General features: G+C 44.5%; 1 long non-coding RNA gene across 3 annotated transcripts; it reads left to right on the forward strand.

The window, feature by feature from the left end:
- Window positions 1–24,269: 24,269 nt before the first annotated feature.
- LOC311234039 lies at window positions 24,270–91,204 on the forward strand. Of its 3 annotated transcripts, none has more exons than XR_014620059.1 (4): window positions 24,277–24,348; window positions 24,785–24,845; window positions 44,920–45,006; window positions 90,749–91,204. It is a non-coding gene; the product is annotated as an uncharacterized lncRNA (long non-coding RNA). The 3 variants fall into 3 exon arrangements; XR_014620060.1 differs by lacking the exon at window positions 90,749–91,204 and adding an exon at window positions 54,131–54,223; XR_014620058.1 differs by lacking the exon at window positions 44,920–45,006 and having other exon boundaries at window positions 24,270–24,348.
- The last annotated feature ends 52,975 nt before the right edge of the window (window positions 91,205–144,179 follow it).

A 144,179-nucleotide genomic window follows, 5' to 3' on the forward strand; every position in this document is an offset into this window, starting at 1 on the left:
CACAGTACACTGTACATAGCAGAATATTTTAAATAATAAAGTGCATAATGGGTGGTAATCAGAGATTATCAAGTGCAGTGGTAAGTGCATGGTGCACGTGAGGGGACAGTCAATGAGTGTTTAACAGTCTAACTGCTTGGGGGAAAAAGCTGTTCTTAAATCGTGTACTCTTGGCATGTATGGACCGGTATCTCCTCCCTGAGGGAAGGAGCTGAAAGAGGTGATGTGCTGTGTAACTGAGGGGTACAATTCCCTGACTGTATTGATAAGTATGGTATCATTAAACCACTACCGCTTTATGTACTTTAACTACTGGCCATACAGTACACGATATATGAATATGATGAACACTTCCCACAATGAAATCGGTTCCAGTCAAAGGTAATAATCAAATATTTAATGGAGCAAAAGGTACATATGATACTTTACATTATTCTTTGAATGCACTTGTAAGGCAAATGAGTATTCGTAGGCAAATCAATACTGAATGTCCATTCTCTGGTTACGCAGGAGGCAATTATACAACCTGGTTCTTAGGGAATTATATCTATGGTACACTTAATGATATAGCGGGATATCCTGGAAGGGGTCCTCCCGGTTGTAAGCCGGCAGGGGGGGTAGGAGAGCTGTCGGTAGTAGAACGTCTGGTCAACGAGGCCTAGGGAGACTTCAAGTACAGAAGACAGTGCGATAGACTCTTGATCCGCAGACGAATACAGCTTGGTTCTCTTGCAGGCTGTAGCTCCACAATGAAGAAAGCTAGGCGGCCTCAGGCTCTCTGAGCGCCGACTCGACCTTGACTCCTCTCGGGGGTAAATCCAACACTCACAGGCGTCGGCGATTATCCGCTCCACAAATCACAGTACCAAAGCAAATATATATTCCAGCCGCAAAAGGCTATGCAGTCGTCGGGTAGGTAATCCAGTGTACATGTCCATTCGGTCCCCGCCTAGATCTCCTCGGATGAAAGCGCCATGTGGTCGGCCCAGCCTGGATAAGACTCTAGCTAACACGAGGAAGCGTTGGAGATGCTGGTCACTTTAGAACTCTAACCGCACGATGCACCATACACAATAGACTATTATTAACTTAATAGAAATACGTCGCACTCAACGGTACAGTGCCAAACTCTGACAATTCAGTTATTAATTCGCACGCGGTCTCAATGCTATTCTGGGGCCAAACAGGCCATACTTCACCGCACGTGGTATCGTGGGTGAGGCTTCTACTTGGGGGGTAACAACTTGACTTCTGTCTAAATAAGACTAAGACTAAGTGCCTCTGTATTCACTTGCGCCATATTTATATGCACGGTGAACAAATAGTGCCACTCTCATTTCTGTCGCCGTATCCCTGGGCATGGCCGGGGCTAGTACAGACATGTCTCGTCGGTACCTTTGAACTTGACTCCGGGGGCTGGTCCCCTGGCGCCTGGTCCTTTGTCCAATAGGAGAATGAACTATTATGGGCTATAGTAGGCTAAAGGGATATTCCGTGTATATGTACAAGGAATATACAAGGGATATCAAACGATATACAAATACTATTCAATATATATCAATAAATAAATATATATATTCGGTTTAATCTGATCCTTCGTAACATGCTGGATGCGACTGGTCCTTGATGATACATTTGGAGCGGTGGAGGCAGCGGGAGGTGAAGACGGAGGTGATGTTTGGTAGAGGAGTCCCGACGATCCTGCCTGCCGCCTTCACCACCCTCTGTAGAGCCTCTGCCTTTGTGCAGCTGGAGAACCACACAGACACACCGTAGGTCAGCACACTCTCAACCGCACAATGGTAAAAGTTGACAAGGAGATTTCGTGGCAGGCCAGCCTGCTTCAGCTTCCTTAGGTAGTGTTAAGCACCGGTCGTAAACCGAGGTCAGATTGATTATCCCATAACTCATTAGTCCGAATCCCAGCTTCAAGCAGCGTCCCGCGAAGTGTGGGACATCTAGGACTCAATTTGTCTATAACGTTCAGGGCTTAAACTCAGCAGACCTCGGCTCACACACAGGCACCCCCCGTCCCCTCCAGTAATACAGTTGATTGATTGGAGTTGCGGGGTATATTTACTTTTCTTTATTTTTGCTTTAATCTACTCGGTTCGCCGTAGAGTTTACTGTATGGCATTACTTGATAAAACCAGGCTTGCAGAACCCACCTTTCTCCTTAATCACAATAATCATATTTCTCCTCCTCCTCCGTCTGGGGAAAACCACACTCATGAGGTTCTTTTTTACATCATAAATCAGGCACATTACAGGCACATTCAGGCACATTATCATTATTATTATTATTATTATTATTACTGGTAAAGTTACAATGCAAAAATACATCTCCATGCTTACCCGTCTTTTTAGGAAAAATAGAAGCAAACGTTGTTTCCAAAAGAAGATTGTTTTTATTTTTTAACAGTAGAAGATTACATTTAAAGGTTCAGTTTCATTTATATAAGTACACAAGTTTTCAGCTTACAATATATCAGGTTTCAGTCATCTCCTCAAAATCTCTCAAAAAAGTCTCGCCCTTGAAAGGGCAACCGTCCCTTTTATATCCATATTGTACCATTTTTCCGATTGGTCTAAACACAGTGAAGTCACAGGGATGTCATTTTTTGTTTAGCAAACCAGAGTACAATACGTAATTCGTATGAGCTCCTCCTTCTTGGTACTAACGTTACTTCTCGTTACCTAGTGGTTTTAAGTAACAGAAAGTCCCTTATTCCTTCAGAACAGACAACTGCTTTGTCTGTGGGGATCACGTGACATGGTACCGGGCACGAAGCCATCCCTAGGATTTCTTATCAAGCTTCCTAAAAGATCTCCTCCAGAAAACAGTTTTTACCCATCATTCTTTTAGTATTATTCTCTAATGACAGTTAATTATAAGCATGCCATTTATGAAAACTTTTACTGTACACATTAAACATTTAATTGTTATATAGTTTTTTAAGATTTCCCTCTATAGATTCAGGACTCCCTGATTTTCAACCCGCAACCTTTAATCCCCTTCCCGTCTGAAAGGGTTAACATTTTACAGCTCTTTCTCCTCTGTCTCTGTCTCTCTCCTCTCCTGAGGCCCACATTCCGCAGGTTCACTCCCTTTTCACAGTTTTTCACAGACAACAGGCCCCTTCTATGGAGACATTTAAAGGCTCAGTTCCATTTTTTATAAGTAGAGCCATCATAGAGCTATCTTTCCAGAGTTTAGTTTAAAGATTTATACTGGTCATATAGGAACGACTCAGGATGTCATTGTCCAAAAGTGTCACTTGTTCTGTGGCACTTCACACCCACTCTGTCATCCTGGGAGATCATTGTCCATCATCAATTGAATAATGAAGCATATAATTACATGTGAAAAATAGGTATATAGGGCTATATTGTTACATAAACAAAAAAAATTTAGAAATAGAAATCACTGTTCTTTTTTAGAGAACTGGGCTTTTGCTTTTTTTTATTATATTTTTACCAACATTTTTATGTCATTGGTAAGGTGTTGTTGGATATTTTGATGACTTTCTTGCTTTCTTTGGCCTCTCGTAGTCCGCCCAGCCTCTGGTAGATGGTGGTGAGGTACTTGTACTGGGGACTTCTTGTCTTGACCCCCTGGGTCGAGAGGCCATGGATCTTGGGTCTGGCAGGCTTTGACCTTTTTCACCTCCCCTGACTTCTTGACTGACCACACTACTGTGCTCGGTGGAGGGCAGGACAGGATAAATCTTCGGATCCCTCCGCACATAACGGATTCCAGATGCAACATTGATGTTAGACGTGCTCATCTTAGGGTAAAAGATCAAATCCACCCTATAATATTCGCAGCTGTTTCCCCAGCTCTTGACGGTCGCCCATGTCTTGCCGAGATTTGTGTCACCCTCTCGGGTAACCATGTAGATCTTCACCCAGGCCGGGAGGATACCGGCCCAGTTACCTCCCACCAGAACATGGGCGACACTGGATCTCTCTTCTGACGCAGCGTCCAAGCAGAAGAAGTCCTCGTACGGCATCCTGGTGAAAGGGTCAGAATAAGGTCTTCTCCCTGGTTTTATTCCCACTATGTCAGGCCAACTGGCTGGGGACTTAAGCTCCTCATTTGTCATCATTCTGCCATTTCCTGCATATAACTGAGATCGTTGGCCGTCGTCTATAGCGTCCCATTTTCCTCTCTGGAGCGTTATTTTCTTCATCCAGGTTACTCCTAGGCCCAGAGACAGTTTATCCTCCGGTGATGTAATCGCAGTTGCTGTCTGGCCCTGGTCAGGCATTTTTGGTGAAACCAGACTTGGTGATGATGACACGAGGGTCGCTCTCCTAGAAACAAGGGGGTCACGATCCAAAATACTCAATACGTTATCACCATGTAACATAAGTTCGTCTGAGATGGTATATTCCTTAACCGCCATTCTCCGTTAGTTGTTGTGGTGTCTATGCGTCCCAGCGTCTCTGACTAGTGTGCGAGAGAGAAAGCACTGGTCCTTTTTATCTTCATTTCAGAAGAGGCTCCGTCATAGTTGAAGGCCACATTCTCTTTTTTGCATAATTTACGGCCCTCCCTGACCGGGAGAGGAGGCCCATACGACGTAGTAGATTTATTGTAATAATGACCCCTATTATCAAAATGCAGGGGAGGGCCCACCTCACAATCCCCATCATGACCGCCCTGGCTGTTTGTACCATGGAAGTGGCAAAATTCCAAATATCACCCACTCCATCCTTCACGGCCCCTCCTATATCTTCAGCTGCACGCCCGATAATGGTACCGAGTACTATCGCAAATGTCCCTCCTCCTGCTCCATTCGTCCACATGCGGTGCTCGATCCTGTGAACAGGACCCGTTTGTCATGTTGTTAGCATGTGAAATGGGAAAAACACCATCCAGGTAGAATCCTCTTGTTGTCCATCCAAACTCTGGATTCAGCTTTCCTCCCGTTTCCAAATAATCAGATATGGGTTTCCATGGGGATACAAAGTCAAACAGGGCCTTGTTGCATCCCGTACAGGTGTTAAACAGATGTCGATTGTTTCCCCGTCTGTTATTGCAGTACTGGGTATTGATGAAATTCCATCGGTTCAACAGGTATGCCTCCGGTGGCCAATAGTAGGGGAATCCTCTATCCAGGGTGTGTTCAAACAGCGTTGCTAGGGGTCCGCATTTTGAAGTTTTTGCCTGCCATGTGGCTTCATTCTGTTTAGCTCCCCATCGCGCAGTGGGAGAAGAGCGGTAGCAGTTAGCCACTATCAAGGGGATGCTCACCTGCCGGGGGAATTTTGAGTCATAATACAGTGTTCCACCCTCCCCCGAAACTGCCCTCCATCTCATTAGGTCACTGGTGTCCCGTGAGGTTGGAGAGTCGAACCAATGCATATTACTCCATGCATGTTCTTGCGGCGGAGGGTTACGCACAATGTAGTACCTTTCTACCATTCTTCGAGGGTCGCATCCTATCTCCTGAGCCTTAGCCAGAGGGAGAGTGCCTCAATGGATCCACGTACTGTTAATCCCATCCTGGGATCTCCCCCTAGTCAGGGTCCTAGTAGAAGCTAGGTCTACCATAGCTGAGGTAGCTTCCTCCACATGTAGGTGCGGATAAGTATCCTTCTCTGTACACAGACTCTGATCATTCTGCGTACAATACTGTTTCCCCCATTTACCATAAGTAGTTCCGGGGTAGGCCCCGAGCTGGGCCCCCGTCGCTCTGAAGCTTGGTTCCAGACCCCACCTCATTATGTAGCCACTAGAGGTCTTTCTAGTGAGAATAAGAGGTGGGGGTAGTAGGATTTCGCCTAATTGTCTCTCTTTAATGTTTACCATAGTGAATGGTAGCTGTGGATCCTTTTCTTTCCAATCGTGTACCCACTCCAATATATCCTCTTTTTCTGATCCATCGGGATTGAGGTTTGGATTAGGTTTGCTTTCTTTTGGGGGATCTTTGTTATTGCTCCCCACCGCCACTACCAATGCTCCGGGGTATGGGGTGCTGGAATTTGGGTCTATATGCCTACCCACATTTAGTTGGAACCCCAAAACCTGAGCAGCTAACTGTTGGTGGATGAACAGGGTCAACTTGGTCTCTTCCGTATCTGGCTCCTTCTGCCAGCATGCCGCCACCAGGTTGACCTCCTCATCCGTGAGGCCTATTCCTGCATAGGCCTTCCATTCATTGAGGGGCCGTTTTGCCCACCTGCTGTGGTATCTGTCGAATTTTGAGGGTTCTGGGTACACTCTATACCTCCTCAAATAATTCCTGAAATTCACACGACAGGTGGCTTCCTGGCCCAGAGTTCCATTCGAGTATGGGCGTGGGACCCCCATATTCCGTGCTTCTCGGCATATAGGGACTAATTCACCCGCTTCTCTCATCATTCTTTTTCCCACTTCAATGGTGGTAAGACCCCTCCATACCTCGTCAGTTTTTGCCAGGTTATCAGATAGGCAATCGAGGAGAGAGTCTAGTATTTGCGTGCCCCACTTTCCCTCGAGTTTCTCCACCTGGCTCGGGGTCAAGGTTGGGACGTCTGTGTACCATAAGGTCCTCCCCCCCGCCAGGGGGAGACCGCGCACCCATGGAAGTGTAGGTGGGTATGGTTTGATTTTTACCCGTCCTGGGTTGGTTACCGCCACAGTCCATTTGAACCATGTAGCGGTAGTCTGAAAAGGACATCCTCCTGCTTGGTCAGTAGCTGTGAGAGGTATATCCTGTTCAGGCCGTTCCTGGACCTGAGCCTCCGGCTGAGTGTCTTGTCTGGGGGTCAAGAACCCAAAAAAGGCCTCAACCTCTCGTTCCCATGCCGGGGGCCATTTTGTATACAGGGTCACCTTGGTCAAGGTTGATTCTCCTGTGTCATCACTGGGTTTCCTGCCCAGGGTCACTTCTACTGCTCGGGTCCCATTCAGTCTGGTAGTAGAACAGTTAGATAATTCCTCCCAAGGCCCCCACTCCGGGTCACCCTGATACCTGGAGTGTGCTCTGACCCTGATGCAGGGGTATATCCGTGCCTCTCCCTTGGCTAGTTTCAATTTAGTTGAGATTTCGCCTCTGGGGTTAGAAGGGTATACTGCCGTCACCTCCGCTCCTGCCGCACCGAGGCATATCTCGTCCCTCTGAGCGGCCAAATCTTTCCATGTCATGTATGGATTACATCCCTCCTCTGGGTTTAGTAACCAGCATTGTGGTTCCGGATCAGGCAGTGAGCAGTCAGGGAATTGTTCCTTGGCCTGACCCGTGTCACTAAAAGAGGTAGATATATAGTCCGACCAGGCCTCCCATCTCTCTGATGCGTTTCTTGGTTCACACGGGACCTGAGTGACCATCCTATAGTGGGTCACTGGTATTCCTCTATGGTCCTTAACCGTTGGTTCTTCAAACTCCCATTCAGTACGAGTCCTGGGATAATCAATTGCCCTTATAAATCCCAGGGTTAGTGTGATGGCGAGTACTACCAGAGTCACTCTTAGTATCCATTTACTTGCCACAGCCTTGGCGGATTTCTTGGGTTGAGTCGCCAGGCTTGGCGATATCTCTTCTATGTTGGGAGCGGCCCTGTTCTCGGATTCATTGTCAGAATCTGACTGCTCCCATTCCCGGTCTATATCCATTGTCAAGCAGGTCATGATCTCTCTTCGAGCGGATTCATCATTTGGGCGGGGCACCGCATATGCCCCTTTGTTTAGACAGGTCATGTGCTCATATATATAGTCCCTGCCCATATGCGTTGGTTGTCTGATTATGACTGGCAGGTCATGGTATGGTGGGTTGGGTGGTGCCCAATATTCTGATGTCTGGGTACTGGGCCCCAGTGTGTCTTCGGGACTAGGCCCACTGCGCATGGGTATGGGTTGTTCCCCGTACTCCGGGGCTACCAGGTTATAGGTGTTTGTGGTGTTCTTCAGGTAGGCCATATTCCTCCCTCTCGCCTTTCCTTCGCTGCCTGAGAAGAAAAGGTGAGACGGTTATCGCCTGTGCGCATCGAGCATGTACTACTTGGTCAAGGCTTCTGATCTTCGACTGATGCGATCCCATATACTGGGCGCCCTCGAGCCTGGTCCCATGCCGTCGGGGTAGTGTACCCTCTTTGGTTTGATCATGGACCCCTTCCTAATGCTTCCGATCACAGGAGTGTCTTTCCCCGGGGCAATCTCCACAGAGAGGCCTCTGATAAGATGTGGCATATGCCCCACACTCAGCGTGACAGAGAGTATCACCCATTGGTATTCTTTCCCATTCACGGGTCTCTCTGTATCTCCTGGGGATATAGACTTCCCTTTCGTGCCCGTTTTAGTTATTCCAGGCCCGTCCCTCACCAGTAGTTCTAGTGATAGGGTTTCACGGAACCCTTCTCTGAGCTCTCCACTTATAGTGGTCAACCAATCGAATTCACCACCGTGTCTGTGTCCAGAGCTGGGGAAGGGCAAGGAGATCAGTCCCGAGGTTAGTAGCACAGCCCTTTTAGCCAACATCATGCGCACCAGGCTGGCTACATCCAGTAGAAGGTCATTTCCTTTTAGTCTATCATTGGTCATGACCTCCTGTCCCTTGGTGAACAGTCTTGACCTCTCCTCCGTATCCTTCACCCAGAATGTGTCTGGTCCTTTCACCAGGAACATCTTATCCCCCCTTGAAGGCATTGCCCTGGGGAAACAGGTGTTTATGGTTTTCTCAAGATAGGTTTCCATCAGGCTGGCCAGGTTTTCCGTGCTGCCCTTGAAGGCTATACCTCCTCGGCCCGCGGCCCCTTTGCGGACTGGAGCATCCCCATCTTGCAGGTATCCACTGCCCTTTGTCAGGTATATTCCTGACCCTAGTTTCACTTCCGTATGGTCTTGGCATTTGGCTAGAGCATAACCCAGCCATGAGCACCCGCACTTGGATGCTAACTGTGGGGTCATAGGAGGGTACGCTGCCAGTACTATACGGGGTCCGTATTCCATATAACATGCTTGGCAGACAATTATTCTGCATCCCCTCGGGCCTTCTTTTGGCCCAAAGGTGTAGGTATCATCGCCTGGGCGATATAGAGGTTTGTGATCCGTGGGGACCTGTTCTGGACAATTCCGTGATGGTCCGTGCCATAGTAGGTTAGTCACCTGGACGAGGCACAAGGTGCATTTATCCAGGTTGTGTCCCCATTTCGTCCATCTGATTATACTTCCTCCTGGTCCCTCCACAGGTTCTGCTTCCGGGGTGTCGGGGTGACGTACTAGTGATCTGTTATCCGACAGATACCCCTTTTTCGCCGCCTTAACTGCTCCATCAGCCACACCCATAAAAACGCTGGCGCCTCGTATGTTTCCAGCGTCCCCATTCAAAGGGGACAATCCTGGCGCCATACAGATCAATATTTTGTGCCTGGCGCACTCCAAGGCGAAAGGCATGGATTCTCTAAGTCCCGGTACACCCCTTTGGGCCATCTTGCTTCCCGTTTTCTGTGGCGTAGAGCTTGAGATTCCAGCCATCTTTCCCTTTCTTCACCCGGTTTTGCGGACTTGATTTACGTGCACTATACCTAGGTCCTGTAATCTAAATCGCCTGGGACTAAGTATTTCAACGATGGTATCTTTGCTTTCACACTTCTTGCTGGGATTCCCTGCCAGGGGTTTTCGGAGCACCCACACGGCTTCACCTAAGGAGAAGGGAGAAGAGACAGCCGTGTTATCTTCTGAAACACATCTCTTATCCTCTCTTCCCAAGTTCACAGCTTGGTGTATCCTAAGGAGAGAGATTGGTTCATCCCAGGATCGCAACATATCCTCCTTGATTATCTGCTCTTTTATAGAGCGCACAGCCCTCTCGGCCACTCCGTTCGTATTGGGCTGGTAGGGTACCGAGTATTGGGCCATTACACCCGCTTCCTCCAGTAGTGTCTTCACTGTTCCGTGAGTGAAGTAGGTGGCATTATCCATCCTGAGCGATGTAGCCCTTGGCTCTTCCCTTAGGAACTGTGATATGCAGTTGCATATTACTGCAGCTGTCGGAGTGGGGATAGGGTACATTCTGAGTCTACCTGGCCCATTGTCCACTATCACCAGTCCCTGCCTGTGTTTCTTTTTCGTCCCCTCTGACATGGGTCCAAACACGTCGGCGGAAAAATGCAGCCCTGCTTCCGATACTGCTATTTGTCCCAGTGGCACAGGCTCAGGTTTTGTCCCTCTCACCAGCGCACATTGTTCACAGGCCTTCCGGATTGTTATCGCTCTTTGTTTCGCTTTAGGTATGTGAATGTGGTTGGTTCTTAGGTATACCAACATCCTCTTACTTCCAACATGTCCAAGGTTATCATGTACCAGTCGGATCATGTGAGTAGCCTCGTCCTCCGGTACTCTCACCGTGCCTTTGTCTTCCCAGGCTGTGGGCGTGACTAAGGCCAGTCTTTTGAGTTTTAGCCCGCTGACCTCAGGGCGGTTTTGGGCCAGGGTGTCGACTTCTTTGTTTCCCTGGTAGTGGACCCCGGTTTCCTCCGTATGGCTTTTTAGCCATTTCCAAGCTATTTTCATGCCTCGGAATTGTTCCACTATGAGGGCCCAGAGGTCACCATGGGCCATTGGTCTGCCTGTGCTGGTTTCATATCCTTTCGCTTTCCAGTACTCCAGGTTTTCTGTTCCTCCGTTGTAACAGTATTGGCTATCGGTTACAATAAGTAGTTTCGGTATGTGCTTCCCTTTGGCCATTATTATGCCCTCCAGTATAGCTGTTACCTCCGCCGTTTGGGCTGATCCCTCGGTCCAGCCACTCGCTGTTTTGATGTTCTCATTGTTGTGTTTTAGAACATAGGCCCACTTGGCCTTTGTTCCGTCCTGTTTGTGCTGACTTCCGTCTGTGTAGAGTACCCAGTTGGGTTCGGCCTCAGGCTCGGTGAGCTTGGTTTTCGTTTCTAGGGGACACTTGGTTCCTGTTGTGATAAATCTCATTTTAGGATCTGTTAACATCATTGACCAATGTCCCCATCGTGAGGTCATGGCCCTCGAGCCTGTAATAGTTCCCTTCGAGGCACTCTGCAGGGCAGGAAATTCTGTGGTTACTATTATATCTTTGTCTTGAGCCAAGTCCTTCAGGGCATTCCAGAATCTAAATACTCCACATAGGATTCGTTCTTCTTCCGTATACCGCTCCTCCGTATTGGTGAACTGCATGGATAAAAGTAGACAAGGGGTCTTCCCCTTTCTATTCTGACATTTCAGAGTTATCCCTTGCGTACCCTCCACTTGTGGGAATACTTCTAGATGTTTGGTGGGGTCTCTTTTTTCCAGATCTTTGCAGTTTTCCAGCACATGGGTTTTGAACACCGTCCAGCCTGGCTCCACTTCCTCTATGGGGATGTTCCTATTCCTAGGGTTTTTTCCCTCGAGAGCTTTGCCTTTCAGTTTGTGGAGCGGGGATGCTTTTGTCGCATAGCCAGGCACATGGGTCATAATGTGGCCGCATTTTCCCATGGCAGAGTCCAGCTGACTCAGGGACACAGGCTTCTCAATGGCCGCTACCTGATCCAGGTATTCCCTGCTGACTGACTTTCCGGTGTCCGTGATGTTGAAACCCAGATACCTCAGGGTATGTTTCGCGATCTCGCACTTCTTGAGGCCTATCTTTAACCCGGCCCTGGAGAGGCGGGTCACTACCTGGTCCAGTAGTTCCAAGTGTTCTTGTTCCGAGTCATTGGTCCAATACACGTCGTCGATGTATATGGTGACATCCAGGCCTCTTAGGATGTCCTTTATGACTCCTTGGAACACATTCGGGGAGTTTTTATACCCCTGTGGTAAAACTGTCCATCCATAGGACAGCCCGTTCCAGGTGAACGCCGTCTTTTGGGTGGATAGGGGGTCGATAGGTACTGACCAGAATCCATTAGCCAGGTCAATGCTAGACTTCCAACGTTTGTTGGGCAGATTCCTGGTTGTTTGTGCTATGTTTATCATTGTCCTGGTATCTGAGCATGTTCTAGCATTCAGGGCAATTAAGTTGTGCACTAATCTCCATGACCCATCAGGTTTGGGGACTCCCATTACAGGGGTATTTGTTAGAGCAGAGTCCAACATAGTCAACACGCCCATTTCTTCCAATTCCGTGATGGTTTCTGTCAGCTCCTTTTTGCACCTCGGGTCCACCCTGTGCTGTGCTTGTCTCGGTGGTATGGTCCCCTTTATAGTGTGTGTATACTTGGGGTCCACCCTTCCCACGTCGTTCTTGTGGGCAGCATATAAGCCTCTCTTGAGTATTTCTCGTATGAGGGTTTTCTCGTGGCTTTCGGACTCTTCCACAACCTTTTCCATTTCGCCCCGTATGTCCACTGGCTTCATATATTTGACACGGACTCTGTGCTGTGGCCTTTGCGGGTCACCCTTGGGTATGAATTTTTCCTTTTCGTACAGTAGTATCAAGTCTTTTGGGGATAACAGGGGTTCCGAATTAGGTGGTCCTACCACTCCTGATATCCCATGCTTCTCCCCTGTACCCATGAGGGCTCTGGTCCCATTACCTAATTCCACTTCTATGGATCCGGTAATGGGTGTATTTACATGCAGGGAAATTTCCGCTCCGGTGTCTACTAGGTATTGGTCGTTTCCCACTTGACACGTTAACTTCCCATCAGTCTCCTGTGTCTTGAGTGCAATAGCATTCAGTAGGGGCCTCTCCTGGGGATCTATATTGAGGGTTAATAGACTCTCTGTCACTCTGTCTTCTTCCCATGTTCGAGTGTCATGTGTCACATCACCAGGAGGCCAGGATTCTATTCTCTCTCCTTCCGGGATTTGAATTCCTCCCTTGTTGCCCTCCTTTCTGCTTGCTTTTCTGGGGTTAATGCGGCCCACTCGTCGGGAGGTAGGTACATGTAATTCTTCTTCCCTTTCTCGTCCTTGGTTATCCTCGGGGGGAACTCCTGGGAGCCCCCCCTTTTGTCGTTTTTTGAGTAGGTAGGTTTAACGTTAGCCGCTGGCTGTTGCTGGGCTCTGGGAGGCCGAATTTGAGCCTTCTCCTCTCGTGGGTTCTCCCCTTTCCTTTCACTTTTATTGTATTTGGTTTGAGAAAGCATTTTGACTTGGTCATACAGCATGCATTCCGTCCGTAACTGATCTCGGGACCATGCTGCGCATTTGGCTGCAAGACGGTTACCCCCTGGTACTCCTATGAACAATTTTTCAAGTAGTAAGCCTGATCCTTGCACAGGTCCTCCACGTATGACTGATTCCGCTGCAACAGTGAGAGACACACTCCCGTCTCTCACCTGTGGGATTAGTTTCTCCACCATATTTTCCCCTGGATCTTGACCGGGGGTTCTCACTTCTATTTCCATCATTTGGGCCATAGACGCCCCTTCGGGGATCTCCAGTCCTTTGAGGTGTCGCAAAATGCGAGCGGCATCCGGGTCATCGTAGAGAGGGGACCCATGGAAAATCTGAGCAATCCTATGGATATAAGCAGCCTGGGTCTCCCCATGAATCATTTCTGGGGCCAGTTTCTTGAGCACTTGGGTTTTGCTCAATAATTCTTGTGCTTTGTTGCTTTCTCCATATTGGGCACTGTCATACAGACTCCTGTCGGTATGTAAACTCTTTCCTCTTGGTCGGTATATGTCTCCGGGAGATTGGGCCAGTATGGAGTGAGGGCTTACCTCCGGGCGGTGTTCCTCTGTGCTGTGTCTCAGGGCTCGGATTGGGCTTATGGACGGGGCTTTGTTCAACCAGTGTCTTTCTCTCCTGGCTATTTCGGCCATGGCCCTGTCCCGTTTGTACACTTGTTCGCGCAGTACGTCATAGCCAGCATGTAAATATGCATGCTTGTATGGTTCCGTTATTCCCGGGTGAGACAACACTTTCTCTGCCTCAGGTGACCGTGCTAAGGCCCGAGCCTTCCTCCATGTCACGGGATATGCTGGCATAATATCCCCTGTTTCTTCTCCTGCCAATTCTCCTTCACTTTCGTCGGAGACGTCCTCCAATCCTGAGCTCCAGGTCAAGCCTGAAGGTGACTGGAAGGCGGTGCCCTTCAGGGGGGGCACGGGGCCTATAGGTCTCAGTTTGACCGGTTTGGCTCTCTTGTTCCGAGGCCTAGGAGGTTCGCCCCTTGGGTACCGAACTCTCTCCCTAGATCTTGACCGAGATGAGGACATTGAGGAGGCTCTGGAGCTTGACCGATCCCGGTCTCCCTCTTCTTCTGAGTCCTGATCTGGATCAGTATACTCCGGTCCGCTATCTGTTGGGTCGTCCCCTGACTCCTGGGGACAGCCTAGTCGTCTAAGAATACTCTTAGCCCGGGATTTGGCAAGTCCATCCCTTTCTGGTTCGAACTGTACTGTTGGTTTCCGGGGAGTGGATGATCTCCCTCTTTCTGTTGTTCGGGAGGAGCTCTGGGAATTGGACTTTTCCTTCCTGGGTCCAATTCCCGACCCCTTAGGGTTTGGAGGGGGATCGAGGGGTACCGATGCCGGTTCACTGTCCTCATCCTCCTCACTCTCTCCTGCTTCAGTCAAGGCCTGGGTTATTCCCTCATGGTCCTTGGGTTCTACCATGAGGCAGATTTCCGTGTGTTTTGCACTTCTTATGGTTGAGATTGCGCGGACTACTGCCTCCCCCAACCATATGCCTCTTTGGCCATATACTCGAGACCTGCCCCACATCAGGTTTATAGCTAGTCGGTAGGGCATGTCCTTGGTACCATGGCCAGCATAGATTTCTCTTCTCTGCAGTAGATCCTTCATCCGGGACACCAGATTGTCCCAGTTCTTTTGTGAGGACTGTACTTTATTGTACCTGTTTTGGCTTAGTGTCACATGGACAACTTTCTCCGCGTGAAACACATTATAATCACACTCAGTGATTACTGCCTTGCCCGGTTTCAAGGGTTCTTTGGTCCTTATTTCCATCACCTGTTTCCTCAGGTTCCGGTAATAAGCGCCTCCTGCCGCTACCATGCTCGTTTCCCATCTACCATAGCTCGTCAAAGATGGTCCAGTGAAGGTGAGAATTGACCATGGTGCGTCAGAGTTGTCGGTCCAGACTGGGTAGTTAGTGACTTATGTCTGGTGTTTCTTTGTGAGAGTCTGTAGATATTCCTCTCGCCCCTGAGTGTTCACCACAGCGAGAGGTGTAGGCTGCTCTCGCTTGTTTCACTTCCTCGTGAACACGTGGTCCTGGGCTTAAGTACCCCAGGGAGTAATCTCGCCCTGGGGTTGATGTAGCCATTGGTGTAGCTGATCCCCCCAGCGTCTGTAGTTGTCCCCCGCTAGTAACTTCCCTCATTTCACATCCAGAGGGGTCACTAATGGAGCGGGGTTCCCTCTGGCTGATGTACTTGTGAGGGGGTACAGGCCGTGCTTGGTCTGCGTCTGCTCCTGAGTCCTGACTACGTTCCTGCGTCACCCCCTCCTGGGTGTGCCTCGCACCGGAAAAGTGGAGTGCAGGGCTTCCAGGGTTAGTGAAACCCCCTGAGCCTTCTCTCTCAGTGCTGGGAGGCCGAGTGTCTGGTATTTCCTCATACATCCTCCCGGGTCCAGACGGGGGCCACGTGATTTGGGCCCTCTGTTCTGAGTAACTCGCTTCCCGCGGTGTTCCCTGAGGACCAGACCATGTCTGGTTTCTGTATGCCACCTCGTTCATGACCTGTGTGAGGTCTCCGACCATAGTGGGCTCAATTTCTTCGAACAGATTTCCCCAGCCATTACGGTAATGTGATGGCCATGCCTCCATTTGAGCTCTGCGCACTGTGTTTGCTTGGTATTTGTCCGGGACTAGCAAGACCACTGCCATGGATGCAGCCGGTATTTCTTGGTAGGCTTCCAAGAAGCACCATATGCTCGTGTTGACGTCATAGTGCCAAATCCCTGTTCCGAACAGTGTCATGACTAGGCTTGTTATGCCTACTCTCTGGGCTTGTCTGAAAATGCTCCTGTAATATGCCAGGAGTACTCGGGTTTGGCCTTCAAGGTCTGTTCCGGGCAGTATGTCTTGCATGGCAATTGTCAGTATCCCCTCGTAACCCTTATTTTTAAGTAGGTAGGGGACTCCTACCAGCACTGTGCCATCCTTAAGGAGGTTATGAGGTTGTCTGGCCACTTCTCTTGCACACCAGTCGGCGTAGCCGGGTCCTGCCATGTCTTGTATGGCTTTTGCCATTCCCCCCCCATTACGTAGGCCTCTGTTGGCTGGGTTAACCACAAATGTGTGGTTTCCTTTTGGTAAAAAATTTTGTAACCATATGGAGCAGACCCATAGGTGCTGTATATGCTTAGGGTTTCCTGGTTGAGATCTGGGTTTGATAGTACATGAGATTTCATTCAACCTTGACATGCCAGGGGGCATGGTCTGCTCCTCTGGCGTAGAGTTTGTTGTAGGGACTGGGGGCAGGGGGCTCCACTGTCCCTGAAGTCCCAGGCCTTCGGGCCAGTATGCAGGGGCCGTAGCCGTCGGGACCGTTCGTGTTCCAATTACGGCCTGCTGTACAGCTGGCAGCTCTGGATATAGGGATTCGCTTGGTTCTGTGAATTCCTCACTTCCCGCAAATGTATCAGGGGACTCAGGGCGTTCCTCCCGTTCTCCTGGGTAGTCCAGACCCAGGTCGGGTATAAACACTCCCAATCCCTCCTCCGAGGGTAATTCCTCCTCTATGATGTGGGAATGATTGTGAGACATCGTGTTAGCACTGGTTTGTTAGCCGATGGTGAGCTAGTTAGCTTGCAGTTCTGTGAACGGTCTTTTTGACTGCGCTTCACATCCAGTCTCTCCTCCTTACAAACAGTGTCTTTGGGCTAGGGAGCCATCGCCTTTCTGTGAACGGTCGTTTTGACTTCGCTTCACATCCAGTCTCCCCTCCTTACAAACAGTGTCTTTGGGCTAGGGAGCCATCGCCTTTCTGTGAACGGTCGTTTTGACTTCGCTTCACATCCAGTCTCCCCTCCTTACAAACAGTGTCTTTGGGCTAGGGAGCCATCGCCTTTCTGTGAACGGTCGTTTTGACTTCGCTTCACATCCAGTCTCCCCTCCTTACAAACAGTGTCTTTGGGTAGTTGGCTCTCCAGTTCGCCTTTCTGTGAGCAAAGCATGAAAGTGATTTTTGCATTGCAACTTCACCCAGTAGAATTTTCACAGTAATCACAAATATATACTTTAAATGCGACTCTTTCTTCGAGTAGAACCTTCTACAATTTTGACTTTAAGAAAACATTACGTAACTTTTTAGTCATAAGTGATCTGTCACCGTAATCACAAATATATACTTTAAATGCGACTCTTTCTTCGAGTAGAACCTTCTACAATTTTGACTTTAAGAAAACATTACGTAACTTTTTAGTCATAAGTGATCTGTCACCGTAATCACAAATATATACTTTAAATGCGACTCTTTCTTCGAGTAGAACCTTCTACAATTTTGACTTTAAGAAAACATTACGTAACTTTTTAGTCATAAGTGATCTGTCACCGTAATCACAAATATTTACTTTAAATGCGACTCTTTCTTCGAGTAGAACCTTCTACAATTTTGACTTTAAGAAAACATTACGTAACTTTTTAGTCATAAGTGATCTGTCACCGTAATCACAAATATATACTTTAAATGCGACTCTTTCTTCGAGTAGAACCTTCTACAATTTTGACTTTAAGAAAACATTACGTAACTTTTTAGTCATAAGTGATTTGTCACCGTAATCACAAATATATACTTTAAATGCGACTCTTTCTTCGAGTAGAACCTTCTACAATTTTGATTTAGCCAAATCTGTAATTTAATTTTACTCCAGAGGCTTTTGACAGTAGTCCTGTCTTCTTCGGCCGTTTAGCACCTATTTTGGTTAGTATAAATGCACATTGCCAGGGACGCCATGTTAAGCACCGGTCGTAAACCGAGGTCAGATTGATTATCCCATAACTCATTAGTCCGAATCCCAGCTTCAAGCAGCGTCCCGCAAAGTGTGGGACATCTAGGACTCAATTTGTCTATAACGTTCAGGGCTTAAACTCAGCAGACCTCGGCTCACACACAGGCACCCCCCGTCCCCTCCAGTAATACAGTTGATTGATTGGAGTTGCGTGGTATATTTACTTTTCTTTATTTTTGCTTTAATCTACTCGGTTCGCCGTAGAGTTTACTGTATGGCATTACTTGATAAAACCAGGCTTGCCGAACCCACCTTTCTCCTTAATCACAATAATCCTATTTCTCCTCCTCCTCCGTCTGGGGAAAACCACACTCATGAGGTTCTTTTTTACATCATAAATCAGGCACATTACAGGCACATTCAGGCACATTATCATTATTATTATTATTATTATTATTATTACTGGTAAAGTTACAATGCAAAAATACATCTCCATGCTTACCCGTCTTTTTAGGAAAAATAGAAGCAAACGTTGTTTCCAAAAGAAGATTGTTTTTATTTTTTAACAGTAGAAGATTACATTTAAAGGTTCAGTTTCATTTATATAAGTACACAAGTTTTCAGCTTACAATATATCAGGTTTCAGTCATCTCCTCAAAATCTCTCAAAAAAGTCTCGCCCTTGAAAGGGCAACCGTCCCTTTTATATCCATATTGTACCATTTTTCCGATTGGTCTAAACACAGTGAAGTCACAGGGATGTCATTTTTTGTTTAGCAAACCAGAGTACAATACGTAATTCGTATGAGCTCCTCCTTCTTGGTACTAACGTTACTTCTCGTTACCTAGTGGTTTTAAGTAACAGAAAGTCCCTTATTCCTTCAGAACAGACAACTGCTTTGTCTGTGGGGATCACGTGACATGGTACCGGGCACGAAGCCATCCCTAGGATTTCTTATCAAGCTTCCTAAAAGATCTCCTCCAGAAAACAGTTTTTACCCATCATTCTTTTAGTATTATTCTCTAATGACAGTTAATTATAAGCATGCCATTTATGAAAACTTTTACTGTACACATTAAACATTTAATTGTTATATAGTTTTTTAAGATTTCCCTCTATAGATTCAGGACTCCCTGATTTTCAACCCGCAACCTTTAATCCCCTTCCCGTCTGAAAGGGTTAACATTTTACAGCTCTTTCTCCTCTGTCTCTGTCTCTCTCCTCTCCTGAGGCCCACATTCCGCAGGTTCACTCCCTTTTCACAGTTTTTCACAGACAACAGGCCCCTTCTATGGAGACATTTAAAGGCTCAGTTCCATTTTTTATAAGTAGAGCCATCATAGAGCTATCTTTCCAGAGTTTAGTTTAAAGATTTATACTGGTCATATAGGAACGACTCAGGATGTCATTGTCCAAAAGTGTCACTTGTTCTGTGGCACTTCACAGGTAGTATAGGCGTTGCTGAGCTTTTCCGATCACTGAGGCGGTGTTGGTGCTCCAAGACATGATATGACAAACAGCTGCATTTCTATACATTCAAGACAGAACAGGACAAAACTGGGACAAGAGACATACATGACACTGCCAGAACGGGATCCCTACATTGTTGATCTGTCAGTCCAATAGCTAAATAAATAAATAAATAGATTCGGTCGGTATAAAAAGTGCACTTTCGTCAAAAATATTAAAATCAAGGGGTCAAAGGGTGCACGTTTGTAAACGGACCTTTCCTTGTACTGTGGCCATTCACCAGTCGAATGGCCTCTGGAACAAACCCAATTTCCTTCTGTTTGTTTTGCAGGCAGGCTGTCTAAAGCGCTTTCCTGAGGGCAGCAGGTCAAAAAAGACATGAAGGACATGTGTGGAGTCATCAATTATCTTATGTGCTTTCTTGAGCACTTGAGCTGTTAAACTGCATTAGGGATCTTTGTGTTCTGCCGATCATTTTGGAGCTAAGGTTGACAACACCTTGCAGTTTGTTCTTGTCTCTTTGACAGAGGGATGTGAACCAGCATACAAATGAAAATGTTAAAATACTCTCAATAAAGGAAGAATAAAACATTGTCTGAATTCTCTGGTCGACTCCAAAGGAGTTTAGTTTTTCGAAGACAGTACAGATGCTGATGAGCCTTTTTTATGATAACATCTGTGTTGTCACTCAATTTAAGTTTGTCATCAAACACAGTTCCTAAGTATTTGTAGTTCTGGACAATTTCCACCTCAGCTCCGTGGATGGTTGTTGGGGCGACTTCTATGTGTTTTGGTGAGATAATAATTTCTTTGGTTTTGGATACGTTTAGATCCAGAAAACAGCCATCACACCAGTCTACAAAGTCTTGCATTATGGGTCCGTGTGATTTATCTGACTGACTGAGAAGAGATAGGATAACACTGTCGTCAGCAAATTTTACAATATGGTGATTTGTATATTTGCTAAGACAATCGTTTGTGTATAAAACAAAAAGAAGTGAAGAAAGAACAGTGGAAATTATAATTGATTTGGAACTTTTTCCATTTATACTTACTGTCTGAATTCTATTGGTAAGAAAACTGATAATCCATCTGATGTGTTGGTGATCGAGGTTAAAGTAATTTATACGTTTTTCTACAAGTATGTGAGGCTGCATTGTATTGAAGGCTGACGAAAAGTCAGTGTCTACCTTCCGGTCGTATGGTTCTCCTCGGAGCATCTCGGGGGCCATCCAGAAGGCTGAGCCCACCAGGGAGAGCTTCCTGCCGGGGTGCTGGACCGGGGGCTCCACCACCTCCCTGGCCAGGCCGAAGTCAGTGACCAGGGCCTCCCGGCCTCGCCACGTCACCCTGATCAGACAGTTCTGGAAGGTAGAGAACAAAATGGACAATAGTTGTTAATATTATTGTCAGCGATGATGAACAGGAAATCCCCATTGTAAGTTTCAAGTTCAAGTTTCTTTATTAGTTGTCATACAAAAATACAGAATACTTTTATATGAAATGCTTTTTTCTGTTTTGCTCCTGAGAGTGTGCTAGATAAAGAATAGACAAAGTATAAAAATAGAAAGTCAAAATGGCGGTTAGGTGGCCGAGCGGAGATTGCGTTCGTCACCAACCCCGGAGCTGTGAGCTGGATTCGCCTGTTCGAATCCAGCTCACAGCTCTGGGGTTGTCACCAGCTTGGCTGGCCATCCACACTAATACAATTGGCAGTATTAGAGGGTGGGAGAAGCTGGCGGGGTGGGTCCGGGTCGTTGTAAACAGCGACTCCTACAGTTCGGTCGGGGCGCCTGCTAAGCGCGGATAGGACTTGAGGGGGATAGTGTGATCCTCCCACACGCTACGCCCTCTTAATGAGAATCCGCGCTGCCAGGTGAAAAGAAGCGGTGATTGGCTGGACGTGTGTCGGAGGAAGCACGTGGTAGCCTCCACTCTCCCAGATGATCTGACTGTGGGGGGTAAGTGCGCAGCGACCAGGAAGGGACTGGGAATTGGCATACGACTAACATTGGGATGGGAGAAAAATCGGAGGAAAATGGAGGGGGAAAAAGATAAAAAAAAAAAAATAGAAAGTCAAAAGTACCTAAACAAGTGTAAACTAAAGTGTTCAATATACATATATACAATATACAATACAGAGTAGAAGAAATGTGTAACTGAGTTACAATACAATATACAGTACAATGCAGAAATGGGATGAGGTACAACTTAGGGGAGGGTGCAATGAGGTATGAGTTGTAGTGCAAATCTCTGTATTTTATGTTTATTTAATTTTATTCTTAGTCTTATTTTTATTCTTATTCGTGACTTTTGTTTTGTCTCCCTAAATGTTTACTGTTTACTGTGAGAGATTTGTAGAACCAAATGTCCCTCGGGATGAATAAAGTATTTCTATTCTATTCTATTTCTATTAACATAGAAGGCAGCTTTCTGACGGTCTAGAGAGGTAAAGAGGCCAGCCAGTAACCAAAAGGTCGCCGGTTCGATCCCTGCCACTGACAGGAGGGTGTATTCCAGCTGTGAGCTGGTGACTGAAGGGTGGCTGGTGTTACAGTACTTCTACGATGCCCACCATCCTGCCTAAGTGCCCTTGAGCAAGACACTGAACCCCAAACCTGCTCCAGGGGCACTGCACTATGTGCGACCTTGCACTCTGACCTCTCTGATGAAATGCATATGTGTGGGGGACTGTGTGTGTGTAACTATATGCGACAGTGGCTCAGGAGGTAGAGTATTCTTCTGGTAATTGGAAGGTTCCCGGTTCGATTCCCACGCCTCCCAGGCAGTGTATCGAAGACACTTAACCCCTAATTGCTCCCGATGAGCAGGTTGGCACCTTGCATGGTTGCCTCCGCCATCGGCGTGTGAGTGAATGGAGCAAAACATTTTACAGCACTATATAAATGCATCATTTACCATTTAAATGCGAAAACACATATTTCAATTGCCTTGTGTACATTGACAATAAAAATAATCTTCTTCATCCTCTTCAGCTTTCATATTGTTCTACAGGTACATTACAATTGCATTGTGATATTCTGCCAGCAGAGGGCAGTGTAGGACTACTGGACTTGCATGGCAAGTGATTAAACACATCATCAGCAAGCACCATTTTTGTTAGATGGCAAATTGGACTTGACTTTATTGCTTCTTATTAAACACTTTTTTCTTCCTGAAATGAAATCACATCAGGCAGAAGTACCCCGAGATAAAGAGGAGAGATCCAGCTGTCTTTACAAGATCCTCCTCCTCACCTACAATACCACACTACAGAAGGTTAACCCTTTCACTGCCCCACGACAAAGGGTTAACCCTTTCACTGTGACAATACAGAATGTTAACCCTTTCACTACCACACGACAAAGCCCCTTTCACTAACACACTACAGAAGGTGAACCCTTTCACTACCACACTACAGAAGGTTAACCCTTTCACTACCACACTACAGAAGGTGAACCCTTTCACTACCAAATTAACCGTCTGTAGTGTGGTAGTGAAAGGGTTAACCTTCTGTAGTGTGGTAGTGAAAGGTTAACCTTCTGTAGTGTGGTAGTGAAAGGGTTAACCCTTCTGTAGTGTGGTAGTGAAAGGTTAACCTTCTGTAGTGTGGTAGTGAAAGGTTCACTTCTGTAGTGTGGCAGTGAAAGGTTAACCTTCTGTAGTGTGGTAGTGAAAGGTTAACCTTCTGTAGTGTGGTGGTGAAAGGGTTAACCTTCTGTAGTGTGGTAGTGAAAGGGTTAACCTTCTGTAGTGTGGTAGTGAAAGGGTTAACATTCTGTATTGTGGTAGTGAAAGGTTAACCTTCTGTAGTGTGGTAGTGAAAGGTTAACCCTTCTGTAGTGTGGTAGTGAAAGGTTAACCTTCTGTAGTGTGGTAGTGAAAGGTTAACCCTTCTGTAGTGTGGTAGTGAAAGGGTTAACCGTCTGTAGTGTGGTAGTGAAAGGGTTAACCGTCTGTAGTGTGGTAGTGAAAGGTTAACTTCTGTAGTGTGGTAGTGAAAGGTTAACATTCTGTAGTGTGGTAGTGAAAGGTTAACATTCTGTAGTGTGGTAGTGAAAGGTTAACTTCTGTAGTGTGGTAGTGAATGGGTTAAACAGAAACTAATAATTTTTTTGGAAAAATACAAAACAATAATCAGACGAGACACACAGAAGGGGAGATGTACAGCTGTGCGTGTGCGTGTGTGTGTGCGCGTGCGTGTGTGTGTGCGTGCCAGAAATGCGACTAGGAAAAAAAATAACGCGGCTGCGGAACTGCAGATTTATGCTATAGTTCTGAACACTCCCACCGTGACGTCATTACGTGCTCTTGGGTGCGTTATTTCTTTCCGTAGCCGCATTTCTGGCAGACGCTCTCTGATTGGCCACTGACATGTTTGCCCAATCGCGTGACGAATGAATGAATGAATGAATGAATGAATGAATGAATGAATGAATGAATGAAAACTTTATTTAACAGATTGCAGAATGGGTACAATACAGTACGGCTCAATACATACAATTGTTAAGGGGATGCAGACCTGAGAAAGACGTTTGTCTTGTTTCCATCAGGGTCCCCCATTTTCAATTCATATAGACATATATGACATACATGACATACAGATAGTCAGTACTGCTACATCTATACATTTATGACATACCAGATTTGCAAATACAGTACTGTTTGTGATACAGAAGGAGTCAAGAAAGGGAGTATATACATTTGACGTAGAAACTGTACATTGGAGGAGGTTGGGTGGACACGAGCTGTGTCTTTGCCCATTTCCTCGTCGAACAGCCTGCAAACTACCTGGCGTTCTATCCATAGATATATATAGAACCTATGGTTCTATCGCCCTGCTCTGAGACAAACTCTAACCTTAACCAACTTCGAAAGAGCGCCTAAGCTTAACCAGTGTAGAAACAGGCGTCGGCCAATCAGAGAGCGTCTCCGAGAAACGCGGCTACGGAAAAATAATTGTGTTGTTGTTGCCTTTGTTGTGAGTCGGACCAGAGACGTTGGATGCAATGAAACGAGTCTCCTGCTAACGTCTCTGTGGAGAACAGAACTGTACTGGATCAACACGTAAGTACAGTTATATTCACATTGTGTTCCTCTTATCGCTCCTTCCTTGCAGCAGCAGCAGAAAGGAACCTTTGACACAGAACAACATAGTTATCTAGGATGGCTGACAGTAGACGACAGAGTACAGCAACTTGCAACGGGCCTGGTCTACAAGATCCACTACAGCACAGTGTGTCGTGTTGCTTCACTGCTAGCTGTTGTCTATGACTTATATGTAAGCTGTTGAATGTGTTGTATATTATTATTGAGACGTTATTAGGTGGAGTGGTCGCTCTCTTGGGGTGTTTGTCTTGGGGAAGAGTGAGGAGCTCTCAACAACTACTACTATTGACTGTTACTAACTAGCTAGCTACTAGCTACCAGCTCAGTGCTCCATGCAGACTGGGGCAGCTAGTTGGTTGCTGAGTGGATCGTAAAGTTCTGTTCTGTTTATCAGGTGAAACCAAGCTACTTCACACCAAACCCAATGATGCTGCATCTGATGTGTGTCAACACAGGTATGGAGATGTTTGTGTCTGTTTCCTTTGAAAACGTCGTTATATGTGTAATCAAAGGCTGTAGGCCTAATAGCCTTATAGCTAATCCACACCAGTTCATATAAGGTGAGTCTGGCTAGTGTGATTGTTGTTATTATAACACAACAGAGTTACATGTTGTTCTAAGGTGACTAAAGCCGTATTTGAATGTTAATGATACTGTGTGATTATAATGTGTTTTATTTTCATATTTGTTATAGAAGTGAATATGGGTCATATTTGATTGATTGATTGATTGAAAACTTTATTAACAGATTGCAGAATGGGTACAGTACAGCTCAATACATACAATTGTTAAGGGGATGCAGACCAGAGAAAGACTTTCGTCTTGTTTACATCAGGGTACCCCATTTTCAATTCATCGTAACATATATGACATACATGACATACAGATAGACAGTACTGCTACATCTATATATTTATGACATACCAGATTTGCAAATACAGTACTGTTTGTGATACAAAAAGAGTCCAGAAAAAAAAGTATATACATTTGACATAGAAACTGTACATTGGATTGGGTAGGTGGTGGGGGGTACTGTACATTGGAGGTGGGTGGGGGGGGGGGGGGGGGGGGGTAGGAGTGGGGGGGGGGGGGGGACACTGTACAACTGTACAAACAAAACTGTACATTGGAATATTGACAAGACCATACTTGGTAATTTACTGTACATTGGAGGGGGTTGTGTTAGGACATTTACAGGGGCCAGTTTCGAATTGCAGTCTCCCGTAGGTGTTTTTTGAGAGTGTTTTTGAAAGTGGGTAGTGATTCACATTCCTTTACAGCTTTGGGTAGGGCGTTCCACATTGATGTGGCATAATTGCGAAACGTGTTTAGTCCCTTGTTTGAGCCGAATCTGGGTTTAACATGATTTGTGGAGCTCCCTCTGGTGTTGTGATCGTGGCAGGGTTAGAAATTGATTTTCGGGGGCTTTTTTTTGTATTTCGGGGGCACTGAATTTTTATGATAAACGGTAGGGGTGGGACGGTTCACAAAATGGACGGTTTGGTTCGTATCACGGTTTTGGGGTCACAGTTTTCAGTTCGGTTCGATATACGTACATTTTTATAAAAAAAAAATGTAACACTCAAATCTAAACATGCTTCTCATTTATTAAAAAAAAATAAAAAAGTTTACAGTGTTACAGTGTTTACAGCCTTAAATAATGTTTGGCACACAAAGACCGAACTGACTGAAAAATATAGGCTACATTTGTAGTATTAACTGTGCAAACAAACAATATGCTCAGCCAGCACTAGACTTTCCTTTCTTTAAAAAAAAAAACAATGTCAACCATGTTTAAATTCCCTGATTGTCAGTTCTTAATGGAAAGATTCGTGTTCGGCTTGAAATTATTATGTATCTGTCTACATTTATTTAGACTAACATTATTTAAATATTGAGTGCAACTGTGGTGGATTACGTAATTCGGTGAGTTGGAACTATCTATGGGTTGGCGCCGGGTCGCCTGTAACTGTTCCGCAACAGTAAGTGACTTCCGGGGTAGGCCTGATTGGCCCCGACAGGCACGTGACGCGGCAAACTCAGGACGCGCAACGAGGCTGCTGAGAGCTGTCGCGCGGAAATAGGCTGTCTATTGCCATTCTCTAACACAAACTCTAACCTTAACCAGCTCCTTAACAGCGCCTAAACTTAACCGTTCTAACCTTAACCAACTCCGAAACAATGCCTAACCTTAACCTTAACCTTAACCATGCCTAACCTTAACCGGCGAAAAGAATACACGTTAAAAAAAAAAAATCACGTTAAAAAAAAAATTTGATGGGATTCGAACTCGTCAACAACGGACCGCAGGACCGCTGCTCTGCCAGGTGAGCTGAAGCGCCGAATGAAAGTCATAGCGGATTTGGACGGTTACATCATTCCGCAAGCTCTGCCGCTCCGCTCCGCGGAGCGTGCCGCGCGGCAGAGAAAGTTGCGCGTCACGTGCCTGTCGGGGCCAATCAGGCCTACCCCGGAAGTCACTTACTGTTGCGGATAAGCTATAAGCCGCCGGGTCCCCACGGACATTTTAGTGTCACGCACCTTCAGCTCAGGCAATGTTATTATCAGCTCCGGTAACGTTAGGAGGTGATGGCATGCAGTGGGAAAGCGGCAATAGTCCCGGTTGGAGTTAGTAAACACAGTTGTATGTTAGCCTTCTTGGATGTTGAATAAACGCCTATCATTGTCTTTAAACACTCCGCCTCTCAGACTCCCATTTCCTCCTCTGCTAGCTAGTAGCTACGGTAACATTTCGTTGACTGTATTACCTCGCGGGCTGATTCTATAGTTAAAACGTGCGTTGTGTTGTACAAACTGCTAACGCTATGGCAAGATGTGTGTAGGCCTATGTAATGTTAATGGCTATGTTTTTAAAGTCGTAATGAAGATTGATTTAGATTGTGCTTGCCATTTGTACACAAACTGACTAGCACCTGGCTGCAGTGCTGCTGCTGCCTGCAGCCAGTGCTCACCTCCGCCAAATGATTTTTTTTTTTTTGCGCGTCATCTGAACCGTATGATACACAGACGCGCCATTACCGGATAAATATATATATATAATTAGTAAACTGTCAGGGGCATTTTGTGCCCCCCTTAACTGATTTTCGAGGGCATTTTGTCCATTTTCAAGGGCATTATGCCCCAAGCCCCCGTTAATTTCGAACCCTGGATCGTGGTATTCACTGACCTTTGGGAAGTATTTTGACATGTACATGGGTACCTTGGTCGTGTAGTGTATCTTGTAGACCAGGCCCATTGCAAGTTGCTGTACTCTGTCGTCTACTCTAAGCCATCCTAGGTTGTCAAAGTGGGCAGGGGTGAGGTGGGTTCTAGGAGTAAGGTCAAGCAGTAGTCTGACCAGTTTGTTTTGAGATGTTTGTAATTTTGTTTTTAGCGCCTTTGAGGTGCTTTGGTACCATGAGGTGCAAGCATAGCCGTAGTACCCTTGAATGAGTGCTCCTGCCAGAGTCTTCAGGGTATTCTTGTTTACCAGTGAGGAGATCCGGTACAAGAATCGGGTTCGTTGGTTGACTTTTTTTATTACATTGGATGCCATTTTGTCACAGGAAAGATTTGCCTCTAGGATGGAACCCAGGTAGGTAATTTCATCTTTCCTTGTGACAATATTGTCACCTACTGTAACTGAGAAGCCGTCGGTCTTGCTGAGTTTGTTATTTGAACCGAAGAGAATGGACTCTGTTTTGCCCATGTGTAATGATAGTTTGTTATCAGCGAGCCATATGCAGATTTTGCCTAGTTCTGAGCTGAGGGTTTTTTCAACCTGTAACTTGTTCTTGTCAGAGACCAGCAGGGCTGAGTCGTCCGCAAACAGGAACAAGTTGCAGTCACAAGCTGACGACATGTCATTTGCATAAATTAGTAGTGGACCTAGTATGCTTCCTTGTGGAACACCACAGCTTACTGTGAGGGGGGGGGGGATAGGGTACCGTTTACCTCCACCATCTGCTCTCTCCCCTCCAGGTAGGATTGCATCCAGCTCACTGATAGACTATCAAAACCAATTGCTTTTAGCTTGTCAATCAGAATGGTGTGATTGACAGTGTCGAAGGCCTTTTGTAGGTCCAGCATGATATTAATATTTAATATTTGTTAAGATTGTTTATGGAATTTAATTTAGTTTCTGCCAAACAGAATATACAGTATAATAGTGTAATTTGTAACACAGTATTTTCGGATGCCTATGAGGTGAAACCAAGCAACTGCACACCAGGCATCTATAGCTAAATGAGCTTCTCAGAGCATCAAATATATTGTACAGAGGGTGGCCTTCAAAAAATGTGTGTTCAATTTAGTCTTAGTTCGCTTGGCAATAATGATCTCCAAGGAATCAGGAGGGAGGCCAATCACTGAGCCAGCCTTTTTAATGATTTTATTTATACGGATTTTGACACTGGCGGTGATAGAATTAACTTCTCTTAGACCACTATTTGTGATTCTGCCTAGAGCCAGGACTCGACAGTCACATAGCTTCCATGTTTCGCTCCAGCTGGAAGGGAGGGGCTGAGCCTGGCTGATACCCACACTTTACAGTTTAGAAGCAGCTTGGCAGCTCTTCAGTAGAGCCATATGGAATCCGCGATCACGGAATCGCGGACGGAATCGCGGAATTGAGCAATAAAAATGGAATCAACTATTTTTTCTTTTTTTTTTATGTTGTGGGACTTGTACAGCACTTTGTTCAACTTTGTCAGTGCTGTAAAGTTTAAACCTTTTTAAATCTTAGACAAACAAAACACTTTGCTTTCATGAAATATTGTAAGCCGTCATTTGAGGCTTTATAAAAGCAGTACAATGAACTTTTCATATTCGAATCCCATGCCCATCGAACGAAGCTTCGAAGTATTTAAGACAGCCCTATTAAATGGACTGTTATATCTTATTAAATTGTGGACATTTATTCATTCCCACTTATTAGACACTATTTCTGATGGTAAAATGAGCGTACAAAGCAAAATACAGAATTCTGAAATATTAAAACGGAATTTGGAAAAAAATTAAATGGAATTTGGAAAAAAATAAAACGTATTTCATATGGCTCTACTCTTCAGCCCTGCGTTCTACAGCCTGTGATAACTCCTCTTGGGAGTCGCGCTGTTTCTATGTAAACTCCGTGAGAAACGGGTCCAATAAATGCGTCTTTAACATGCTTTATATCCTCGCCATTACTATATGCCAGTCGCGTTTAAACACCTTTTTAACTAACTTTAGCTGCTAACTTAGCTAAGCTAGCTCACAGGCACAGAAATCAGTTTCATGGAGTTCTGATAGTGAGGAAAGGGGGGGGGTCTCTCTTTCTCTCTGTACGTTCAATGATGATGATCAATGAAGTAGCCAAAATGTACACTATAAAAACGAACTTGATAGTTGATGATAATAAATATTTCACTTAAAAATTATTGTAACATCATTAAGTCTGCTATAATCTATTCTCCCTCTCGTGTGTGTGTGTGCATACATTTACTATATGCTACTCTTTTTCACATGGATTAGGCTAATTAGCTTTAACAATCCTGATTCCTGAGCCTATTTTATTCAAAAGGAAGATATTGATTTAAATATGTATAATAGGATTATAGGAATAAAATAGGCATCGAAAAAATAAAATAGATAAGACACAAGATATGCATGGTAAAAAAAAAGACATGATAGGTTCCTGAGAAACTGGTTCTTATATACACCACTATGCAATTTACAATACAGTACCTCCTTCTTTTAAAGTGTTTCTAAAGATTCAATTTTTTAAAGTGACATTTTGTTTAAAGTGATTTTTTTTGCGGTTGCCGCATGAGTGGTGTGTGTGTCTGTGTGTGTCTGTGTGTGTGCTCATGTGTATTTGTGAGTGGAGAGTTCAGTGTTCTGATGGCCTGGGGGAAGAAGCTGAGTCGGAGACAACACAGACGTAACACACAGGTTACATTTGCATCCTAAAATGGCTTACCTGAGCTTGGTCCACCTTGGTTGGGCTCCTTGTTCTCATGCAAGGCTCTATAATGCCTCAGCTTCGGTGAGGTGTTATTGTTGTATCCAAGTTCTTTTGAACACAACAGACACTTCACCTTTTAAAGACAAGAACAAGTTACAGGTTGAAAAAGCCCTCAGCTCGGAACTAGGCAAAATCTGCATATGGCTCGCCGACAACAAACTATCATTACACATCGGCAAAACAGAGTCCATTCTCTTCGGTTCAAATAACAAACTCAGCAAGACCGACGGCTTCTCGGTTACAGTGGGTGACAATATTGTCACAAGGAAAGATGAAATTACCTACCTGGGTTCCATCCTAGAGGCTAATCTTTCCTGTGACAAAATGGCATCCAATGTAATAAAAAAAGTCAACCAACGAACTCGATTCTTGTACCGGATCTCCTCTCTGGTAAACAAGAATACCCTGAAGACTCTGGCAGGAGCACTCATTCAAGGGTACTACGACTATGCTTGCACCTCATGGTACCAAAGCACCTCAAAGGCACTAAAAAACAAATTACAAACATCTCAAAACAAGATAGTCAGACTACTGCTTGACCTGACTCCTAGAACCCACCTCACCCCTGCCCACTTTGACAACCTAGGATGGCTTAGAGTAGACGACAGAGTACAGCAACTTGCAATGGGCCTGGTCTACAAGATACACTACGCGACCAAGGTACCCATGTACATGTCAAAATACTTCCCAAAGGTCAGTGAATACCACGATCACAACACCAGAGGGAGCTCCACAAATCATGTTAAACCCAGATTCGGCTCAAACAAGGGACTAAACACGTTTCGCAATTATGCCACATCAATGTGGAACGCCCTACCCAAAGCTGTAAAGGAATGTGAATCACTACCCACTTTCAAAAACACTCTAAAAAAACACCTACGGGAGACTGCAATTCGGAACTGGCCCCTACAAATGTCCTAACCCAGTTGTACAGTAAATGACCATGTATGGCTTTGTCAGTATTCCAATGTACAGTGTACAGTGTGCGTGTCCCCCTACCCAACCCCCCCCCCCCCCCCACCTCCAATGTACAGCCCCCACCCCACCCACCCAACCTCCTCCAATGTACAGTTTCTACGTCAAATGTATATACACTCTTTTTCTGGACACTTTTGTATCACAAACGGTACTGTATTTGCAAATCTGATAAATGTCATAAATGTATAGATGTAGCAGTACTGTCTATCTGTATGTCATGTATGTCATATATGTTATGATGAATTGAAAATGGGGGACCCTGATGTAAACAAGACAAAAGTCTTTCTCTGGTCTGCATCCCCTTAACAATTGTATGTATTGAGCTGTACTGTACTGTACCCATTCTGCAATCTGTTAATAAACTTTTCAATCAATCAATCAATCAAAAGTAACAGAAATTAGAACAAGGGATACGCTGTGTTGTCACATTTATTAATATTATTATTATGTGCATACTTAGGAGAGAGATCAGCTCAGTTAGTTGAACAGATAGCAAACAAACGTGCAATAAACACCTAAGTCGACACAATGTGAGGTCATAGGTAGGGATGGGTACCGACCGAATCACGTCTGTACTACCGAGTACCGATTCACGTGAGAACCACCGGTGCCAAATAATTTTTTTTAAAGTCCGATGACGTCGACGTTTCGTTTACCGCGAAATGAAACCTATGAAGTGTTCCGCACGTTCACGTCAACGTTCACACGGACAATACACGCTTACCTAGGATTTGACTTGATTCAACAACGAAGCAGTCGGGGCAATGGCAAGCCGAAAACGGTCTCAAGTGTTGTTACACTTTACAAAGCTAGATGCAGACAACGCTCGCTGCAATATTATATATTATATACAGTATATATTAACAAATTGTTCTAAATAAATAATAATGATAATAAATTATTTTAAGTTTGGATTTTTTCTTTTACAACACGTAGATAGATCACATTTTTAGAGACTAAAGTGCAGAAAAAAGGTACTGTGGGATATTTGTAGATATCCTGATGAAGAATGTCTCAGTCAACCGAGGCTTGGATAATAACAAGGTTTATTAACCAAGCAGATAGAATACATAGAGAGAATGGCTGAGGCTCTCGCCCCAGGTGATCAGCTGAAATTACCCAGGTAAGACGACCCTGGATAGTGGTCGGGAAGAGCCCTTTATAGTTCAACAAAGGGGGTGTGTGGTCCCATTTGATAGGTCAGATGGGGGGGAGGGGGTACAGGTTTGGGGACACAGGGGAGGGGGGTGATTATTCCACAGAGAGGGGGGGGGGGCACAGGTAAGGGGAACACAGGGGAGGGGGATATATTTACATGAGGATATATTATACCACAATACTCACTTTTCTTTCTTATAATGTGGGTGAGATTAATGTATAATATACCAGGATTGTTTGGAACAGGTAAAAGTGGGGATAATAGTTTAAAATAGAATTATTTACATACATGATTAATAGAATTATTTACATACATGATTCATGACATGATCGACTGGACTGCGGTCTGTGTTATTTTGATATCAGAGATGTGGGAAGATATCACCCTTTTCTTTTATTAATCGCTCAAAATACCTATATCAATGATTGGTCCTCATCTCTGATATCAAACAACAATTAACATAATCATTAGAAGCTATCGCTGTGCAAATATCTTGGCATACCTTCAGTCGTTCATGTCGTGATTCTGGGGAGCTAATGTGATCGTTGTGCATACAGGCATCGTAATAAACCAATTAAATACATGCACTGTCTGTGTGGTCAGAATGCACAGGGTGAAAAAACAAAATTGTGTTCATAATTATTAGGAATCGGATTTACACATAAGGCTAATGTGTACAAAAACATTTTAACAACCGTTAACCTGGTGGTTAATAAAACTAACATGATTGTTTATGGGAAACTGTTCACAAATATATATATATATTTTTGCACATTTTGTGATGATTCTTGATGAAATTACTTAGGATCCAGTTGTATTTAATCTGAGTTTGAGTGTCAGCTTTGTTGGTCTTTACTTAGAATCAGGCAATTTTCTCCATTTCTTCTCTATAAATGAGGAGATAAAACGTCTTATGCATCGCTTCTGTATGTAATTCTAGTGCATATACTATCAATGGTTCACCATACAGGTGCAAAACAACGTTACATGTCCTCTTCTATGAGAGAATAAAACAACTGATTCTTTCTTGTCTGACAATACAATTTTGTAACCTAAGTAATTCTAATGTGATGTAATGTGATCATGTGGTCACTTCTTCCTTCAGCAATACATTTTAGCTCATTATTACTAACCATTGTTAATGCTTTCTCATTGATTTCTTTTCATCACATCCCTAGTTCATCGTTTTGCAGATACATACAATTGTGTGAAAAGTTTCCTGCTTGTGAAGGTATTAATCTGAATGATGTTGCGTCGTTGTTGACAAGGTGTTCTCTGTCGGTCGTGTGGCAGGGCCAAACAGTAACACATACAAATTAAATAAATACATACAATAGACATTACCTTAGTGGCTAATGTGTCAAAATAAAATTGAAAACCGTTAACCTAGTGGTTAATATAAAAGGTGATTATGATAATCGTTATGCATTGTTCTGTGGTCAAAACAAACTTGGTGTCTTGGAACAATCCAACTGGTTCTGCCCTGTTTAACAATACCATTTTGCAATGTGACTCTGTGATCATTTCTCATTGTCATTATAAAATTACAGTTCTTGTTTGTGAATCTGACAGTTGCTGTGAAGTGTTGATCATCTGTTCTCGGTCGGGGATGTGTCCTTCTGTGGTGACCTGCTGTGTGTTGAACGTATCGTACATTCAGTTGATGTTTCTGTGAGCCTGTCGTGTGGCAGTAAGACAGTAAAAAGTAAATAAATACATAACATTTTTGGACCATGTGTATTCAGAAGTCTCTTGGTCCACATGTCTCATTTGCTATGTGTCTCTTCTTGACGATGCAGTCGGGAATATTCACTGGTCGCCGTCCATTCCCTGTCAAGGGTCACTTGTCTGCGCTGCTCTCCATCACCACCACATGTCTGCCACTGTGCTCACGCTTGGCTCCCATCAGGCCCAGAGACATGGTGGTCAGGGCGTTTTTTGAATGTGTTGTGCTGGTTTCGCTGTCCTCTCCTCGTCATTGCGGTACCACTTGATGGAGGGCGAGGGCCCGCCGGTGTAGTGGCTAGTCAGTAGGACGCTCTTTCTCACACGGATGACAATCTTGTCATGGGAATCCACCTTGATGGTCGGGGACTTCAGTTCCCGTTTGCAGGTGATGGGTTTGCTTCTTCAGGTGGCGCTTGCGAACGAAACTCTTCCGGCACATGTTGCATTTGTACGGCTTCTCTCCCGAGTGGACCCCCCTCTTGTGCTCCTTCAAGTTAGCCGCGGTTGCAAAGCACTTCGCACACTGTGTGCATCGATGGGGCTTGTCCCCTACTACCCCCACGGCGTGGGTCTTCTGGTGTTGCTTGGGGCTGGAGGATGTGGTGAAGCCTTTACTGCACTGGCCACAGGTGTACGGCTTCTCGCGTGTGTGGAGCTCCTGGTGCTTCTTCAGATGCCTCCTGCGTACAAAGCTCTTCCTACACTGGGTGCACTTGTACGGCTTGTCATCCGAGTACATCTTCATGTGTTCTCTGAGATAGATGGCCGCCGCGAAGCTCTTGCTACACTCGGAGCACTGATGGGGCTTCTCCGGCATCTGGTGAGACTTGAGGTTGAAGGCGTCGATGACGCCCTTGCCGACCATCTCGACCCCGGTGGGGGCGTACGCCTTTTCTTTCGTGTGGATTTTCATGTGCTGCTTGAGGCTGGCCTCCACGGCGAAGCTCTCGCCACAGTGGACACAGATGTACGGGTTGATGTCCTTGTGGATCTCAAAGTGCTGGTGGAGGTCGGCGATGCTGCCAAAGATCTCGCCGCACTCGCTGCACTCCAGGCCGTGGGTTTCGTGGATCACCATCCCGCTGTCCGACTCCACGATCAGCTCCCCGCCGTGGTCTGACAGAGCCACGTTAGACTCCGTCTTGATCTCGGTCTGTCGTGGTCTGCAGTGCCGGGGCGGAGGCCGTCAAAAGGTTGATCTCCTCTTCGTCAGTGTCTCCTTGGTCAGTCTCCTTCGTGGTCCCCTGCTCCACTTTCTTGGGGATGTCTGTGGGCTGGGTTGGATGGTTCTCCCACGGTTGTTGTCGTCGCCTCTGGTTGTGTCCGCAGCTCCTTGGCGGCGTCCCTGGTAGTATGCTGTCGTGGGTCGCTCAGGTCACTGGGTTGTGTTCCTCTCTGTCTGGTCCTGCCGTCGTTCGTGGTTTATGTCACGCGTCGTCTCACTCGTCCTGTCCTCTCACCAATTCGTGATCTGAGGGTGATAAACACTGCCTTAGAAAACTCCTCACATAAATGATTCAACGCCTTTCTGCTAAAGTGGAAAATCATTTTGGGATTAATTCAATTCATTGTAAATAAAATCACTTAATTGACAATAGGAAATGCAAACCAATTGCATTAGCAGTGATAAAATCACTTAATTGACAAATAGGAAATGCAAGCCAATTGCATTAGCAGTGATTCCTTACGTCAAGAAGGTCACATTCACTACAATTTTATCAGCTCTTGTATCTAACTAGATCTACCTAGATCTTACAGCATTAGGCTTTAAATAAAATTGTAAATGAATGGCCAAAGTCTTGAATTAGATAAAATAGTCTGTGATGTTAAATTGAAGTTGATCTTACCTCAGGATGCGTTGAGTGTGCCTCAGGATACTTACCTCGCCATGACTTCTCTGTTGTTCTTCACATCTCAGTGTGGCTCATCATAGCATAGCATGGGGAAAAAACATAAAATCTAGGTAGCCAGTTAATATTTTTTGCATGAAAAACAATCATTTGTTTTGTCATCTACGTTTTAACTAACCTTACTGTCATGCATTTGTCCTAATAAACTAATCTACACTGTAGCACTCAACACTTTGATGACCATTGTTACTCAGCTGATAGAGGTGTGCCTTGCCTGATGTCCTGTCGTACAGAACCTGTGAGTCGCTTTGGCTAAAAGTGTCAGCTAAATGATCAATGTTGTTGATATCTTGTACATTTAGATAATTGTGCTGCAATTTTGGTGGTTGATAATTTTGCAATCATGGAAAGTATTAGTTGTTAAAAGAATAGTCTAAGGAAAGTCATGCATGTTATTGGTTATAAACAGAGAATAGAAGGAGGGGATTGTAAGTAGTTGTTTTCATCATTTATTTTTTTATCTCGGGCACTTCTCTAATTCATGTGTCTTTTGAAAAGAGATGATGAAAACGACTGGTTAGTTATTGTTAGTATGGGAGTTAGGTAGATTTTCATAACTGCAAATTCATCACCGGTGTCTAATTCATGTTAATTAAGTGGTTCTCTGTTGCCATCCACCGCTAGGTGAGTTCATCAAGTCTGTGGTCACGAGTGCAGGCATTTGCATTGCTTTGTCTCCCAAGTGCCCACTCTGAAGAAATTTACATGTGGGTGTTTTGGATGTAGATTTGTTCCAAATGGTCAATCGATTGTCTCTCAGCTCTGCACTGTCTCTCGGTTGACATGCAAATTGTTGGATTTTCTGTCTTTTGTGATACAATTTGGGTGTAGTCATTCACTGTTTTGCATCTCGCCTCAGAGCCAGATCTGTAAATACAAACACATGTTAATTTTCCACTCTTTTCTAAAACCTGGGTGAATCCTCTTTGACTGTCTGTGTGCTCAACAAACATTAGCTAGATCTCATCCATCCCGTTCTTGGATGTAATGATAGTGTTATCATTTATCAATCATATCGCATATGTACACAAGCATATGAATGTGGACCCACACATTTTGAATCATGTTTAAAATGTCTTACAATGGAAAGGGCTAGTTATCTTTCATTGGTTCTTTAGATAAACACATTAACTCAAGTGAATATAACCTAAACATCTTACTTTTAAACATGATCTATGTTGTTTGTGTTCCAAGTTTTCAACATTGAAAGCTTATAAAGTCTAATCTAACGCTGTTTATGTGGACTACAATTCCTGTACTGCCATATATTGGGAACCGGAAGTGTTTGTTTAGCTCCCATGGTCAGTATGACCGGTACGCCCACAGATGTATTATAATTCTGAAACAGACATTGTAATTAGCTTTATGTGACTTATAATGTGTAAATTAAAGCACATAAACACTCAAGTGATCTGAGATAGTTGTAATTTGCTTTAACTGATAGTTGTGTATATGTACAGTTTCTACGTCAAATGACTCCCTTTTCTTGACTCCTTTTGTATCACAAAAAGTACTGAATTTGCAAATCTGGTATGTCATAAATGTACAGATGTAGCAGTACTGACTATCTGTCTGTCATGTATGTCATAATATGTTCTGATAAATTGAAAATGGGGGACCCTGATGTAAACAAATCTGGTATTGAAAATGGGGGACCCTGATGTAAACAAATCTAAAGTCTCTCTCTGGTCTGCATCCCCTTAACAATTGTGTATTGAGCTGTGCTGTATTGTACCCATTCTGCAATCTGTTAATAAAGTTTTCAATCAATCAATGCATCTATATTTATGATTTTTATACTCACCGGGGACAGCTGTTGTGTTGGGTTGGATCCGTTACGTGTCGTCAGCAACCCGCATCTCGCCACCTCAACTCAACATTTTCCAATAGCAGCGCGCACATACATATACAAATAAAACATATACTACACGTGGATTTCACGCACCCTTGGCCTTGGGTACATTACACTTTACGTTCGCTTATGGATAGTTTAATATAAAATAATCACTTCACGGCGCGCATAGCGTGACGTCATCGCTCCATGCGACGTTCGTGCGTTCTCATTCGCCTCGGAAATAACGCTTTGCAATTCATACAGTATTTTTCCAACGAGCTCTCAATAGCCTGGAATTCCTATACCAGCGTTTTGTTACCGAATGAACGCGCCTGTGCATATGTGAAACGTAAACAAACTGAAACGATAAAACTATACTTCTCCAAATGGTTGCTCCCGTGGGTCGGTTCCGGAAATTACTATCCTAATATGTCGCGTGAACTGCACTTCAATGTTATTACCTGAACTCCAATGTTATTCTCTATATAACGGTAATAGTCTCTCAATGTTCGGCGCACGCAAATACAAACGAGACTTTAAACAGACAAAACAAACATTAATACATATAAGTTAACGTGTGTATATATCTGACTGTATTGGATCGCTGTACGTTTAGTCGACCAGCATCTGTATTGTTCCAACATCTGTTGCGACAAGGCATTTATACCCTTGATATATAACTACACATCGTTATTAAAATCATAACGACCGAACCTGACTTCGAAATTTACCAGCGATATATTAGATTATATATACCTTTTAATCATACTCTCGGCCCCTTCAACCCGCGACTATCGTCCTGTTTAATGTACTTTCCGCGACTGATGTCCCGTTTAATGTACATTTACGTACTCCCGGGACATCGCGTAATCATGTACTAACTAGGACATCGCGTGATCATCTTCCCGCTATCTGTATTGATCAATTGGTTAATTTAATCCAAAATACATCGTTTTCAGGAATGGAAGAGATTGTGAGCCCAGTTTGAGGTTGAAACAATGAATATTATGACGCTACTCTGGTAATTTCTAATTATGATTCCATCAGCTTCTCGGTCCTAACTTCCCGCCTCTTTGCAAAGGAATCACAGAACGTTTTTAACAGAGTAGCGTTTTTCCAAGGATATCACATCATAATAAGCTCACGTATCTATTTTGTTGCCTATATTTTTAGTCTGCATCAGCTAGACTAGGGGTAGCAATCCAACAACCTGTGTGTGCCTTAGCTTTCGGTCGGCTCCGACTCGACCAGGAATAGCACCTCAACCTTTGTGCCTAAACTTTTTGGGACTAGCACATATAACCCATCCTTTCAGAACCTCCTGATAAGGACCCAGGTGCACGCGCGCCCTGGTAACGATTCTCAATACAGATCAGATATATTAATGCACATTATTCCTACTCAGCCATGATCTCAATATTGGACAACATTCTGTAATATTCACCTGGCACAGAGAAAAGCGGGAAGATTTTAATTCCTTCCATACATTTTGTCGACCATCCTATTATACTCACTTTTCTCTGTATAGTTGAATGATACAGCACGCCGGGAGGACGCAAAAAGTCCGTCACAAGTTCGTAGACGCCAATTGTGGGATATTTGTAGATATCCTGATGAAGAATGTCTCAGTCAACCGAGGCTTGGATAATAACAAGGTTTATTAACCAAGCAGATAGAATACATAGAGAGAATGGCTGAGGCTCTCGCCCCAGGTGATCAGCTGAAATTACCCAGGTAAGACGACCCTGGATAGTGGTCGGGAAGAGCCCTTTATAGTTCAACAAAGGGGGTGTGTGGTCCCATTTGATAGGTCAGATGGGGGGGAGGGGGTACAGGTTTGGGGACACAGGGGAGGGGGGTGATTATTCCACAGAGAGGGGGGGGGGGGGCACAGGTAAGGGGAACACAGGGGAGGGGGATATATTTACATGAGGATATATTATACCACAGTACCGTTGGGTATCGGTATCGATTCACAGGTACCGGTACTAGGGCTGGGCGATATGGCCTAAATATGATATCACGATATTTTTTTACCTTTCGGCGATACACGATACGTGTAACTGAGGGGTACAATTCCCTGACTGTATTGATAAGTATGGTATTATTAAACCACTACCTCTTGTACTTTAACTTCTGGCCATCCAGTACATGATATAGATATGATGAACACTTTCCCACCTGATGAAACGAAGTCCACACAAATGTACAAATCGAATATTTAATATAGCAAAGGGTATATACAACGTTCACTTGAGGACATTTATGATTTGAAATGCACTTGTATGGCAAATGAGTATTCGTAGGTAAATCAATATTGAATGTCCAATCTCTGGTTACGCAGGGAGTAAGTATACAACCTGGTTCTTTAGGGAACTATAGCGATGGTACTTAAATGATTATAGCTGGATACACTAAGGGGGGGGGGGTCCCGCTGGTTGTAAGACAGTAGGAGGGGGGGTTAGAAGAGCCGCTGGCGGTATCCCATCTGGCCGACGATTTCTTGGGAGAATTCAAAGTCTTGAACACGGTGCCCACAGAACCTCGGTCCGCAGATGAATACAGCTGGACCCTCTGGTGGACGGTAGCTGCCGGTCCACAACGGAGAGACGTGAGGCGACCTCACTGGTGTAGAGCGCCGTCTCACCTGGACTCCTCTCCGGGGGGTAGTTCCAACACTCGGCAGTGTTGGCCGTTATCCATGGAATAATCAAAGCACCCAAAGCATAATCCAAGCCGTGGAAGGCTCGCCGTCGTCCGGGTAAAGTAATCCAATGTACAGGTCCGCTCGTCCTGGCCCGGAGCTCCTCGGATGCAAGCACCACTAGTGGTCTGCCCAGCCTGGTTAAGACTCCAGATAACGTCAGGAACGATGGGGGTGCTGCTCACTTTATAACTCTAACCGAACGATGCACCATACATAATAGACTATTATTAGCTTAATAGAAATACGTCCAACTCGACGGTATAGTGCCAAACTATGACAATTCAACTATTAATCCACACGATATCTCAATGCCTATTCTGAGGCCAAGTAGGCCTTACTGCACCACACGTGCGTCGTGGGTGAGGCTTCGCGTCTGTTACTCGGTTGGAGGGTAAAGAACTAATGGACTAAAAAAAGTTCTACTTTACTTGCGCCATATATATATGCGCTGTGAACAAATAGTACCATTCGTATTTCGCCAGACGTATTCCTACGCGGAACCGGGCTTGCCACGACATGTTGGTCGGCACGATTGAACTTGAACCTAGGGGTATGGCTGCTGGCGCCAGGTTCTCGTCCAATGGTAGAATGAAACTATTATGGGCTGTTTAGTAGACTAAAGGGATATTCAGTGCATATTGTACAAGGAATATACAGGGGATATCAAACGATATACAAATACTATTAAATATATATCCATAAATAAATATATATATTCGGTTTAATCTGATCCTTCACAACAATACGCATCACGATGTTTTCCCTTTTTTCCCCAAACAATTCTTTATGAGGCTTACCAAGACAGTATTTGAGTTTTCAAGCTAACATTAAAGACAAAAGACCCGGTGGTATTCAAATAAAGTCTTTATTGTTTCTTAACCTCCAAAATAAATCAAACAAATGCAACATATACAGTGCAACTTGCAATTCTGAGTCAGACTTTGACACACACACAGTAAATTCTTAACTTAACCTCTAAAATAAATAAATTTAACAAATTTAAGAAAATACACATGCCAAATGTGTAACTTTTCAAAATAACAACGTTATTGCTTTTCAATTAGTGCAGTGTGTGAACTTCACATGTCCTGAGAAAAATGAATAGAAGATAATTAACCTCTAAAATAACTAAATGTATTTATTCAAGGTTATTGAAAATATAACGATAACAAAGTTCTTACTTTTCAATCTGGCGGGCTCAGTGCTGAATGAAAATAAACAAGTACAAAAAAATACAAAAAAAACCTAATAAATAACTTCACAGGTTATGAGCGAGGAAAACGAGCCTATCAACAGCGTCAGGCTTCAGAGCTGCCCTGTGGCATGTGACAATGTTGCCACCAGTGCTGAATGCCCTCTCTGATGGAGAACTGGTGGCAGGAATGCAGAGGTACTTTTTGGCGAGTTGGCTAACCTTTGGAAAGTTACCCTTGTAGATTTTCCACCATGCCAGTGGATCTGTCTCGCCATCTGCTTCAGGCGTCTGGAGGTAACTTGTCAGTTCACCTTCAATTAGTTCTTTCTCAGAACAGGAAGAGACATCGGCTGTTTTTTTGAAGAAACTTCCAAGTGTCTTCTTGGCTTTCTTCGCTGGTGCTGCTGGGTCAGCTTCTGCTCCTTCTTGGGATGCAGACACGGTTGCGCCAGCCTGTGATGAGCTCTGCAGAGACTGCATTTCGGAAACCGCCCTGACTTTTACATTTTCAATCTTCTCCTTGCTGATGTAGTGGGTTTTAAATCGTGGGTCAAGAAGTGATGCCATGTCCAGCAGGTCATCTGTGGCGAGGTCTGCGTATTTGTCATTGAGATAACCCATAACGGTCATCTTCATGGTTGTGGTCAGATTTGTGTCCTCTTCCTCCGGATTTAGGAGATTGGAGTTGAAGAGGTGAAGGACAGGCTTCAGGTAGGATACGCTCACGTAGTCTTCACCTGATAGTGCGTCAGTGAATTCCTGCAGTGGGCTTAGAGCCTTGTTCACCAATTCTAGGACATCAATGTCCTGCCACGTGGGCACCAAGTGCCTGCTTTTTTTGTCAGCAGCCAGGACCTGGGTTATTGCTTTCTCCTGCTCCAGCACTCTTTGGATCATCTTCTGCCTCGATCCCCACCTGGTAGGTGACTCAGTGATGAGTTTGTGTAGAGGCAAGTTCAATTCAGCTTGGGCAGCAGCCAGATCCCTCTTTTTTTCCAGCTGAAGGAAAAGGCAGCAACCACTTTCTTGCATACAGCAATGGCTCGATCAATCCGGGGGTCTTTCACACTCTTCTCTGGAAAAAAAGAAGAAAAAGAAGAAGTGTTTTAGAATAGCACCATTTTCAGTAGATGGCATAATGCATTAGTAGTCTCATGTTATTATAACATTACAACAGTGCATAAAATAAGATGATATTCATCACATGCATTTAGCATTTTTATATTATATATTAGATTTAGATTATTAGATTATATATTGCATATATTTAGCATTTTAGCATTTTGTTTTTTTTAGATTATATATTAGATTAGATTATATATTGTAACTATTTATTGTAGGGCAAATATAACAGAGATGGCATACATAGTATAGTACTTATCTTATTAAAAAACAAAGCATTGATTAGCAAATCATGAAAATGTCAAACCACATTGTCAGAATTGTAATGTTTATTTAAAGTTGATTGTTTACTGAAACGTTTGACTGTTTAAAAATAAATGAACCACCACACTCACTGTACATGACTAGTTATTTATTTAATTGTTACATTAGATATACATACTGATATTTTTTATGTAAATCTATAGAGACTAGTAGCTTATAACTGCTAATCGAATGCTTGTGTATACATTTATATGAACTATTACACTTACCAATGGCCAGGTGAAGCCTGTGCCCAAAACACTGGAGTCTGGTCCACTTGTTTAAACCCAAGGCTTTGACGACGTTGGCTCCACTGTCTGTTGTCATGCAGACATGGCGTTCTTCTCTCAGCCCCCAGGCTTGCAGCGCCTCCTTCAGACCTTCGGCGATTACTTCAGCTGTGTGGTCATCTGGGAAGTATGACGTCTGCAGGCATGTGCTGCACAACTTCCATTCACCATTAATGTAATGCACCGTTAGGCTTAAGTATGGCTCCGATGTTCGGCTTGACCACAAATCCGTCGTGGTTGAAAAATAAGCCACGTTTTGCAGCTGGCCAGCTATGTTAGCACGCAATTCGGTGTACATGCGTGGTAAAATATTCTGTGAAAAATATTTTCGGCCAGGCATCTCGTACCTAGCGTCCACTGTTTTTAACAGCCTCTTGAACCCCATTTTTTCCACGGTTGATAATGAAACCATGTCCTTTCCTATGTGGAACGCTATAGCCTCTGTTATCTCTCTCCATCGCTTGCTGCTCTTTTCATAGGGGATGCCGCTGGCAAATGATGTATTTAACGTCGTCTGTTTAGGCTGTGGTGGTTTCAAAACACTGGAGGTACTGGGGCTACCGCGCAACTTACTGCTTTTGGCATATTCTTTGGGATGTTTTCTTTTCAGGTGTGTGAAGAGGTTGGTCGTGTTTCCTCCCGTTGCCCCGACTTTAATTTTACACAGTTTGCACAGGATGGTGGTTTGACTCACGTCTGTTCGCGTGTAGCCGAACCAGGTCCATATCACAGACGTCTAACCCTTTTTTGGAATTAATTGCGAGTCCTCTCTTTCGCCTGGGTCACTCATCTTCACCGAGCAACATGCCTCTCTGTCTCAGTGTGCAGTGTGGGCATGTACTAGGTGACGTAATTTGCGCAAATGTGTGTGTGTGACTGACTTTTTTTTCTCCCAGGCAGAGAGGCGAGAGGAGGAAAGCATTATACCTTTAGTGCTGCGCTTGTCTCATTTCAGCGCGGCGGCGCCTAACGTGAGGGCAAAACATCACGATATCCACGATACGTTTAAAAAGTGTATCGTTAATGAGCTGTACCCGATATTTATATAATATCGTCATATCGCCCAGCCCTAACCGGTACCGGTTCAAATGTGAAAGGTACCCAACCCTAGTCATAGGAGACTATTGCGCTTCGTTGCCCCTTATATCTTGAATCGCGCGCCAAATGTCCTGAATCAGTCACGTGGGACGACCGGCACGTGAGGTTCACCGTCACCACACACACACGTCATCAACACGAGCCTCGATACACTCCACATAAATTCCTGGATTGTTCAACAAACGCTTTGTGTGTTTACAGTGTGAAGTCTCTCTGTGGCAGAACTCTACTGGACCAAGACTTTCTTCTTGTGGAAACAGACATCAGACTGTGGACACCACAACATCTGTAAGTCAGGGCTGTACGTTAACTTTTTTTGCACATAGCACTGGTGCTACAGAGGTTGATCGTTTTGTAGCACAGGCCAAAATCTTGTAGCACAAGTATAAAATGTGTTATATTTGTAACAGTCACAAATGTGCCTATTGTATTTGTGTTATTTAGTTGCAGTGCCATGTTTGGCTGTCATTTTATGCTGACAAGTTGACATCACACAGCCAGACACGTTACGTGTAAGGAATTATGGGATTTGGTGTTGGGTGTATGGACTCTACTAGGGGTGGGAATCACCAGTTTCATCACGATACGATACGATATAGATTCTTTGGACAACAATACGATATTTGCTGATATATGCCACGATATGATACGATGCAGGTGCCTGCAATCGATATGAGACGATATCATAACATAAGCCCATTTAACACAATCAGTAACATTTAGATCAACTCAAAAAAGGCAACGGAAATATCATTTGACATTTTTATTTTTGACCTCTTCCAGACTTTTAAAGGAAAAACAATCTATTGTTTTTAATACACATAGACCTCCTGTTCACTGTAAAGTGCCACGTTTTGATATATTGAGCTTTAAACTTTAAGTTAAATGTTTTGGAACTCACAACACGCAACCGTTTTATGTTGCATGATCATGAATACATTTATTTTGTATTGTATTTTTTATGTTTAAATATCAACATTATCTGTCCACCCTCAGTACATTTACTATCAATATAATATACTCGTCTGACTTCATGTGATCTTTCCAAACGCACACACACACACACAGAGAAGGGAGAATGTCTGCCCCCTCCTCCTCACTCTGCCCGTCTGCTGTTCTCTCTATATGGCTATGAACAGCTTGTTGTTAGCTCATGCTAACGTAACGTTCATTTCGGACTTTATGACGCGAGGATTGCAAAGCATATTATATGCATTTGACCCGTTGCCGAATAAAACGGCAGGGATTTGTTTTGGGTCGCGACAACACTATCCACTAGCTCTGTTTCAATGTCCGCGTTCCAAACGCTACTGTCTGCTGCTGAGACGAGTCCTGCTGTGTTGTGAGCTGAGCCGAGCAGATAGTCACTGCTCGCAACTCGCGGGGATATTGTTCGCTAGGGATTATGGGATTTGGTGTTTGATATATGGAGTCTTACGCAGAAGGGACATTGTATTTAATCGCACAAGACTACAAGTACCAAGTGGATAGCGCCGTGGTCCATTCATTTACCGTCACACTTTTTTTTTTTTTTTTTTGCTTGCACCACGGGCCATCGCACCCGTGCTAGTGAAGTCAATTCATTCATCGCACAGACTGACGTCAGTGTCGCACGTGCGACATATATATCGCACCGTACAGCCCTGTGTAAGTACAATTATGTTTACTTTGAGTCTCCTGAACATGGAGAGACCAATCCCAAGTCGATCAGAACTTTCTCGTCGAGCTATAGTCACTTTTTCAGCACCTACTCCCCATGTCCATGCGCAGATTGCCCACGGAGTCTCGGGATTGTCCAGATGTCTAGGTTTATCAATCTGCGCATGCAGAGTTTGGGAAGTAGGTGCGGAAAAAATTACTATAGCTCGGCCGAGAAAGTGCCGATCGATTTGCGATTGGTCTCCATGTTCAGTGCCCAGTAGTTCAACATCTTTAATCTCAATCAGATCCAATCCGATTTTAACCTCTTTACCTCTTAATCTCTGAAAATCCGCCTAAAAATACACACCTAAGTAAATGGAAGATTGGTCCACTTCTACAAGGCCATTTGCATGTTCTTGGTATCTAGGGACATCTATGGACCTCAGGGAATGTATTCCCAGTGTCATAAATATTGTGTCTATTACTAGGTTGAGTAAATTGTTATGAAACACTGTGCAAATGTTTCTAAGGAAACTGAGGATAGGGCTACATATGGGATGATGACTCTGATGACAGTGGTGAGGATGATTAACATCAGTGTTGCCTGGGAAGTGTGGTGGTGGATGAGGGTGTGGACTGGGGTTCGGATGTATAGGGCGAGGGGATTAGGGTTATACAGTAGGTAGTGTGATTTGTTTGTATTTTTGTACCTGCATTCTATTTAGTTTTTAAATAGAAAATAAAAAGGTTAATGAGTAACCTATTGATTTGTAAATTTTTTGACATTCCAAATTAACACATTGATGGCCATTGGGGCCCGTCTAATATAACTGTAGAGGGCCAGCAAATGTAAACAGACTTGGGGCTGTTTGTAGAGCAAAATCTGCTATCTGTCCATTCTCATTGTCAATTGAGACCATAAACCGTCCCTTAAAAATGGCTTAAAGAAAAAAAATTCATCAATACGTTCTCATTTTATAGCGCCGTGAATATAAGCGTTATACGGAATTTGGTCTAGTATATTTCCTGGAAGGCGAGATAAAGGGCTAATAGCTACTAACGTTATATCCAATGGCATTTCCGTTATACAGATGCTACTGTGAGGGCTGTGTGTGTGTGTGTGGGTCATGAGCAGATAACACAGACTCTTAAAGTTATCCGTGAAACGGACAACCACTAGACAGCTTACGCAGATATTTAAGGAGAGGGGAAAAATTAAACAACAGAAAACAACCTTTACAGGTGGAAATCTCAAAGTGAGTAATTAAGAAAATAAATCAAGTCCCAAAAAACAGGACTACTCTCAATAAAGAGGTATAGTATAAAAGTAAATAAGCCACAAGGACACCTCCTAATAAAGGAGTTTATATTGGAAAAAGTAAAACAATAAACCTCCACTAAGGGAGTTTATGTGTAGAATCACGTGAGTAGCCTAAAATAAGAATGACTACCGTAAAGCTCAATTCTGAATCAGAGATCAGACTACACTTCAATATAATGAGCGTGACCAAAAGGACAGCCAACACTAGGAAATGAAAAAGCAGTTGACACTGCAATCTCCAAATTTAAATAGACTCCACATGGCCATAGACACAGCTATCTGGCCATGCCAACAGCTGCACTGCATCAGGTGCAATCAAGCCCACACACCTGCCAACCCATGAGGCAATTAACCACAGGGAACAGGGATTGACAGCTATCCCTCACAGAGAGGTGAAATAAAGCAAAAATAGACAGCTGTCCCTCACAGAAATGTGAAATAAGGCAAAAACCATGACGGCTACAGTTAAAACTCGAACTGCATATGATCGATACGATCCTCAGGCATGTATGCATGAAAGGGGGGGGGGGGGCGGGGGACGTCGTTTCGGGTTATTGATTGCCAATAGCCGTATTCGTCTAAGTAGCCACATAGGCCGATCGCCTGGTTGAGTATCATAACGGGGCCCGATTGGGCTGTAGTTTACGTGAAAAGGATCTTACCATGAGCCTGTTGGATCCCCCTGAGCATTTCCCCGTTATCAATCGCCATCTGGTAGATCGATGTTATGCACCCGATGTCCATTGGCTGATGATAAAACCGCTTATTGCACACTGAAATATGCGATCCAAAACGTATTCCGTGCAACAGACAATAGCTATCGCTTCAGGAGAGTAGAAAACTACATTAGAGATAAAAAAAAAAAAAAGACAACCTCTGCCACAGGGAACACTCTATTATCGCGATAGCGCCCCTAAGAGGATCTGGCCGGTAATGCACTTTGGCGAATTCAAAGAGTAGGGTAAATCTGCAGTGCCGCTCGGCGACCTTGAATAGGTTATTAAAATGGAATAAAAGCCAAAACAACTTGCCACGGATATGTCCGTCCTTCTGTCCTTTAAGCATGGATTCGAAACACGGATAATACGTGGTCAGGCGCCATTGTGTTAAGGGGATGGTGTAGTGTTTTGATTTAACTATCTTGATAAAAAGTGTGTGGGTCTATTCTTTTTCTCATTATACTATCCACTAGGAATGGGTACCTTTCACATTTGAACCGATACCGGTACCTGTGAATCGATACCGGTACCCAACGGTACCTTTTTTCGGTACTTTTTCAAATAACTACAATTTTGACAGTTTTCGGCTTGTCATTGCTCCGACTGCTTTGTTGTTGAATCAAGTCAAATCCTAGGTAAGCATATATTGTGCATGTGAACGTTGACATGAAAAAAAAAAAAGTAAAAAAAAAAGAAAAAAAAAATCGGTTTCTCACTTGATTCGATACTCGGTAGTACCGACGTGTTTCGGTTCGGTGCCTCAAAAGTACCGAATTCGGTACCCATCCCTACTATCCACTGAACTTTTTTATGTGTACAACCTCAATCTTTAGAATATCTACATCCTGATCGGCACTGCACACTTTTTAGACCTGTATATAGTAATCTTTATTTTAGTCATCTTATTTTATTCTAAGCTAAAATTATCGTATTGCACTGCACACTTTTTAGACCTGTATATAGTCATCTTTATTTTAGTCATCTTATTTTTTTCTATACTAAATGTATTGTATTTTATTATTGGAATCTGCTATGGTCGAGGGATCACAATAAATAGATTTTCACTCTACTTGCTGTAAAGCATTGTGATCAATACATAGAACTATACTACCTGTCTGTGATCAGTACATACTTTATGTTGCATGGTTTGGAGAGCTAGGAGGCTACCTTACGCTCTAGCCTAAAGCTAACTTTTTCTGTTTCAAAACTTTATTTCAACTTGTTAGGAAGTGGAGGTTCCCCTCATTTAGATTAGATTAGCTGTCATTATACAGCACAAGTACAGTACAAGAAGAAAGTTTGGCAGATGTAGGCCATTGTCGATACTGTCACGTTTTAGACTCAGTCGTGAAAGTTGTAATAAGATATTTAAAGATATAAGAGATGAAACACTTTTGAAGGTATTTATTATAAAAAGTGAACAAGCAATGCAATATAAAAGTGAATAAGCAAAGTATTTATACAAGGTGAATATAGCAAGGTACAATTGAAATCTAGATTATTACAACCGGCCGGTCGAGTATATAAAAAGAAAAAACAGTCAAGTCATTGTGGGTCAGTCCAGCAGTCTCGTCCGTGGAGTCCAGTCAGTCCGTGCAGCAGTCTCGTCCGTCCAGTCCAGTCAAAGCAGAGAAGTCCCCCCTTCCCTGTGAGGGTGATCTTTATTAGTCCTGTGGAATATATTGCCAATATCTCTTAACCTATGTAGAAACTACGCCCCCTTCCTCCCCCCCCCCCCCCCCCCCCCCCCATTGTTCACCTGGTACTTAACCGCTCCCCCAACTGGGGAGGGAGATCTTTTTACCTGACTGACGGAACTGGTCTGTTTAGGTAAGATCTCCAGCCATATTCTCTATTGTTGTAATGATTTGATCTGATCTGGTTAATAAACCTTATTATCTGGACCCTCTGAGTGAGCAAGTCATTTGACTCTAATCCTATTTGAATACTATTATTATCCTACAGTCCCCTAGTGCAGGGGTTCCCAAACTTTTCAGGCCGGGGCCCAGAAAATAAGGCGTCAGAGAGCCGCGGCCCAATGCACATCGTCTGACTTTTTTTTTTTTTTTTTTTGCCATGCGACCGATTTTTTAAGCCAAATATCACTTCAATCCTATTAAGTTAGTTCAAGTTAGTTATTCATTTATATGCTATTTATGAGAGGGCTAACTTGTTGCAAAATAATAATGATAATAATAATAGCCTCATTAAAATACTATTGTTGCTTCGGTTGTTTTCAGCGTTTTATGTGCATAATCTGTTATTTAGTTTGAAATGTTCGTTGAAATAAGTAGATTTTTCGTTTTTGTTTATTTATTAAGTTAATATAAAACCATATAGTCACATTTTAGAATTCAATAGAATATAATTTTAGAATACAACTAGAAACACTGTCCTGGCCTGCTTCTAAGTTCAGTGGCATGAAAAAAAAAATTAAAATTAAAAAATTAAATTATTATTTTTTTTTTTTTTTGTTGTTTTTTTTTAATCATCTCGTGGCCCACCCGTGGCTGCTCGCGGCCCACCTTTGGGTCGCGACCCCGACTTTGGGAACCACTGCGCCTAGTCCAGTGTGTGTATGTGGTGTCTCTCCTCAGTGCACGTGATGTGTCTTGTGTATTGGTCAGCCTGTATGTCAGCCGTGCATGAGTGCGTGGTACGCACACTTACGTGCGCATTTGTACGTGTGTGTCTCTATGATAACGATCTGTGATTAATGGAGACTAGAGTATGCGACCAGTGGTTGACCTGGTCGTATATTAGTTGGCTTGTGGCATTTTGTCACTGTAACTGAGGGGTACAATTCCCTGACTGTATTACTAGATATGATACTTACTACCACTACCTTTGTACTTAATATTCGGCCACCCAGTACACGGCATAAATATATTATGATGAACACTGTCACGTAGATGAAACGGATCCAACACAAATGTACGAATTAGAAATAGGTCTTTATTTCTACACAGCGATGGTGTGTAGAGCAAGCACTTAATCAAATCAATCACATTTATGAATGGAAATTAGTATGCACTTTTATGGCAAGAGTATTCGTCGGTATATCAATAGAGAATGTCCAATCTCTGAAGGCGCAGGTGGTACATATACGACCTGGAATAGTTAAGGAATAAAAGCAATGATACTTTAATGATTATATACTGGATACACTAGGGGGGGGTTAATCCGGTCGCTTGTAAGCCGACAGGAGTAGGAAGGGGGGGGGGGTAGAATCCGGCTGCCTCATCCGGCCAAGGGTATCCCAGGTGAACCCACTGTAGTGCCGTTCAATGCGCCGGCGATCCTTGGACCACAGATGAAAGCAGGTGGACTCTTTGTGGGCCGGCGTTCTCCGGTCCACGGAGGAGAGACGTGAAGCGACCTCGTCTTGCAGAGCGTCTCCTCACCTTGCGTCCTCTCCAGGGGGGGGGGGGTTCCAACACACGGCAGTGTCGGGGGTCTTTATCCATGGAATAATCAATGTATACAAAGCATAATCCGTGCCTGGGAAGGCGGGCTGTCGTCGGTAGAATAATCCGGTATACAGGTCCACTCGCTCGTCGGCTCTGGGGCTCCTCGGGTGCAGCTTCACGTGGGGTCAACCACCCTGGATAAGCAGCCAGTTCTCTGCCCGAAACGATGGGGTACTGACTACGGTAGTATTCTCACCGCACGAAGCACTATATATTAACAGACTATTATTAGCTTAATAGACTACGTCCAACTCGACGATATAGTGCCAAATATGACTATTCAAATATTAATATACACGATGTCTCAATACCGATGGTAGGCGAACTTGGCCTTACTCCCACACGTGGCGTCGCAGGGAGGCTTTACGTCTGTGACTCTATTGGAGGGTAAGAAACTGGACTGAAAAGGAAGTCCTACTTTAGTAGCGCAGTATATATACGCACTATGAACAAATAGTCCCATTAGTGGTGCGGTAGTCAGATTCCTACGCGGAACTAGGACTTGTTCGTACATGTGGAGCGGTACGTTTGAACTGGGTCTGAGGTGTATGGCAGCCTGGCACCAAGGTCTCGACCAATAGTAGAATGGAGACTATTATGGGATGTTCAGTAGGCTAGAATGGATATTCAATGCATATTGTACAAGGAATATACAAGGGATATCAGGGAATATTAGAAAATATACAAATACAATTAAATATATATATATAATAAATATATATATTCGGTTTAATCTGGCCCTTCACAACAGTCACAATGAGTTGAATTATTTGATCCGGGCTAGTCTGGTGGGATCTCTCACCAATGGAGTCACTGTGTGCGTGTTGAGAGCGAGGGTGTGTGTGTGTGTGTGTGGGGGAGATGTGTGCATGTGTGTAGGTTTGTGTGTGTGTGTGCTTTGATAGTGTGGGGGTGTGGAGTGAAAGTGTGTGTGTGTGAGCTTGTCCTATGTGTAAGTGTGTGTGTATCTGTCCTGTGTGTATCTGTCCTGTGTGTATGTGTGTGTATGCTTGTGTGTGAGAGGGACGGAACCAAGGGTCAGCAGGTCACTGATAAGAATCTGTGAGTGTCCCTCTGGCTGGGAGAGAGACGTCTTTTTAAGGGAAACAAACTTTGTATAGTGTAATGATGGGAGAATGTCTCTGCTATACATTTACATGAGTATTTCAACAATACATTATGAACCATGACACAAAGGTCTATTTTTCTCTTAACCTGCTGTAAGTTAGCCTTTAGTTTTTTTTGCAAATAATCCACTGTGCTCACCATGATTAACACTTTAACTGCCGGAAAACGCTTTCCAGCGTCCTTCCCGGCCATGCTCAAGTTGCCGAAGACGCTTTACAGCGTCTTTAATATCAATATTTCAAAGATCTGCGATCGGATTCATATTTCCCCTCCGCTGGCCTGAGATCCACCAGGAGGACCCACTGAGCTCTCTGGCGGTTCAGGAGCGCCATCTGGTGGCCGATCGGCGCAATCGCCAAACAGGAAGTGCTCTGGGCGATGTGCTGTTTAACCATATTACTTCCGGGCACTCGGTTTGGCTCCCGGGACTCGATCTCGACACAATACATAGCGATCGATTGCCAATAACTCGATAAACAACATGATTTGGACGTATATAGTATTATACAAGCTGGAAATGGTTCATCAGGATAAACATCCCATAATCGAAAACGGTCTACACCACGCTGATCGTCCAACGGCGCGAGGAAGATCCGGTAAGATTCAGCGTTATTTTTGAACGTGTTCCATATAAACTGTTATGATGAACATATGACCCACACTAGATGAATGATATAACGCTGCCCACGGAATTATAAACGATCCCCCGCCCATCCGGTCATCATCAGATCATACGTAGATCATTCTAGAAGTACGTCCAATTGAAATTTTTTATATCGCCCCGATTGCCATCAAACTGTATTTCATCATCAATATAATGCATTTGGGGCTATAGATCACGTTCTGGAGAAAGCTGCAGAAAGAGATGAAAACATACTTATACATTAGACCATACTTTAGTATGAATATGTGAATGAAAAAGTTTAACGTTGCTTCACCCTGAACAATACATATAGGACTTTGAATGGGCCCTAATAATGGCAATCTAGCAATATGATTTAAAAAGTTATAGCCCTGCAAAGAAGGGGAACTTATCCATGTTAAATATAGCTGGCAATCCACAGTCATTTTCCGGATTTCTGGCCGGCACCCAAAGTGTTTTTAGTGTTGGGCATCTTTGTGTCAACGTCTAGAGAAACCCCTAATGGATTGTCCAGACGTCCACACGCTTCCCATCACCCGTGGCAACAAGGATGGTCTGCTGGACATAGACGAGCTTGCCAGAGGTGATCATTTTACGACTTCATTTACATTCCTTACATTCTTTAAAGTAATTTTGTTCTTAATTTCTATCATTCCTAAACACCTCATGGATATCAATCAATCTACATTTTATTACGGACTCAGGGTCCATATAAAAGACGATACATAGAATAAATTACATATAAAAGCACCATAAAAAACATAGTTTAAAAGATAAGAAAAGAAAATGCAGAGTCTTACATAAAGACAATGGGCCTCATGCATGAAGCGATATAAGAACAGATTTCGTTCTTAACTAGCATTTCCTCTTACTTTGTTCTTACCTGGGATTCAGTAAAGTTTTCTTATTGTTGCTTTTTTCTCAGGCAAAAACAAATTATAAGAGTGATCGAGAAATATTCCCTACCATAAGACAAACGGTGAAGCACAACTACACAAAAATCCAAAACAAAATCAAAGACGACCTTGATAGATGGGCAAAACTTAAGAACACAGTACAAGCACGGATATCAATAGTTAAGATGGATGTACTACCTAAAATCAACTTCTTCTGTTCAATGCTACCGTTACCCCCTCCAGAGGGTTACTGGAAAAGATTACACTCCTCCACATACAAATTTATTTGGAATAACAAACCACCACGTATAAAAAGATCCACCGCACAGAGAAATAAAGCAGATGGTGGCATGGCATTTCCAGATTTTTTCCTATATTTTAAGGCGTACTCATTAAGTCCATTGACAACATGGTTTGACTCCCAAGCATTAGCATCTTGGAGAAAAATAGAAGAAAACATAGTAGCCCCACATAGACTGAAGGACATAGCATACACTAAACTACCAATCAAGCACTGTGAACGAAAATTTGGCCCCATAATTACTCATGCGATCCGGATATGGCGTGAATCACAAAAAAAAAATCCTAACCCACAAGAATGGCACAATCATACTCCCTTATTCAATAACAATGCTCTCTTAATTGGAAAACGACCTATAAGATTCCCTATATGGGAAGAGCAAGGCATACACTCATTAGGGGATGTTTTTAACAAACAGGGTTTTTGTAGTGATAAAGAAATACGCAAAAAATTTAATCTCACCAAGTCCACATGGCTTTTTCACAAACAGTTAGAGCTATGTTTGAAGTCTCACGGTGTTCCATTAGACAGACCAATTGAACACCACAGATACCACAAATTCTTCTACTCAAGAGAGACATCGAGAGGTTTTGTTTCAGAATTTTATCATCAATTACTAACGTCCTCGTATGAAACCCTCCAACTTGACTCTGTCTGGAGGAGGGATATACCAGACCTGGAAAATGACTTTGATTGGCAAGGAGCCTGGGCAAATGTCCGACTTACATCAAGGAACCCGGATCATCAACAAATCAATCTTAACTATATTCACAGGACATACTTGACTCCTATAAGACTGTGCCGAATGGGGCTCAAACAAGATTCCAAATGCACCCAATGTACAAATGGGGACGAAGGGACATTTATGCACATGTATTGGGACTGCTCACCAGTTAAGGCATTCTGGAAAGATGTGACCCAACAAATATCAAAACTCGTATCTTGGAATATACCTGTACACCCCTCGGTATTGCTGTTGAATGATGTTTTTGAGTTTGCAGTGAATCCACAGCTAAAGAGATTGGTTTTATCGGGTATCACAGTAGCCAAAAAGCTGATCGCATCACGCTGGTTTCAACCGGAAAAAATGTGCCGTAAAGTTTGGTCTCTTACATATCTCGATGTAATTTACCATGAAATATCTACAGCAAGAATTCTGGGTCTCAATGAATCCAAAATGTCAATGTGGTTAGAAGTGGTGGAGAGAATAAAAGCTAGCTTATAATGGTAGTGTCTGGTTAGGTGCGAGGGATAGTGGAGGTACTTCTCAAGGTGGGGTCCGGGAGGGGGGGGTTCGAGCTGAGCATATGTATGTAGGTTTTTTTTTTTAGATAACAGGTATTATGGGTATATCTTATATAAAACAACTAACCAAAAGGTGATCACATTGGATGTGCCCTGACAATTAATGCTTGTATATCTTATCGTGTGTTGTCATGTTTGTTTATATGTTTGTTTAAAAAAGAATAAAAAAATAAAATACAAAAAAAAAAAGAGTGATCGAGAGCACTCTTACCGAAATAAGAAATTCGTACCCCAAAAAAATGAAATAAATAAAAAAGCCTACCATTGGTTAATTGCCCCCAAATACGACTTTAAAAATACAGAACTTTTCAATAATAATAATAATAATTATTATTATTATTATAACTTATTGCGTGCGTTCTGTCTGAAATGGAGTATATATTGCTGTTAGAACAGTTATGCTCTCGCCGCCCAGGCCATTGATTGAAGATTTTATTATCAGATTGCAGAATGGGTACAATACAGTACAGCTCAATACACACAATTGTTAAGGGGAGGCAGACCAGAGAAAGACTTTCGTCTTGTTTACATCAGGGTCCCCCATTTACAATTCATAATGACATTTATGACATACACAACATACAGATATACAGATATATATCATGACATTTATGACATGACATACAGATATGCAGTACTGTATACGTAGCATAGAACGCATATTTAGAGATCATCTATATCAGTGGTTCCCAAACTTCTGTTTTATGCGGACCACTAGATTGTTATCAAGAACATTTGCGGACCACCTCGTATGCAAACAGTAAAACATAAATAAATAAACAACTGACTTAAAACCAGTAATACACGAGACCCTCTTCTTGGACCAAGTAGGTTTCGTTGATAATCTAATGTACAGTTACCCGCACCCACCCCACCCCACCTACACAACCCCCCCCCCCCCCCCACCTCCTACAATGTACAGTTTCTACATCAAATGTATATACTCTTCTTTTTTTTTACTATTTTTGTATCACAAACAGTACTGTATTTGTAGATCTGGTATGTCATAAATGTATAGATGTAGCAGTACTGTCTATCTGTATGTCATGTATGTCATATATGTTATGATGAATTGAAAATGGGGGACCCTGATGTAAACAAGACGAAAGTCTTTCTCTGGTCTCCATCCTCCATCCCCTTAACAATTGTGTGTATTGAGCTGTACTGTATTGTACCCATTCTGCAATCTGTTAATACAATTTTCAATCAATCAATCAATCAAGACCCGCGTCGCGGGCACTGCGTTCCGTTCTCAGAATGGATTTGAGAGCGATGGGTCATCCAGTTGACTTGGAGCACAACTGTACTATGCGCACTGCCAGTCATGCGGAGATATTCAGACTCTAGATCTATTTGCAGAGCCAGATGAGTGGCAACCTGTGCGATTGGCTCTTGACAACGCACAGTCGCTCAGTATTGACAAAGCCTACAGTACTTTGCTGGAACGATTAATTTTGCACGTACTGTATACAGTACGTGTGTATGCGCGCACTGCCGGAGGTGGCCAGAAGCGCGCAACTAGCCAACTACTATTATATTACTATATTAATACAGTATATTCCACTATATAGCTATAGGTGCTGTATGATGACAATACATTTGATTCCTATTTAATTTTGATCCATCGCAAAGCGCTCCAGCTCTTGAATACGGCCGGGGGATCCGATGCAGACCCACGGCTCTCGTATTATAATGAGCCCGCGAGGCGTGTCTCTGTATGCAAATGAGAACGCGCATCCAGTTTAGAATGAGTGGGATTCACCATTCAAAAAACCTGGGTAAGAACAGATTTGGACTTTAAGAACGGCTTGATGAATGTGGCAGTGGCTTTTCTTATTGTTCTCTTAACAGACAGGTAAGCAAGAATATAAGAAAAATAATAAGAGAAGAGAGTATTGTTGAATGAGGCCCAATGTGGTGTGTACAATATTCTCTGAACAGATATATCTTCACTACATCTGTACACATAGTAAACTAACTGAGAGAACAGAGACATCTTCACTACATCTGTACACATAGTAAACTAACTGAGAGAACAGAGACATCTTCACTACATCTGTACACATAGTAAACTAACTGAGAGAACAGAGCAGGGCTGTACGCTAAGCTTTTTCACTAGGGGCACACTTGCCCCTAAATGAGAAATTTAGGGACAAAAAATATTTTTTAGGGGCAAATTTTTAAATAACAATTTTACCATTATTTATATCTATTGTTTGTAATATATATATTATATAATCATACTTGTAGTTGTATTATCTGCGAGACATCGCCACCACGCAACAAGTCTAAATGCTCGCTATATGCAACCAGCTCCACTGTCTGTGTGTACTGAGTAGCCTCCAGCTACGGCCAGGATTCTCCGGAGCTGCAGCTGGGCCCTATACTGTAGCCTCCAGCTACGGCCAGGATTCTCCGGCGCTGCAGCTGGTCCCTATTGACTATATTCAGCGTGCCCTCAGCTCGGATACGCATCGACTCAGTGTTATAAGACATTGATATCAGGACGGAGCTATCTGAACTATTTAGTTTAATGGGACGTTTCGTTTTGAACAGTAGGCTAACGCAAGCTATCATGCACTACTAGACTTACTGGAGCATTTGTTGATAGCTATCACTATCAGTAGCTAGCCGGCTGGCAGGCTCACCGAGGTCCCAGTGTTTACAACAGCCACGGGTGCGAGAGCGCTGGAGGAGGAGCAGACGCCGCAGCTCGCTGATCATACCTGCTGAGTGCTCACTGCTCAGCTCGCGTGAGTGACGTCATCGCGTCATCACACGCCTTGGATAATTTAGGAGTGAAATGCGAATCCAAGGCTTGAAAGCACTACTCGCAAGCCTGCCCCCAGATAATATTTACCAATCGCAACGGCCAATTAACACTTTGGTTGCCTTGGGTTAAATTCATGATATACCATAGGTTGCCGGCTCTATTTGTCTATGGAGAAGTACCCCTTCTTTGCATGGCTATAACTTTTTAAATTCTATTGCTACATTGCCATTATTAGGGCCCATTCAAAGTCCTATATGTATTGTTCATTGTGTAGCAACGTTAAACTTTTTCATTCACATATTCATAGTAAAGTATGGTCTAATGTATAAGTATGTTTTCATCTCTTTCTGCAGCTTTCTCCAGAACGTGATCTATAGCCCCAAATGCATTATATTGATGATGCAATACAGTTTTATGGCAATCAGCGCGATATAAAAAATTCCAACTAGACGTACTTCTAGAAGTTACTACACGTCATCTGATGTTGACCGGATGGGCTAGGGGGCGTTTATAATTCCGTGGGCAGCGTTATACCAATCATCTAATGTGGGTCAAATGTTGATAATAGCAGTTAGTATCGAAGACGGTAACGTTACACGCTAAAACTCACCCCAGTCTCCGCGCGCCGTTGGGCGATCATCGTAGAGTAGAAATCTTATCATTATGGGATGTAGATTTACCCGGTCCATCTCCAGCTTGTATAATGGTATATACGTCCAAATCATGTTGTTTATCGAGTTATTGGCAATCGATCACTGTGTAGCGTGACGAGCCAGAGTCCCGGGACCTATTAGCGAGTGCCCGGAAGTAATACGGACGTCTAGCACAACCTCTATGGCACATCGTGTTAAGCGATTGCGCCGATCGGCCACCAGATGGCGCTCCTGAACCGCCAGAGAGCTCAGTGGGTCCTGCTGGTGGATCTCAGGCCAGCGGAGGGGACATATGAATCCGATCCCAGATTTTTCAAATATTGATATAAGGACGCTGTAAAGCGTCCTCCGGCAACTTGAGCATGGCCGGCAATGACGTCAAAACACGTTTCCTGGCAGCCAAAGTGTTAAAGGGGCAATTCGCGACGATATCATCGCACTGTACAGCCCTGCAGAGACATCTTCACTACATCTGTACACATAGTAAACTAACTGAGAGAACAGAGACATCTTCACTACATCTGTACACATAGTAAACTAACTGAGAGAACAGAGACATCTTCACTACATCTGTGCACATACTGTACTAATCTTACTGAAGGAACATAGAATCAGCATTTTCCTCAACAGAGATGTAGTATTTTCTCCAACATAGATATAGTATTTTCACCAACATGGATATAGTATTTCCCCAACATAGATATAGTATTTTACCCAACATAGATATAGTATTTTCCCCAACATAGATATAGTATTACCCCCAAAATAGATATATTAATTTCCCCCAACATAGATATAGTATTTTCCCCAACATATAGTATTTCCCCAACATATAGTATTTTCCCCAACATAGAGTATTTTCCTGAACATAGATATAGTATTTTCCTCAACATAGATTTAGTATTTTCCTCAACATAGATTTAGTATTTTCCTCAACATAGATATAGTATTTTCCTCAACATAGATATAGTATTTTCCTCAACATAGATGTCCAAGATGTTAGAAGACAAAGTGTATTACAATGGCAGCATGTGTCTAACTGCAAAGGGCTAGATTGTGGCTTGCCACAGGGCAGCTGTCTTGGACCACTCCTGTATTCTATATTCACAAATGACTTACCATCTGCTTTGTGTAAAGCAAGTATACAAATGTATGCGGACGATTCCACACTGTATTATGCTGCAAACACTAGTGGTGATCTACACAACGTTTTATCTTCAGAGTTATATGCAGTAACTAATTGGATACAACTAAATAAGCTGGTATTAAACATCTCAAAGACCAAATCAATTATCATAGGAACCAGTCACAAACTATTAGCCAATCCTACACTGAGTCTGCACTTGTCTGGTGAACCCATACAACAGGTTGATAAGGTTAAATTACTGGGAGTCATAATAGATAGTCGACTGACCTGGGTAGAGCACATTGACACAGTGGCTAAGAAAATGGGTAATGGCATTTATATGGCAAGACAATGTCTTCCTTATGTTCCAGCACATATTCTGGGACAGGTCGTTGAGTCATTCGTTTTAAGCCACCTGGACTACTGCTCACCTGTTTGCTCTTCTACATCTGACAGTGCACAGAGGAAACTACAAATGATCCAGAACAGAGCTGCCAGACTTGTCTTACATTGCCCCATAACAACGGACATAAACAGTATGCATAGGGAACTCTTACGGTTATCGGTAGATAAAATGCTTGTTATATATCATTGGCTACGCTGTCTGCTTCGCCTATGGGAATACACTCAGTGCCTGTGCGCGTTCAATGAAAACTTTTCACATGTACCTTTCATTTGCCCGACCACGCCCACCTCCAGCCACTCAAAGCCCAGGTGTGCGGTCTACTTCTTCCTTCCTCATTGTTTTCAGCAAAACGACTGGCTCATGCCTTTGGCAGTTGAAACGAAAATTGGTTAGTTAGTTAGTTAGTTAGATAAGAGCTGTAAGGATATACCACCGAAGTCCTTGTTTCAGGACTTCCCCGGTGCATTCGGAAAGGGAAGCGCTTGGGGTGCCGCTGTAATGCTCGGTATGGAGTTTTCCCAGCAGGGGGTCAGAGCGGCTGAGCTTTGCCCAGTGGGGTTGTGTGTGTTGCGGGGTCGGTGGGCGTGGGGTGGGGCCCTCTACTGGGCCTGGCCCAATTAATTCAGGGGACCCGTGTCGCTGGGGGCCCGGCTCCACGCGTATCGGCCTGGGATATGGGGGAGTTCTATGGGCTTAACTCGGGGGGGAATGTTGGGGGAGGGGGGCCATCGTTTCCGCGGTTTGGCCCGGGAGAGGGGGGTCTTGTATGTTGTGGGGTCGTTGTGCGTGGGGTGCTTGGTGACATGGGAGGTAGCGGGCTTGGCTCGGTGGGGGGGAGTACCACCTCTCGCTCCTCTACTGAGCCTGGCCCAATTAAATTCAAGGGACCCGTGCCGCTGAGTGCTCGGCCCTGCGTGGGACGGACCTGGGATGTGGGGAGCCCTATTTCTAGGGGTGGTTGGCGGGAGGGGGGGCTCCCTCTTATGGGGGTCTGGGCCGCTGAACGCAGCCATATTAATTCAAGGGGCCCATGTCTGTATACTGTTGTGTTATTGATGTTATTGTAGGTATTGGGTCTCATTCTCCAACGGACTTACAACAAAAATGGCTTTCTCTTAGGGCCATTTGAGACCTTTTCGGGCAAGACATGAATATAGACGATATATTATAATAATATAATATTAATTATATGTTTTATTGGGACGGTTGGTGAATCCCAAAATTGGCCCGAAAAGGTCTCAAATGGCCCTAAGAGAAAGCCCTTTTTGTCGTAAGTCCTTGGTGAATGAGACCCAGTGTTTTATGTCTGTAAATGTGAATAGAAATGTAAGTAAAAAAAAAAAAAAAAAACAGTCGTTTAGTATTGGCATGAAGAAATCAGATGTCATGCTAATATGTCATGTTCTACAGTAGGATGTGCTACTATGATACCCAATAAAACAAGTAATTAGAATAATAGAAGCCTACTTTGCTGGAATGATTCATTTCGAACGTGTACAATACATCTGTGTGTTTGTGTATGTGCTTGCGCGCTGAGGCTCACTAAGCCTTTCGCCATGCATATTTATTTCTGGAGCATTTCTTTATCCACGCTGGTTGGATGGTGTATTGTACTTGTCAGGAGGACGACGCAAAGACGTCAGCCACGAAGGGCGCCATCTTGTAAAACAGTTGTTGTAGGTGGGTTTTTGTAGAGCCATATGAAATCCGTTTTATTATTTTCCAAATTCCATTATATTTTTTCCCAAATTCCGTTTTTTTCCGTTTTAATATTTCAGAATTCTGTATTTTGCTTGTTATGCTCATTTTACCATCAGACATAGTGTCTAATAAGTGGGAATGAATAAATGTCCACAACTGAATTAAGATATAACAGTCCATTTAATGTTTTTAACCCTATGGGTGCCGGAGGTTAAATTCATGATATACCATGGGTTGCCAGCTCTATTTGTCTATGGAGAAGTTCCCCTTCTTTGCAGGGCTATAACTTTTTAGATTCTATTGCTAGATTGCCATTATTAGGGCCCATTCAATGCCCTATATGTAATGTTCATTGTGTAGCAACGTTAAACTTTTCCATTCACATATTCATACTAAAATATGGTCTAAAGTATAAGTATGTTTTCATCTCTTTCTGCAGCTTTCTCCAGAACGTGATCTATAGCCCCAAATGCATTATATTGATGATGAAATACAGTTTGATAGCAATCGGCTCGATATAAAAAATTCCAACTGCACGTACTTCTGGAAGTTACTACACGTCATCTGTTGTTGACCCGATGGCCGAGGGGGCGTTTATAATTCCGTGGGCAGCGTTATACCATTCATCTAATGTGGGTCAAATGTTCATCATAGCAGTTAGTATCGAAGACGGTAATTTTACACGCTAAAACTCACCCCAGTCTCCTCGGGCCGTTGGGCGATCAGCGTGGAGTAGACAGTTTTCCATTATGGGATGTCGAAATACCCGGTCCATTTCCAGGTTGTATAATAGTATATACGTCCAAATCATGTTGTTTATCGAGTTATTGGCAACGGATCGCTATGTATTGTGTCGAGCTCGAATCCCGGGACCTATAGCGAGTGCCCGGAAGTAATATGGGTGATCACCACTTCATCCACATGACTTCCTGTTTGGCGATTGCGCCGATCGGCCACCAGATGGCGCTCTTGAACCGCTAGAGGGTTGAGTGGGGCTTTTTGGTGGGTCTCAGGGCTGCGGATGGAAAATATGATTCCAATCACAGTTTTTTGAAATATTGATATCAAAGACGAGTTACGCCGTCCTTGGCAACTTGAGCATGGCTAGGAAAGACGTCCTAACTCGTCATTGGCAGTTAAAGTGTTAAGTGCTGCAACTCAGAAATACAGTTCAATTTTACACAATATTTTTCAAATAATATTGTGACAAAATAAAAATACACATTTCAAGTGTAAACAATAGATACAGCTAGCTACTACTGACATTATCACAATGACAATGTCGGTAGCCTAGCTATATCTATTATATTGTGATGAAATATAGTAATGCATAATTTAGGCACCTTTAGTTTATTTCGTTTATAAAGGACAGTGTATAATGACAATCGTTTGCATTAAACAAATTGATGGGAGCACCAGATTTAGCAAGAAGCTATCATTTCCATCTATAGTCCTATGTACTGTAACGTTTCATAGCTATTTAAGTTTATTTAGATTATAAAGGGCAGTGTATAATGACAATCGTTTGCATTAAACAAATGGATGGGTGCACTAGATTTAGCTAGAAGCTATCATTTCCATCTATAGTCCTATAACGTTACATAGCTATTTAAGTTTATTTAGTTTATAAAGGACGGTGTGTAATAACAATCGTTTGCATTAAACAAATGGATGGATGCACTAGATTTAGCTAGAAGCTATCATGTCCTAACGTTACATAGCTATTTAATCACAATAGTGTCGCAAGTGTTTTTGCGGGTCCAGTCCACGGAACGTTGACAGAATTTGCAAAACACCTTATCGCCGGAGGCATAAAAGTCATTAGGATACTGCTCTGCTCTGAATTTAGGGCTTATTGCGGAATTTCTTAGCTTCTTGACGATGTTAACACTGAAGCAGCCAGACGGCAGACGCTTGGACACTGCTGTGTTGTGTGTAACCCGCTCTAGCGTCCCCGCCTCCCCGGTCATGTTTGCTTTGCACCAAACGTTCCACCCAAAAACGGAATTTCAGTCCAGTTTAGGCCAAATTCTGCAATATTCCACGTTTTGCAGTTGATTACATTTTTATTGGTTAATTCCGCGATTCCGTCCGCGATTCCGTGAACGCGGATTTCATATGGCTCTTGGTTTTTGTTTGTTTTTGTTTACCTGCATGGTTCAAGGAGGGTCTCCAGCCTCTGGATTTTTTCCCCACTCTGCTGTAGTCAACGTGGTTAGCTTGTGCCTCTGGTTGGTTAGAGTAGCATGTGTTGGATGCATGCTTAGCTGGAGCTGAGGATACAGAAATTATTCTTATTGGGGATTGGAACACGGATATGCAACAAAAAGATGCACCCGTCTTCAAATCCTACAATAGGTTTTGTGATCTGCACGGCCTCAGCCAGCTAATCACGCAACCCACACGTGTATGTGAGTCAACTCAGACTACCATTGACCTCATCCTGACCTCTGACAAGTCCAAGATCGCCAATAAAGGGGTTATAGCATGCGGGTTAAGTGATCATTATATGATATTCTGTACCCGCAAAAAGCTAAAACAAAAGGCTGGCTGTCACAAAACAGTCACATCTAGAGACCTCAAAACCTACTCTATCGAGGCCTTTAACCTTGAACTGGAGGGTCTGGACTGGTCAGATGAGCTCAATGGTACACTGGTTGAAGAAACATGGCTTGGCTTCAAAACCAAATTTTCAACGATACTAAACAACATGGCCCCCCTAAGAACCACCAGGGTAAAAAAATCGTGCAGAGCCGTGGACCGCTATGAAAACCAGAGACAAAAAATGCTCTGAGTTTCGTAAAAGTCAGTCAAAGCTTACCATAAGCACGAGCAGTGAACTCCAAGGCCACGTGACTGAACTCAAACTGGAAAGAAACAGACTAAGAAATGATGTAAACTCCATGATCAGAACAGCAAAAAAAAATGTCATCAATGACAAAACCGAGGAAAACAAAAACAAACCATGTGAACTTTGGAAATTACTCAATAACCAACTAGGCTGCAGTAAAAAACTTAAAACCAGATTCTCAAACATAAACATAAAGACGGACAACACACTCATCACAGAAAAGCTGGATGTAGCCAATTACTTAAATAGTTTCTTCACAAACATAGCCACAACACTGGTAAACAAACTACCCTCCCACTCAGGGCATTATGGGGTAGAACACATAGTAGCATACTACAAGAACCTAGGGGTCCGCAAGGACGACTTCAAACTGGAAATGGTAACAACAGATGAGGTACTCAAAAAACTGAGCGCCCTCCAACCTAACAAGGCCACTGGCCATGACAACATCCCCTCCAAATTCCTCAGAGACTCAGCAGCCGCCATCACCCCAGTCATCACACACATAATAAACCTCTCCATAAAACAGGGACATGTCCCCAAGGACTTCAAAATTGCGAGAGTGACCCCTCTGCACAAAAAAGGCAGTAAATTAAACCCAGGCAACTACCGCCCTGTTTCTATCCTTACCTCCATCTCGAAAGTCATGGAAAAAATTGTATACGAACAGGTCGAAAAGTACCTAGCGGAAAAAAATCTAATCTACGAATTCCAATCTGGCTTCAGAACATCCCATTCCACTGACACATGCCTTCTCTATTTAAACGACCACATCAAACAAGAGGTGGACGCGGGCAAATACTGCGGCATGGTCATGCTGGACCTACAAAAGGCCTTCGACACTGTCAATCACACCATTCTGATTGACAAGCTAAAAGCAATTTTTTTTGATAGTCTATCAGTGAGCTGGATGCAATCCTACCTGGAGGGGAGAGAGCAGATGGTGGAGGTAAACGGTACCCTATCCCCCGCCCTCACAGTAAGCTGTGGTGTTCCACAAGGAAGCATACTAGGTCCGCTACTGTTCCTAATTTATGCAAATGACATGTCGTCAGCTTGTGACTGCAACTTGTTCCTGTTTGCGAACGACTCAGCCCTGCTGGTCTCTGACAAGAACAAGTTACAGGTTGAAAAAACCCTCAGCTCAGAACTAGGCAAAATCTGCATATGGCTCGCTGATAAACTATCATTACACATGGGCAAAACAGAGTCCATTCTCTTTGGTTCAAATAACAAACTCGGCAAGACCGGCGGCTTCTCAGTTACAGTCGGTGACAATATTGTCACGAGGAAAGAAGATATTACCTACCTGGGTTCCATCCTAGAGGCAAATCTTTCCTGTGACAAAATGGCATCCAATGTAATAAAAAAAAGTCAACCAACGAACTCGATTCTTGTACCGGATCTCCTCACTGGTAAACAAGAATACCCTGAAGACTCTGGCAGGAGCACTCATTCAAGGGTACTACGGCTATGCTTGCACCTCATGGTACCAAAGCACCTCAAAGGCGCTAAAAACAAAATTACAAACATCTCAAAACAAACTGGTCAGACTACTGCTTGACCTTACTCCTAGAACCCACCTCACCCCTGCCCACTTTGACAACTTAGGATGGCTTAGAGTAGACGACAGAGTACTAAGGCTGAGCCCGAACGTTCCGTTCGAACGCTGACATTCGGACTTTAATTAATAGGTTCGAACGTTCGGTGAAAAAAAATAAAGGATGCGCACGGGGTTGAGGTGATGTGAATGCGAGGCGCTCGGCTCAAACAGTATGGTCTGCCGGGCTGCAGCGGGTTACTATTTCTCAACCAGAGCTCTATTTTGATTGACAGGCGATTCTGCCAATTACGTCACACACCGCTTGCACCCGCCTCTGCTGTTACCACCAATCGGCAAGCGTTTATTCGTTTTTTACTTCAGGCAATGCCGCCATTGATCTGCTTGCGAGAAGCCTCAACAGACTTACCGTAGCTACCGGGGAGCCGTAGTTAGCTCCCCGCCGAGGAAGTAATCGGTAACAAGGTTTCCGTAGGTGAACCTGCAGAAGGATCATTAATGAATACCAGCCTTTTTCGGCCACGGAGCGCGAGCTTCATGGCGGGAGGTGGTTGCGTTGGAAACAACAGCAGGCACACGCCTCGTCTCCTCAACAGACCCGGTCACCGTCTACCTCGGAACGGTGGTAGGGCGGACGGGCGGCAGGCGTGTTGGGAGCCCGTCCGACGGGTCTGTTGAGGAGCCGAGGCATGCGCCTCTCCTCCCGGCTCCCCGTCGACCAAGAGTGAATACCTGTTATTGAACGTGTAACACTAACTATATAACGTTAATGCCACAAAACGAATGCCTTTGTTTATCTAGCCCCTTACGTGACTGCAAGGGCTATTGTTTATCATAAGTAGTAACTTTTGATGCAGTGCTTTGTTTAATTACATGTTTACATGAACAGCCACCACTCTAAAGAACATGTTTTTCACCAATAGACTATGCAATACCGCCCTCCGTAGTATCTATAATAATACAATAAAAAAAAAATTATTATTTAAATTTTTTTTAAAAAAAATTATTAAAAAAAAAATTATTAAAAAATGTAAAAATAAACCCTGGCGAACGTTCGAACCCTAAAAACAGGGTTCGGGGACAGCCTTACAGAGTACAGCAACTTGCAATGGGCCTGGTCTACAAGATACACTACACGACCAAGGTACCCATGTACATGTCAAAATACTTCCCAAAGGTCAGTGAATACCACGATCACAACACCAGAGGGAGCTCCACAAATCATGTTAAACCCAGATTCGGCTCAAACAAGGGACTAAACACATTTCGCAATTATGCCACATCAATGTGGAACGCCCTACCCAAAGCTGTAAAGGAATGTGAATCACTACCCACTTTCAAAAACACTCTCAAAAAACACCTACGGGAGACTGCAATTCGAAACTGGCCCCTGTAAATGTCCTAACACAACCCCCTCCAATGTACAGTAAATTACCAAGTATGGTCTTGTCAATAATCCAATGTACAGTTTTGTTTGTACAGTTGTACAGTGTCCCCCACCCACCCCTCCTACCCAACCTCCGCCCCCCCCCACCCACCCAACCACCTCCAATGTACAGTCCCCCCCCCCCCCCCCCCCCCACCTACTCAATCCAATGTACAGTTTCTACGTCAAATGTATATACCTTTTTTTTCTGGACTCTTTTTGTATCACAAACCGTACTGTATTTACAAATCTGGTATGTCATAAATATATAGATGTAGCAGTACTGTCTATCTGTATGTCATGTATATGTCATATATGTTACGATGAATTGAAAATGGGGGACCCTGATGTAAACAAGACGAAAGTCTTTCTCTGGTCTGCATCCCCTTAACAATTGTATGTATTGAGCTGTACTGTACTGTACCCATTCTGCAATCTGTTAATAAAGTTTTCAATCAATCAATCAATCAATCAGCCTTCACAGCCTCTTGGTTCTTCAGGAGACTAGAGATCATAAAGGGCGTTGAATTCCACCTTGTGGAAACTGTATCAGTGGCTCTTTCCTGCCCAAGTACGGTTTACTGCTGGTGTAGTTAATCCGTATTGGCAGGGCTGTGTTTAAAGTGACCTACAATCTTGCAACACTTTGCCAACATGGCAGTAAACCTGCTGTCACCAAGGCAAACAGTGATGGCCCTCTGCAACATGTGAGCAACACACGGCATGTGCTGGAAAGGGAGCTGTCTTGCTCCAGTGATCATGGTTCAGGCGCTGTCTGTTCCGAGTGTGGTGACCAGTGTTGCAGTGCTGGTATAACTCGGTATAACGGCGTTATACCTCGCTCACTGAGGCTGAAGTACGCGCAATCGCTTTTTACATGGCATTATCCAACCGGACTCCCGGAGAAGCATGCAGCTGCAGAGCCGCAGAGCCAGCGGCGCTCTCTGGGCCGCGCGCTGACGGCCGCGCTGTGAGGCAATAGTATCCAGCTGCAGGACGAGAGCAGCCAAAAAAAACTGTGCATGCGCGCGCGCGCGCACGCGCGTGGAGCGTTTGACCTACTGTCAATTTGCCACTGCACCACTGGTGGTGACCTTTTGTTGAACGTCCCAGGCCTCTGCCACAGACAGATGTTAAGGCAAATGACTGAAGATGCCATTCCCTGTCAATCACGTGTGCAGTCACGCCAATGTAATTTGAATTGCTTACCGAGGTCCAATGATCCCCAGTCAGAGCAACACACTCTTTTGCTTCTTTTTCAGTGTTCATAAAGCTGCTGGATTCTCTTGGACATTGTCTTTCTGCACGGCAGTTTATATGTTGTGTCAGACGATGCCATCTGCAGCTCATTTTCTAGCCCCTTATCTTCGACCACCGAAAGTGGTCTACAGTCCACGGCAATCCAGCAGTGAGTTAGTTCATTTGTTACACTTGGTCTGACCATTTATTTTATTTATTTGTACAAATTATATACCGGTATATATATATATTTTATTTTTATAATCTTTGTTCTCACTTTTTATGTATTTTTTTTTGCTCCCATCCCAATTTAGTCATTATGCCAATTCCCTTCCTGGTCGTTGCGCGCATTGCCCCACTGTCGGCCTAGGGAGGGTGTAGAACTACCACATGCCTCCTCTGATACTTGTGGAGTCAGCCAGCCGCTTCTTTTCACCTGACAGCGAGGACTCTCACTGGGGGAATGTAATGCGTGCGGAGGTTCACGCTATTTCCCCCCGATCCCTTCCCTGCTGAACAGGTGCCCCGACCGACCAGTAGGAACCGCAGTTTACAACGACCAGGACACATACCCCGCCGGCTTCCCACCCGCTAACACTGCCAATTGTGTTAGTAGTTAGGACGACTGACCAAGCTGGAGGTACCGCTGACAGCGGGATTCGATCCCAGAGTATCTGCGGTGGTAGGCGAGTGCTTAGTCCACTGCGCTACCCAGCCAGGGCTGTACGCTAAGCTTTTTCACTAGGGGCACACTTGCCCCTAAATGAGAAATTTAGGGGCAAAGAATATTTTTTAGGGGCACATTTTTAAATAACTATTTTACCATTATAGTAGGGCTGGGCGATATGGCCTCTAAATGATATCGCAATATTTTGACATTTCCTCTAAAGCACTTAAAAATGCTTGATTGAACCCTTTGATGCATACAGTCACGCCAATATGATGATTATAATAAGTCCCTGCAACATATGTTTGCATTATTAAACCATGAAGATGCTTTAAAAAATAATTTAATGAAAATGTACTAAGAGTAGTCTACTGACACACTAATAAAAAAAATTATTTACATCTAAGACAATTTATATAAAAACTCTTGGGTGCCTTTTACACAGTACTGTGTTTTCTATCCACTTTAGCCAAACACACACACACATATATATATACACACACACACACACACACACACACACACACACACACACATATATATATATATATAATATATATATATGTGTGTGTGTGTATATATATATATATATATATATATATATATATATATATATATATATACACACTACTGTGAGAAAATAATAATCACACAGACTTAATGATTTTAGAATATTTCAGATAATGAAATTAAATGTTTATATCATCAACTATCCAGTTAGTATTTATACTGTGTGTAACATTTGGCTACTTTAAATCATAGAGAGAGAGAGAGAGAGAGAGAGAGAGAGAGAGAGAGAGAGAGAGAGAGAGAGAGAGAGCCTTCGGGTTTTGATCCTCTAAGCTGCCGTAGGTGATGACGTCACACTCGAATGTAAACAGGAAGAGATGGAGACACACGGAGATGGGAATTGAATGATATACAGAAACGAATAACCAATAAATATGAAGTTATGTTTAAACTTCTGTTGTCAAGCGTTGTCAATATAACCCACCCCCTTTCCTCACGAATGGAACTAGTCTTGTGGAGTCCGCTTTGACCGTTTTCCAGGGTTAGCAGAGATCGCTAGTTAGCTTAGCATAATCCTAATGGAGACCTTGGTTAGAAGCTACCGTTAGCTCATTGCTTGTGTCAATTAAATTGCATGTTATTAAAGGTCCGCGCTGGTCTGTCTAATGAAATTACAACCGCAACATTATATTGCACTGTACAGCCCTGGTTGTAGGCTAATGTTTTACTACAATTTGTATGGATTAATTTAGGAGTGAAATGCGAATGAAGGGTTGAAATCACCACTCGCAAGCTTGCCCCCAGATATTATTTTAAACTCGCACGGACCAAATTAGGGGGCCATTTGCGATCATATCATCGCAGTGTACAGGCCTGCCAGCCGCCTGGTCTGACAAATTTTAGCTCTGAATCCCGTCATCTGGTCTAGTGTGGTTAGGCGACCCTGCTTGCTTGTACTCTGGGTATTGTTAGCCTCACCGGTGTTAGATTTAGCTTCCGTATAGTAGCGCCAACATGTTTGGCATTTAGGTGATAGTGTAGGCTAGAAACGCTCCGGTGATGGGCAAAGTCTTTGTTGCACACAGGGCACGCTACTGTTCTCTTATCGACACTTCCATCTGGTTGTTTTTTATATCAAAACGAAACATCCCATTCAACGGGGCCAAGCAACGCAGTCTCAACAGATTCCTCCATGTTGGCTATAACTTTCTGACGTCACTCAATGCACACTGTGCAACTGAATAAACGGTATGCCTGGAACAGGTCCACTGAGAAACATTCTGCGCGGTCTGGAGTGCACAAAGATTAAAGTGCGATAAAATGCCAAATTTTTCTTTATTTCTTAACCTCTTCCACCCGATGGGACCGGTACCGGTCCCAAAATGACATCATGTCATAAATCAATATCCCCAGAATGTTCTACAAAAGTACATTTTTTTTTGTCAAACGTATTCAAGTATAAACATCATAACCATGTCACAATAGCATTTATAATGTATATTATCATCAATACGTTAGTTTAGGAATAGGTTAAGGTGGAAACCTTGAATCGTGGGAATTGTAGTTTTTTTGCGGCCATTTTGTAGCAGACATCCATAGCTCTGGATCTGCGTTGGAATTTTTCAAAACTACACTTCCTGAAAGAATCTATGGGGTTCAAGGTTCATAGTTCTGTATGCATTTTTTTAATAACTTTTATTATTTGGGATAATATACCACAAAACGTAATGTTTTTGACAAATATTGAAACGCAGTTAGTTTCTCTTCCCTATTGTTAGCATGCAGCAACAATTAGATCTGAAATTTGTTTCAAAACTGTTGCACCGTGGTGAAAATAAAAAAGTACAGTAGATTTCTGTTCTTATGCATGCCTGGTGATACTAAATCCAAATTGAACTCGGCCATTTGAAAGATAATATATGTATATATATAAATGTGCGAATTGGCTATAATAAGGTCATTTCTTAAGCCTGCTATTCTATATTATATAATAATATTTCAAATTGCATTGGTCCGGATGGGAGAATTCAGTACTGTATCTACAGAACCTTCTGTTTAATCATCAATCAATCATTTCCTTAGATCTTTTGTACACATGATCTCAAGAAGGTACTGAACGAGATCAGTGGCAGTTATATAGCATTACTGGCATCGCGTCTCGCTCTTCGCCATATTGAGATATATCTTTATCTCCAGCACCTACTGTGCTTCATTAATGAAAACAATGCACCCATGCACTTGACCAGGCCCCGCCCCAGTGTCCCCCTATAAGACACTGGACATGGTCACACTCCCCCTTCCTCTTTTTTGTTTCCATCATGGACGCTGCAGTGCACTCCATGAACTAGTAGTTATGAAATGCAGAAGGAAATTGAACAATGTTGGGTTTTCGCCGGAGATCTGCCAGCCCCTGGAATCTTCTCGGCACATTCTAACAGCGCATCGGGCCTGTCCTGGGGTTTCCTCGTCTTCTGACAGCGGATCGAGGGACGTCGCACGGCGGCTAGCTGTCGGGCTAGGTCGCGCACAGGTAGGGCCTGCGCCACCAGGCATCAATGCTGGCGTTGGTGTTACTGCTCGTTGTCCCGGGAGACAACCGAGTTGTGTATTGGAGCAAGGGGCAGGATATCTGGGTAAACGTTGTCGTCATGACTCTGAGTTGGATGTTTTCCAAGCTATCATGGAGCGCGCGGCTAATGCTAATGCTACGATGCTGGGTCACTGTTCCGTTGTTCCCCGCTGTGGGCTGTCACCACTTTTCCCTCCTCTTAACCGGTTCATTGATATAGGTCAGTCGGTAGCTAATGTGGGGGGTTTTGCTGAGGCTTATTTCCCCTTTTTATGGGTGAATGGGCTGACAACAGGGCGCAAGGCAGGTGTACCCTGGCTTGAGAGCCAGGTAGCATCGATCCTTTTCCCTGGCAGGGTTGAACGGTGTCCCACCCGGAAGCCGACGCCTGAGGGCGAGTCGGCCCGGCAGGTGGCGGTATGGGCTGATGATGTTTATACCGCCACAGGATGGAATTTAGCAGCGGCCAGTGTCATTGCTCAGCTGACTGTTTTTCTGTCCACATTGGTGTCGGGTAGTGGGGCTGCAGGGCCAGCCGACGCCAAAAACGTTGTGCTGTGGCGATAAGAAAGTAGCGAGCCAGAGACGTGGTTCGAGTTGAGGTACTTTACTTCTCACTCACATAGCATTTACAAATAACAACAAAGTTAACCCGGAACCGGAAGTGGTATTTAACCTGTCCCCTAAACAGTAAAACCCACACTCTTAAAGGCACAAGCCCACCTTGGTGAATGTCTCTTAATATAGGTCACCACACAGGCCCCCCCAGAATTCACCAATGCAAAAACTGCAACTAATTAATAGCCAGTGAACAGTCCATCAGTGAACAGATCACAGCACGAAATAGTCAACGTGGAGGGGGACGGATCAAGCGGCCGAACCGACTGCGCTTAACCAGAGGGGGACTAAGGGAGATAAGTGGGACCAGCGGCCGGGCCCCGGAAGGGGCCAAGGCCGGAACAGAGGACAGGGCAGGGGTCTGAGCCGAAACCGGGGGGCGCCCCCGCCGCGGGGGCAGGGCCAACTTAACTGGTTCGTCCTTGTCCAAGTGAGCAGGCTTAAGACGGTCTATAGTGACCCGCTCCGGCCTGCCTCCCATGTCCACAACAAAGTTTTTAGTGCCTGCCTCCAGGACACGGAAAGGCCCGTCATAAGGGGGCTGCAGCGGGGTCCGATGGCTGTCGTGCCGGATGAAAACATATTTGGCCAATGGCAGGTCCCTGGGGATGTAGGACTGGGGAAGGCAGTGGCGGGATGTTGGAATGGGAATAAGTGCATCGGCAACACCCCGGGACCCTGTTCGATGGGAGGCGACGGACCAGGACGCTGTGGCCTCCGGAAGAAACTCCCCAGGGACCCGCAGCGGCTGGCCGTACACCAGCTCGGCGGACGAGGCCTGGAGGTCCTCCTTGGGGGCAGAACGAAGACCAAGCAAGACCCACGGGAGGCGGTCAACCCAGTCGCCATCCGTAAGGGCAGCCCGAAGAGCGGCCTTCATGTCCCTATGGAACCGCTCACAAAGTCCGTTGCCCTGCGGGTTGTACGCCGTAGTGCGGTGGATCTTCACCCCCACGGATATGCAACAAAAAGATGCACCCGTCTTCAAATCCTACAATAGGTTTTGTGATCTGCACGGCCTCAGCCAGCTAATCACGCAACCCACACGTGTATGTGAGTCAACTCAGACTACCATTGACCTCATCCTGACCTCTGACAAGTCCAAGATCTCCAATAAAGGGGTGATAGCATGCGGGTTAAGTGATCATTATATGATATTCTGTACCCGCAAAAAGCTAAGAGTTCAGCCATTTTGAAACTGATTTCAAATCTGGTTGTTGCTAAATGCTCAAAATAGCGGATACAAATTAACTGCGCTCCAATATATGCCAATAACGTTCAGTTTTGTGGTATATTATCCCGAGTAAGAGATATTTAAAAAATGCATACAGAAGTAATTTGCTTGAAGTCACCTAGAGGCCTTTGGGAAGTGTATTTTTTATTTAAAAAAATGTCAACGCTCATTGAAAGCTCTGGATGTCTTCTTCAGAATGGCGTCAAAATGACTACAATTACAGACTGTCGCTTTTTCAAAATGGCCGACTTTCGCGATCACAACAATACAAAAACGAATACTAAAATCGCACTAATTACACTTTAACCTATTGGTAAACTAACGTATTGATGATAATATACATTATAACTGCTGTTGTGACATGGTTATGATGTTTATACTTGAATACGTTTAAAAAATAAAATTATAATTTTGTCACAGTTACATTACATATTTCCACATGTTTCCAAAAAAATAAAGCGTTATCCTGTGGTTAATATAAGTATAATTTCAGAATGATCCGGGATAATTCCCGGAAAGGCGAGTAATAGGGCGCTATTCTACTGAATTCTTGAATTCTACTATAAGCATTGCCGTTTCTTGCCTGGACACGCTACTATTTCCAAATCAAATGTATATAATAGCTATTATGTTTCATCATGAATGCATGAAAGGGGGGGGGGGGGGGTCGTTTATGATACTTTGATTGCCAGTAACGGCATTCGCTTTGAACACAAAACGATTATCAGCTGGATGTGTATGAGAACATTGCACGATCAAGCTGAAATTGACGTCAGATAGTCCTTACCTGTGATTAGGGATGGGAATCGAAAACCGGTTCCCATTGGCCGATGCCTGGAACCGTGTGGCTCCCGTGACTTTCGATTCCATTATCGCTGCCAGGTTTTTCCTACAGTTGCGCAATGACGTTAGCATGTAGCCATGGCAGACTCTATTTGATTCATTAAGGGCTCGAAATTGCCTGGGTTTTGGTAATATGCTCCCGAAATGCTCCCGCTGTTTGGCTACTTCTATGTGCAGTGAAAACTACTTGAATGCTTTAGAACCTAGTTGTTACAAAGGGTCAGATTAAACCGAATATATATATATTTATTACTTGAGATACCTTGTATAATATTTGTATATCGTTTGATATCCCTTGTATATTCTTTGTATATATACACGGAATATCCCTTTACCTAGGTACAAGCCAGACCATAATATTCGTTCTCCTATTGGACAGCGACCCCTAGGCGCCAACGGCCATACCCCCAATGGCAAGTTCAAAGCCACCGCCAAGGCATGTCTCAACATGTCCAGGTTTGCGCAGTAATACGAGACAGAACTGAGGTTGGCACTAGATTATTCACCTTACGTATAAATACGTCGCAGGTGGATACAGCAGTACTGAGTATCCTAAAAGTTGAAGCCTTCACCACGATACAACGTGCCGTGAAGTGGGCCTCTTTGCCCCTGAATAGAGCCTTGAGAACCGCGTGCGAATAGATAGCTAAAGTGTCAGAGTTTAACGCCGTATCGTCGAGTTCGACTTATTCTATTGTGAAGTAATAGTCTATTATTTATAGTGTATCGTGCGGCTACCGTTCTCCGTGACCAGCATTACCACCGGTTCGTCGTACCTATAGCTAGTGCACTTATCCAGGCTGGGCGGCCTAAACTCGCGCCACCACCCGAGGAGTCCTAGACGAGAACCGTTGGATATGTACACCGGAGAACCTACACCCGTCGAATGCAGAGCCTTTTCCGGCTGGATTATATTGCTTTGGTACTGTGGCTGCTGGAGCAGAGAACCGTCTACCCCACTGCTGTGTGGGATCTACCCCTGTGAGGAGCACCCTCGAGCCCGCCTCTAGGACCACAGAGGCTGGCTAGCTTTCATCCATGCTGTCGTGCATACTGGAGTATAGCTGTTGCTTTGTCTGCACTGGCTCCTGTATCTTGTATGTAATTACTATGCTACAGGTGGCGTCAGTTATACCCATCTTACTATTCTCATGGACTTACGCTCTTGATCTACTTTAAGTGTTCTTCGCCTTACAAGCGCAATTATAATTCTCAATCTGTAACCTACCGTTGCTGCTCTAATAATAAATACCTCTAACTAGAACTTTCTTTGTCATTGCCGTATTCTTGTGTGGGTGTTCACCAGATATACCATGTACTGTATGGCCAGTAATTAAAGTACATAACTAAGTAGTGGTTTAATGATACCATACTCTCAATACAGTCAGGGAATTGTACCCCTCAGTTACAATTGGTCCTTCGAGCCGGAGGAATATCAGTGTAATATCTAAATATAATATTGATATTAACCATGGCCAGCGGTGAACACTCCCCAAGCGGCTCTCCTAAGCTAGAACGCCCGCAGCGCAGACGTCAGCCACCTCCCTACCTAGAGGAATACGCTGTCAGTCTAATACCTAGCTTTATACAGACGTTAAATGCGGAAAAAGCGGATAGTAAAAGCATGTCAAATCCTACCGACCAGGCGACCTTGCCAGTAGAGACCCTAGTGGGTTCTAACGTAACTGACCAAGCTCACGGGGGGGACCAGGGGGGACATGACATGACTATACCCCCAGACAACGTCAACGGGACGGTCCCCGGAGAGCTCCAGGATAAAGAAAGCGCTCCAGGGACAGAACCCGACCCACTACCAGGAGAGAAGCGCGCCCAGGAGATAGACCTCGGGGCGCGCCAAGAGAACAGATCTCCAACGAGCACTGTCAGAAGCCGATCACCTCCATCAGTGTCTTCCCCCAGCGAAGCGGACAAGATGCTGGCGCAGGCATTCAGCGCCACCCTGGCAGCCTCCACTGAACGCGATCGACTCCAAGCACAGACGCTTAGTGAGCGCGAACATTCTTCCATGGAACAAGAGCGCCTCCGGGCGCAACAACTAAGTGAGCGCGAACACTCTACCATGGAAAGAGAACGCCTGCAGGCTCAACAACTGAGTGAGCGCGAACAATCTGCAGACCAACGAGAGCGCCTTCACGCGCAACTCCAAGCGCAAGCCCTTAGTGAACGCGAACACTCTGCAACCCAGCGAGAGCGCTTCCAGGCGCAGCAAAGGAGTGAAGACGACCGCATACGCCTGGAGACCAGAAGCCTCCAGACGGAAGAGAATATTGAAAGAGACCGCGCCGATGCACAGCGCGCCGCCGCCAATGCACAGCGCGACGCCGCCAATGCACAGCGCGACGCAGCCCAAGCCCAGCGCGAAGCAGAGCGCGACATCGCTCACATCAAGCGCGAAGCAGAGCGCGACCGGCTACAGGCACAGATAATGGAGCAATTGATTGCCAGGGCGACACCCCCTCTCTCCGCACGGAGCTCCAGGGCATCATCACGACAAGGGTCTAGGGCACCTTCCCCTACCCGACCAAGTGACCCGGAGCCCGGCCAACAGAAGGATCCTATCCACGTCTTCGAACCCCCTCCCCGACCGGTCCATACGAGACCCAGCAACCGGGAAGAACCGGCCTATGCCGCCGAGAGACTGAATAGAAGACTTCAAGACCTAGAAGACCTAGCAGAGGAAGAGGAAGAGGAGGAAGGTCGGGCCCACCAGCAGCAACGTACTCCACAGGACCAGGAGGTCCAGTACAGCCCAGACTTCACCCCCGAGGCACTGCGCTACAAACCCCCGACTCAACTCAAGGGTGAGTTTGACGCACACCAGCACCGAGGAACAGCACCTGGTTACCCGGGCCTTGGTACCCACCAAGTACCAGCCCACGACAACACGTACGGGGAGACTCGCCCAGGAGGCCTCTCCCCCAACGCTCACCGATGTGCCAGCCATCCATGGCATCTCACCTTGGCACACCGACGTTCCCGGACTTTACGCACGAGGACATAGCACAGTACACGGAATTACGGATATGCTTAGAGACTATGATGTCCGACGTCCCTGATGAGTCGTACAAATATGCTATCCTCCTCAAGCATCTCAAGGTGCCCAGAGCGCATAATATAGCGCTGGCATATTCCAACTCAAGCACCCCATACTCCGCGGCTCTAGTAGCCCTCGACCAGCGTTATGGACGCATATGGGACTACGTGATACAAGAAATAAGGAATATTGACCGTCTCCCCCCAGCCACAGACAATCGATCATTGGATTACCTCTCTATCAAGGTACAATCCCTGGTAGGGATGCTGGGGTCCCAAAAGGAAAAAGGGAGACACGAACTATATGCTAACTCTAATGTAGAACGAATATTAGAGAAGCTCCCTCCAGCCCGCCAAGAACGCTTTAGGCGGCAGAGAGACCACCGTGATCCCGACGGTCCCGAGCCATCCCTCCTAGACCTGGCCGACTTCCTCGCGAGAGAAGTCAGCAGCCTACGACTGGATACGTTTGTGCGGAGTGGACCAAGCCCAAGAGATGGACCTCGGAGATCCAATGATAACCGCCGGTTGGTGACCGTTATGCACCAAGCCGAATCAGTACTGCGGCACAAGAACCACAACACCCCCTCGACGAAAGAGAAGTGGAAGATTGTATGCCAGTACTGCGAGAAAGAACATTGGCTGTCTCAATGTGACACTTTCAAGAAGATGACCGCTGACGAGGTGAGTCAGTGGATCAAAGCCAACCGCCGCTGTTACCGCTGTGCGCGCAGCCATATGGCAGCCGAGTGCCGCCTAAAGAAGAAATGCAGCAGGTGTGACGGCGCCCACTTGGATGTCTTGCATGACAGCAACAGGAAGAAACTCGCACCCCCAAGCAGCACCAGAGTAAACGTCATGGATATCGACCCCGCCAGCAGCGGAAGCTCCCGAGTGCTCTTGAAAGTGGTCCGAGTGATATTAAGCTACGAGGACAAGGTCATGGACACTTACGCCGTCCTTGACGATGGGTCAGAAAAGACTCTCCTCCTCGCATCCGCTGCAGCCCGGCTGGGTCTGCGGGGGAGCGAAGAAACAATGACGATTCGTACTATAAGAAGAGACCTGAAGACAATAAAGGGTGAAAACGTCTCCTTCACTATCGCAGCAAGCGGGCAGCCCGAGAGGCAGTATAGGATTACTAACGCTTTCACCAGCCAAGACATAGGTCTGTCACAGTACACCTACCCCATCCCCAAGCTGATGGAAAAATACGTGCACCTACGTCAACTACCTATACCGCTCATCGACGGCGCCACCCCGACCCTGCTCATACACCCTCATACACCCTGCGCAACTCCAAGCGCAAGCCCTTAGTGAACGCGAACACTCTGCAACCCAGCGAGAGCGCTTCCAGGCGCAGCAAAGGAGTGAAGACGACCGCATACGCCTGGAGACCAGAAGCCTCCAGACGGAAGAGAATATTGAAAGAGACCGCGCCGATGCACAGCGCGCCGCCGCCAATGCACAGCGCGACGCCGCCAATGCACAGCGCGACGCAGCCCAAGCCCAGCGCGAAGCAGAGCGCGACATCGCTCACATCAAGCGCGAAGCAGAGCGCGACCGGCTACAGGCACAGATAATGGAGCAATTGATTGCCAGGGCGACACCCCCTCTCTCCGCACGGAGCTCCAGGGCATCATCACGACAAGGGTCTAGGGCACCTTCCCCTACCCGACCAAGTGACCCGGAGCCCGGCCAACAGAAGGATCCTATCCACGTCTTCGAACCCCCTCCCCGACCGGTCCATACGAGACCCAGCAACCGGGAAGAACCGGCCTATGCCGCCGAGAGACTGAATAGAAGACTTCAAGACCTAGAAGACCTAGCAGAGGAAGAGGAAGAGGAGGAAGGTCGGGCCCACCAGCAGCAACGTACTCCACAGGACCAGGAGGTCCAGTACAGCCCAGACTTCACCCCCGAGGCACTGCGCTACAAACCCCCGACTCAACTCAAGGGTGAGTTTGACGCACACCAGCACCGAGGAACAGCACCTGGTTACCCGGGCCTTGGTACCCACCAAGTACCAGCCCACGACAACACGTACGGGGAGACTCGCCCAGGAGGCCTCTCCCCCAACGCTCACCGATGTGCCAGCCATCCATGGCATCTCACCTTGGCACACCGACGTTCCCGGACTTTACGCACGAGGACATAGCACAGTACACGGAATTACGGATATGCTTAGAGACTATGATGTCCGACGTCCCTGATGAGTCGTACAAATATGCTATCCTCCTCAAGCATCTCAAGGTGCCCAGAGCGCATAATATAGCGCTGGCATATTCCAACTCAAGCACCCCATACTCCGCGGCTCTAGTAGCCCTCGACCAGCGTTATGGACGCATATGGGACTACGTGATACAAGAAATAAGGAATATTGACCGTCTCCCCCCAGCCACAGACAATCGATCATTGGATTACCTCTCTATCAAGGTACAATCCCTGGTAGGGATGCTGGGGTCCCAAAAGGAAAAAGGGAGACACGAACTATATGCTAACTCTAATGTAGAACGAATATTAGAGAAGCTCCCTCCAGCCCGCCAAGAACGCTTTAGGCGGCAGAGAGACCACCGTGATCCCGACGGTCCCGAGCCATCCCTCCTAGACCTGGCCGACTTCCTCGCGAGAGAAGTCAGCAGCCTACGACTGGATACGTTTGTGCGGAGTGGACCAAGCCCAAGAGATGGACCTCGGAGATCCAATGATAACCGCCGGTTGGTGACCGTTATGCACCAAGCCGAATCAGTACTGCGGCACAAGAACCACAACACCCCCTCGACGAAAGAGAAGTGGAAGATTGTATGCCAGTACTGCGAGAAAGAACATTGGCTGTCTCAATGTGACACTTTCAAGAAGATGACCGCTGACGAGGTGAGTCAGTGGATCAAAGCCAACCGCCGCTGTTACCGCTGTGCGCGCAGCCATATGGCAGCCGAGTGCCGCCTAAAGAAGAAATGCAGCAGGTGTGACGGCGCCCACTTGGATGTCTTGCATGACAGCAACAGGAAGAAACTCGCACCCCCAAGCAGCACCAGAGTAAACGTCATGGATATCGACCCCGCCAGCAGCGGAAGCTCCCGAGTGCTCTTGAAAGTGGTCCGAGTGATATTAAGCTACGAGGACAAGGTCATGGACACTTACGCCGTCCTTGACGATGGGTCAGAAAAGACTCTCCTCCTCGCATCCGCTGCAGCCCGGCTGGGTCTGCGGGGGAGCGAAGAAACAATGACGATTCGTACTATAAGAAGAGACCTGAAGACAATAAAGGGTGAAAACGTCTCCTTCACTATCGCAGCAAGCGGGCAGCCCGAGAGGCAGTATAGGATTACTAACGCTTTCACCAGCCAAGACATAGGTCTGTCACAGTACACCTACCCCATCCCCAAGCTGATGGAAAAATACGTGCACCTACGTCAACTACCTATACCGCTCATCGACGGCGCCACCCCGACCCTGCTCATAGGATCCGACCACGCACACCTCATCGTCCCAACGGACCGGGTCCACATAGGGCCCAGAGGCTGTCCAGCAGCAGTCGAGACCCGCCTAGGATGGACACTACAAGGCCCCCTCTCCAGGTCTCCCAACCGACCAGCAGCCACTCGCTGCCTCCACTCCAGAATGACAGAAGAAGACACCACCCTCTTACAGCACGTCGAGAGGCTATGGACACTAGACACAATGCCCTTTAAGAACGAAAAGAAACACATTCGTTCAAAGGAAGACACTTATGCCATAGCCCTCCTCGAGCAGAGGACGGGGAGAGTCGGGGTCAATGGAGTGATGAGATGCGCAGCTCCACTCTTGAGGCGGGAGGGTGTGCCCACCTTCCACGCCTCGGAAGGGGCGACGGAGCGATGTCTGCTGAACACCGAGCGGCGTCTAGCCGGAGACCCCACTCGGGCCACTGTGTGCCGCGCTGGGATTGACAAGCTAATCACAGCGGGACATTCAAGAGGCCGATCAGACGACCGAATCATGGTACGTGCCCCACCACAAGGTCCACCACAACGGCAAGGATCGTATTGTGTTCAACTGCAGCTACCAGATCGGACTACAGAATCTGAATAAAGAACTCTTGCCCGGCCCAACACTCGGCCCCTCTCTACTAGGCGTGTTGCTACGTTTCCGCCAAGACAAGGTGGCCATCAGCGGCGACATCAAAGGGATGTTCCTGCAGGTGCGACTAGTGGAAGAGGACAAGCCCCTGCTGCGGTTCTTATGGAGAGAGAGGATCGGGGATGAGCAACCATCCATCTACCAATGGGAGGTCCTCCCTTTCGGAACCACATGCAGCCCATGCTGTGCTACGTTCGCACTGCAAAAACATGTCGCAGAGGACCCAGCAGCTGACGAGGAGGTCCGACAAAGTGTAGAGAGGAGTTTCTACGTGGACAACTGTCTACAAAGCGTCTCGATGCCAGAAGAGGCCGAGGCCCTCCTACTCAAGCTCTGCGCCTCCCTGATCAAAGGCGGCTTTGATCTCCGGCAGTGGGCCAGCAGCGACCCTCAAGTACTTCGCAGCCTCTCCCCAGAGAACAAGGCAGCAAGCAGCGAGACCTGGATGGCGACCATCCCAGGTGAATCCCAAGAAATGACATTAGGACTAGTCTGGCGCTTCAAAACAGACTCGCTCCATTACAGACACACACCCCTGACCAAGGAGCAGGGAAGGTCGATTTCACTACCGACCACCAGACGGAGTGTATACAGAACACTCGCCAGACAATATGACCCGTTGGGATGTATCCTACCTTACACCACCAGGGCAAAAATGATTGTGCGAGAGCTGTGGGACAAGGACCAGGGCTGGGACGACCCCATACCCGACCACCTTGCTTCCACATGGAGAGAGTGGGAAAAGGAACTCAACTCGCTCCCAGGTGTCAACATACGCCGCAGTTACTTCCCACCCACAGTGCGGCTGGAGACGTGCCAGATGGACCTGCACGTCTTCAGCGACGCCTCAGAAGTAGCCTACGGCTCGGTGGCTTACTTGCGGGCCCGAGAGGAGGGAGGAGAAATACATACCGCCTTCATCCTGGCTCGCTCAAGGATAGCCCCCTGCAAGCAACAATCGATCCCGCGTCTAGAGCTCTGCGCAGCCCTAGTAGGAGCGCAACTCGCCACGTTAATCCAACGTGAACTCACCATCCCGGTGCAAAGAACAATCCTGTGGTCAGACTCCATGACCGTACTCACATGGATCCAGTCCGATTCGTGTAGATACAAGGTCTTCGTGGGAGTCAGAATCACAGAGATCCAAGACTTAACAGAATCAGCATGCTGGAGGTACGTGGACACAAAACAGAACCCAGCAGATGTCATCACACGTCACAATATCTACAGTGACTGTCCCGAGTTCCTCAAGCTCCCGGAAGAAGAGTGGCCTAACCCCCACCCACGGGAGGCTAGTCAAGAGGAGGCAGAGATGAAGAAATCTATGTTCTGTGGGTTGACGCACACACCAGTCCCCACCGACCCTAACATAGACGACTGCCCCACCCTTGAGAGTGCGCAGTTAAAGACATTCCTGTGGCACCACCCTGAGGTTCCCTCCACTACTGACATTAATGCAGCTAATTACGAAGAAGCAGAACTCCTTCTGCTACAGCGAGCCCAAAGAGACTCGTTCCCCGACGAGCTAGACTGTCTGCAGGGATCAAAGCCAGTCCCGTCAGACAGCAGACTGCTCCACTTGGCCCCTGAGCGCGACGCCCATGATCTCATCAGAGTGGGTGGTTGTCTGAGAAGGGCCCCGGACTTAACGGATGACGTCAAGTTCCCTATAGTTATCAACAGCCGACACAAGGTCACAGAGCTCATCATAAAGAAATACGACGAGGATGTGCACCACGCTGGGGCAGAGAGAGTCTTCGCTGAGATCAGACGTCGCTATTGGATACTGCAAGGAAGAGAAGCAGTACGACGCTTCCAGCGGACCTGTCTAGACTGTCGCAAGTGGCGAGCACAGCCCAGTATACCCAGGATGGCTGACCTGCCTCCCTGTCGCCTCCGACTTGGCGACAAGCCCTTTCACTCCACCGGCATGGACTGCTTCGGCCCGCTGTATGTGAAGAAAGGAAGAGGGACGGAGAAGAGGTGGGGTATTGTATTCAAATGCATGACCACCCGAGCGATACACATAGAACTCCTTCCAACCATGAGTACGGACTCATTCCTTATGGCCTTCCGGAGATTCACAGCGCGGAAAGGAAAACCGTCTATATTACTGTCTGATCACGGGACAAACTTCAAAGGCGGAGAAAGAGAGCTGAGAGAGAGCTTCCAAGCTATGGGCCCAGAACTTAAGACCCACCTCGCTCCCTCTCAGATTGACTTCCAGTTTAACCCCCCGAACGCCCTCACTTTGGGGGAACCTGGGAACGAGAAGTACGTTCAATAAAGACAGCCCTGTACGCCATGCTTGGGGCCCAGACCGTGGCTGAAGAAGTCCTCACGACAGTCCTCACAGAGATCGAGGGAGTATTGAACTCAAAGCCCCTCGGTTACGTCTCAAGTGATGTAGCAGATGTCGACCCAGTCACCCCCAACACTCTCTTGATTGGGCGGCTGGACCCCGCGCTCCCACAGACGGTGTACAGACCTGAGGAAGCGAACGGCCGAAGAATGTGGAGGTACAGTCAAGTATTGGCTGACAAGTTTTCGAACAGTTTCCTCCTCCACTATCTGCCGTCTCTGCAGACCCGCCAGAAGTGGGTAAAAGATAGAGACAACTTGACGGAGGGCACAGTCGTCATGATCATAGACCAGTCACTACCCCGAGCTATGTGGCCGGCCGGCCGCGTAAGCAAAGTGATCACTGGTGCCGACGGAAAGGTCAGAGCGGCAGAAGTTCTTGTCCAGGGACGGACATACACCCGACCCGTGGCGAGGCTGATAGAGTTGCCAAGGCTCCCTGACTCCCTTGATGACGACCATGACCCACTGACTTTGTGAATTGCCCTACTCCCCACAACGGACATTGAGTAGTGGACAAGACGGTTAATCTGTCTCTGCTTATCTAATTAGGTGCGGACTAATTAGGAGGCGGCTGTTACAAAGGGTCAGATTAAACCGAATATATATATATTTATTACTTGAGATACCTTGTATAATATTTGTATATCGTTTGATATCCCTTGTATATTCTTTGTATATATACACGGAATATCCCTTTACCTAGGTACAAGCCAGACCATAATATTCTTTCTCCTATTGGACAGCGACCCCTAGGCGCCAACGGCCATATGCAATGGCAAGTTCAAAGCCACCGCCAAGGCATGTCTCAACATGTCCAGGTTTGCGCAGTAATACGAGACAGAACTGAGGTTGGCACTAGATTATTCACCTTACGTATAAATACGTCGCAGGTGGATACAGCAGTACTGAGTATCCTAAAAGTTGAAGCCTTCACCACGATACAACGTGCCGTGAAGTGGGCCTCTTTGCCCCTGAATAGAGCCTTGAGAACCGCATGCGAATAGATAGCTAAAGTGTCAGAGTTTAACGCCGTATCGTCGAGTTCGACTTATTCTATTGTGAAGTAATAGTCTATTATTTATAGTGTATCGTGCGGCTACCGTTCTCCGTGACCAGCATTACCACCGGTTCGTCGTACCTATAGCTAGTGCACTTATCCAGGCTGGGCGGCCTAAACTCGCGCCACCACCCGAGGAGTCCTAGACGAGAACCGTTGGATATGTACACCGGAGAACCTACACCGGCGAATGCAGAGTATAGCTGTTGCTTTGTCTGCGGACCAAGGGAGTACTGCACTGGCTCCTGTATCTGGAGCCTCGTTATTCCGCGTTGATCCAGACTTTGCTCCCGAACATTCCTCTACCCTGCCGGCTTACAACCGGAGGGAACCCCCTAGTGTCTCCAGCTGACTACGAGTGTGCCTTATGTAATTACTATGCTACAGGTGGCGTCAGTTATACCCATCTTACTATTCTCATGGACTTACGCTCTTGACCTACTTTAAGTGTTCTTCGCCTTACAAGCGCAATTATAATTCTCAATCTGTAACCTACCGTTGCTGCTCTAATAATAAATACCTCTAACTAGAACTTTCTTTGTCATTGCCGTATTCTTGTGTGGGTGTTCACCAGATATACCATGTACTGTATGGCCAGTAATTAAAGTACATAACTAAGTAGTGGTTTAATGATACCATACTCTCAATACAGTCAGGGAATTGTACCCCTCAGTTACACTAGTCATTGATTTAGTTCAGGGTGAGCTAAAATTAGCCGCGGAGCTAACGTGAGCTAACGCTATTTAATCAAGCTCTCAGAGAGAGATAAACAGCTGACAGCGGATAGTACAGGTACAAATACAATAAAACAGCGGTGGGGGCTGTTGTGTAATAAGAAGACGGAGTGTTTGTTTACAAGTCTGTAATCTGTAAGACAGGAACAGGAAGTTCCGTGGTGCAACATACAAATGTGTCCGTGTAGCAACACAAGCCAATACCTTACAGGACAGGGGCCGGGGAGGTGTGTGTGTGTGTGTGTGTGTGTGTGTGTGTGTGTGTGTGTGTGTGTGTGTGTGTGTGTGTGTGTGTGTGTGTGTGTGTGTGTGTGTGTGTGTGTGTGTGTGTGTGTGTGTGTGTGTGTGTGTGTGTGTGTGTGTGTGTGTGTGTGTGTGTGTGTGTGTGTGTGTGTGTGTGTGTGTGTGTGTGTGTGTGTGTGTGTGTGTGTGTGTGTGTGTGTGTGTGTGTGTGTGTGTGTGTGTGTGTGTGTGTGTGTGTGTGTGTGTGTGTGTGTGTGTGTGTGTGTGTGTGTGTGTGTGTGTGTGTGTGTGTGTGTGTGTGTGTGTGTGTGTGTGTGTGTGTGTGTGTGTGTGTGTGTGTGTGTGTGTGTGTGTGTGTGTGTGTGTGTGTGTGTGTGTGTGTGTGTGTGTGTGTGTGTGTGTGTGTGTGTGTGTGTGTGTGTGTGTGTGTGTGTGTGTGTGTGTGTGTGTGTGTGTGTGTGTGTGTGTGTGTGTGTGTGTGTGTGTGTGTGTGTGTGTGTGTGTGTGTGTGTGTGTGTGTGTGTGTGTGTGTGTGTGTGTGTGTGTGTGTGTGTGTGTGTGTGTGTGTGTGTGTGTGTCAGAAGTCAGAGGAATAACGACCTGTTATTCAATAGATTAAATTAGTTTAAGAATAAAAAAATAAATACATTTTAAGAGAATCTCAAATACATTATTTTATTTAAGTGTTGTAGGCTATAGTTAATGTTTTATTTTCAAATACATTATTTTATTTAAGTGTTGTAGGCTATAGTTAATGTTTTATTTTTTACAGTTTTTGTATTTTTCTGACATGGTAAATGGCTGCTTTTTTATATAGCGCTTTTATCCAAAGCACTTTACAATTTGTTCCTTACATTTTACCCAATCACTCACACATTCACACAACGACGGCGGAGGCAACCATGCAATGTGCCAACCTGCTCATCGGGAGCAGTTAGGGGTTAAGTGTCTTGCTCAAGGACACATCGACACGCTGCCCGGGAGGAGTGGGAATCGAACCGGGAACCTCCGGATTGCCAGACGACTGCTCTACCTCCCGAGCCACTGTCGCCCCTGACATGGGGGCTCAACAATAAATGACAATCAGAAATTTCAAGTTGCATGTTGTTATTCTAACCAGCTTAGTTCTGTTGCATTTCCAATTTATCTATTTAAATTATAAATTGATCCGGTATCGATAAGGGAATCGATAAAGAATCGAATCGATAAGCAGAATCGATAATGGAATCGTATCGATAAAATCCTATCAATTCCCATCCCTACCTGTGATCGGGAGTATTCCAAAAATAATATTCCAATTGTTTGATCTCCATCTGCTGTCCATCTGGTCCACAACAAAACCCACCACAACATATGCATCAGATGTCCTGTAGACGTTTGGATGCGATCGATTGAACCTCTAGGCTTCCCTCTACTGAAAAACTGCGCCCGGAGACATTTGAGTGTAACACAGGGTCTGGAACAGGGTTTACTGCACTCTCGCTACTGCCACCTGGGAGGATCTGGCCGGTACTGCACCCTCGGAGTCGCAGTATGCCTTCTAACGGCAACATACAGACATTGAATAGGATATTAAAATCGAAAAAAAGGACAAACTATCCAAAAACGTAATATTACGTGACTGGCACTCAACCGCTGGCGAGCAAAAACGTAATATTACGTGTTTGGCACTGAAAGGGTTAATAATGGTCAGCTAACTGCTAGCATCTGCAATGACGGAATTCTCTTCACAATTAAATATTACATTCATTCTCTTCACAATATTACAACCTCTGATAGGTCTATCGTAGCTGTAAAGACATACATTGTCAATGAATTGGTCAAAGACAGACCACTAAAGACTACTATGACAGACGGATATGACCAAATCAACAGAAAAAGGTATTTCCTACTTTACCTTTCCTTTCAGCCATAGGCCACAACAGGATTAACAAGCAGCATCAAGGCTGCAATGCCAACAGTTGTCTTGGTGCTGGGCAGACTGAAAGGTTATAGGCTGGCAATGTGCTGGATACTATAAGACTTGAAAGAAACAGACAAAAAGTGATCTTAATTCATGATCTTGATCTGATAGATATATTACAAACTAATGATCAATAGGCTACTCTTTGGCTATTACAAACTCTTTGGCTAATCAATACATGGATTAATTGACATGTATAATTGATATTGCTAATATAATATCCACCTACCAAACTCGTTCGAATGATCGGCTTGTGCTCAGGGTGCCTCGAGTTCGGTCTGAGCTTGGAAAATCTGCCTTCTCCTACGATGCTCCATACACATGGAATACCCTGCAAAAGACTAAAGCTCGGAACATTCCTGTCATTCATGGAGTTTAAAGGCATTGCACTTGACCTATGTACTGAATCATGTAATTGTTTTTAATCCATCATTGTAGTAATTGTAATTCATTGTAATTATTAACTGTTATGATATTTGTGTCCTTTGTTAACTCGTCATCACTGTAAATGAGGGAAACCTCAGTGCTTTCACGAGTATAAATAAAGGTTTGAAATGAATTCCATTGAATATATAATTTCAGACTGGATTATCTGTACTGGTGGGCTGTGTACTCTTAATTGCTCCAAAAAACAACACAAACTAGGAACAACAATGATATTGTTACAAGGACAGATACAACCACAATGTCATATTGCAGGCAACTGCCTCTTGGGATTTATCTCAGTATTTTTTTAATGTTGGCCAGTTTTCAATAACCGCCCTTGGAGCAGATTCACTTTTAAATCACATCAACTAAATTTGGAGCATAAAACATTTTTAGAACTTGAGAAATACAAACTGAACGAATGCAAAATCTGAACTGTTCATTGGTGTACTTCTCTCTTCTCCAGGTACAATTGCTGCATTGCTCCCCAACAACATGCAGAGATATGAATGAGTCAAGGCCTCACTGCTGTGACCTGTGTGGAAAGAGCTTCATCCAAAAGGCTGCTTTTCTAAAACACCAGCGCATTCATACAGGAGAGAAGCTGTACTACTGTGACCAGTGTGGATCGCGCTTCAGTAGATCTGGAGACTTAAAGATACACCAGCGCATTCATACAGGAGAGAAGCCCTACCACTGTGACCAGTGTGCGAAGAGCTTCAGTATCTCTGAAAACTTAAAGACACACCAGCGCATTCATACAGGAGAGAAGCCGTACTACTGTGACCAATGTGGAGCGCGCTTCAGTCAATCTGGACACTTAAAGATACACCAGCGCATTCATACAGGAGAGAAGCCCTACCTCTGTGACCAATGTGAGAAGAGCTTTAGTAGCTCTGGAGACTTAAAGATACACCAGCGCATTCATACAGGCGGCAAGCCCTACCACTGTGACCAGTGTGAGAAGAGCTTCAGTCAGTCTGGCCACTTAAAGACACACCAGCGCATTCATACAGGAGACAAGCCCTACCACTGTGACCAGTGTGAGAAGAGCTTCAGTAGATATGGCAACTTAAAGGGACACCAGCGCATTCATACAGGAGACAAGCCCTACCACTGTGACCAGTGTGAGAAGAGCTTCAGTCAGTCTAGCAACTTAAAGACACACCAGCGCATTCATACAGGACGCAAGCCCTACACCAGCGCATTCATACAGGAGACAAGCCCTACCACTGTGACAAGTGTGAGAAGAGCTTCAGTGAGTCTGGCAACTTAAAGACACACCAGCGCATTCATACAGGATACAAGCCCTACCACTGTGAGAAGAGCTTCAGTGAGTCTGGCAGCTTAAAGAAACACCAGCGCAATCATACAGGAGACAAGCCCTACCACTGTGACCAGTGTGAAAAGAGCTTCAGTCAGTCTAGCCACTTAAAGAGACACCAGCGCATTCATAGAGGAGACAAGCCCTACCACTGTGACCAATGTGGATCGTGCTTCAGTCTGTCTGAAAACTTAAAGAAACACCAGCGCATTCATACAGGAGAGAAGCCGTACTACTGTGACCAATGTGGAACACGCTTCAGTTCCTCTGGAGGTTTAAAGATTCACCAGCGCATTCATACAGGATGCATACATACATTCATTAGGGATGGGTATCGTTAGGATTTTATCGATACTACTACTCTTATCGACACTGCTTAACGGTTCGGTACTTTATCGATACTCTTATCGGTTCTTTTAGCTCATTATTATTACATTTTTTTTATACATTTATTATTTGAACGGCTTAAGGCTATATCTGTACTTGATGTTTGTTTGTTGTGTTGCATATTTGAAATAAAATCAAGTCAAACCCCCCCTCTTAAAAACAAAAACTTGTGTTTAACCTAGCCATCTATAAAACATCATGCTAAAACTGAAACAAATGTCCTACTCTCCTAAAGAAAGAAATACATAGCAAACATGACTCAGTTATCCAATAGTGCTGCTGCTTTTTATTTTGTTAAAATCTTTTAGGTAATAAGACTAAAAGACTACAATATGACTACAACGATTTCATGACGGCTTCCTGTCCTCGCGTTTCCATTTCCGGTTTAACGTTAAATTTTCAACAACGGATTGCTGCTAATTAAACACTTCATGGAAACGGAGTAACGTTAACGTTATGTCGAGTTCATACGTGTAGTGTAGTATGAACTCGACGTAACGTTAACGTTAGTCCGTTTCAAGTGTTGCTGCCACCGTTGCGTCGCAGATGGATGGTGAATGAATGAATGAAAACTTTATTAACAGATTGCAGAACAATACAGTACGGCTCAATACACACAATTGTTAAGGGGATGCAGACCAGAGAAAGACTTTTGTCTTGTTTACATCAGGGTCCCCCATTTTCAATTCATAGTGGTACACTCTGTTAGCTCCGTAGCTAATCTGCTCCAAGACTACCGATAGCAGTACCGATAATGTCGGAGCTTATCAATACTCAGTTTTTTTCTAATTTAGTACCGGTTCCCATATACACAATCATCTTTTATGCTAGTTACCCCTTCCCCTTGACTTACTGGGGTTGTAACACAGACTAAAGAGAATGTTAAAATGATTGTTGATCCATGAAAGACAGTAGCAGTATGCCGTAACTGAAACCTACACAGCAAAATGCTGACAAAACTGAACCCTTACTTCAGTCATACAACGGGGCCATCTTGTGGCCTAATGATGTAACTGCGTAGTTCAATTATGAGATAATAATTTAGGGCAATATTGCACCATATCCACCGGCATTACACCTGAACAATGTGGTGGTCGAATTTCTCTGTTGTGTATTACAAGCCTTATCTCTATTACTTATCTCTAGTACAGAATAATGGTGTCTAAGGCGTTTTATGCTGCCTGCACGTGATCTGAAACCTGTCTGCTCTGCACAAGGCAGGGCATCTCGTCGATACGGCATGGTGGAGGTGTGCCAGCTAGCAGGGAGAGGCTACCATGTGACACGATGACCTCTGACCTCCTCCTCTCACCACCCAGCACATCACCTGTTTGACCTGCTGCCCTCTGCCAGGCGCTTACAGGTCCATCACAGCTCAACTACTAGGGATGTCTGCCCACTAAGTGTGTGTGACTCTTAACCACCTAAACCTGCACGGACAACGTATGACGTATAGCATGCCAGTTAGGGTACCTTGTGTATACTGCACCTAGTGTGTACTGTGTACTTTTACTCTTACTCATAGTATATATTAAGATTCTAATGATTTGTTGCCTATATTTACTGTAATGTTTAATATAACTGATGGTGCATATTATAGACCCTCATCTGCACCTTGTTTACACTGTTAATTCAGTTTCAGTTTATTTAAAAAGGACAGTACACATTAATCAACAGTACTGTAAATGTGCCAGTTATAGCCAGCTGTCTTAATTCAACTGTAGTCCTTTTGGCAAGATGTTACCATACACCTAAAACAGAAGCATTTAAAGTACAACACAATCCAACATGATAATAGTAAAAGCAATAACAAAATACACAAGGAACTGATTAAAAGTGGGCACATGTTTGATTTGTTAATAGCCAGGTCTTGAGTTGTTTTGTAAAGGTGTGGTAGGTAGCACAGTATCTTATTTCAGTTGGTAGGATGTTCCAGAACTGAGTGGCTCTGACTCCAGAACAGGACTGACTGAAGGAGCTGCACCTAAACGGCACAGTGCAGTCCCCTCTCTGGGTAGATCTGCACCTAAACGGCACAGTACAGTCCCCTCTCTGGGTAGATCTGCACCTAAACGTCACAGTACAGTCCCCTCTCTGGGGAGATCTGCACCTAAACGGCACAGTACAGCCCCCTCTCTGGGGAGATCTGGACCTAAACGGCACAGTACAGTCCCCTCTCTGGGTAGATCTGGACCTAAACGGCACAGTGCAGTCCCCTCTCTGGGGAGATCTGCACCTAAACGGCACAGTGCAGTCCCCTCTCTGGGAAGATCTGCAACTAAACGGCACAGTGCAGTACCCTCTCTGGGTAGATCTGCACCTAAACGGCACAGTGCAGTCCCCTCTCTGGGTAGATCTGCACCTAAACGGCACAGTGCAGTCCCCTCTCTGGGTAGATTCCACTTGTTTCGTTTAACGTAAAGCCTTTTGAATATAATCAAAGCGTTCCCGTGTTTCTGCGGTCTGTGCGCAAAATAATAACGAGTTGAGCTACGCGGAGCGCAGTCAGTCAGTACACCCCGTATATTCCGATAACGCTATATAAACCATGCTGCATTCATTCTGAGAGAAAGATCTATTATTCCAAATGCTATTTATAGGGTTTTGACCATAATTACACTACTGTTGCTATTTTACAATGAACTATAATGAATTACGGTTCATACAGAACATGCCAGTGTTGAAACTAATGCACAGAAGCTCATTTCCTTGTTGTAATAATATATTCTACCAACGGGCGCCAGGTACGCATGGTCCGAGCTGTGCGTACACGTAAGCACGAAGTCAAGTTCAAGTTGAAATTGATGAATCCCACACTCTTCTTAGAAATGATCGTACGCACAGCTTAAGCACATATCTGTGCGTAAATCACGTTGATGAATGAGGGCCCTGGAGTGTAAATGCCAGCTGACGAGAACAAACGTGAGTTTGGTCAAAGTCTCGCGGGACTTCCTTAAGTTCCTTTTCAAGGCTAGCAGTACCTGGCCAGAGAACTCCTGGGTCCTAGTGTACCTCAGGTTACATACATAATACGATTATCCGTAGCGCGCGTTTATCCCTTGCCTGGTTTGGTCCCGACAGGCTCGTGACACGGACCCGCCGCGCACGACAGCGTTAACACTTGTTGTCATGTCGCCTGGATAATAATAATAATACTAGACAATTCCGCGCGGGGGAAATTGTGAAAGTGTGGGTGACGCCTGTGCACCGCCGGCCAACGGGGGAGAGGGTCTCTGACAAACGGTTCAAAGGATACAAAAAGGGGGCGTGGCCTAAGGATCGGGGGAGTGGTCAACATAGACCAATGAAAGAGAATATCCCTACTGAGTGCAATGACACAACCCGCAAGTCGCATTGCACACTATTACACTATTACACACTATTACACTATTACGCTATTACACAATATTACACTATTACACACTATTACACTATTACACAATATTACACTATTACACACTATTACACACTATTACACACTATTACACTATTACACTATTACACACTATTACACTATTACACACTATTACACACTATTACACTATTATACTATTACACACTATTACACTATTACACTATTACACTATTACACACTATTACACTATTACACACTATTACACACTATTACACTATTACACACTATTACACTATTACACACTATTACACTATTACACACTATTACACACTATTACACTATTACACACTATTACACTATTACACTATTACACACTATTACACTATTACACTATTACACACTATTACACACTATTACACTATTACACTTGTTGTGAAGGATCAGATTAAACCGAATATATATATTTATTTATATATATATATTTAAATAGTGTTTGTATATCGTTTGATATCCCCTGTATATTCCTTGTACAATATGCACTGAATATCCCTTTAGTCTACTAAACAGCCCATAATAGTTTCATTCTACCATTGGACGAGAACCTGGCGCCAGGTTGCCATACCCCTAGGTCCAAGTTCAATCGTGCCGCCCAACATGTCGTGGCAAGCCCCGGTTCCGCGCAGGAATATGTCTGGCGAAATACGAATGGTACTATTTGTTCATAGCGCATATATATATGGCGCAAGTAAAGTAGAACTTTCTTTTAGTCCAGTTCCAGAGTGACAGACGCGAAGCCTCACCCACGACGCACGTGTGGTGTAGTAAGGCCTACTTGGCCTCAGAATAGGCATTGAGATATCGTGTAGATTAATAGTTGAATAGTCATAGTTTGGCACTATACCGTCGAGTTGGACGTATTCTATTAAGCTAATAATAGTCTATTTATGTATGGTGCATCGTTCGGTTAGAGTTCTAAAGTTATCAGTACCCCCATCGTTCCTGACGTTATCTGGACGCTTAACCAGGCTGGGCAGACCCCTAGTGGTGCTTGCATCCGAGGAGCTCCGGGCCAGGGCGACTGGACCTGTATATTGGATTACTCTACCCGGACGACGGCGAGCCTTCCACGGCTTGGATTATGCTTTGGGTGCTTTGATTATTCCATGGATAACGGCCAACACTGCGGAGTGTTGGAACTACCCCCCGGAGAGGACTCCAGGTGAGACGGCGCTCTACACCAGTGAGGTCGCCTCACGTCTCTCCGTTGTGGACCGGCAGCTACCGTCCACCAGAGGGTCCAGCTGTATTCGTCTGCGGACCGAGGTTCTGTGGGCACCGTGTTCAAGACTTTGAATTCTCCCAAGAAACCGTCGGCCAGATGGGATACCGCCAGCGGCTTCTCTAACCCCCCCCTCCTACTGTCTTACAACCAGCGGGACCCCCCCCCCTTAGTGTATCCAGCTATAATCATTTAAGTACCATCGCTATAGTTTCCTAAATATCCAGGTTGTATACTTACTCCCTGCGTAACCAGAGATTGGACATTCAATGTTGATTTACCTACGAATACTCATTTGCCATACAAGTGCATATTTCAAATCATAAGTGTAAACAAGTGAACGTTGTATATACCTTTTGCTATATTAAATATTCGATTTGTACATTTGTGTGGATTCGTTTCATCAGGTGGGAAAGTGTTCATCATACTTATATCATGTACTGGATGGCCAGAAGTTAAAGTACAAGAGGTAGTGGTATTAAATACCATATCTAACAATACAGTCAGGGAATTGTACCCCTCAGTTACAACACTATTACACACTATTACACTATTACACACTATTACCCTATTACACACTATTACACTATTACACACTATTACACTATTACACACTATTACACACTATTACACTATTACACTAGTACACACTATTACACACTATTACACTATTACACACTATTACACTATTACACACTATTACACACTATTACACACTATTACACTATTACACACTATTACACGATTACACTATTATACACTATTATACACTATTACACTATTACACTATTACACACTATTACACGATTACACGATTACACTATTACACTATTATACACTATTACACTATTACACACTATTACACACTATTACACTATTACACTATTACACTATTACACACTATTACACTATTACACCAAGTACAATGGCACAATCCCCAAGTCTCTACGACAAACGGTTCAAGAGATACACTGAGGGGGTGTGGCCTAAGGGGGCGTGGTCTAATGATCGGGGGAGTGGTCAACATCGACCAATGAAAGGTGGTCAACATCGACCAATGGCACAATCCGCAAGTCTCTACGACAAACGGTTCAAGAGATATACTGAGGGGGTGTGGCCTAAGGATCGGGGGAGTGGTCAACATCGACCAATGAAAGGTGGTCAACATCAACCAATGAAAAATGAAAGAGGATATCCCTACTGAGTACAATGACACAACCCGCAAGACACAACCCGCAAGACAGAGGGCGCCTGAACCAATCAGCCATGAGCACAATGACTTGCATATTCTGAATTTTCTTTACATGACTGCATTGTCACGTTTATTAAAAGAAAACTATAAGAGATGAAGCGTTGTGACGCGCACATGAGCACTACAACGAGTAGGCGAAGGGTTGTGCGCGATATTGTGGCATTCGTGCGATATTGTGGCACTCCTTCGGCGATCGGAACAGAAGGCTAAAAAAAGAGTGTGAAAAAAGAAATTCCTAGGGTGCGATTGCATGGCGGTCAATGGGGAGGAGAACCTTCAAACAAATGGTCGTCAGTTGAGATAGAAATGTCCGGCCAACGGGGGAGAGGGTCTCTCGCGAGTCTCTATGACAAACGGTTCAAAGGATACAAAAAGGGGGCGCGGCCTAAGGATCGGGGGAGTGGTCAACATAGACCAATCAAAGAGGATATCCCTACTGAGTGCAACGACACAACCCGCAACACTATTACACACTATTACACTATTACACACTATTACACACTATTACACTATTACACACTATTACACACTATTACACACTATTACACACTATTACACACTATTACACTATTACACACTATTACACACTATTACACTATTACACTATTACACACTATTACACACTATTACACTATTACACACTATTACACTATTACACACTATTACACTATTACACACTATTACACACTATTACACTATTACACACTATTACACTATTACACACTATTACACACTATTACACACTATTACACTATTACACACTATTACACACTATTACACTATTACACACTATTACACTATTACACACTATTACACACTATTACACACTATTACACTATTACACTATTACACTACACCGTGCGATATTGTGGCACTCCTTCGGCGATCGGAACAGAAGGCTAAAAAAATTTGTGAAAAACGTGATTTCTAGAGTGCGATTGCATGGCGGTCAATGGGGAGGAGAACCTTCAAACAAATGGTCGTCAGTTGAGATAGAAATGTCCAATTCCATTTATTTTTCTTTTGTGAGCGGGCTGACAGCCGTGTCATCGTTTTGATGTGTTTGTTTTATTTCTACGTCCAAAATTGAGATCACACTCGCAATTCACCCAAGGTAGGGGGAAAAAGATTATTTCAGCTGCTACACTCTAAATTGCAATGCATTTACAATGGGACCGAAATTTTACCGTTTAAAGTCGATTCGTAGCCAGACGGTGCGGTGAAACTTTACGAGTTCGAATACCGGAGTTGACATAGGCAAGCCGGTCGTTTTGATACCTTTCACGTGTATGGGGTGCGAACGCTCTGGCACGAGTGTTGTTTGGAAAATCTGAGAATATAGATAATAAGTATATACTACTTTTGAACTTTTTTGGATTTTTGATGTTTCCGAGTTTTTGGAATTTTCTGAGTTTTCGGACTTTTCCGAGTTTTTGAACTTTTTCGGATTTTTCCGAGTTTTGGGATTTTTCCGAGTTTTGGAACTTTTTCGATTTTTCCGAGTTTTCGGATTTTTCCGAGTTTTCGGGTTTTGGGATTTTTCCGAGTTTTTGAACTTTTTCGGATTTTAGATTTTTCCGAGTTTTGGGATTTTTCAGAGTTTTCGGATTTTTCCGATTTTTTTAAGGGGGTGTGGCCTAAGGGGGCGTGGTCTAAGGATCGGGGGAGTGGTCAACATCGACCAATGAAAGGTGGTCAACATCGACCAATGGCACAATCCGCAAGTCTCTACGACAAACGGTTCAAGAGATACACTGAGGGGGTGTGGCCTAAGGGGGCGTGGTCTAAGGATCGGGGGAGTGGTCAACATCGACCAATGAAAGGGGGTCAACATGGACCAATGAAAAATGAAAGAGGATATCCCTACTGAGTACAATGGCACAATCCGCAAGTCTCTACGACAAACGGTTCAAGAGATACACTGAGGGGGTGTGGCCTAAGGGGGCGTGGTCTAAGGATCGGGGGAGTGGTCAACATCGACCAATGAAAGGTGGTCAACAGGGGGAGTGGTCAATATCGACCAATGAAAGGTGGTCAACATCGACCAATGGCACAATCCGCAAGTCTCTACGACAAACGGTTCAAGAGATACACTGAGGGGGTGTGGCCTAAGGGGGCGTGGTCTAAGGATCGGGGGAGTGGTCAACATCGACCAATGAAAGGGGGTCAACATGGACCAATGAAAAATGAAAGAGGATATCCCTACTGAGTACAATGGCACAATCCGCAAGTCTCTACGACAAACGGTTCAAGAGATACACTGAGGGGGTGTGGCCTAAGGGGGCGTGGTCTAAGGATCGGGGGAGTGGTCAACATCGACCAATGAAAGGTGGTCAACAGGGGGAGTGGTCAACATCGACCAATGAAAGGTGGTCAACATCGACCAATGGCACAATCCGCAAGTCTCTACGACAAACGGTTCAAGAGATACACTGAGGGGGTGTGGCCTAAGGGGGCGTGGTCTAAGGATCGGGGGAGTGGTCAACATCGACCAATGAAAGGGGGTCAACATGGACCAATGAAAAATGAAAGAGGATATCCCTACTGAGTACAATGGCACAATCCGCAAGTCTCTACGACAAACGGTTCAAGAGATACACTGAGGGGGTGTGGCCTAAGGGGGCGTGGTCTAAGGATCGGGGGAGTGGTCAACATCGACCAATGAAAGGTGGTCAACATGGACCAATGAAAAATGAAAGAGGATATCCCTACTGAGTACAATGACACAACCCACAAGACAGAGGGCGCTGTCCAGCAATTCAGTACTGCAACACAGTGATGGGCAATGATGGGTTAAAGTGGATGAGGTCATTGGCAGCTCAGCCACGAGCCACACAGCTGAACCAATCATGAGTGAGCCATGAGCCACACAGGTGAAGCAATCACTATGACTTGCATATTTTCTATCCAATGCATTTCTATGGAGGCAGATGCATGACTGCATTGTCACGTTGATTAAAAGAAAACTATAAGAGATGAAGCGCTGTGACTCGCACAAGAGCACTACAATGAGTAGGCGAAGGGTTTTGTCCGATATTGTGGCATTCGTGCGATATTGTGGCACTCCTTCGGCGATCGGAACAGAAGGCTAAAAAATAGTGTGAAAAAATAGATTTCTAGAGTGCGATTGCATGGCGGTCAATGGGGGGGAGAACCTTCAAACAAATGGTCGTCAGTTGAGATATAAATGTCCAATTCCATTTATTTTTCTTTTGTGAGCGGGCTGACAGCCGTGTCATCGTTTTGATGTGTTTGTTTTATTTCTACGTCCAAAATTGAGATCACACTCGCAATTCACCCAAGGTAGGGGGAAAAAGATTATTTCAGCTGCTACACTCTAAATTGCAATGCATTCCCAATGGGACAGAAATTTTACCGTTTAAAGTCGATTCGTAGCCAGACGGTGCGGTGAAACTTTTACGAGTTCGAAGACCGCAGTTGCCATAGGCAAGCCGCTCGTTTTGATACCTTTCACGTGTATGGTGCGCGAACGCTTACGTGTTGCAAAGTGTTTGAAACTCTAAATTGCAATGTATTTCCGAAATGTTACCGTTTAAAGTCGATTCGTAGCCAGACGGTGCGGTGAAACTTTACGAGTTCGAATAGCATATCGAGTTGGAGCAAGCCGGTCGTTTTGATACCTTTCACGTGTATGGGGCGCGAACGCTCTGGCACGAGTGGTGTTTGCAAAATCGGTGGAATAAAAATAAAAAGAGTATAGATATGTATAGTGTGGGTGGCAACCTGGCTTCGCCAGGTCACCCACACTAATAATATAATAATAATAATAAAGTCATGTCGCCTGGATAATAATAATAATATAATAATAATAATAATAAAGTCATGTCGCCTGGATAATAATAATAATATAATAATAATAAAGTCATGTCGCCTGGATAATAATAATAATATAATAATAATAAAGTCATGTCGCCTGGATAATAATAATAATATAATATAATAATAATAATAATAATAATAATAATAATAGTCATGTCGCCTGGATAATAATAATAATAATAATAATAATAATAATAATAATAATAATAATAATAATAATAATAATAATAATAGTCATGTCGCCTGGATAATTATAATAATAATAAAGTCATGTCGCCTGGATAATAATAATAATAATAATGTCATGTCGCCTGGATAATAATAATAATAATATAATAATAATAATAATAATAATAATAATAATAGTCATGTCGCCTGGATAATAATAATAATAATAATATAATAATAATAATAAAGTCATGTCGCCTGGATAATAATAATAATATAATAATAATAATAATAATATAATAATAATAATAATAATAAAGTCATGTCGCCTGGATAATAATAATAATATAATAATAATAATAATATAATATAATAATAATAATAAAGTCATGTCGCCTGGATAATAATAATAATATAATAATAATAATAATAATAAAGTCATGTCGCCTGGATAATAATAATAATATAATAATAATAATAATATAATAATAATAATATAATAATAATAATAAAGTCATGTCGCCTGGATAATAATAATAATATAATAATAATAATAATAAAGTCATGTCGCCTGGATAATAATAATAATATAATAATAATAATAATAATAATATAATAATAATAATATAATGATAATAATAAAGTCATGTCGCCTGGATGTAGAGGACGCGGCGTCACTCGCGGCCAGATACTAACGTTACGCGACGCATAGAGGTTATTTTTGCTCATTTAGCTGTCCTGTTGAATGTAGCTATGTAGCAAGAACAACAATGATTTTGCTAACATTCTGTTCCTCGGTTGTGTAAAATAATACATCCATCTATCATCAACTCATGTTAATGAACGGTAACTTACTTGGTAAATCATTTGACAAGTAAGACATAACTGCTCAAATTGTAGTAATGTAGACCTTTCCGAGTGATCTAGCTAGTAGCTAACGTGACTCACCATGAATGACTGACCACCACTCACTCATCAAAACTGACGTCAAATGGAGACTCTGCTCAAGTGCGCGAGAGACCACTGACGAGTTTGGGCGCCAAACATACCGGACACGCCCACCTGTCAGTCATTAGGTTGTGCCCACGAGCACCAGTAGTCCAGTCATTATATGAAAAAACCTAGGACAAATTGCAACAGTAGCAAACTCAACTGATTTTGTATACTCATTATGTCCTTAGTGAGGGAAAAAAAGCCCCAAGGAATCCCATCATGGGAAAGTTTTGAAAACGACCTATATATATTCATATCGAAAAATGCCTGTTATAACATAGTGGTGAATGGGGTTCAAAATTTTACTTTTAGATATCACTATAAAAACTCACAAGCTCACACACACAAAGACAAGAAAAAAAGTCAATCACAACTTCATTGAATTATTCTGTTTACTCATGCAAATCACACATTATCTTATTTGATATGCACCAATTAGCATACACGCCAGAACTAATCAAAACATTTGATAAAGAAATTTTTTTCTTCTTGGAATATTAGTAGATAGGCTCTGTGGAGCTCAGTCCACGAGGATGGGGCTCAAGGGTTGATGTCCGTGGGGATAGGTCCATGGAGATGGGGGCTCTGGTGTCTTGGCAGGGCAGGAGATAAGGCTGAGGGATGAACAGGAGATGGTTAGTAAGGACAGAGAAAAAAATAAGGTAAAGTACAAAAATGGCTAGACTGGTCAAATAATTAAATCACTTACACAATACAACACTACACAATCTAATCTTCATCCTCATCACAGGCCATCTGTTTTGAGTTCATGCAGCTGGATCCTCTGCAGTGTCCACAGGCCGGACTGCACTCCATGGTGTTTCTTTTGCAACTGCATCTTAGGGTGCTGCAATCAGACTGGCAGTTGCATCTTATGACCCTCAAGAGCTTCTCAGGTGCAGGGGGTAGGGTGGTCTTGACTGGCACAAATCCCTCGCCAGACTTGAGCCAACCCCAGTCCGTCGGACTACGTTCGTCTGTAAGAAAAGATGCACTTTGTCATTCATTATGAGTATTTGGTACTGTCCGAGCAGGAATGAGACACAAGATTATTGTTATATTGACACACTTAAATGTAGGTATATACATGATCAGTGCAAGAACAGTAAAAATGAAAATGTACCGGAGGCTGATGCCTTCCATTCCTGTACTTGTAGGTACACTCTCAGGCTGTGGTATTTTGCTGCCCCTGATGTAGGTGGTAAGGCCTGTGGCTCAATATGAGTGGAGCTTGATGCCACTTTCTCACAGAACCGATGGTATCGGAGGGAGTCCAGGGTGTCTGCTGGCTTGCCATTGTACAGTATCACCAAGGCTTTCTCTCCTGCCCATAGGGGTAACAAAACATTGAAGAAAAACACATTTCCCATGATGGGATTCCTTGGGACTTTTTTTCTCTCACTAAAGACATATTGAGGATACAAAATCAGTTGAGTTTGCTAATGTTGCAATTTGTCCTAGGTTTAGCCTAATTCTGGCCTATAATGACTGGACTACAGCTGCAGACCTCATAGGAGAACGGTCTCTATCGCTCACAGCGCCACCCCCACCCAGTGGCTGAATTGGAGTATTGCGACTGGACTGTGATATACAAATTATTATAATTCTATTATTATTATAATATTATTATTATAATATTGAAACATAGCAGCACATAACTCAGTAGTGCAATACTGAGCATCCTCTCATGTTCCCATTAGACTTCATAGGGTTTAGCTTAGTCAACAACACAGGGCAGTTCTACAAACAGGCTTGTACATACTGTATGAGTAAATTAATAACTATACTGTATTGTTCTTTTATTTTTTGCTCACACAATATCTTAACAATATAAAACTCAAAAGTAGCCACTGCAGCCGTTGTCACGAGCTCTGCTCTTCTGTGTTCACATAACTTTCCCAAAACAGTACTGTCATAAATGTCATGATTAGATTAGATTAGATGATTAGATTAGATTTTTATATCTGTATGTTGTGTATGTCATACATGTCATTATAAATTGAAAATGGGGGACCCTGATGTAAACAAGACGAACGTCTTTCTCTGGTCTGCATCCCCTTAACAATTGTGTGTATTGAGCCGTACTGTATTGTTTTATACATACAGTATGTTGTCTACTTGACCCTCAAAGTGCAGATTGATGCATTTAAAATTCTAAATGTTCAAAATGTTCACCGGACCATGCCCCAAATGTGTTCCCCCCACCTTTGAAAACAAAATGACGCCCTTGCATGTATACACAGTGGGTAATATCCTGGTTTCCTTTCCATGCTAAATATGCTAAAAGACCGCAGGCTTCAAAGGCTGTTGCCAGGTAACCAGACATGAAAGCAGTTAAACCCAACAGTTATCGCTGGTTGGATACCAACTTTGAAATCAACGAACAGACAGAAAATAAGAACAACTTACTGTATCACAAAAATTAATGTAGTGGAGACACATAGCCTATATATCGTGGATGGAAGCCATCTGTGAAATGCCATTTTCATACATTAAATATAACTTTAATCTTGAATTCCATTTTTTTGTTTCGATACAAATGCACTGACAAAGGGAGAAGATTATTCACAGCATTTCTCAACAAACTGTCAGAATAAAACAAAGCATGGGGGGGGGTAAAGACTGAGATGCCAGTATTTAAGAACCATTGTCTTCGGTTTTAGAGTGAAAGGTAACGAGTTGGCGGCAATCACAGTAAATTTCGCAGAGTAAATTTTGTACTCAGTTTGAGTAAAATGTACTCAGTTTGAGTAAAATTTACTCTGCGAAGTTCATTTCTGTCAAATTTAATTAAAAGAAAATATATATCCCCATTTTCAGCAAATGGATCGTTTATCTCAACATACACAATATCTAGTAAACCGTATATTTATATCTAGGAAACCATATCTTCAAGCCTTTAGACGTCTATAAGCTTAAAGGAACACGCCAACATTTTGGAAAATTAGCTTACAGTCTTCTCCAGAGAGAGACAAGAAGATAGATACCAGTCCTCCTCTTAGCACAATGAATGGAAGCGGACATGACCGGTTAGCCTTTGGTAGAGGTGTTAGTTGGACAATGCCTAGGCCAGGGGTGGCCAACCCGCGGCTCGCGAGCCGCATGCGGCTCTTTGCCCGTCAATGTGCGGCTCTTCCATCCATAAAAAAAAAAAAAAAAAAAATTAAAAAAAAAAATTTTTACTTTTTTTTTTTTTTTTATGTCACTCATTCCATAAGGACGTAGAATAAACATTTACAATTTTTTTTTAAATGGTCCATTTGCATGTTCTTGGTATCTGAATCTACATGTAGGGACATTATATGGATCAGTGTCAGAAATAGTGTGTCTGTTACTAGGCTTGAGTAAATTGTAATGAACCAAAGGAGAATATCAATTCTATTTAAAAAAAAATTATCTTTGACTGTAAATAACACCATGCTAAAATTGACCAGACCTGAAAAATCTAAGCAAATGAATAAAGGGAAGATGATTAAACAGAAGGTTTTGTAGATACAGTACTGAATTCTGCCATCTTTTTTATAATGTAAATTTCTCCACCATTCTTCATCATATTGCAACACCGTTTTTTGCAAGACGTTCACAGAAAGGTAGAGAAACTAACTGCGTTCTGTTTTATGGCAATAACGTTCAGGTTTGTGGGAGATAATCCCAAAAAATAAGAGAAATTAAAAAGTAAATCCAGAAGTCAGATGATTGACAGGGGCTGGTGTGAGCTGGGTAGGGTAGTTTTTCGAAATTTGAAAGCCCTGAGTCTCTTCCTTCAAAAGACTACACTCACTTTTGGCTGTGCCACTTCCTCCTGTCAATATGCGCCGGTTTCCGACTCAATGCCCTGAGATTTCTATAATCTTATATTTCACTAATAACAGTTAAAATAATTGGTAAACAAACATAATGCTGAAAATATACACTTTTACTGTATATCTCGGGCTTAAGAGGTTAACCCTGTGAGGCCCAAATTAAAAAGAAATTAGCAACTTCAGAGGCCAGAGGGTGGGACATATAAACACATTTACTATCAAATAGCATTGTGAGGCTGAACAACAGGACCAATTGACTATACATGTGCTTAAAGGGGAACTATCTTATAAATGGCTTTTTTCAGTGTTTACCATTGTTTCTTAGCTATGTGGACTTATATTAATAGGATATATGTCTCTAATTCTCATATTGGCGAATTCTTCCAATTCTCCTCTCACAATATTCACCCTCACTGAACTGAGTCATCTGAAAATGTGCATATCTGTGATGTCAGAGATTTCTCAGCTGCATAATAATGTGGCAGTTGATGTGGCAGTTGGCACCAGGCCACACAGTGGTTAGAGCCCAGCCTCAAAACGGCTTAAGATCTTGAGGTAGAAAAATGCGGTTTTTAGTACTTGATTAGAAATACAAAACAATGCATTTTTTTTTGAAAAAAACCTAGGTGTTCCATAGACTCACAGGAATTGTGTAAAAGTGCCCAAATAGTGAAAGAAATAGTAAAATAGTTCCCCTTTAACATTTTTTAAATAAACATTATTTTTTTAAATGGCTAAAAGTGATTTTGTAATTTTGCAACCGTGGGTCTCACAGGGTACTTTTAACCCTGTGAGGCCCAAATAAAAAAGACATTAGCAACTTCAGAGGCCAGAGGGTGAGACCTATAAACACATGAAGGGTGTCGTGACTGAAAAAAAAGGTTGAGAAACGCTAGTATATGGTGTGGCTCTTTGTGGTACCACAGTCATTTTTTTGTGGCTCTTAGTCTTTGACTGGTTGGCCACCCCTGGCCTAGGCTAACCGGTCATGTCCGCTTCCATTCATTGTGCTAAGCTAGGCTAACATGCAGCCAGATAGCTTTCTACTGAACGCACAGAGAGGAAACTGGTATCTATCTTCTTGTCTCTCTCTGGAGAAGACGGTAAGAACGTTTCCCAAAATGTTGGCGTGTTCCATTAAAGTAGCGGTACAAAGTGTTGCACGGTGTAATACACTGTGATAACTTGCCATGTTGGAAAGTCATGGTAAGATACGGTTAACTTGTAAAATACTGGTAAGGAATACGGGCCAGTTCAATCATAGAGCTGGTGTATTGAGTCAACAACAACAACAGAAAAGGAAAACTGAGCAAAAAGAGGAAAATATATTACATGAAGAAGTAAAGGCGCACCATGTCGTTTTGTGAGAGTCCGAAAAGTTAATAATAATATATATCTTCACAACTGAATAAACAGAGGATCCAGTTATCAGAGGATAACTGGATCCTGGAACACTGTTTGAAGCTAGAGAGCTACCGGAAAATAAAGACATTTCATTGCTGTCGTTTACAAAGGCAATGGTCCGCAATTTAGTTGATTAACATATCCTAGGCTTACGTTTTGTTCACAGTGCCTGCAAATTATTTTGTTTGCATTCATGATAACTTAACCCTTTCACTACCACACTACAGAAGGTTAACCCTTTCACTACCACACTAGTGTTAACCTTCTGTAGTGTGGTTGTGAAAGGGTTAACCATTTGTCGTGTATTGTCGCAGTGAAAGGGTTAACCCTTTGGTATTGTGGTAGTGAAAGGGTTAAGATGGAATCATTCTTAGAATTACAGTGAAATGTATTTTGCAGGCTCCGCAAACAAACTCCCCCTCTTCTGAAATGGCACAGTGCAGCTTTAACCCTTTCACTATCACGCTACCAAAGGGTTAACCCTTTCACTGCGACAATACAGGAGGTTAACAACCAACACCACCACTACTGTTCTTGACCCAGTGTAGCAACTCCGTGTTTCTTTCTTCAATATAGAAACACTTGTTGAAAGACCAATATACTGATAACTCCATATTGTCAGAACGAGATATGAAATAAATGTACTTGTAAAAACTCTGCTGGTCCCTAATAGAGATCTGAATATCAAAAAGGTGCACATGACACCCAGGGCAGGGCTTCACGTCGGGCCTGGGGGTGGTGGTGAGGGGGCGGGGCTTCACATCGGGCCTGGGGGGGTGAGGGGGCAGGGCTTCAGATCTGACCTCGGAGTGGGGGGGGCAGCTCCAGGGTCTCGGCGATCTCCCCTAATTCATCCAGCAGCTCTGTGAACGCAGGTCATCTGAAGGCCTCCACCTGGGTGAGGAGGAGAGGAGAGCGGAGATCACTTCATTCAATTCAATTCAAAAAACTTTATTAGTCCCGCAAGGGGCAATTTAAGGCATGAATAGAATAGACTTTTAATTGTCATTGCACAGTATACAACGAAATTACAGGGGAGCTCCCACAGACCGTAGTACATAATACATACATGAACACATAACACTGTACATAGCAGAATATTTTAAATAATAAAGTGCATAATGGGTGGTAATCAGAGATTATCAAGTGCAGTGGTAAGTGCATGGTGCATGTGAGGGGACAGTCAATGAGTGTTTAACAGTCTAACTGCTTGGGGGGAAAAGCTGTTCTTAAATCGTGTACTCTTGGCATGTATGGACCGGTATCTCCTCCCTGAGGGAAGGAGCTGAAAGAGGTGATGTGCTGGATGCGACTGGTCCTTGATGATACATTTGGAGCGGTGGAGGCAGCGGGAGGTGAAGACGGAGGTGATGTTTGGTAGAGGAGTCCCGACGATCCTGCCTGCCGCCTTCACCACCCTCTGTAGAGCCTCTTGCTTCAAATTCGTGACTCGAGTCCGACTCGAGTCCAAGTCATGTGACTCGAGTCCACACCTCTGGTATATTGGTCTTTCAACAAGTGTTTCTATATTGAAGAAAGAAACACAGAGTTGCTACACTGGGTCAAGAACAGTAGTGGTGGTGTTGGTTGTTAACCTCCTGTATTGTCGCAGTGAAAGGGTTAACCCTTTGGTAGCGTGGTAGTGAAAGGGTTAAAGCTGCACTGTGCCATTTCAGAAGAGGGGGAGTTTGTTTGCGGAGCCTGCAAAATACATTTCACTGTAATTCTAAGAATGATTCCATCTTAACCCTTTCACTACCACACTACCAAAGGGTTAACCCTTTCACTGCGACAATACACGACAAATGGTTAACCCTTTCACAACCACACTACAGAAGGTGAACACTACACTAGTGTGGTAGTGAAAGGTTTAACCTTCTGTATTGTGGTAGTGAAAGGGTTAAGTTATCATAAAATCAAACAAAATAATTTGCAGTCACTGTGAACAAAACGTAAGCCTAGGATATGTTTGTTAACTAAATTGCGGGCCATTGCCTTTGTAAACGACAGCAATGAAATGTCTTTATTTTCCGGTAGCTCTCTAGCTTCAAACAGTGTTCCAGGATCCAGTTATCCTCTGACGACAGTTTGTTTATTCAGTTGTGAAGATATATATTATCATTAACTTCTCGGACTCTCACAAAATGACTTTACTTCTTCATGTAATATATTTTCCGCTTTTTGCTCAGTTTTCCTTTTCTTTTGTTGTTGTTGTTGTTGACTCAATACACCAGCTCTATGATTGAACTGGCCCGTATTCTTGCCAGTATTTTACAAGTTAACCGTATCTTACCATGACTTTCCAACATGGCAAGTTATCACAGTTTATTACACCGTGCAACACTTTGTACCGCTACTTTAATGGAACACGCCAACATTTTGGGAAACTATCTTACCGTCTTCTCCAGAGAGAGACAAGAAGATAGATACCAGTTTCCTCTCTGTGCGTTCAGTAAAAAGCTATCTGGCTGCATGTTAGCTTAGCACAATGAATGGAAGCGGACATGACCGGTTAGCCTAGGCATTGTCCAACTAACACCTCTACCAAAGGCTAACCGGTCATGTCCGCTTCCATTCATTGTGCTAAGAGGAGGACTGGTATCTATCTTCTTGCCTCTCTCTGGAAAAGACTGTAAGCAAATTTCCCGAAATGTTGGCGTGTTCCTTTAAGCTTATAGACGTCTAAAGGCTTGAAGATATGGTTTCCTAGATATAAATATACGGTTTCCTAGATATTGTGTATGTTGAGATAAACGATCCATTTGCTGAAAATGGGGATATATATTTTCTTTTAATTCAATTCGACAGAAATGAACTTGGACATTTGAATTGCCGTCAACTCGATGTTACCTTTCACTCTAAAACGGAAGACTTTTTAAGACTGGTTTTTAAATACTGGCATCTCAGTCTTTACCCCCCCATGCTTTGTTTTATTCTGACAGTTTGTTGACAAATGCTGTGAATAATCTTCTCCCTTTGTCAGTGCATTTGTATCAAAACAAAAAAATTGAATTCAAGATTAAAGTTATATTTAATGTATGAAAATGGCATTTCACAGATGGCTTCCATCCACGATATATAGGCTATGTGTCTCCACTACATACATTTTTGTGATACAGTTTTGTGATACAGTAAGTTGTTCTTATTATCGGTCTGTTCGTTGATTTCAAAGTTGGTATCCAACCAGCGATAACTGTTGGGTTTAACTGCTTTCATGTCTGGTTACCTGGCAACAGCCTTTGAAGCCTGCGGTCTTTTAGCATATTTAGCATGGAAAGGAAACCAGGATATTACCCACTGTGTATGCAAGGGCGTCATTTTGTTTTCAAAGGTGGGGGCCCGTACACGACCAAGGTACCCATGTACATGTCAAAATACTTCCTAATACCCTAACCCTAACCCTAAAGTCCTGTGCACGTCCCTGGTGGGGGGGGGACACATTTGGGGCGTGGTCCGGTGAAAATGTTGAACATTTAGAATTTTAAATGCATCAATCTGCACTTTGAGGGTCAAGTAGACAACATACTGTATGTATAAAACAATACAGTACGGCTCAATACACACAATTGTTAAGGGGATGCAGACCAGAGAAAGACGTTCGTCTTGTTTACATCAGGGTCCCCCATTTTCAATTTATGACATACACAACATACAGATATAAAAATCTAATCTAATCATCTAATCTAATCATGACATTTATGACATACACAACATACAGATATAAAAATCTAATCTAATCATCTAATCTAATCATGACATTTATGACATACACAACATACAGATATAAAAATCTAATCTAATCTAATCATGACATTTATGACAGTACTGTTTTGGGAAAGTTATGTGAACACAGAAGAGCAGAGCTCGTGACAACGGCTGCAGTGGCTACTTTTGAGTTTTATATTGTTAAGATATTGTGTGAGCAAAAAATAAAAGAACAATACAGTATAGTTATTAATTTACTCATACAGTATGTACAAGCCTGTTTGTAGAACTGCCCTGTGTTGTTGACTAAGCTAAACCCTATGAAGTCTAATGGGAACATGAGAGGATGCTCAGTATTGCACTACTGAGTTATGTGCTGCTATGTTTCAATATTATAATAATAATATTATAATAATAATAGAATTATAATAATTTGTATTTGTATATCACAGTCCAGTCGCAATACTCCAATTCAGCCACTGGGTGGGGGTGGCGCTGTGAGCGATAGAGACCGTTCTCCTATGAGGTCTGCAGCTGGTGCTCGTGGGCACGACCTAATGACTGACAGGTGGGCGTGTCCGGTATGTTTGGCGCCCAAACTCGTCAGTGGTCTCTCACGCACTTGAGCAGAGTCTCCATTTGACGTCAGTTTTGATGAGTGAGTGGTGGTCAGTCATTCATGGTGAGTCACGTTAGCTACTAGCTAGATCACTCGGAAAGGTCTACATTACTACAATTTGAGCAGTTATGTCTTACTTGTCAAATGATTTACCAAGTAAGTTACCGTTCATTAACATGAGTTGATGATAGATGGATGTATTATTTTACACAACCGAGGAACAGAATGTTAGCTAAATCATCGTTGTTCTTGCTACATAGCTACATTCAACAGGACAGCTAAATGAGCAAAAATAACCTCTATGCGTCGCGTAACGTTAGTATCTGGCCGCGAGTGACGCCGCGTCCTCTACATCCAGGCGACATGACTTTATTATTATTATTATCCAGGCGACATGACTTTATTATTATTATTATATTATATTATTATTATTATCCAGGCGACATGACTTTATTATTATTATTATTATATTATTATTATTATCCAGGCGACATGACTTTATTATATTATTATATTATTATTATTATATTATTATTATTATCCAGGCGACATGACTATTATTATTATTATTATTATTATTATTATTATTATTATTATTATTATTATTATTATTATTATTATTATTATTATTATCCAGGCGACATGACTTTATTATTATTATTATATTATATTATTATTATCCAGGCGACATGACTTTATTATTATTATATTATTATTATTATTATTATTATCCAGGCGACATGACTTTATTATTATTATTATTATTATTATTATTATTATTATTATTATTATTATTATTATTATTATTATTATCCAGGCGACATGACTTTATTATTATTATTATATTTATTATTATTATTATTATTATCCAGGCGACATGACTTTATTATTATTATTATTATTATTATTATTATTATTATTATTATTATTATTATTATCCAGGCGACATGACTTTATTATTATTATTATATTATTATTATTATTATTATTATTATTATTATTATTATTATTATTATTATTATCCAGGCGACATGACTTTATTATTATTATTATTATATTATTATTATTATCCAGGCGACATGACATTATTATTATTATATTATTATTATTATCCAGGCGACATGACTTTATTATTATTATTATTATTATTATTATTATTATTATTATTATTATTATTATTATTATTATTATTATCCAGGTGACATGACTTTATTATTATTATTATATTATTATTATTATCCAGGCGACATGACTTTATTATTATTATTATTATTATTATTATTATTATTATTATTATTATTATTATTATTATTATTATTATGATTATTATCCAGGCGGCATGACAACAAGTCCCAACGCTGTCGAGCCTGTCGGGACGAAACCAGGCAAGGGATAAACGCGCGCTACGGATAACCTGAGGTACACTAGGACCCAGGAGTTCTCTGGCCAGGTACTGCTAGCCTTGAAAAGGAACTTAAGGAAGTCCCGTGAGACTTTGACCAAACTCACGTTTGTTCTCGTCAGCTGGCATTTACACTCCAGGGCCCTCATTCATCAACGTGTTCTACGCACAGATCTGTGCTTACCCTGTGCGTACGATCATTTCTAAGAAAAGAGTGGGATTCATCAATTTCGATTTGAACTTGACTCCGTGCTTACATCTACGCACAGGTCAGACCACACTTACCTGACGCCCAGTGGTAGAATATATTATTACAACAAGGAAATGAGCTTCTGTGCATAATAACACTGGATGTTCTGTATGAACCGTAATTCATTATAGTTCATTGTAAAATAGCAACAGTAGTGTAATTATGGTCAAAACCCTATAAATAGCATTTGGAATAATAGATCTTTCTCTCAGAATGAATGCAGCATGGTTTATATAGCGTTATCGGAATATACGGGGTGTAGGCTACTGACTGACTGCGCTCCGCGTAGCTTGATTGATTGATTGATTGAAAAGTTTATTAACAGATTGCAGAATGGGTACAGTACAGTACAGCTCAGTACATACAATTGTTAATTGGGGATGCAGACCAACTTTCGTCTTGTTTACATCAGGGTCCCCCATTTTCAATTCATCATAAATCATAAAGCTCAACTCGTTATTATTTTGCGCAGACCGCAGAAACACGGGAACGTCTTGATTATATTTAAAAGGCTTTACGTTAAACGAAACAAGTGGAATTTCGAAGCTGTAAGCAGAATACAAGTCATATGAATATAGTGTTCTTCCCCCTTTTTACTGTATAAGAAAGAATAGAAAACGCATTGCAATGACACCAGATAGTGGACAGACTATGTATATGATGGGATTCAAGTTCGCGTTTTTGTTGCTCATAGGCATGCTGTCAGAGTATGATATCTTAATCAAACATTCTAGAACATTTGTCGTCACAGATCATGTCCTAATAGAACATAGGCTATGGCATGGATCGTGATATTGTGTGGACTGTTATTATTACTGTACACCGGTACCACCCATTGTGACAACAGCCTTGTGAGTCCCGCACACAAACATGATGGAATTCAAGTTCATGTATTGAAAGGCAGCCTACATCATACATGCAGTGAGATTCATTGTTCTTGTATATGATCTCTATTATTGTTTATATAGGCTACCCAATACTGACATCAAAATAGATTGTAGTATGCCTCTAGAAATCATATGCAGCAGGTAGAAAATTGACGGGAGATCCATCGCGATTTGGAATAGAATTGAGGAGAACTTTAATCCCTGGGTATTAATCAAACAACACGGGAAAAGGCAGTCATATTCCAGCGCGGTCTTTATTAGCCGACAACAAAATAGATGCCTCTAAAAATCATATAGCCAATCGAACACAACTAATAAAGGCATTCATATTACAGCACGGTTATAATGACACACAACCAACGCCAAACAGTGGTCAACGAACGGTCTTTATTAGTATTCTGAGCTGTCCAGGCAGAATTGCAGCAATGGTCTTAGGGAGCCGTTGATATCTGACATCACCGTTTACAAGTCCGCCTTTTATTATTTATCCCATAATACGCGATAGTGTCTTCTTGGTTCGACAGCAGTGAACAATCTTCGTGGAGTTTCTCAGGGTTCCGCTCGGGTCAGTCCATTATTTCACATCCCATGGGGGGTGTTTCCTCATTTTCATGACCATATATGGATAATCATGCACGAGCATTGACGGTAGAACAAAGTGGTATTCATCAACACGGAGGGGCATAGAGCCTGCGTACGCACCTTTTGATGAATCCCGACTTCCCTGTGCGTACACTAGTTCTACATTCCGTGCTTACGTGTGGAAATAGAAATGTTCTACGCACACTATTGATGAATGAGGCCCCAGGTGATTACAGGTGCAGAGGAGGTGGTGCTGCCCCACAGGTTTTTAAGACGTGTTTTGTGTGGCCAACCATCCTGGTGTCTGGGAGCACAGTTGCTGGCTGGCAATTGGGAGCTGGAGGCTGGACCGACACGGCCTGTAGGGCAGCCACTGTTTTTCCTCTTTTTAACTTCTCTGTGCGTCAAGTGATTTCCTTTTTAGAGTTTTAATTAGTTTCCATTTTCACCTCTGTGCCATCTGACCGCTTTATTTTATTGTGTATTTTATCCAGCAGTGCAGTGATGCTTCCTATTTATTAGACGTGCCGTGTGTGTGCTCTGTTGAGGTGCAGTGCTGCGTTTGTGTGCAATATTATTTTTAATTACTAGTAATGGTGGTCTAGATTGGTCCAGTTGGGTATGATCCCTTTTTAGTAGGGGTGTAACGGTACACAGAAACCACGGTTCGGTACGTACCTCGGTATTGGGGTCACGGTTTGTTACGAGTTCGGTACAACAGGGAAAAAAAATTATAATAATTATTATTAATAATTTTTTTGTATTTTTTTTCTTTTTAAAATGTATATTATATTTATGATCATTATTATTATTAAATAGAATACTTTTCTATAGGCTTGCCGTGGTAATTAGTGATACTGGTGTCATTCTGTGTTCAGGCATCCACTTGCTTACTGCCTCTTTAAACTTATCCTTGTTAAGTTTCAGTTTCACTTCCAGAGAGAATTTTACTTCACGACCAGACTGAACTAGAGAACAGATGACATATTACAACAATGGCAAAGGATTATTTGGATTTAAACACAGTGGAGCTCAGATGATCTGTCCGGAAAGTAGGTTTCTTCTTTTTATTCGATTGTGACATTTGAAGACATTTATGACATACAGATATACAAATATACAGTACTGTTTCAGAGAAAGAGATCCTAAAAAATATATATATATACATTCTAGGGGGAAGCAACTGTACATTGGAGGGTTTGACATTTACCGGGGCCAGTTTCTAATTGCCACCACCCGTAGGTGCTCTTTGAGAGCGGTTTTGAAGGAGGGTAGGGATTCACATTATTTTACGGCTGTGGGTAGGGTGTTCCACATGAGAGAGAGAGAGAGAGAGAGCGAGAGAGAGAGAGAGAGAAAGACAAACGAGAGAGAGAGAGAGAGAGAGAGGGAGAGGGGGGAACGAGAGAGAGAGAGGAACGAGAGAGAGAGAGAGAGAGGTAAAAAGAGGGAGGAGGGAGAGAGGAGGAGGGAGAGAGAGGGAGAAGAGAGAGAGGTAAAGAGAGGGAGGATGGAGAGAGAGAGGGGTAGAGAGAGAGGGTCTTACTGCTTGCTGCCCTGGATTCTGAATGAGACCCCGACCTGCTGTGAGCATCTTCTCTGCTCAACACCTTGAAAGACATGAGATTGTGTTGTTGTTGTTGTTGTGAGATCAGACAGGACCTACAATAATGGTGACCACCAATGTTCCCTCTAATTTTTTTTTCGGTCTGAGCAAACAGTCAAACCGCCTGAGCAGACATCAGCAACTATTGAGCAACATACGTCACCTTCCGATTAACCGGTTGGTTGATAAGCGGCGGTTTGTAAAAAATTATTTACCTTAATGTCCAACATAAAAAGACACATTTAGCTGATACACAGAAATAATACAAAAAGGTATACATTCCTTAATAAAATATTTATTTGACCATTGACGATACAGAGCAACGTCCTCCCTCTTCTCTCTCCCCCTCTAAACCTCTCACCTTCCCCTCTGCTTCATTCCTCCTTTCTGTTATTCAGATACACATCATTAAAAAAAAGTCACTTGTTTCCAGACTCCTCTGGTCTGGTCTTAGCTCTTACTTAGTCCTTTCTGTTAGTCTGTGTGCACACTGCACATCAGAACACTGCACATCAGAACACTGCACATCAGAACACCGCACATCAGAACACTGCACATCAGAACACTGCACATCAGAAAATAGTAACTTGTTTACTCCTCTGTTCCTCAAAAAATAAATAAAATAATAAATAGAATAATCCAAAGGCATCTCTTCTCTGGTCTGGTCTTAGTCCTTTCTGTTAGTCTGTGTGCACACTGCACATCAGAACACTGCACATCAGAAAATAGTAACTTGTTTACTCCTCTGTTCCTCAAAAAATAAATAAAATAATAAAATAATAAATAAAATAAGCCAAAGGCAGCTCTTCTCCTCTGGTCTGGTCTTATAGGCTCTTAGCTCTTAGTCCTTTCTGTTAGTCTGTGTGCACCTGCACATCAGAAAATAGTCACTTGTTTACTCTCTGCTCCTCAAAAACATTAAAGAATAAAGTTAAAAAAAATAAAGTTATCCAAAGTCAGCAGAAGCCACTTCTCCTCTGGTCTTGTCTTAGTTCTTACTTAGTCCTTTCTGTTAGTCTGTGTGCACCTGCACATCAGAAAAGAGTCACTTGTTTACTCTCTGCTCCTCAAAAAAATTAAAGAATAAAGTAAAAAAAAATAAAGTTATCCAAAGTCAGCAGAAGCCACTTCTCCTCTGGTATGGTCCGCTTCTTCTGGGAAACAGAGTAGAATAGAATAGAGTAATTAGTAATTAATCTTCTAACGTCAGATTTTTGCCAAGTTCAACACCTTGTCCAGGCTGATGGTGGTGGCGGCATCGTCTCTGTCTGCTTGCAGCCTTGACTTGATTCGCATCAACTCGTCTAGATGTTCCACTTCAATACGATTTCTTGATGTTGTTTTGATACGATTCATCAAGCTAAGCCCTCTTTCACAGTCTGCACTGGACGCTTGAAATGTCCCACAAATGTCAACAAGCTGTGAGACGTTGCTCAACTCCTCACATCTAAGTGTTGCAGCCACCATATGTGAGAATGTGCTGATTGTATTTTGTTTCAGTTTGTGTCTCACAATGTACTTTAAATCAGCATATTCACGGTTGATGGCATCCATAGACTCTGGGAGGAGAATGGCCTGGTATTTCTTTGCCAGCACAGCAACATCTGATGCTCCGTAGTCAAAAGTGATGTTGGCTGGACTCAATGCTGCAATGTCAAACGCAGACCACTCTTTTAAACCCTCCACTGGAAAATGAGCATCCAGGTGATCACACAGGCTGTGAATAAACAGGATCATATCCCTGGTAATAGTGTCCCCATCTGCTTCGGAGGCCCTCATCACCTCTCTGACCCTGTCACTCCACTGAGGCCCTGCATCATTCAGGTACTGTGAACGCAGCTTCTCGATCTTGGCTCTTGCAAGGCAATGCCCTTCCATCACTGTCAGGTTACATTTTTGGAGAGAAAGGCAGAGTTGTGCCAGCTCGCTCAATACATCTCCAAGAGCAGTGAGTGTAACCTTGTACTTTGGATCAATCAGCTTTTTGTAGCAGTATTTTGCCACTGGATCTCCTCCATCACAGACTCTTCTGCAGTATTCTTCAAGATCAGTGTAGTTTCTCAGAACAGCATTTACAGCTTGGTTGCGTGACAGCCATCGCACTTCATTTAAAGGCCTGAATGACAGTGTATCCTCATCAAGGACCTCTGCTAGTTCCTCAAATCTGCCCTTTACTGCTGACCGGGAGAACATGTTGTATACACTTCTAAGAAGAGTTTCCACTTCTCTCATCAAAGGCACATGTTTCCAAGCATCATCAATGCCCAAGTCCTCTTTGTGGGGCACACAGTGTTGTTCTGTGAGATGTGGTATTTGGCGTCTCAATATAGCTGCAACTCCATTGTGCTTTCCTAACATTACTGAGGCACCATCAGAGGTCAACATCACCATTCTCTGCATGTCTAATTCATGTTTGGAATAAAACTGCGTGATGGCCTCAACAATAGCTGGAGCAGTGCATGACGTTAACGATAGGTTATGACTATAACCAAGTTCTGTTAATTAGTGGTGACGCTCGGCATCACTCATGCACTATCCTCGCATACGTGCACGCGCACTGAATAAAGACCACAATGTACCTTTATATCCCAATATTTGTCTGACCACACCCCTATCAGCTCACCTACATAAGCAGGTGTGTGGTCACCTGCTCTCCTCCTTCCCAAGCTTTCACCACAAGGAAGTGCCTCGGTAGATCCCCACTTGACGATGATGTGATAATAGGAGAAGAGTTGGAAAAGATACGTTGACATCATATCTTTATTTTCTCTCTCACTATATTCGAGAAAATACCGGTCCAGATCTACCCAGAGAGGGGACTGTACTGTGCCGTTTAGGTCCAGATCTACCCAGAGAGGGGACTGTACTGTGCCATTTAGGTCCAGATCTACCCAGAGAGGGGACTGCACTGTGCCGTTTAGGTCCAGATCTACCCAGAGAGGGGACTGTACTGTGCCGTTTAGGTCCAGATCTCCCCAGAGAGGGGACTGCACTGTGCCGTTTAGGTCCAGCTCTACCCAGAGAGGGGACTGCACTGTGCCGTTTAGGTCCAGATCTACCCAGAAAGGGGACTGTACTGTGCCGTTTAGGTCCAGCTCTACCCAGAGAGGGGACTGCACTGTGCCGTTTAGGTCCAGATCTCCCCAGAGAGGGGACTGCACTGTGCCGTTTAGGTGCAGATCTACCCAGAGAGGGGACTGCACTGTGCCGTTTAGGATAGGTCCAGATCTCCCCAGAGAGGGGACTGCACTGTGCCGTTTAGGTCCAGCTCTACCCAGAGAGGGGACTGCACTGTGCCGTTTAGGTCCAGCTCTACCCAGAGAGGGGACTGCACTGTGCCGTTTAGGTGCAGATCTACCCAGAGAGGGGACTGTACTGTGCCGTTTAGGTGCAGATCTACCCAGAGATGGGACTGTACTGTGCCGTTTAGGTGCAGATCTACCCAGAGAGGGGACTGTACTGTGCCGTTTAGGTCCAGATCTACCCAGAGAGGGGACTGTACTGTGCCGTTTAGGTGCAGATCTACCCAGAGAGGGGACTGTACTGTGCCGTTTAGGTCCAGATCTCCCCAGAGAGGGGACTGCACTGTGCCGTTTAGGTGCAGCTCCTTCAGTCAGTCCTGTTCTGCAGTCAGAGCCACTCAGTTCTGGAACATCCTACCAACTGAAATAAGATACTGTGCTACCTACCACACCTTTACAAAACAACTCAAGACCTGGCTATTAACAAATCAAACATGTGCCCACTTTTAATCAGTTCCTTGTGTATTTTGTTATTGCTTTTACTATTATCATGTTGGATTGTGTTGTACTTTAAATGCTTCTGTTTTAGGTGTATGGTAACATCTTGCCAAAAGGACTACAGTTGGGAATTAAGACAGCTGGCTAAAACTGGCACATTTACAGTACTGTTGATTAATGTGTACTGTCCTTTTTAAATAAACTGAAACTGAATTAACAGTGTAAACAAGGTGCAGATGAGGGTCTATATGCACCATCAGTTATATTAAACATTACAGTAAATATAGGCAACAAATCATTAGAATCTTAATATATACTATGAGTAAGAGTAAAAGTACACAGTATACACTAGGTGCAGTAGACACAAGGTACCCTAACTGGCATGCTATACGTCATACGTTGTCCATGCAGGTTTACTGTAGGTGGTTAAGAGTCACACACACTTAGTGGGCAGACATCCCTAGTAGTTGAGCTGTGATGGACCTGTAAGCGCCTGGCAGAGGGCAGCAGGTCAAACAGGTGATGTGCTGGGTGGTGAGAGGAGGTCAGAGGTCATCGTGTCACATGGTAGCCTCTCCCTGCTAGCTGGCACACCTCCACCATGCCGTATCGACGAGATGCCCTGCCTTGTGCAGAGCAGACAGGTTTCAGATCACGTGCAGGCAGCATAAAACGCCTTAGACACCATTATTCTGTACTAGAGATAAGTAATAGAGATAAGGCTTGTAATACACAACAGAGAAATTCGACCACCACATTTTTCAGGTGTACTGCCGGTGGATATGGTGCAATATTGCCCTAAATTATTCTCTCATAATTGAACTACGTAGTTACATCATTAGGCCACAAGATGGCCCCGTTGTATGACTGAAGTAAGGGTTCAGTTTTGTCAGCATTTTGCTGTGTAGGTTTCAGTTACGGCATACTGCTACAGTCTTTCATGGATCAACAATAATTTTAACATTCTCTTTAGTCTGTGTTACAACCCCAGTAAGTCAAGGGGAAGGGGTAACTAGCATAAAAGATGATTGTGTAAACGGGAACCGGTACTAAATTAGAAAAAAACTGAGTATTGATAAGCTCCGACATTATCGGTACTGCTATCGGTAGTCTTGGGAGCGGATTAGCTACGGAGCTAACAGAGTGTACCATCCATCTGCGACGCAACGGTGGCAGCAACACTTGAAACGGACTAACGTTAACGTTATGTCGAGTTCATACTACACTACACGTATGAACTCGACATAACGTTAACGTTACTCCGTTTCCATGAAGTGTTTAATTAGCAGCAATCCGTTGTTGAAAATTTTACGTTAAACCGGAAATGGAAACGCGAGGACAGGAAGCCGTCATGAAATCGTTGTAGTCCTAAAAGATTTTAACAAAATAAAAAGCAGCAGCACTATTGGATAACTGAGTCATGTTTGCTATGTATTTCTTTCTTTAGGGGAGTAGGACATTTGTTTCAGTTTTAGCATGATGTTTTATAGATGGCTAGGTTAAACACAGGTTTTTGTTTTTGACTTGATTTTATTGACGTTTATTTCAAATATGCAACACAACAAACAAACATCAAGTACAGATATAGCCTTAAGCCGTTCAAATAATAAATGTATAATTTTTTTTTAATAATAATGATCTAAAAGAACCGATAAGAGTATCGCTAAAGTACCGAACCGTTAAGCAGTATCGATAAAATCCTAACGATACCCATCCCTAAGTAAAACAAAACTAACTCGGTGGGGAATATACTTTAACTGTACAATAACACAAATGTCAAACCAAACATGCCCAAAACATACAAAGGGTGGCATCACTCCTGACTAGGGATGTCCGATATTATAGAAAAAACGTAAGATTGCCCTTATTCGCAGCAATGTCAGGTATAACAAGACATATTTTAAATAAATATTTAAATGATGATCTTCATACACAGGCGAAGATATTGTTTCTTTCTGCGCCATGCGCTGCTCTACCCAAGAGCCACCCCTCTAAACCACATGCAGTATTTCATGAGTCCTATTGCAAAGCTTACAGATGTCAAAGAATAATTGGGAGGGACGCAATCTTTCAAAACTTAAAAATGCATTGTTTTGCATCTATATTTAGCACATATTTGATAGAATCTCTATCGAAAATAATCAAGCACCCCTTGCGTGTCTGGTTACAGGCAGCCATGTTGGAAGCCATGTTGGAAGAGAGGAGTAGAGAGCAAGGCCTCTATTCAAACCAGAAGTCCTTCCGATGCAGATCACATTAGTTGGATTGCTGTCCAGGATGAATGTGTTGTTAAGTATGTTGAGTTTCTAGGTTCCTCTATGAATGCGCTGGTGTGTCTTTAAGGTTCCAGACTGACTGAAGCTCTTCTCACACTGGTCACAGTGGTAAGGCTTGTCTCCTGTATGAATGCGCTGGTGTTTCTTTAAGTTGCCATACTGACTGAAGCTCTTCTCACACTGGTCACAGTGGTAGGGCTTGTCTCCTGTATGAATGCGCTGGTGTATCTTTAAGCTGCCAGACTCACTGAAGCTCTTCTCACACTGGTCACAGTGGTAGGGCTTGTCTCCTGTATGAATGCGCTGGTGTTTCTTTAAGTCTCCAGAGCTACTAAAGCTCTTCTCACACTGGTCACAGTGGTAAGGCTTGTCTCCTGTATGAATGCGCTGGTGTTTCTTTAAGTCTCCAGAGCTACTAAAGCTCTTCTCACATTGGTCACAGAGGTAGGGCTCCTCTCCTGTATGAATGCGCTGGTGTATCTTTAAGTGTCCAGATTGACTGAAGCGCGATCCACATTGGTCACAGTAGTACGGCTTCTCTCCTGTATGAATGCGCTGGTGTGACTTTAAGTTTGCAGATTGACTGAAGCTCTTCTAACACTGGTCACAGTAGTACGGCTTCTCTCCTGTATGAATGCGCTGGTGTTTTAGAAAAGCAGCCTTTTGGATGAAGCTCTTTCCACACTGGTCACAGCAGTGAGGCCTTGACTCATTCATATCTCTGCTTGTTGTTGGGGAGCAATGCAGCAATTGTACCTGGAGAAGAGAGAAGTACACCAATGAACAGTTCAGATTTTGCATTCGTTCAGTTTGTATTTCTCAAGTTCTAAAAATGTTTTATGCTCCAAATTTAGTTGATGTGATTTAAAAGTGAATCTGCTCCAAGGGCGGTTATTGAAAACTGGCCAACATTAAAAAAAATACTGAGATAAATCCCAAGAGGCAGTTGCCTGCAATATGACATTGTGGTTGTATCTGTCCTTGTAACAATATCATTGTTGTTCCTAGTTTGTGTTGTTTTTTGGAGCAATTAAGAGTACACAGACCACTAGTACAGATAATTCAGTCTGAAATTATATATTCAATGCAATTCATTTCAAACCTTTATTTATACTCGTGAAAGCACTGAGGTTTCCCTCATTTACAGTGATGACGAGTTAACAAAGGACACAAATATCATAACAGTTAATAATTACTGTTACAAAGGATCAGATTAAACCGAATATATATATTTATTTATTGATATATTGCATAGTATTTGTATATCGTTTGATATCCCTTGTATATTCCTTGTACATATACACGGAATATCCCTTTAGCCCAGACCATAATATTTCATTCTCCTATTGGACAGCGGTCCACAGGCGCCAGAGCCGCGCCTCCAGAGTCAGGTTCAAAGTCACCGTCAAGACATGTCTGAACATGCCCGGCCTTGCCCAGGGATACGAGACAGAAATGTCGTTGGCACTAGTTTGTTCACCGTGCGTATAAATACGGCGCAGGTGAATACAGAAGCACTTAGTCTTACTTAGTCAGAAGTCAAGAGTTACCCAATAAGTTGAAGCCTCACCCACGATACAACGTGCGGTGAAGTATGGCCTGTTTGGCCCCAGAATAGAGCATTGAGACCGCGTGCGAATTAATAACTGAATTGTCAGAGTTTGGCGCTATACCGTCGAGTGCGACATATTTCTATTAAGTCAGTAATAGTCTATTTGTGTATAGTGTATCGTGCGGCTAAAGTTCTACAGTGGCCAGCATCACCAACGCTTCCTCGTATTAGCTAGAGTTCTTATCCAGGCTGGGCTGCTTTCATGGCGCTTTCACCCGAGGAGACCTAGACGAGAACCGTGTGGACATGTACACTGGATTAATCTACCCGACGACTACATAGCCCTTTGCGGCTGGATTATATTTGTTTTGGTCCTGTGATTTATGGAGCGGAGAATCGCCGACGCTTACACGTGTTGGATTTACCCCGCGAGGAGCCAAGTCGAGTCGGCGCCTCAGAGAGCCTGAGGCCGGCTAGCTTTCTTCACTGTGGAGCTACAGTCTACGGAGAACAGCTGTATTCGTCTGTGGATCAAGAGGCTATTGCACCGTCTCCTGTACTTGGAGTCTCCTTAGTCATCGTTGACCAGACTCTCTACTACCGACAGATCTTCTACCCCTGCTGGCTTACAACCAGGGGGACCCTTCCAGTATCTCCCGCTATATATTACTAGTGTACCATAGATATAATTCCCTAAGATTCAGGTTGTATAATTACCTCCTGCGTAACCAGAGAATGGACATTCATTGTTGATTTGCCTACGCACATTCCTTTGCCTTACAAGTGCATTCAAAGTATAATAGAGAAGTATTATGTACCTTTTGCTGCAATAAATACTTAAAGACAACTTTGTGCAGAACCGGTTCATTGTGGGAAGTGTTCATTATATTTATATATCATGTACTGTATGGCCAGTAATTAAAGTACATAAAGCGGTAGTGGTTTAATGATACCATACTTATCAATACAGTCAGGGAATTGTACCCCTCAGTTACAATTGGTCCTTCGAGCCGGAGGGTAACTAGCGTAATATTAATATAGTGGTATTAATATTGACATGGCCTATGATGAACACTCCACAAAACGGTTCTCCTAAAGTAGATCGCCCGCAGCGTAGACGGCAGACACCTCAGTACTTAGAGGATTACGTTGCCAATATACTACCTAGCCTTCTACAGACGGTAAACGCGGAAAAAGTAGATAGTAAAATTATGTCCGACCCTACCGCCCAGGCTACCCCGCCAATAGAGGCCCTAGTGGGTTCTAACGTAACTGACCAAGCTCACGGTAGGGACCAGGAGGGACCTGACACGACTTTACCCCCCGCCAAGACCGAAGAAGTAGTCCCCGGAGAGCTCCAGGATAAAGACAGCCCTCCAGGGATGGAACTCTACCCGCTACAAGAAGAGGAGAGCACCCCGGAGATGGATCTCCAGGACTTGCCACAGGAGAACAGATCTCCAACGAGTACTGCCAGGAGCGGATCACCTCAACCAGCGTCTTCCCCCAGCGAGGCGGACAAGATGCTGGCACAGGCATTCCTCGCCAGCCTAGCAGCCTCAACAGAGCGCGATCGACTCCAAGCACAGACGCTTAGTGAGCGCGAACATTCTTCCATGGAAAGAGAACGCCTTCAGGCGCAGCAACGGAGCGAAGAAGATCGTATACGTCTAGAGATTAGACGCCTTCAGACGGAAGAGAATATGGTAAGGGACCGGGCCGAAGCCCAGCGCGCCGCCGCCGGTGCCCAAAGAGAAGCAGAGCGCGACCTCGCTCTCACCAAGCGCGAAGCCGAGCGCGACCGATTACAAGCGCAGATAATGGAGCAGCTGATCGCCAGGGCGACACCCCCTCCCTCCGCACGGGGTTCCAGGGCCTCGTCAAGACAAGGGTCAAGGGCACCCTCCCCTACCCGATCAAGCGACCCTGAGCCCGACCACCAGAGAGAGCCTATACCCCCCTCCGAACCCCTTCCCCGACCGGTCCAAGTGAGACCCAGCTACAAGGAAGAAACGGTCTACACCGCGGAGAGGCTAAATAGACGACTACAGGATCTAGAGGACCTGCCAGAGGAAGAAGAAGAGGGAGAGGAGGAGAGTCAAGCCCGACAGCAGCACAGTACTCCACAGGACCAGGAGGTCCAGTACAGCCCAGGCTCTACCCCCGCGGCTCTGCGCTACAGACCCCCGACTCAATTCACGGGTGAGCTTGACGCACGACCAGCCCCGAGGAATAGCACCTGGATACGCGGGCCATGGTACCCAGCAGGTACCAGCCCACCAAGAGGCGTAAGAGGAGACTCGCCTAGGAGGCCTCTCTTCCAACGCTCACCGATGTGCCAGCCATCCATGGCATCATACATTGGCACACCGACGTTTCCGGACTTCACCCACGAGAACAGAGCACAGTACACGGAGCTACGAATGTGCTTAGAGACAATGATGTCCGATGTAGCTGATGAACCGTACAAGTATGCTATCCTACTGAAGCACCTCAAGGTGCCCCGAGCGCACAATATAGCGCTGGCCTATGCCACCTCTACTACCCCATACACAGCGGCTCTAGCAGCACTCGACCAAAGATATGGACGCATATGGGACTACGTAATACAAGAGATAAGGCATATTGACCGCCTACCCCCAGCCACAGACAATCGCTCACTAGATGACCTGTCTATCAAGGTACAATCCCTGGTAGGGATGCTGGGGGCGCAAAGAGAAAAGGGTATGCACGAACTGTACGCGAACTCTAATGTCGAGAGGATTTTAGAGAAGCTTCCGCCCGCCCGACAAGAGCGCTTCAGGCGGCAAAAGGACCACCGTGATCCTAACGGTCCCGAGCCATCCCTCATAGACCTAGCCGACTTCCTGGCGAGAGAAGTCAACAGCCTACGGTTGGATACGTTCATGCGGAGCACCCCAAGCTCCAGAGAGGGACCTAGGAGAGCAAACGATGGCCGAAGATTGGTGACCGTCATGCACCAATCAGAATCAGTACCGAGCAGCAAGAACCACAGTACCCCCTCGATGAAAGAGAAGTGGAAGATGGTGTGCCCGTACTGCGAAAAGGAACACTGGTTGTCACAATGTGACACGTTCAAGAAGATGACCGCCGACGAGGTGAGTCAATGGATAAAGTCCAACCGACGCTGTTACCGATGTGCGTGCAGTCACATGGCAGCCGATTGCCGCTTAAAGAAGAGGTGTAATCGGTGTGACGGAGCCCACCTAGATGTCCTACACGACAGTAACAGAAGAAAGCCTGCACCCTCAAGCAGCACAAAGGCAAGTGTTATGTACATTGACCCCGCCAGCAGCGGGGGCGCCCGGGTGCTCTTAAAGGTGGTCCGCGTAACACTGAGTTACCAAGATAAGGTCATGGACACTTACGCCGTCCTTGACGACGGGTCAGAGAAGACCCTTCTCCTCGCGTCCGCTGCGGCCCAGCTGGGGCTGCGGGGGAGCGAAAACCAGATGACGATTCGGACAATAAGAAGAGATCTAAAGACGATAAAGGGCGAGAATGTCTCTTTCACTATCGCAGCAAGCGGGCAGCCAGAGAGACGGTATAGGATTACTAATGCTTTCACCAGCCAAGAAATAGGCCTGTCGCAGTACACCTACCCCATCGCCAAGCTGATGGATAAATATGTGCACCTGCGTCAACTACCTATACCGCTCATAGACGGTGCCACCCCGACCCTGCTGATAGGCTCCGACCATGCAGACCTCATCGTCCCGATAGACCGGGTCCACACAGGGCCCAGAGGCTGTCCTGCAGCAGTCGAGACCCGCCTAGGATGGACATTACAAGGCCCCCTCGCTAAGTCTCTTAACCGAACAGCAGCCACTAGCTGCCTCCACTCCAGAGTGACAGAAGAAGACACCACCCTCCTACAGCATGTCGAGAGGCTATGGACACTAGAGACAATGCCCTTTAAGAACGAAAAGAAAGACATTCGTTCCAAGGAAGACATTTACGCTATAGCCCTCCTCGAGCAGGGGGCAAAGAGAGTCAAAGTCAACGGAGTGATGAGATACGCAACTCCACTCCTGAGGCGAGAGGGTATGCCTACCTTCCACGCCCCAAAAGAAGCGACGGAGCGGTATCTATTGAACACAGAGCGGCGCCTAGCCAGAGACCCCGCTCAAGAGACTGTGTACCGCGCTGAGATTAACAAGCTAATCACAGCGGGACACATAAAGAAAATTGACATTAAAGAGGCCGATCAGACGACCGAATGATGGTACGTGCCGCACCACAAAGTCCACCACAACGGCAAGGATCGTATTGTGTTCAACTGCAGCTACCAGATCGGATCAAAAAATCTGAATAAAGAGCTCTTGCCCGGCCCAACACTCGGCCCCTCTCTACTAGGCGTGTTACTACGTTTCCGCCAAGACAAGGTGGCCATCAGCGGCGACATCAAAGGGATGTTCCTGCAGGTGAGACTAGTGGAGGAGGACAAGCCCCTGCTGCGGTTCCTATGGAGAGAGAGGATCGGGGATGAGCAACCAGCCATCTATCAATGGGAAGTCCTCCCTTTCAGAACCACATGCAGCCCATGCTGTGCTACGTTTGCACTGCAAAAGCACGTCGCAGAGGACCCAGCAGCTGATGAAGAGGTCCGACAAAGTGTAGGAAATAGTTTCTACGTGGACAACTGTCTGCAAAGCGTCTCGACGCCAGAAGAAGCCGAGGCCCTTCTACTCAAGCTCCGCGCCTCCCTGATCAAAGGCGGCTTTGATCTCAGGCAGTGGGCCAGCAGCGACCCGCAAGTATTGCGCAGCCTCTCCCCCGAGGACAAGGCAGCAAGCAGCGAGACCTGGATGGCGACCATCCCAGGAGAAGCCCAAGAAATGACATTAGGACTAGTCTGGCGCTTCAAAACAGACTCGCTCCATTATAAACACACAACCCTGACCAAGGAGCAGGGAAGGTCGACTGCACTACCGACCACCAGACGGAGTGTATACAGAACACTCGCCAGACAATATGACCCGTTGGGATGTATTCTACCTTACACCACCAGGGCAAAGATGATTGTAAGAGCGTTATGGGACAAGGACCAGGGCTGGGACGACCCCATACCCGAACACCTTGCATCCACATGGAGAGAGTGGGAGACGGAACTCAGCTCACTCCCAGGTGTCAACATACGCCGCAGCTACTTCCCACCCACAGTGAGGCCGGAGACGTGCCAGATGGACCTGCACGTCTTCAGCGACGGCTCCGAAGTAGCCTACGGTTCGGTGGCCTACTTGCGTGCCCGAGAGGAGGGAGGAGAAATACATACTGCTTTCATCCTGGCTCGCTCAAGAATAGCCCCACGAAAGCAACAATCTATCCCGCGTCTAGAGCTCTGCGCAGCCCTAGCAGGAGCGCAACTCGCCACGTTAATCCAACGTGAACTCACCATTCCGGTGCAAAGAACAATCTTGTGGTCAGACTCCACGACAGTACTCACATGGATCCGGTCTGATTCGTGCAGATACAAGGTCTTCGTGGGAGTCAGAGTCACAGAGATTCAAGATTTAACAGAAGTAGCAAGCTGGAGGTATGTGGACACAAAACACAACCCAGCTGACGTCATCACCCGGGGAATGTCCCTGGATGACCTCACCCGTCACAACCTATACAGTGACGGGCCAGAGTTCCTCAAGCTCCCGGAAGAAGAGTGGCCTACACCCACCCCACGGGAAGCGAGTAAAGAGGAGGCCGAAAACAAGAAATCTATGTTCTGTGGATTGAACACACTCGTCTCCACAGACCCCGACATAGACGATTGCCTCACCCTAGAGAGTGCGCAGCTAAAGACATTCCTGTGGCACCACCCAGAGGTTCAGCTCACTACTGACATTACAGCAGCTGACTACGAAGAAGCAGAACTTCTTCTACTACAACGAGCCCAGAGAGACTCGTTCCCCGATGAGCTAGACTGTCTACAGGGAGCAAAGCCCGTCCCATCAGACAGCAGACTGCTCCACCTAGCCCCCGAGAGCGACGCCCATGACCACATCAGAGTGGGTGGTCGTCTGCGGAGAGCTCCAGACTTACCGGATGACGTCAAGTACCCGATAGTCTTAAACAGCCGACACAAGGTCACAGAGCTGATCATAAAGAAATACGACGAGGATGTGCATCACGCCGGGGCAGAGAGAGTCTTCGCGGAGATCAGACGTCGTTATTGGATACTGCAAGGGAGAGAAGCAGTGCGGCGCTTCCAGCGAACCTGTCTAGACTGTCGTAAGTGGCGAGCGCAGCCCAGTATACCCCGGATGGCTGACCTACCTCCCTGTCGCCTCCGATTCGGCGACAAGCCTTTTCACTCCACCGGTATGGACTGTTTCGGCCCGCTGTATATAAAGAAAGGAAGAGGAACCGAGAAGCGGTGGGGTATTGTATTCAAATCCATGACCACCCGAGCGATGCATATAGAACTCCTTCCAACCATGAGCACAGACTCATTCCTTATGGCCTTCCGAAGATTCACATCGCGGAAAGGCAAACCGTCTATATTATTGTCTGATCACGGGACAAACTTCAAAGGCGGAGAAAGAGAGCTGAGAGAGAGCTTCCAAGCTATGGGCCCAGAACTTAAGACCCACCTCGCTCCATCCCAGATTGAATTCCAGTTTAATCCCCCGAACGCACCTCACTTCGGTGGAACTTGGGAACGAGAAGTACGTTCAATAAAGACAGCCCTGTACGCCGTGCTTGGGGCCCAGACCGTGGCGGAAGAAGTCCTAATGACAGTCCTCACGGAGATCGAGGGAGTATTGAACTCAAAGCCCCTCGGTTACGTCTCAAGTGATGTAGCAGATGTCGACCCAGTCACCCCCAACACACTCTTGATGGGGCGGCTGGACCCTGCGCTACCACAGACAATGTACAGGCCTGAAGAAGCGAACGGCTGAAGAATGTGGAGGTACAGTCAAGTATTGGCTGACAAGTTTTGGAACAGCTTCCTACTCCACTATCTACCGTCTCTACAGACCCGCCAGAAATGGGTGAAAGAGAGAGACAATTTGACAGAAGGAACAGTCGTCATGATTATCGACCAGTCACTACCCCGAGCTATGTGGCCGGCTGGCCGCGTAAGCAAAGTGATCACCGGTGCCGACGGAAAGGTCCGAGCAGCCGAAGTGCTCATCCAAGGGCGGATCTACACCCGACCCGTGGCGAGGCTAATAGAACTGCCAAGGCTCCCCGATACTATCGATGACGACCATGACCCCATGACTTTGTGAACTGACCCCCCCTCTGCCCCCAAGTGACACTGGCTAAATGACATTGACTGCACTGCACTAGTCCGTACTGGATCTCTGCACACTTCACTTTATATATATATATATATTTTATTTATTGATTAATCCCCCACTGCACTGTTTTCGTTTCCTGTCTGTGTTGGTGTTTGTTTACTGTGAAAAAAGAAAAAATGCATACACTGTATTGCTGCAACAATTACCAATGTGTTTTACACAAATGGCTCAATAAAGGAATCTGAATCTGAATCTGAATCTGAACAGACATTGAGTAGTGGACAGTGCGGTTAATCTGTCTCTGCTTAGCTAATTAGGTGGGACTAATTCGGGGGCGGCTGTTACAAAGGATCAGATTAAACCGAATATATATATTTATTTATTGATATATATTGCATAGTATTTGTATATCGTTTGATATCCCTTGTATATTCCTTGTACATATACACGGAATATCCCTTTAGCCCAGACCATAATATTTCATTCTCCTATTGGACAGCGGTCCACAGGCGCCAGAGCCAGGTTCAAAGTCACCGTCAAGACATGTCTGAACATGCCCGGCCTTGCCCAGGGATACGAGACAGAAATGTCGTTGGCACTAGTTTGTTCACCGTGCGTATAAATACGGCGCAGGTGAATACAGAAGCACTTAGTCTTACTTAGTCAGAAGTCAAGAGTTACCCAATAAGTTGAAGCCTCACCCACGATACAACGTGCGGTGAAGTATGGCCTGTTTGGCCCCAGAATAGAGCATTGAGACCGCGTGCGAATTAATAACTGAATTGTCAGAGTTTGGCGCTATACCGTCGAGTGCGACATATTTCTATTAAGTCAGTAATAGTCTATTTGTGTATAGTGTATCGTGCGGCTAAAGTTCTACAGTGACCAGCATCACCAACGCTTCCTCGTATTAGCTAGAGTTCTTATCCAGGCTGGGCTGCTTTCATGGCGCTTTCACCCGAGGAGACCTAGACGAGAACCGTCTGGACATGTACACTGGATTAATCTACCCGACGACTACATAGCCCTTTGCGGCTGGATTATATTTGTTTTGGTCCTGTGATTTATGGAGCGGAGAATCGCCGACGCTTACACGTGTTGGATTTACCCCGCGAGGAGCCAAGTCGAGTCGGCGCCTCAGAGAGCCTGAGGCCGGCTAGCTTTCTTCACTGTGGAGCTACAGTCTACGGAGAACAGCTGTATTCGTCTGTGGATCAAGAGGCTATTGCACCGTCTCCTGTACTTGGAGTCTCCTTAGTCATCGTTGACCAGACTCTCTACTACCGACAGATCTTCTACCCCTGCTGGCTTACAACCAGGGGGACCCTTCCAGTATCTCCCGCTATATATTACTAGTGTACCATAGATATAATTCCCTAAGATTCAGGTTGTATAATTACCTCCTGCGTAACCAGAGAATGGACATTCATTGTTGATTTGCCTACGCACATTCCTTTGCCTTACAAGTGCATTCAAAGTATAATAGAGAAGTATTATGTACCTTTTGCTGCAATAAATACTTAAAGACAACTTTGTGCAGAACCGGTTCATTGTGGGAAGTGTTCATTATATTTATATATCATGTACTGTATGGCCAGTAATTAAAGTACATAAAGCGGTAGTGGTTTAATGATACCATACTTATCAATACAGTCAGGGAATTGTACCCCTCAGTTACAATTACAATGAATTACAATTACTACAATGATGGATTAAAAACAATTACATGATTCAGTACATAGGTCAAGTGCAATGCCTTTAAACTCCATGAATGACAGGAATGTTCCGAGCTTTAGTCTTTTGCAGGGTATTCCATGTGTATGGAGCATCGTAGGAGAAGGCAGATTTTCCAAGCTCAGACCGAACTCGAGGCACCCTGAGCACAAGCCGATCATTCGAACGAGTTTAGTAGGTGGATATTATATTAGCAATATCAATTATACATGTCAATTAATCCATGTATTGATTAGCCAAAGAGTTTGTAATAGCCAAAGAGTAGCCTATTGATCATTAGTTTGTAATATATCTATCAGATCAAGATCATGAATTAAGATCACTTTTTGTCTGTTTCTTTCAAGTCTTATAGTATCCAGCACATTGCCAGCCTATAACCTTTCAGTCTGCCCAGCACCAAGACAACTGTTGGCATTGCAGCCTTGATGCTGCTTGTTAATCCTGTTGTGGCCTATGGCTGAAAGGAAAGGTAAAGTAGGAAATACCTTTTTCTGTTGATTTGGTCATATCTGTCTGTCATAGTAGTCTTTAGTGGTCTGTCTTTGACCAATTCATTGACAATGTATGTCTTTACAGCTACGATAGACCTATCAGAGGTTGTAATATTGTGAAGAGAATGAATGTAATATTTAATTGTGAAGAGAATTCCGTCATTGCAGATGCTAGCAGTTAGCTGACCATTATTAACCCTTTCAGTGCCAAACACGTAATATTACGTTTTTGCTCGCCAGCGGTTGAGTGCCAGTCACGTAATATTACGTTTTTGGATAGTTTGTCCTTTTTTTCGATTTTAATATCCTATTCAATGTCTGTATGTTGCCGTTAGAAGGCATACTGCGACTCCGAGGGTGCAGTACCGGCCAGATCCTCCCAGGTGGCAGTAGCGAGAGTGCAGTAAACCCTGTTCCAGACCCTGTGTTACACTCAAATGTCTCCGGGCGCAGTTTTTCAGTAGAGGGAAGCCTAGAGGTTCAATCGATCGCATCCAAACATCTACAGGACATCCGATGCATATGGTGTGGTGGATTTTGTCGTGGACCAGATGGACAGCAGATGGACCAGATGGCGATCAAACAATTGGAATATCATTTTTGGAATACTTCCGATCACAGGTAAGGACTATCTGACGTCAATTTCAGCTTGATCGTGCAATGTTCCCATACACATCCAGCTGATCATCGTTTTGTGTTCAAAGCGAATGCCGTTACTGGCAATCAAAGTATCAGAAACGACCCCCCCCCTTTCATGCATTCATGATGAAACATAATACCTATTATATACATTTGATTTGGAAATAGTAGAGTGTCCAGGCAAGAAACGGCAACGCTTATAGTAGAATTCAAGAATTCAGTAGAATAGCGCCCTATTACTCGCCTTTCTGGGAATTATCCCGGATCATTCTGAAATTATACTTATATTAACCACAGGATAACGCTTTATTTTTAAATTTTGTATGTGGAAATATGTAATGTACCTGACAAAATTATAATTTTATTTTTCAAACGTATTTAAGTATAAACATCATAACCATGTCACAACAGCAGTTATAATGTATATTATCATCAATACGTCATTTTGACGCCATTTTGAAGAGGACATCCAGAGCTTTCAATGAGCGTTGGAATTTTTTTAAGAAAAAATACACTTCCCAAAGGCCTCTAGGTGACTTCAAGCAAATTACTTCTGTATGAATTTTTTAAATATCTCTTATTACTCGGGATAATATACCACAAAACTGAACGTTATTGGCATATATTGGAGCGCAGTTAGTTTGTATCCGCTATTTTGAGCATTTAGCAACAACCAGATTTGAAATCAAATACAGTAGATTTCATTCTCTGTTCTTCATGCACGGCTGGTGATACTAAATCCAAATAAAACTTGCCCTTTTAAAAGATAAGATTTGGTTATAACCAAATATAACATTTCGTTATATAGCATTACTGGCATCGCGTCTCGCTCTTCGCCATATTGAGATATGGGGCAGAGCAGACGCGTGGCCCGACAAATGTACCCTGAGGACCCGCAAGCCCTACCACCAGGGGGGAGGGGAGTCCCGTCCACCCGCCCTTCCTAGTTAAGAGGGGGCGGCAGTCAACTCCACCAAAGTGCGAAAAAAGAGGGAACCAGAGACCCCTAAAAACGCACAGCACAGGCGGGACCACGTGTGACACATCACCCTGTGGCACACACCCACACACCCCAGCTAACCCACCGAAAGGCGGGACGCAAGGGAGGTCCCAGACCTCAGAACTGCCTGGGAGACAGACCCCCAGTCATGTCCATGATGTAAAACCTAACGAAGGGACTCGGGGAGGACCAGGAGGCCGCAGCACAGATGTCCTCCACTGAGGCCCCTACGCGCCCTGACACCCCCAGGGAGGGCCAGCTCAGCCAACGTGTAGCAAAGGGCAATGCCCTCGCACAACCAATGTGACAGGCGCTGCTTGGACAGTGCCTTACCAGCGCGAGAGCCACCGTAACAAACAAAGAGCTGATCGGTAGCCCTGAGGTCCCGAGTCCGACCGAGGTAAACCCCCAAAGCCCGGACGGGACACGACAGGTGAAGGCTTGCCTCCAACTCACCAGCGTGAGGAGGTGGATGAAACGCCTGAATCACAATATCCCTGGAGCGAGAAGAGCTCCGGATATTTTTTGGCACGAAGACTGGATTAGGCCTCAGAGTCGCACCACTATTCACACGAATAGACAAGCACTCAGGCCGCACCGAGAGAGCACACAGCTCACCCACGCGCTTAGCGGAGGTGATGGCCAGCAGGAACGCAGCCTTGAAAGACAGCTGTTCCAAAGACGCCTGCTCAAGAGGCTCAAACGGGGCCTCAGACAACCGGCCGAGGACCAGTTGGAGGTCCCAACTCGGAGACAGAGAACGTTCCATCGGCTTAAGACGCCGAGCGCCAAGCAGGAAACGCTTCACAAGAGGGTGGCTGAACAACGTAGCGCCCTCAAACCCCACATGACAAGAGGATATAGCCGCGGCATATACCCTCACCGTCGAAGCCGACAGTCTACCCAAAATAGACTGAAGGAAAGGACAGCGTCCAGGGGGCAGGACACCGGGTCCAAGCCCCCCACCTTACACCACTCTTGGAAAATACGCCACCTACCCGCGTAAACTGCGATAGTGGAGGGAGCATGCGCGTTCCAGATGGTGTCGACCACAGAAGGGTCAAGACCCATCCCCTCCAGACTCACCCTCTCAACAGCCGAACCATCAGCGGCTGTCCCAGAACAGGGAACAGCCACAGAGACCCATGCGCCTGAGAGAGGGCCCGCGATGACCAAGGAACAGGCCACGGCGGGGCTACCAAGAGCTGGATCAGGACCGGGAACCACACAGCTGTGCCCCGGTCCGGCGCGATCAGGATCAAGGTCCTGCGCTCCCGACGTATCCGCTCCAACAACTGACCTATCAGATGTATGGGGGGAAACGCGTACAGAATCCCGGGCGGCCATGGATACATCGAGAAGGCATCCACCCCCAAGGGAGGATTGTCCCCCCGACTGACCGAGAACCACAAGGGGCACTGGTGAGACTGTCTGCTCGCAAACAGATCCACCGAGGCCTCCCCGAAGCGGTCCCTGACCTGTCTGACTATGTCTGGACGTAGTCCCCACTCGTCGGGATGAGGACCGCCCCTCATGTGGAGCGCCCTCAGGCTGCACAGATTTAGAGACGCCCACAGCCAGAGCTCGATCGCCGCCCGGTGCAGACGGATGGAGCGTACTCCACCCTGTTTGTTGATATACGAAGCTGTCGTCGTGTTGTCCGTCCGGACCAACACGTGCTCGCCCACCACCAAGTGGCCGAGCCGCTTGAGGACCAGAAGGACCGCCTTCAATTGCAACACAGACCGTCCAGCTGCCCCCCACTGTGTCGGTCCGACACGTCCCCCCCCATCCCGTGAGGGAGGCGTCGGTGAAGACCGTGACGTGTGACAGCCTGCCGCCCATGGAGACCCCGCTGGTGAGGGTACCAGTCCTCCCCCAGTAGTCGAGATCCCCCAGTATTGACATGGGAACAGGGAGCGAAATTAACTTTTTGACTCACCGGCCAGTGGCGGGTAGATGGGAAGAATCTACCCGCCAAGCATATTTCTTACCTGCCAACTTTTTTTTGATAAAAAAAATTATTATTATTTTATATATATTTTTTTTTTAATAAAATATATATATTATATAATCATACTTGTGATTGTGTTATCTGCGAGACATCGCCACCTCGCTGTCTGCAAACAGCTCCACTGTCTGTGTGTATACTCGAGTGGCCTCCAGCTCCAGCAAGGATTCTCCGGCGCTGCAGCTGGACCCTAAACGCTACATTCAGCATGCAAAAGGATTCTCCTGAGCTACAGCTGGACCCTATTCAGCCCTCATGCGATGTAAGCCAGGGACTCGAATACGCATGTTGTTGTAGGACATTGATGTCAGGAGCTACTGCTGGATGGCGTTGGGACAACGCCTCAGTGAACTATTTAGTTTACTGCGACATTTCGTAGTGACTAGTGAGCTACCTAGCCAACGGAGGTGTTATGCACTGGACTATTGCTGGAGCATTTGTTGATGTCGGGAGCTATCCGTAGCTAGCCGGCTGGATAACGTTACACAATGCCTCATGTATTAAACTAAGTGAATAGTTGACTGGGTCATTTTGTAACGGTAGCTAACGTTATCGCCACCACGCAACAAGTCAAAATGCTCGCTATCTGCAAACAGCTCCACTGTCTGTGTTTATACTCAAGTAGCCTCCAGCAAGGATTCTCCGGCGCTGCAGCTGGACCCTACTGGAGCTAACGTGTACTAGGTAGCTACCTATCCAACGGAGGTATTATGCACTACTAGACTTGCTGGAGCATTTGTTGATATCGGGAGCTATCAGTAGCTAGCCGGCTAGATAACGGACAATGCCTCAGTATTAAACTAAAAGTGAATAGTTGACTGGGTCATTTTGTAACGGTAGCTAACGTTAGAGCAGTCAGCAGACTGCCCGGCCCGACTCTAGCCTCTTTGTTTACATGGGGTTGGGAGGGGCTGGAGGAGGGAGGAGCAGCGCTGCATGTCTGTGTGCTTGAGACAGCGAGTGAGAACTCCGCTAAGAATTGGATCATGTTATTCGATCGGTTTTCACATGACTATTTCGTTGGCCGCCACATGGCGGACAGACCTCTCAGTCCCACCCGCCAAACGTAAAATCTGCCCGCAAATGGCGCTTGGCGGGCTTTAATTTCGCTCCCTGCATGGGAACCTTCAAACGTTTCCACTTGCCTCTCACCAGGTCTATTTTCATACTGGAAAACCACCTCTGTATCCTCCTCAGCAAAGGATCGATGCTACCTGGCTCTCAAGCCAGGGTACACCTGCCTTGCGCCCTGTTGTCAGCCCATTCACCCATAGCTGTGCCTATGGCCATGTGGAGTCTATTTAAGTTTGGAGATCGCAGTGTCAACTGCTTTTTCATTTCCTAGTGTTGGCTGTCCTTTTGGTTGTTTTCTGTTGTTTAATTTTCCCCTCTCCTAAAATATCTGCGTAAGCAGTCTAGTGGTTGTCCGTTTCACGGATAACTTTAAGAGTCCGTATTATCTGCTCATGACCCACACACACACACAGCCCTCACAGAATGAAAAAGCCATGACTGGGTCAGCAGATAACACAGGTCTCGAACAAGCACTAGCTACGCAGCGTCAAGGATTGCTTTCACATGAGGAAGCTATCGTACAATTACAACAACAACAAGCTCTCATGGTGCAACATCATGGGGAGATGTATGAAGGATTGCGCAAGATGGATAGTTCCATGCGTGATTTCGCTGACCGCATAGCCAATGCACAATTACCTCCCCCTCACCAGAGCCCACCTAATGTCTCTCAAGCACTACTCACGGGCCCCCGGTCATTACCTTGTGAGGCTAAAGTCCAGCTCCCCTCACGCTTTAATGGGGAGTCAGGTAAATGCCGTGGTTTTCTGGCACAATGCCAAATAGTGTACAGAGTCCAGCCTTCTCGTTTTCAGTCTGAGGATTCACGTGTTGCCCTAATTCTATCCCTGTTGGAGGGACCTGCCCTCGATTGGGCTGTTCCACTCATACGGGCTCAGGCTCCAGTTTTAAACGACTCACAGGGACTCATGAATGAGATGGAGATCGTTTTTGATCATGAACTCTACGATAAAGAGGTCGCCATGAAGCTGACGCGCATGCGCCAGGGCGCCAGTAGTGTAGCTGAGTTTTCCATCGCTTTCAGGACACTGGCTGGGGCTACAGGCTGGCCTGAGGGACCACTCATCACTTTGTTCACCAACGCGTTATCTAATCAGGTTAAAGATGCTTTGGCGGTTGTGGGATCTCCAGACAATTTTAACACACTGGTCACTACCGCCATACGCGTTGATAACCGGATCAGAGACCGTGAGCGTGAGAGGCGGGGCCAACGTGTTCGTGTCCCGCTGGAGGAAGTTTCGTCCTTTCCTCCACAACCTTCAGTGGCCAGCTCGTCTGAACCTATGCAGGTGGACAGCACTTCTGTGCGTGACTCCAGGCAGACTGGTTCTCATGTGGACTGGTGTCGGTACTGCAGGAGAAAAGGTCACACGAGGGTGGAGTGTCCGAAACTGAAGGGAAACGGTCAGTCTCGCTAGTGGGCTGAGAGACACTAGTGAGACATCACATCACCCCCTTTCGAACCTTTTTGCCTGTGGTTTTAGGCTGGAATAGGCAGTCTGTTAAGGTTGACGCCTTTTTAGACTCAGGGGCAGTAGACAGTTTCATCGATTCCAGATGGGCTGAAGACTTTAAAATACCTGTACATTCCCTCCATAAGCCCTGTAGTGTCACAGCGCTTGATGGACGGCCATTGGGTACAGGCAGTGTCACCAAAAGAACCAATTATTTATCTATGCGGGTTGCTTATGGGAACCATTCTGAGCGCATTCGATTCTTTTTGGTAGATTCCCCCACGTATCCCATTGTGCTGGGTCATTCTTGGCTTAGTAAACACAAGCCACAGATAAATTGGGGTGAGGAGAGGGACACTGTCATGCAGTGGGGCTCCCAATGCCGTCACCGTTGTTTCCAAATTCCTCCGTCACCCACGAGTTATGATCAGTTTAGTGAGAGCGGTTGTGATCCTGTTGAAGCAGTGGGCGGTCTTTGTTTCCAGAGCCCATTCTCTCAACCATTGCACTCCCAGCCATCTGTCGATCAGGATGGTAGTTTGGAATGGGTTCCACAGTTTGATTGGGACTCCCTCGGTGAGGAGGTCCTGGCGGAGGACAGTTTAGAGCAGGGGTGGCCAACCAGTCAGAGACTAAGAGCCACAAAAAAATGACTGTGGTACCACAAAGAGCCACACCATATACCAGCGTTTCTCAACCTTTTTTTTCAGTCACGGCACCCTTCATGTGTTTATAGGTCTCACCCTCTGGCCTCTGAAGTTGCTAATGTCTTTTTTATTTGGGCCTCACAGGGTTAAAAGTACCCTGTGACACCCACGGTTGCAAAATTACAAAATCACTTTTAGCCATTTAAAAAAATAATGTTTATTTAAAAAATGTTAAAGGGGAACTATTTTACTATTTCTTTCACTATTTGGGCACTTTTACACAATTCCTGTGAGTCTATGGAACACCTAGGTTTTTTTCAAAAAAAATGCATTGTTTTGTATTTCTAATCAAGTACTAAAAACCGCATTTTTCTACCTCAAGATCTTAAGCCGTTTTGAGGCTGGGCTCCAACCACTGTGTGGCCTGGTGCCAACTGCCACATCAACTGCCACATTATTATGCAGCTGAGAAATCTCTGACATCACAGATATGCACATTTTCAGATGACTCAGTTCAGTGAGGGTGAATATTGTGAGAGGAGAATTGGAAGAAATCGCCAATATGAGAATTAGAGACATATATCCTATTAATATAAGTCCACATAGCTAAGAAACAATGGTAAACACTGAAAAAAGCCATTTATAAGATAGTTCCCCTTTAAGCACATGTATAGTCAATTGGTCCTGTTGTTCAGCCTCACAATGCTATTTGATAGTAAATGTGTTTATATGTCCCACCCTCTGGCCTCTGAAGTTGCTAATTTCTTTTTAATTTGGGCCTCACAGGGTTAACCTCTTAAGCCCGAGATATACAGTAAAAGTGTATATTTTCAGCATTATGTTTGTTTACCAATTATTTTAACTGTTATTAATGAAATAAGATTCTCAGGGCATTGAGTCGGAAACCAGCGCATATTGACAGGAGGAAGTGGCACAGCCAAAAGTGAGTGTAGTCTTTTGAAGGAAGAGACTCAGGGCTTTCAAATTTCGAAAAACTACCCTACCCAGCTCACACCAGCCCCTGTCAATCATCTGACTTCTGGATTTACTTTTTAATTTCTCTTATTTTTTGGGATTATCTCCCACAAACCTGAACGTTATTGCCATACAACAGAACGCAGTTAGTTTCTCTACCTTTCTGTGAACGTCTTGCAAAAAACGGTGTTGCAATATGATGAAGAATGGTGGAGAAATTTACATTATAAAAAAGATGGCAGAATTCAGTACTGTATCTACAAAACCTTGTTTAATCATCTTCCCTTTATTCATTTGCTTAGATTTTTCAGGTCTGGTCAATTTTAGCATGGTGTTATTTACAGTCAAATATAATTTTTTTTTTTAAATAGAATTGATATTCTCCTTTGGTTCATTACAATTTACTCAAGCCTAGTAACAGACACACTATTTCTGACACTGATCCATATATGTCCCTAGATTCAGATACCAAGAACATGCAAATGGACCATTTAAAAAAAAATTGTAAATGTTTATTCTACGTCCTTATGGAATGAGTGACATAAAAAAAAAAAAAGTAAAAAAAAAAAAAAAATTTAATTTTTTTTTATGGATGGAAGAGCCGCACATTGACGGGCAAAGAGCCGCATGCGGCTCGCGAGCCGCGGGTTGGCCACCCCTGCTCTAGCGGTTCAAGAGCGCCATCTGGTGGCCGATCGGCGCAATCGCCTAACAGGAAGTTACTTGGACGATGTGCTGTTCACCCATATTACTTCCGGGCACTCGGTATAGGTTCCGGCACTCTAGCTCGTCACAATACATAGCGATCCGTTGCCAATAACTCGATAAACAACATGATTTGGACGTATACTATTATACAAGCTGGAATTTTTACATCCCATAATGGAAAACTGTCTACCCCACGCTGATCGCCCAACGGCCCGCGGAGACTGGGGTGAGTTTTAGCGTGTAATATTTCCGTGTTCGACACTAACTGCTATGATGAACATTTTACCCACATTAGATGAATGGTATAACGCTGCCCACGGAATTATAAACGCCCCCTCGCCCATCCGGTCAACATCAGATGACGTGTAGTAACTTCCAGAAGTCCGTCCAGTTGGATTTTTTTTATCGCGCCGATTGCTATCAAACTGTATTTGATCATCAATATAATGCATTTGGGGCTATAAATCACGTTCTGGAGAAAGCTGCAGAAAGAGATGAAAACATACTTATACTTTAGATCATATTTTAGTATGAATATGTGAATGAAAAAGTTTAACGTTCATACACCCTGAACAATACATATAGGACATTGAATGGGCCCTAATAATGGCAATTTAGCAATAGAATTTAAAAAGTTATAGCCCTGCAAAGAAGGGGAACTTCTCCATAGACAAATAGAGCTGGCAACCTATGGTATATCATGAATTTAGCCTTAGGCAATCAAAGTGTTAAGCAGGTTAGCATGGTAGGTTACAGCAGGGTTTGATTGATTGATTGATTGAAAACTTTATTAACAGATTGCAGAATGGGTACAGTACAGTACAGCTCAATACATACAATTGTTAAGGGGATGCAGACCAGAGAAAGACTTTCGTCTTGTTTACATCAGGGTCCCCCATTTTCAATTCATTGTAGGGTACATTCTGTTGTCTTAACATCAAGCAACGTGTACTCTTCTTCTGCACGTATCATCATACAGCATCGTGTACTCTTCTTCTGCACTCCAGCTGTAGGCATAACATGGCATTCTATTAACTACGCCCCATAGTGGAGACTCTTGGGAAGTACAGCTTCACCTGTAATGTTAGAGAACACAACATCTCCTTTCTCTGTGAAAAGAAGGTTACTTGCTACTCAGCATTATGCAAATTTAGAACTTTTGCTTTTTCACTTTCTTAAGTAAACTGATACTGAACAGTCAGTATCATAAAACGTATAACTCAAGGTAATCATTAAACAAAGGGAGCACAGGTTATTCAATCATTATCAAGATATAATTATATATGCTCAACCAATATTACTCTTAGTTCTCACTCAGTGTGCAACAAAGTCCTGATGCCAACTAGGCTTGTTTCTTGCACGCGACTGTGCTGGAGTGTGACCGCTGAGCTCTGTCAGGGCAGGGCGGATCCCTAAGTCAGGCTCATCTGGAGTGTTCGAAGTGTGAGCCAGACGGG

This window comes from Notolepis coatsorum (genome assembly GCF_963971535.1).
Source record: "Notolepis coatsorum genome assembly, chromosome: 9".
NCBI classification, from domain to species: domain Eukaryota; kingdom Metazoa; phylum Chordata; class Actinopteri; order Aulopiformes; family Paralepididae; genus Notolepis; species Notolepis coatsorum.